This window comes from Calypte anna, chromosome 7 (genome assembly GCF_003957555.1).
Source record: "Calypte anna isolate BGI_N300 chromosome 7, bCalAnn1_v1.p, whole genome shotgun sequence".
Taxonomy (NCBI): domain Eukaryota; kingdom Metazoa; phylum Chordata; class Aves; order Apodiformes; family Trochilidae; genus Calypte; species Calypte anna.
Genome location: NC_044253.1, coordinates 16,804,854 through 16,911,634, shown reverse-complemented (window position 1 = coordinate 16,911,634; position 106,781 = coordinate 16,804,854). Strand labels below are relative to the sequence as shown.

Sequence of the window (106,781 nt, the reverse complement as noted above, 5' to 3'; positions counted from 1 at the left end):
ACACAGATGTGTAAAGTGAAAGGATGCATCTTCAGTATCTGTAAGTCCTTCTGCTTTGTACTATTGCAGCAATAGAATTTTTTTTACATTTATGTAAATTTATTGGTTCAGATAGAAAACATGACCCTGCCTCCTGTGACATACTGGCCTTCTACCAAATGTTAAGAATTTTTTTTTTTTGTGGTTTAAAATTATGGTAATTCTGTGTGCTAAGTGTCCAACCAAAGCATTGCAATGTGGTTTCAAATGCATGAGTCAAGTAGCATAAGCTATCAGTGGATCAAATATTAATGACAGACTTTACATGATCAATTATTTCAAACTCCTGGAAAACAGTAGTAGGGAACATCTGCCCTGCTATATCCTTTTGGAGTTACTCAGTCAAAATACTTGGAATTTATTTAGTTGATTTTATTTTTAATTACAGATTGTTTTACTTACACAATTTTGCCCTTGTATGGATTTAGTTAGATCTGTATTATCAGCAGTTTTACTAGTTCTTTAAGAAGAACTGTAGAAGCACTGATCATTCTATATAAGGTTGCTTTTCCAGTGGTTTACCTGTGAACAGACACTGTTGGTTTCAATTTCCTTCCTATTGCCCATAAGAAACACACATATAACAATAAGGCAAAATTTTCAAAATAAAGTAATAATTTATACTGACAAAGATATTGGAAACAATTTCTGACATTTCATAATCGTGTTTCTGAGCTTATAACAAAGATACTAGAAGTAATGTTTTTACTGTGATAGATGAGCCAGAAGCTTGAAAAAATGCTTGCCAACAAAAGGTATATTACATCTTTAAGAAAACTATTAACGTCTCCACTGATTCTTACATATCTATTAAGACAAAATATTGCTAAAAGTTAATATAGCTGTTAGGATCTGAACACCTTCTTTCCATGTAAGTCTTAAAGTAATTTCTCTACTCCGGAGTAGCCATAAGATGGCAGCACTCTGCACAAAAGGATCCCCAAACCCTAAAACTTGTTCTTTTTTTCCAGGAAGAACCCGCATCCACTGTCAGGAGTGAGTCGCCTGAATGCTGTGTGTCTGGTAATAGAAACCATGCTGGAAAAGTTCAGAATAGCTCCTGAAAAGCTGCAAAGATGTAACTGGTTTCAGGCAGTGTCTGAGCCCAGGTTACTCAGATTATAGCAGTTGTTTGGGTGCATGCTTATCTGTTTTGATTATTCTAGATTAACTTTATATAAACCTTGTGTTTCAGCAAAGCATTGAATTTCCACAGGTCTAAGCCCTGCAAGGCTAACTTTAAGACAAATTTCTGTGTGTAAAACCAGAGTGGAATCAAATTTTAAAAGTTATTTAAACCATGCTCAGTAGTTTGTAAGTTACATCTGGTTTAGTCAAGGCTGAATACACAATGTTTACACAATTCTACTAGCTTTTTCAAAAGCAAATCCTCCCTCTCTGTTTTTGCCTAGGGCAGCCCACTGTAGAACTGTGCTAAATTTCCACTTTTCTCTTTGTCCTGCTGCAACAATCTCAGGACTGCCTTTGGCCCTTCTGCAATAGGGAGAGCAGGTCCAGCTCACACCTGGCATTAATCTGAATGGAGGAAATTACACAGATCTCTGCTGAAGTGTGGGAGGTCTGAGGTCTTGTGAAGTCAGTGCTTAGCACCAGCATGCCTTGCACAAGGACCTAACAGAGGAGCCTGTTATATAGATCTCAGCACCGGCATGGGGAGAACAAGGTGTATCAAGTAACTGTGAAAAGCAAACAGAAAGTGAGGCCAGCTTTGATAGGCTGTGCGGAAATCCCTGGCATATTTTGAGTGCAGTGGGCTGGCTGGCGGTCCAGCTCAAATGCCACCTGATTTTCCCACTGGTTTCACCTGAGCCCTTCTGCAGATCCCAGCTTTGATTATTTTGCTTTGATTGTGAGAGTGTATTTAAATCTGAAAAGCAAACAAATCTTTCAGAGTGCTCACCCATGTGAAGGAAACAAGAGGACAAAGGTTTGCTCACGCCCTTAGGTGGAAACAGCCAGTTTGGAGCTGTGGGCATGATAAATATGAGTTGAAAACACCCTGGGTTGCCTGCCTGCTATTTATTGCACAGTTGGTGAGCAATTTCTCCTCCTTCCTCCTCTTCCTCTCTATTTGTTCAGAGGTAGGTTGTTGGCTTCAGGCTCTGCCCTTGTCTAGCAGCAGCAGGCTGCTCCGGAAGCAAGAGGAGACCAGAGCCTGAATCATGGCCTGAGTCATGAATCCCCAACACCCCACGTTGCTCAGAGCTCCACACACCTGATTGCATCTCGGATGGGCTCTGTGGCTCACCCTCCACAGCAGACTTTTGGTCCTAGGCCCCTAACAAGGTGTGATTACGTGCCTTATATTATTACACCCCAAAACACGGGAGCTGATGTGAAGCAGTTCAGTCACCTTATGTTCAGATCTTTGGTTACCACAGGCTCTGTTTTGTTTTTACAGGACCAGAATGCTTGCAGAATTTCCTTTGTATTGACCCCATTTTCTGTTGAAGCAACATACATCTCTCACTGTGCTGATTAATAGACATAGCAAATAGTATTGGCTGGTGCTTAAAAACTATAAATCCAAATACATTTATTTATTTTACACAGTAATTTCATAGGTGATACTATTGGTTTGTATCTAGAAAAAAAATGAAAGTAAAAAAATAAAATTAAAAATTCTGACTGTATTAATCACCACTGTGAATTTCCCCATTAAATACAACTCCTTGTTGGGGATTGTTGCTTTGTCATTGATTGTCTTTTCCAGCTCTCCCTAAATTATTGTCAGCACCTATGGTACAGCAAAGACAGAGAAAGGATAATCCTTCCACTATCATTGCTGTATTTGAGTGTGTTTTGAGTGTTCTCTCTGTTTGCAGGACATTCACACCACCAGGTGGTTAATCAAAGTAACCTCTTGTTCCTTAGAGATGAAACCAAGTTTCAAGCCCGGAAAATTGTTTCAGGCTTTCTTGTTTATCTAATCGAGGGGCATTCTTCCAAATATGTCATTGCTGTTCTTTGGAACTGGGTCTGTCAGATTGCTGTTGAGGGCTTTATTTCTGGGTAGGCTTTTCCTGAAGAAAAAAACTTCCATTTCTGCTAGTCCAAGAGTCTGGAAGCATTTGATTGGGCAGGTACAGAGCATATTTCTTTGGGAGAAAAGTATTTTAACCACTTGTACTGTAGGCTTTTGCATTTTCTTCATTTTCTATCTTTCAGGTTAAAAAGTTTGAAAGTTGGCTTTTATTGCCTGTTAGAGATGTTCAGGAGCTTTCTAGACAGGTTGAAGTTGGAAGTCAGCCAGGGAGAGAATAGTCACCAGATGTTTCAAATACAAAACTACCTGCCTCTGAACTAAGGAGTGTAGCCCTTTGCCTTTTACTGATGCACTGGGAAGATGAATGGCACTGCATATGACAGAGCAGGGAGACCCTACCTCACTGCTTCCAGTCCCACAAAACTCTCTGATGAAAAGCAAGGTGAGAGAAATGTTTTCTAAAGGCAGAAGGCACTTTCACCCACTTTTGTAAATATTCTGAGCAGTATCTCAGCCTGTGGGACAAGCAGACTTGAAATTGCTCTGTATTTTTCCAGGCTTTCAGGATGAGAGTGTCTATCAGAAGAGCACTGGGAATTAAGAGCTGGGCCATGTGTGAGGCTGAGAGATGGCTTCACAAGAGTTTCTCCTTCATGTGGATAGATCTCCAACTTCTAAGTGAAACAGATTTGCCTTACTCTGATGGGCTTGAGACATATGTTGACTGATAAGCTTTCATTGGAGCTAATGTGCCTCCTTTTCTAGGTTTTGTTTACAAAAGGATCTAATTGCTGTTCTTCCTGGGGCTGGGGCTGGTCTCCCTGTATATGTAATTATGCTACATTAGTCAATACCATATTTACAGGAGAGGCTGATATTTTTTTTCTAAAATGAAGTAATGTTTAGCTCTGAATGAGCCAACAGTGAGGCATCCTTCTGTAGTCAAACGCTTCCCACTCTGGAACCTTTACATCACCAGGCTGACTTGTGGATTCAGATCAGTGTGTCAGAAAACATACACAGTTTTCTAGAGAAAAACAAACCTCCTGTTATTAATGAAATGTTACTTGTGTCTAATGTTTACCTCAATTTTTTCCCCTGTTCCCAAAATTAGTTTTCTTTCCTTCTGTACCTCAGTGTTTGTTATTTGCCAGTGAATTTGTTAAATGTTGATTGGATGGACAGAATATCTTTCTGTGCTGTCTAAATGTATTATAACTGCCAAATACTTGGGAAATGCACCAAAGATTTTATCTTGTGCACATCTTACTATGTTTTAAAGAGCCACAGACTTGTAAAGCTCTGCATTCCCCATACTGAAAGATAAACAACTGTTTTCTGTTCCAATATAAACAGAAATATCTACTATATAAACTGTAACTGATTTAATTGAGGCACAATTTGCTCCGAAAGGAATATGGCTGATGAAAACAATAATAATTGTGATCTGTCTGTACTATCAACTACCTTTACACTGATGCCTCTAATGTAGGTGAATGCAGCAAGACCATCTTACAAAACTTTAAAAGAAGGAGAATCTTGCTGTCACACCAAATGATGTCAGGACCCCAGAGACTTTTACACATTCTCCCCACATCAGCATGGCTTCTCCAGATGGCAATTCTGCTCTTCCAGGATGTGTGGCAGTTATAGACAATAAAACATTATGCTGCTATAGGAATTTCCAGCTCAAATCATCTTTAGGTATTACACAAGATATTTGGTGAAGCCTAAAAAACAGAGCCATCATCAGCTTCCTGTCTAGGTTTTCTTGCCTTGCCCAAGATTTACTCTTGTTGCGTGCTGCCTCCCTTCCTGGACATCTCTTAGTCTCCTGTGCCCCAATCAGGGAGCTTTTTATTCTCACTCTGTCCAGTCTTGTGAGATTCTCATTGCGTGCATTTTTTAAAATCAAAACTGACCTTGGGTTTTTTACCTCCTCCATTTTTCCCATGTGTTTTTGTTCTTGTTTGCTCTATTCTTTTTCTTTTTTCTTTGCTCTCTCCAGACAGCAGGTCTAGGGAACTCTCTTCTTCATAATTTTCAGAAACCTAGTTACTTAATTCAGGCAAGACTTACTCAGATAGTCTTTGGCAGCCATCCCACTCCAAGGCAGGCACTAAGCCTCCAGTCATCCTGTCCTTGCCAAGAGCTATATAAAATATTACCACACAAGCAAATGGAGAACTGATATTATCACACAGAATTGTGAAGTTTTATGTAGTTTGTACTATTTGTCCTGCCTATGGGGAAAAAAAAAAAAAAAATCTTGAATCTAAAACCAAGCATTTGCTAATTGTCAGCTATTCAACTGGCTTGTCCTTAATCTAGGGCACTGCTGGTGTTTGGTACCTTTTTGTGGCTGAAGGACTGCCACGAAGTCTTTGAGCACATGCTTTGTGGTGTTGTTACATTACCAGGGGCTAGTAAGAGCTACAAAGTGACCTTTTACATTGTAAGGGAAAATACTGCTTTATGGAGCTCTGCAAGAGTGTAGACATAGCAACAATATTAAAGGATCCATTGACAAGTGTAAATTAAAAGCAAGGAAATAAGATATTTTGGATGGCACTTGCAGGAAGATTTTTTTCTTAATATGAGCAAACATTTTCAGGTGACTCCACTTCTTTTTGACCTTAGACAGTTATGGGCTGTGTCCTCACCAGCTAAAAGAGCATAATCTAATCTATGCATTTTTCATGCCACAAGAAATTTCTGGAGCTGAACAGTTGCCCTACAATGGATACTCCAAGGTATAGAAAACAGTTAAAGGAGACCTAGGAATGTTGTTGTAAAAAGAGATGTTAAGATACAGTTCCACAACAGGCTAAATTGGCATAAGTTCAGTCTAACATATTCCCACCTTGCCTGCCAACTCTGCCTGTTAAAGACAAACTTGCTGCTCCCTCTCTTGACCTGGGCATTCACTCTGGACTGGGTGGCCACATTCTTCAAGGTACTCACCTGGGTGAAAGTAGCCATCCACCTTCAGTATGGAAGGTTATGGGAGTTTAATTGTCTCAGCTGGAATCAGCTCACTGTTTGTTTGGACACGAGTACTGGTAGGAGCAAAGGGGTGGGAACGCAAGGGCAGAGCAAAGGTAGGCTTGACGTAATTCAGCTTGAGCTGCTATGAAACTACCCATAGACTGTGTAAATACTAGTAAAATAGGATGTTCCTGGGAATATTTCCAGGCACTAGAATGAGATTGTCTATGCTATTAAACTGTTAAAATGCTCCCTGGTATGAATTTGACCTCTTCCAATTAACACCCTCTGCAAACAATTTCTGGGCACAGTTTGGTTGCTGTAATAGTCCCAACAGGCAATCTGCAAGCATAAACTCGGGTCTTTCTGTGCCAGTTGGCCTCAATGCCCAGGAATGTTTCCAGGCATGTTGAGTTTAACTAGTCTAGGCCCATCCTTATTGTGACATCTTGTCCCAGGATTGCAGGTACCACTGGTCTGAAAATGGAGGTCTGATCCTGTCAGTTCTATTGGTAAGAGCAACCAATAGAGTTGGTTAACTCTTGTAGAATTTTTGAGTGTAAGAAAAAAAAAAAAAAAAAAAAAAAAAAAAAAAAAAAAAAAAAGAAGGATATTTTCAGGCCAGAAACAAAAGGGATGAAATTAAAATTTTATGCTGCAGTGTAGTCTGTTGCAAACCCTTATGACATGAGGGGGGTTGTCCTGAACAAATTATTTTCAGACAATAGAAGAGCATAGAAGATGGAAAGAAATGAAATCAACAAATAAGACATTTTGTTTCCTTTTAATAAAGTTGTAAAAAAATTCATATTTAGCCTTCATTCCAGGTTGGGGGGGGAAGTTGGGGGTGGGGAGAGATATCAATAAGTTGTTGTATTATATTGTTTTATCAGTGCTGTGGAATATTTGGCCACCTATTACACAGAACTAAAGCTAACACGATTTTTTCCCAAGCCAGTTGCAGAAGTGGGAATGCAATCATTCCTCCTTCAACAAATTTTTTAAAATCTACAACTGTAACATTTTCTTTACATTTTAGAGTGTTAATAAATTAAATGTTCCCAACTTTGAATGTTGAAACCAGGTCCTCAATTATAAGAGATTGTTTTTTGGTTTTTTTTTGCACAGTTGCCTTTACAAGGAGGCATCAGGAAATCTGAAAAAATGGGATTTCTTCATCTCTCCAGGTATACTCCCTTGGCAATCTATCAACCTAATGCACTCCCTCAGGGAACAATTAAAGGCATTGTTTTAGAGGAGCCTTTTAAGAATTTCTATACATGAAAATCGGCTCTCTTGGCTAGGTTGCTCTAGGACCCAGAGAGACTGGGACTGACAGAAAATTTCACCTGAATGAATTTTCCCCTCATACCTTATAAGGAGTCTGGGAAAACAAGGAAGTGATAACCATGTTCGAGCTACTTCATGCACAGTTTGTCCTCTTTACCTGCCCAGGTAGCCCTCGTTTTCACTTTTAATCATAGTCTGTCCGTGTAAGGTTGAAGTTTCCTCGTGGTCTTGTGTAGGTGATACCTGAAAACATACCCTTGGAGAATTTTACAACATTCTACCTTTATGCAGATGATAATTAACAGACTAATGTTTTTTTGTCACGCAGCCAGCACTGAAAACGAATGGGGATTGAATTGCTTTGCCTGTGTTTCCTACTTCTGCAAAGAAATAACTATGTGGAAGGTAAGGCTCAGGGTTAGGGAGAACCATTTCAAAACCAGTTTTGTTTTTTTTTTCCTTGCTTGAAGTTGATACTAAATGTCTTTCTGCTTTCAGTATTTTAATATTCCTTCCTGTTTAACAACTTTTTTTTTTCCTAAGATTTGTATGATCATTGCATTGCACAATATTTATGAAAGGGATGGGAATTTGAGCAGTTTTTACTATACTAATCGGTGTCTGATCTGCTGAGAAAATACTATACATGTGATTCAGAATTTCAATAGTACTTGCACAATAGATTAAAATTGTTTTAGGTATTCACCCAGATGAAGCACTATTAAATATACAGAGTGAACAAAAATCTATTCTTTTAATATCCCTGGTTATACTGGGAAAGTTGTACCTGCATTGTACTAGAAACACATGAATACTAACAGGTGCCCTGGAGAAAACAAGTGATGTACTCTGTAAATATCATCCATAAGGCATAAAAAAGTAAGTATTTTAATTGTCAGCAAATGTGGGGTTTTAGATTTTATTAGAGAGTTAATCTTATACCAATAGAAATACATTTATGAAGGATTTTTATCAGTAATCCTAAATAAGGATAAATTTTAATTTTTACCTCTGACATTCATTCATTCACTAAATTACAAGATTCTTCATAAATTGAATGACTAAACATATTAATAGTCTTTTATCCTCCTGGTTTTTACTTTAGGTACCTGTTCTCAGGAAAGCACAGTGACTTGTGAAGACTGTTTGCTTTCTGGACCACATTGCGCTTGGTGTTTTCAAGAGGTAAAGTAAATGATATAAAAAATTTCAAAGTGTTTGTAGTGTCTATGAGTGATGAAGTATTGAATTAACTGGGTCAGACCATGGTTTTGTAATGCAGGAGGCACTTAGTGAAGCCTTCCTGGGGATTAAAAGTAGGGTTCAACCTAGACTTTATAGTTTATTATTAACTGTTTTGGGGGTTATTTGAGATTTTCTGTGTTGTAGGGGTTTGGTTGTGGTGTTTGTTTTTGTTTTTTAAAAAAACTTCTCAGTTTAAGGCAGAAATAAAAATGTTACTAGAGGGACTCGGGTCAACAACTTCAGGGCTGAATCTCCCACAGCACTGAAGATAAAATGCCATACATCAGGTCAGAGACCAGACTGTACCTTGCATATTGCATGCCAAGGCAGACAGTGTAAACTGAAGGTGCTTCAGTCAGTTTGCATGATTTTAAGTGTGATGATAGTGCCAGTCTTATAATTAGTATGACATAGGGCTGTTTTTACTGAAACACTGGGTTTTAAAAGAAAAACTTTTTGTTTTGTATATCTGTTGCAGACTTTTTGTGTAACCCCAGGCAAGTCACTTAACATCTCTGCTTTTAAAACTTTTACCTGTAAATGCTGCTACAGATTATCTCTCTGCTTGACAGAAAAATTCCTGGTCTTATATCATTAATGTAAACAAGACAGTCAGCTACCAGAATTAGAAACTTTTCAGTAATAATAAGAAAGAAAATAAGTATTTTTCATTACAGTTTTTGATTTACACCTTTGCTGTTTCCTGAAGTATTTCTTGAGTTTTTGAATAGCAGAATGCTACATAGGATGAGACAAGAATAATGCTTTGTGGAGAAGCTGCCAAAGACCAAAAATCACTTAAAACAAAACAAGTTTGCTAAGAAGTAATAGAGCAGTGGGGAAAAAAAGTTGCCATAGGAAAAAACTCAGCCCACATTAGTGTGTTTGCACAAAATATTTAAGATCCCTGATAATTTTCAGGCATGACGGGTGATATTTTGGTAAAAAGAAGGGTCCCATTTATGGTATTAATAGGTTCAAAGTAAAAATTCTCTTGCTTTGGATTGAAAGTTTTTCAGTGGCAGAATTCAGAGAGTGGCTTTATGGTTGAACCCCAGATTTCTTGCCCAAACCCAGGAGAAAAGACTGCTCCAATGTTATGGGCCCATGACAATCAGCCAGGAAACAAATGTTTTGTTGCCAATTCTGGTCAGGTTTTGGTCAAAAGGTCTTGCAAGCCGGAGCATTTTCCAGTTGGTGGGACAGCTGATTGACTTTGAGGATCTAACTTCTAGACATAGTTCTAGGAAATGGTAATAAGACACAAAAGCCTCATTGTAAAACTAACCATTAACTTCAATGCTTTGTGGGGGTAGTACCTGCCCTGCAGCAGTGTTGTGGAAAGGAATGCATATCAATTGCTTTGAAATGAGCAACGAAAATAAACTGCAAGCTATTCAGCTGATATCAATAGGTTTGTGATTTCATCTGGATGGAAGAAGTTCAAGTAGGATGCTGGGCCAAATGTAACCAGATAGACATGGGCATGCTGGGAGCCCCAACGATGTGAATGTGTTAGAGTATGGGGAGAAAGAGTTCATGAAAAAACAGGGAACACTTGGTACTTCTTACTGTCAATTTGTCACAAAAATTGTAGGAGTTTATGATCTGTGAGACCTCTTCTGTTATTAAATAGCATTGTCCCATCAGCAGCTCAAAACTGTCTAGGAAAGCATATGAATTTATGCATATTCCTCTAATAGAGAAAACAGGGACTCGCAGGGGCTCCAGTACTACAGAAGCCAAATGCAGTGAGTGGCACAATTCCCATTCCCCAACAATAGAGTAGTTTCTACCAGGATACCAAACCGGTGTAAGTTACATTAATTATACACCTGTGTGACATGGCCCGTGAAGGGCAAACTTAGATTTCTGTGCCACCTAGGTATTTTCTGCACTAGTCTGCACTAACTTGCACCTTTGTTTCTGTTACTTGTATTGGATTGAACTTTTGTCAGCAAGATGCTGGTGACTGGTCAGTAAAGAGATTTGCCTCATCCCCTCCTTTTCTTCTTTGCTTCAGAACTACACAGACTCAGATGGAATTCATGGAAGATGTGACACCCCAGAAAAACTCTTGCTGAAAGGATGCCAGTTGAATTTGATTGAATTTCCCATTTCAGGAATAGAAATTAACAGAAACAAGCCTCTAACTGTAGCAGCCCAGGATAATTCTGATGTCACACAGATTTCTCCTCAAAAATTAACTCTCAGGCTGCGACCAAGTAAGTCGCTCAGTTCATAAATGTGGGATATTTGTTTGTCAGCCAATGTGATAGACTGAAGCTTCTCAGTCTGAATGGTGTAAGAAAAATTTTTGACAGAATTGAGACAAAAAATCTGTGTTGAGTCCAAAATTATCTGTTCACTCATTGGATAGAAGCTGGGTTTGACTGAGTTCAAGATGCTTTCAGGAATGCTGTGTACATCATAAAAAAGTAAAGTTCCATTTTTTTAGTTCTTTTATTCTTTTGGCATTGAAGTGTCTGTGGGAGAGGGCAACACATACCCCTGTACCCCCCTGTACCCTCTGCTCAGCTCCTGGGTTTTTCCCCTGCAGGTCTGGCAAACAGCATATCTCAAACGCAGCATAAAATCTTCCTACGAGGATTTACAAGATGCCAGTGACATTTATGGAAACACCCCAGACGTACCTTGGGGTCCTTGAGATGTGAATTTTTCCTGGATAAAACTTAAAATAAAAAAACTTGAGACATCCAGTTAGTTCATATCATACTGTTGGAACTGAGAATAAAACCTGTGCATGCACTCTGGTTTTCTTTATAGTTCTAAAGTATGTGCTCTGTCCCATAAGCGTAACCTTTAGTTTAAATTATCTTCATATCTACATTTTCTAAAGCTGCATAATGTCAATGTGATGGTATGATATTTCTAAATTACAGCAATCAGTTATAAATCTTATTACAGCTTTGTCAAAATAGAGCTTGGAAAAAAAACCACTAGAACCCGTTTTAATTTTTCAGATCTTCTGTTTGAGATTTTAGTGAACAAAGAATTTTCTACATTTTTTTTTTAATTCTAATGATGATTTGAAGTACTATATAATTTTCACCATGTATATATAAGTTTATGAACAGCTTGATTTATAAGTGCTGATATGTGTCCTATTTTTCCATGACCTTCATAGGACATGAAGAAACAATACAGATCCAGGTTCGTCAAACTGAAGATTATCCAATTGATCTCTATTACCTCATGGATCTATCAGCCTCCATGGATGATGATCTGAATACAATCAAAGAACTGGGTTCAACTCTTTCTAAAGAAATGTCAAAACTCACAAGCAACTTCAGACTGGGATTTGGATCTTTTGTTGAAAAACCAGTTTCACCATTTATCAAAACCACAGCTGAAGAAATGCACAACCCTTGCAGGTAGGCAGCGAAAATAGCTTCCTCTCTCTGTCAACGTTAAGTCACAATATTAATCTCTAGGCTAAAATACAATCCAGCAGCCTCACCTGGAACCTCTGCCCTTTTCCAGCTGTAACTGTTTGAGAAACAAGATTTGTTTCTTTTAGTTTCACACTCTGATCGTTGTTCATTGACTCATATAAAAAGAGAAACCTGGGAGTGATTCTGCTCTTTAGTTTTTGCGGCTAGTTACAAATGTGCTTGATCAGGTAACAAACAGGTATGCAGAACAATTGTGTAGTTTTCTTTGATTTGCTAAACTATACATATTTATAAAAAATTTATGACATTGTTATACCATGCAGGTGCAAATCCAAACCCAGCACATGCTAGCAGTTTCAGTTACCATTGACCTTGTTTTGTTGCCTTTTTTTCCCTTGAAGTCTAGCAGTATCCCCAAAACCCACTCTGTCCTTGACCCTTCCTAAGCTATCTGGGGGAGAAGCAGGACTGCAGCAGCTTGGTGAGGCTCCATCAATGTCATTAGGAGAGATTGCAGATCCTAATGTGCTTCAGAGCATGAAAACAAGGAAAGCAGGGAGCACGGCAAGGACTGCACATGGTTAACTAGCTGAATTACTCTACCCTACGAGTAATTTGGCTCCCAGGCTAAATGCAGACATTTTCCCATTGTTCAACCCACTGGATGGTCTATGATTCCCTTGCATTTTTAACTAGGTCTCCCTCAGAAACATGAGATATCCCTCAGAGATACACAACTAGAACTAATCCAAACAGACTTGCAAAATAACCATTGTAGTGATTTTTTCACTCTGTTATCCATAAGCTCTCTCACTTACCCCACAGAAGTGTGCCATATGAGTGCTTACCCACCTTTGGATACAAAAATGTTTTGCCACTAACAAATGATTCTGAAAAATTCAGTGAAATTGTGAAAGGACAGCAAATCTCTGCTAATATAGACACTCCAGAGGGAGGATTTGATGCAATTATGCAGGCAGCTGTTTGCAAGGTAATTGAAACTTCTAGGTATAGTAATTACTCTGTATATTACATCTTCTGGTAATAAATGGTTATGTTTCAAAGAATCAGATAATAATTTTTCAAGGTTTTTTTTAATGGAGTCCAAGACTCTCATTAGATTTGTGTAAAAATACTTTTGGCTTCATCAAGTTAAACATGCATATTGCAATATTTTAGTGTTTCTTTTTAAATATAAGGGGTAAAAACTCATTGAACTGTATAATTAGCAGGTGTATTTCCTTGATTGTTTCTTCTTTAACTGTTTTTCTTTAACTATGTTTAGAGTAGTAATTAGATTGACATGATTATGGCCAGCCCATGTTATTAAACACAGGAATAGGGATACAAAACATTAGCCTAAGAGAAAAGAATAAACATTGTCTCTTAAAGGAGATACATTTTTGACATTCTCTTTTAAATTATTCCTTCCATTTATTTTGAGATGTTATTCTCCCAATCTTATGCATCTTTTCTTTATGTGAATGCAAAAAAAAAAAAAAAAAAAAAAAAAAAAAAAAAAGAAGCCTGCTAAACCACTGTATTTTAAATTATAGGAAAAAATTGGATGGAGAAATGATTCTCTACATTTGCTGGTGTTTGTGAGTGATGCCGACTCCCATTTTGGGATGGACAGTAAACTTGCAGGGATTGTTATTCCTAACGATGGGAACTGCCATTTGGACCACAATAATGAGTATTCCATGTCAACTGTTCTGGTAATTTATTTTGAATTTTGTACAACTCTTTCAGTCTGCAAATTTAAAAGACTAACATGAATAACTTAGAAAATTAATGAATGTTATGCTTTCATCACCAAAATGTGTAAGAGTTAGGCAATTCAGAGACTTGCTGTCATCGATTTTATTTCTAATTGCACATTTTAGTGAAAAGGGGACAGTGTGTTTGTGTGGAATTATGATAGAGTAGGAAAAAAGAAAGCACAAATCTTATCATGGTAACCTGAAAAACATAAGGAACACTGACTTAGATTTTCTGCTGCAGGGAAAGCAAAATGTGCATTGATCATGTTTCCTGCACGAATGTGACTTCAGGAGGAGCTCAGAAATTTGTAGGACAGTGTTCATGTAGGAGAAGTGATTAGTTTGAGGTTCATTATACTGAATGTATACACTACAGTATTCACAGCAGTACAAATACTCAGTTGTTCTGGCACAGTGTTACTATTTGTAGATATATATATGTGTGTGTGTGTGTGTATGCACAGATGCTACTGAGCCAAGTGTCCCAGTATGGAGGTTGGCACTGCACTTTTCTCAGAGGCATTTCCTTAAAAATGAGGCAGGAAAATGATATATTCTGTCTTTTATTTTGTATACATGTAGTGCCTAATTATAGTTTATACTATACGGTTTTAATTATGATCATTTGGATGTCTGTTTCATGGGAGATAATTAGCAACTGGATGCACATGAAAAACAGATTGATGTGGCTCTCTTCTGTTTGTTTGCAGGAGTATCCCACAATTGGACAATTAATTGACAAACTTGTGCAAAACAATATTTTATTAATTTTTGCTGTAACCAGTGAGCAAGTTCACATATATGAGGTGAGCAAACGAGAATGTTCAGTTCTCCAGTATTTAAGGTTCATGCTTTTCTGCAGCTGATAAAATGATTTTAATTTTGATGCCTGAATTCTGTAAGATATTTATGTAATAAAAATAGCTAAGAAATTTTATATCAGAGAAAGGGTCTTTTATGTAGGAAGTGCTTCTATATGTATTGATTTTGATGTTCTTAGGTAACTTTTAAATTCGATTTCAAGTTAAACCACACCTTTTTTTTTTTTTTCAAGTCAAGGGTTGTCAAACCAAGCATTGCTAAACTATTCAGCATGATCATTAAAATTATCCTTTTTATTTTATAAGGCTAGGGAAGAATTGTTGAGCATATTCTTATATAAGACAAGAATATGTTCTGAAAAGTAAATTTTTCTTTCTGCTCAGCTCTGAGATAATGGGTTCTTCTTGCAGTTGGCCTGAAAGTTTTATTAATTTGTCTTTCCAAAGAGAAATATAGGAAAGTAGTGGCAAGATTAAAAATACAAGACATGACTGACAAAGAATTCAATGAGTTAAGGGGGTTCGCAGGCTATGCTTGGCTGCTTGGTCATATACTGCAGTGTGGAGTGGGACAAGGGGAGAGAAATTTTGCCTCCAGATTTATTTATTCATGTTAGTTGAGAGGGACTCAATAAAGGGTTTTTCCGAAGGAAAAACCTTTGTAAAACATATGCCTCATTGAATCCAAATGTAAAAGAATAGGAAGACTGCTGGTCCTCTTGTGTGATAGACACAGGAAAAATAGGAAATAAATGGTAGGAAGAAAGATCCTGTGTTACAGCAAAGGGAGCAGATGAGCCCTTGAGGGTAGTTATCAGTATGACTGTTTTCTATTTCTATCCACTGGGTAACCCAGGGAAGACAACACCCCTACACCCAGTGTTTCTCTGACTGATTCCATTTGTAGAGCTCTCTTGAGTAAGATTAATACTTCAGGTGTTTGACAAAGGTTACAGGAGTCATATCTTTCATTAACCAGTTCTCAGATTTCAGTCTTGACAAGAGAGGAATGATGCTGCATCCTGGAACACTCACTGCCTGGTGTAAGGACTGCAGTGAATTCCTACCTGAAGTGTGAAAATTTAGATGTACAATAGTAGAAGTCAATCACTTACAAATGCTGTAGGATTCCATAGTCACAGCATAGTTTATTTAAAATGTGTACATTAGAAAACTTGTCCTAAATATAATTACTGCACAACAATAACTTAGCAGGGACCCAATTAATGACAAGTTAGAACATTTCCCCGATTTTAGTAAGAGCTGCATGAATAAGGGCTGTTCTTGGAGGTAGTTTGAAAGTATCTCTCTGAGTTACAGAGCCTTATTTTGTTCAAAGAAACTTTTCTTTTTACTGATAGTTTTATTTTCTCTAGGAAATTGCTGGTGGTCACCCTCAGAGTTGACCAACAGTGTTCTTACCATGCGTTTTCATTTCAGTATCCCTATGTCAGTGTTATACCAGTATCAAAGTTATCAGATGCCACCCTTTGTTCACTGGGAACACTAAAGAAAGATTTATAGCTAACAAAAACCACAAGCCATTGTTAACCCAACTGTGTAATGGTTCTTGTTACTTTCTTTGTTATGAAAAAAAAAAGCACCACTATCTTCTACCTTGTAGGGTATATAGTAACCACATTCAATATATTCTATCTACTGCTTTCATCTTTTCAGTACTGCTTTCTTTCATTTCTTTGAATAGCTACAGTTGTTATGGTCTGCTTTCTGTACTGTGGGTGATATGGAAAATCAGTCAAAGCAAGTGCAAAATCATATATGTGTCACTGCAGCTTTTTTCCACACCACATTATTCTCTCAAGGGTCTATGTGGGGATCTGCAAACAGGACAATAGTGTCATGTTTTCATCTGTGTGGTTCAGATTTATAACATAAATGTAAATAACCAGGTATCCAGGTTTAGGAATGTTAAAAGAGCAAAGAAAGATGACGAAAGTTGTTCTTGTGTCACTGCCACATCTTATGTAGCCTGGAATTGCTGGGGGAGGATCCTGAACTGGCACTTGGGCAACACCATTAAACCAACGTTGTCGTGTTTTACTTCTTTTTGAAAGCTTTAGCGATGGAGATTCTGCAATGTCCCTCAGAAAACTGTCCCAAACTTATTATCCTTTAATGTGGAAAGCCTTTCCCAAATATTTCATCTCAAATACACTTGAACTCAGCATCTAATTATATCAGAACCCAAATACGACCATTGCTATTTATAATTCTGTTCTCAGGGAAAAATGTACATTAAAATGACAGTGAGGACTTTGAACTCACTTTTAAAAATAGACTTGGTAAATTCCCTTAGTCTTAAGTGCAGTATTTAAAACATCAAATATATCCATTCTATTTCTAGCCCTGTATAATCCCCAAAAATTTAACTCAAGGTAACTCAGTCATTTAATATTCTTGATCCTCTTCAGCCGATTTTCAGTTTATCCACTTGCATGTCCATGTATTACTATCTAAGACACAAATATTATGGCTTGCACAAGCACAGAATATGTATGCTTGTAATACAGCTGTCTTTATTTATGGTCCTTCCATTCAACCCAACAGCAAGTGTACAGCAACCTAAAAGAGGGGGAAGGTTTATGTCTGATGCTTTCCCTGGCCACATGAACTTCTAAGGAAGTCATGTGGAAACTCCTATAAGACCACTCACAACAAGAGAGCTGAGCAAGTTCTTTACAGTAAGCCCTAATAATGTGAGTTTACTTATAAAAAGAATTGGATTTTTTCCCAAAATAATGGTCTTTAAAAATACATTAATGTATGTCTAACGTTTTGCACCATTAGCCTCAGCTGAGTCTTACCAAAGCAGGGAATGTTCTTATTCTGTAAAAGCTAGTCACTTAAAAAGCATCTGTAAATATTGCAATAGTAAAGATATTTTGACACATTTTGTAAATCTTACTTTGGTATAAAAGAAAATACCAGTCTTTAATATTTCATTGTATTATTACTTTTCAAGCAGATCCTTGAAAAATTTGTTAAAACTTAATTGAGGGAAAAAACTACCTCTTTAATCCTGATTAACCAGCACTTCTTCTGAGACAAAAATTTTTCTCTCTTTGGAAAATTTTTTATATATCACAGGAGAATACACCTTGGAAATGTTTGGGTTTCTTTCAGGCTGCATTTCATGGCTGATAATTGAACTAAAATATTCAGGTCTCCATCCTTGTACAGAATTTCAAATAATTTTTGTAACTTTGGCATGACACTTAAAATTTATCCTGAAAATACTTCTATCATTTCTACTGCAAAAATTTAGACATAACCCCACTGAACTCAACTATGTAATTGTCAGATTTCAGTAGGATGAATTCAGAGTATGTACTTAAAAAGCCAGCTCATCTTTTAATGAATGCTTGCTAAAAGACTAAATTCCATCTCATCTTTTGGATAGTTTTATGTTAGTAGAAGTCCAAAAGCATCCCAAAAGCATCTCTCTGCCTCACAGTGTTAATGGTTAAACAGAAATATGTGCTTAAAGACAGGATTTAGCCAGTGGGCTATAGATATGCACTTAGACTGGGCTTGCAAGGTCATCCTTGTATCACCATGTGAAAATTTTTGTTCAAAGATGAAAGATAAAAAGAAGTACACTATATCCCTGTTGTTTGTTTTGAATGCCACAGATTAAAGGCTGCTATACTTTAAATTCCAGGTTTATAATCTTTTCTTATAATTACCCCCTGAAAGGTCCATGTGTACAAAATGCAGTTTCAATATTCTAAGAAGCCCTGAGAGAGCAGTAATCACAGGAGTAGTTAGGAATGCAAAGCCACCAGATGTAACATTAAATGCAGTTAATCCCACTGAGTTACAATAGCACTTTAGAAATCTAATGAATTTTAAGTATTCCATACATAATACACAAAGTAATCACGGGGCATTTGGAGATTTGGAGATGTAAAGTATAGAAGGGATATAAGGGTATCAAATTAACCATGCTTATTGATAGCTCCCTAGGGCTTTGTTTATTTTTTTAATTAAAATAATAGCATTGGCATGATAAATTGCAAAGGAAAATGAATGCTAAAGTGCATGTTTTTAGTGACAAAGATTTATTATTTTTCAAAGGTGTGGGTACAAGCAAGAGACATTAATGTAGGTAATAATCTGACAAGATAAATTTTAATTTGGTATATTTAAAATCTCGCTTCTGGCTGTCACATTAGCATCATGCAAAAAGAATTTAATGCAAAAAGAAAAGAAAACAAACCACTGAAATGAATTGTTAAATTGTCACTGTAACACTAGCATAAAGTCAACATACATAATAGCTACAGATCACTGGTGTTCATGTGGGTGTGACATCAATCATAAACAAACAGCAGTTTCTTAAGGGCCTTTGTTCAAACTTCATGTAGCTCCTCGTTTAAACTTCTTAACTTCTGTGCCCTCACTGGTCGAAATTCCAGGTGCTCAATTTCTTTCAAAGATAAAAATGTTGTTGCTGTTAATGAATGTAGAGTCCAAGATTCTCAAATAGTACAGCAACTGTAGAGCAGCTGAACCTGGTTTTGGTTATTTTTGTAAGACCAAAACACAGCTGTTGATAGAATTTATCTTCATTCTAAATTTGAAAAAATACAGCTGAAAAATACTCTAGTCTCAAGCTTGCAAGCACACAGAGGTGTATATTAGCAATATACATCCTATTAATTTATAGTGAAACCTGCACTTCTCCTTAGGACTTTTTAATAAAACGTGTCATTGAATCTGCAAAGGTTATTGAAAATGTCATTATTACTTATTTTGGTTGGCTCAAGTATATTTTGTTCCTTTCCAGATGGTGGCTTCTTATCACCCAGCTTGTCACCTAGTCTTCTTTTATGCTTTAATTTTTTTAATTTTAATTTTTTTTTTTATCAGAGCTATGCAAAGCTTATTCCTGGAGCTACTGTTGGACGACTAGAGAAGGATTCTAGAAATATTTTGCAGTTGATCATTGCTGCATACCAGGTAAGGTGTTTTCTTCATGCATGTCTGTATTTTCAAAATTAGACTGCAGTTTGGTAACAAGTGTCTCTGAGACTTTTTCTGCACTGATAATTAGAGCATCAATTTTTTATGCTTAGTTGCTGACCTTAACAGGAGAAGTTTTATTCACTCTCAGTGTTAAGTGAGCACAGAAACAACATTTCTAAAACCTTCTGTCCCTCCTTAGTTCTTCTGGAATACTAAATAACATCAGTTTCTCATCTGTCTTGCCTTCTTCATAGTTTTGTATTTTATACCTGCTCTGAAACCTTCTTTAATATAGGTGTTCAGGTCTCCAAGTTCAATATCTTGGCAGGGACTCATATTTCTTCCCATCTGTAGTTGTCACCAGAGCAGATGTACAATTACTCTGCAGAAATATTTTTGGGGAAAAGCACAGCCCTGTGCTCAGTGCTCTTCTCTGCTTTAGTAACTTAATGCTGCCCCTGTGAGGCTGTTCTGAGGTTTTTAAAAAGCAGAACACAGGACATGAAAAGGGTTTGTTTAGATAATACTGAGACTTGAATGGGGTTGTTTAGATAATACCAAGAAATACTGTAAAGATGACAGGAACATAAACACAGTGCTGCTCTCCAGAGCTTTGTTTGCAAATGGCATCCTGCCTGCCTGCTTCTCTTCTGTCAGGGGAATGTTTATATATGGTTTCACATGTCTTTACACAGATATATTAATTTACATATATGCTGTACGTATAATACGTATATACCATAGATTTCTCCCTTCCATCTCAGCTCCTTTTGATTGAAAGCCTGTTCTACCAGTTGACTACAAGGCCAAACATCTCTTTACAAAGATCTTCTGTTTATTTCCTTATTTATTTTTCTGCTCTTCTACCTATCACCTGCATGAGATGATCACCATTATTCTTAAAAATATTTTGGTCTTGGTGGTGGAAAGGCAAACCAAATTCTTATAAATCTTATAAAAGCAATGCAGTGGCTGTTATTTTCTTTTTAAATGAGATATGAAATGCCAGAAGATTCTTTATCCTATAGAAAAATTAAATAAGCAAAGAACTTTAATATTAATCTTGGGAGTCTACATGTTGTAATAAATAAAGGGGAATATCTTTACATGAGCAAAGCTTGTGCTAAACGTCCAGTGGCACCTGTATTTCACTTCTGGGGACCAACCTCTTATTAGTCACATGTCATCCTGTTCCTATCAGAATTTCTTCAGGTTGGCATTCTAGTATAAAGACAGAGGTTTCTACATTTAATAGCTGAAATGCTATTTTGAAGTACAGCGAGGAATGGAAAAACATAAAATAACCTTCTCAGTGCAGTGTCCTGTTGCTTTTGATGATAGATTGTAATACATTATACTAAGTGCAGAATGGAAAGGCCCTTCTGACTACAGTGTCATGGCAGCTCCTGCCTTGCTGGAACACTGGAAACGTAAACAGTGCATCCTTACCTCTTCCCCTTAGAGTTACCTTTGTTCTGTGAACATTTTTTTCCTACTTTTCTGTGAGAACTCACTGATATTTTCAGTCTCCATTGCCCCCTGTGGCAAAAAGTTCAGGTGCACTTCATCAAGATCCACATTTATTTTCCCTTCTTTAAGTACTAACAATGCTTTAAAGGTTCACCAAGTTCACTTTGGTTATGATGTTGCAGGTTTTGGTGAATAATAGCTCTGTGTTAACTGTATCTTTGTGCCTTTCTGATTTAATAATATTTTATTGCCGAGACACCTTCCACAGCCCCAACCTTCTCTCAAATTTGGACAGTCCCAGCCTTTTAAGTCCCTCCTCAGCTGCTCCATCCCCTTGGTGACTTTAGCTGACCATTTCCTTATGCTTCCTGTCTACAATTAATGCTTCCTGAGATGTGGAGACCAGAAGAGTTTCTAGAGAGCAAGACGGGGCATTCTAAGGTTTGTTCAGAGGCAAAATTATGCCTTCTGTCTTGTTCTCAGCATCCTTGCAAGTGCTACCCAGGACATTGTTGGCTTTTTAGCTGCTGTGGGCTTAGCTCATCAACTTACAGAGCTGTCAGTGGTGATCCTGGTGCAGCTTCTGAGGTGTTTTTGCTGATCCCAGCTGTTCTGTGAGCAGGCTTTGGAGGGGGCTTTGAGCTCAGGGCTTTCCCTCCTCAACAAGAAAACAGCTGCAGGAATAGTGCTCTTGCCTTCAGGCCCTAACTTATGTCTTCATTCAGGTGCAGCGTGGTTGGACCATGCACCAAAGTTACTCTTAGGTTCTTAAAAGCCGACATCTATTTCAAGATGTATAAAATGTGCAAGTAGCAACATGCCACACTCAGAATTTCCCCAGAGCCCATCTTACTACACTTAACCTTAAAGGTCAACAATTTTATTGCTTCATGATTGAAACTATTCCCAGCAGGAAACACTGAAAACCACCTTATGTGATATAAGTGAAGATGTGAAATTTTTTGGACTGGGGGGGAAAAATGGAGGTTAAAAATTGCATACAAGGCAGGAGATCTAAATCCTTTTTTGTTGCAGCCCTCTTATGATAGAGCAGTGTAATTCAATGCTTCATGTATCTGTTTCTTTATCCACAAAAAAAGGAATAAATAACTATTTGCCCCCCAAAAGTAGAGTTTGGCTAAATCTTTTAATAGTTTTAAGCTGCTTTCAAGTCTTTGCTTGCTGTACAAACACAAGGTCTGCTAGGTCTGCTAATATCATTCACCACCTGTTGCTATCTAAAGTCTTCAGAGAGGAAGTAAGCAAGTTAAGAAAGTCTGAGCTGTCAAAATATTTTTTACAAAGACGCCTCATGTTCTTTCCAAGTATGATTCATTTTCTTCTGTAAGCATATTTCTCCCTGCTTTGTTTAACATTGAATTATGCATCACTTTGTATTGCAGAGCTGCAGGTTAGATTACATTGTGGTAGATATCAGGCCGTTTCATTAAAGTTATTCCAAGATTTAAAAATTTCAGAAAAATACCACTTTTTTTGTTTTGTTTTGTTGTTTTGTTGGGGTTTTTTTATTTGTTTTTTGGTTGTTTTTTTTTTCCAGTGTTTGGTTCCCTTTTCACTTAAAAGAAAATAAGATCAAAGAAATAATGTACTAAAACAGTGCAGGTAACACAAGGGAACAAGTCTGTTACACAGCTTTGCCTGTTGTGTCATTCAGAAAATTTTTTGAACCATGAATGTTTCTCTGTGAATGACTTAAAGCCCACTCAACACCCTGCTATTTGTCCCCATACTATGGCCAGGCAACCTAGTAGACTTAAAGCACCATTAGAAGTCCTCACAGATAGTAAGATCTAAGAAAATGGAGTTTATCACAGTCTATGTAACTTTCAGTGACATAAGGTATGTACTCTCAGAACACTGAGTCATGTTCATATTGACCCAGTACAGACACCAGAATTCAAAACATTACAACCTGGTGTTCAACAGGGTTTTATTTCTGTTATGGTTGCACGCTATGAATGTGTCTTGCACAAAACGTTGCTTTCCTTTATTAAAATCTTTAGTTTAATGACAAGGTTCTCCACATGAAAAGATGTCAAAAAACCCCACCAAACACAACACAAAGAAAAATTTCCACGGAATCCAGGACATGTACAAAAAAAGGGGGAGTTGTTTGCCATGCTGGCTTATACCTGTTCTACTTTTAGTCTGTTTTACTGCACCAGATCTTTACTCCAGTGACTCATCCTGATGCCTTTTCTAGGATTACTCACTGAAGTAAAGTCAGCAAGCTCCTCATGCTCTGATTGAAGTTTAGGGGTATTTTGTGAATCAACTTAGCTCACAAGAGCACAAAGCCAAGTCAGCGAGACTTATGTTGAGAAATTACTGGGGACTTCTGAAAAATTTCCATTTCCTGGATCCATTGTTTGATGAAGTCATAGGGAATTTCCCCATGGTCTGCTATAGATTTTGGATTAAAACTAAGTTGTGTAAGCAAGGTTGCTATAAAGTATTTTAAAGTGTCAAATGTAAAAATCTGAGTGAGAGTTCAGGGAGTAAGTTTTTCACTTTAAGAAATGAACATTTGATTAAACAAATTGATTTAAGAAATTAGTATGTAGAGAAATACAGCTTGATATAGCTCATGAAGCAGGAATTTCCCTTGGGAGAAGAAAGGAATGGAGTAAGCCCCCAGGCTGCAGGAGTTCACCGTGTACCTTGAGTCTGGCTCTGTCTCCAGAAACATCAAGGTCAGTCATGAAGGCCCTGCACAGAGGAAAAAGTGAGCTCAGAGCCTGCCCTGCCATAAGAGAGGTTATAAGTTTGATTCTACCAGCAGATATAAATAGGGAGCAATATTGACAAAGGCTGGTTAATCAGGAAAAGCCCAGTACTAGCAATGCAATCAGGGACACAAATCCATTCCTTGGCAAGGCCAGAACTAAAGAAAAACCTTTATCAGTCAGTAGAGCACTTGGTGCTGAAAAATTATTTAATAAAAGACTGAATTTAGTCTCCTGCAAGGGCAGGAAATAAGTCCTGTGATAGTGGATATTAAACAGATACCACCATTGCTTTCCTCTGAAAGCCACTTTTGTCAGCACTTTGTTTTGCTGGTTCTCCATTTTCCTTGTGATAGAGAAGTCTGTAAATAAAGTCCTAAGCCCACAGATTTGCTCCCATGGAGGTCGGAATAAGTTACAATCCACGTTTGGATTGTTATCACTGCTCATCTCCCACATTTTCTTTTAAGGAGCTGAGGTCTGAGGTGGAGCTGGAGGTCTTAGGAGAGACAGAAGGGCTCAATCTCTCTTTCGCAGCCATCTGTAATAACGGGACCCTTTTCCCACACCAGAGGAAATGCTCTCATGTGAAAGTGGGAGACACAGTAAGTAAAGAATGAATTCTGAAAAGACTTGAATTCCAGAGGATTTAAAACACCAAGGTAGAGTTTCTCTTTACCAAATAATCTTCCTCCAAATATGTTACCATAAAAGCAGGCAGTATCTATAACCCTCTTACTCTGTCTTCTACATGTGCTCCCAAAGTACTCTGCAGACCAGCAGATTTTACCAGTCCTAATTTTCTCTTCCAGGTCTCTTTCAATGTGACCGTAAGCCTCTCCTCTTGTGAAAAAAACAGAAGACATATTGTGATAAAACCCATGGGGCTCAGTGACACGCTGGAGATAGAAATTCATCCCCAGTGCAGCTGTGACTGTCAGGCGAAGGCTGAGACGAACAGCCTAAAATGCAACCAAGGGAAAGGATCATTTGAGTGTGGGGTGTGCCTCTGCAATCCGGGGTACGTGGGGCCACGCTGCGAATGTGAGGAGAGCTCCCTGGGATCCAGCTCCTGCAAGGGATCAGCAGAGCAGAGCTCCTGCAGCGGGAGAGGCGACTGCTACTGCGGGCACTGTGTCTGCCACCCCTCCCTCTATGGCAAGGTGTACGGGCCAGGCTGCGAGTGTGATGACTTCTCATGTGTGAGACACAGAGGGCTCCAGTGTGGAGGTACAGTCCCTTGGCACTGTTTTCTGTGTCTGCACTTTATTGTCTCACTCTTGGCTATCAGCTTGTGAGTCTTTTTTTCATCATCTGTTCAGTTGCAATCCATTCTGTATAAAGTATAATTTGCTACATCAGAATGATCTTTAAAATTAAAATAAGGAAATATTTTAAACCCTATTTTCAAAATGAGACACCTTGAACCACTCCATAGCTATTCTAAGTTGTCATGGCTTTAGTGGAGCCTACGAGCTACCATCACAGTGGATCAGACTTCTAATGGCTGTAGGTGATTGTAGCTCCAAGGAAGTTTAGGTAAGTATACTGACATCCATTGTATTAGCTAATGTACACTTTCAGTCTGAAACTATTATCAAAGCATAGAAACCTTAATTAATTACTCACTTTTAGGATAACTCTGATATTTTTGTTATTCTAACCCAGTAATCTCAATGCCTCTTGGTTTATCTTAGTAAGATACAACCAGAATTTGAGAAATTGTTTTTCATTTGGTTTTTTTTTCCTGGGCTATACCATTATAAATCAGAATTGGTTCTATTGAAACAACAGGAATAGCATTAAACCAACAGGAACCAGCCAGCGATTGTGCTGAATAGACACACTGAAATTATGCTGCTATAAATGAAAGATGATTTACCCTTTAGGTTGTGCTCTGACAGAAGATAAGATCTGTGTGGAGGACTCCAGTGAAGAGAACGGAGCTGCACTGGCCTTCAACCAGTCAAAGCAAAAATATGATCCTGTTGCTTAAAACTGAAAATGCTGGTATAGGAAGAAGAGGGTTTTAAGAGACAGAAAAGTTAGGGAGAGGAAAATATCCACTGTTAAGGAGAATGATTTAAAAGGCTATCATTCAGATTCTTACTAAGATAATAATTTGAAGTATAATAAATGTTTTCCCAGGCAACGGTGAGTGTGACTGTGGGGAGTGCTTGTGCCACAGTGGATGGACTGGTGAATACTGTAATTGCACAACTGACATCAGCACCTGCATTGCTGAAGATGGGACCCTGTGCAGTGGGAGAGGCGAATGCATCTGTGGGTCGTGTGCTTGTACCCATCCAGGGGCTTCAGGCCAAACATGTGAAAAATGCCCTCTCTGCAGTGATCCTTGCAGTTTCAGGCGGTAATGTGCTGGTTTTAAATCTCTGATGTTTGTATCATCCAGGTATCTATTTCCTGTACTGCCTCAACAGTGAGCTTACTGCCACTGCTGTAATTTGGACTTACAGACCAGAAGCCAAGAGCTTCTTTACACTTTGAGTAGGTAGTTATATCTCATACACCAACCATTTAGAAACATTAATCTGATACAAAAGGACTTTATTGAAAACAATCGCTTTCAAGAGGCATAGGTAAAACATCACTATTTCACTACTGTCCCTGGCTATAAAACTAATCAGAGTGTTGGCCTTATCAGACCAAAACAGATTAACCTTCTTCCAGTCCACAGTACAGAATGAAAGCATCCCAGCAAAAATGAGGACTCACTGAAAAACATGACATTTGTATTACTGTTCTCATACATATGAATTAATAAGGTCACACTGTCTGCCCAAGCTTTACACGTGCACATTCATAGCCCAAATTCAGTTAAGCTTGGCTGAACTGAATAGGTCCCACTATGATAAAATAGGTCATAATCTGACATGAAATCAGTGAGTCGTGTATAAATTGATTGTAAACAGTGAAATGTCTTCTGTTCAGTGATCGTACAAACTTATGTAGCTTTCCTGCTGTGATGCATGGTGTATGCTACAGGGCACAACAGGAAAAGCAACCATAAATATGTGTGACATGAAGCTGACCACTTGAAGTACACCTGTGGTTATGCTTGCATTTCTTGAGCTCTTGCAGGGCTGAAGTCAGTCCAAAATGAGCAATAGGCTTCACAGAATACATGTTATTAATGAACCTTGGTTTGCTTGCTGATCATTGGAGTCACTGTAAGTTGCATGAACATTTCGTGATGTACACCAGTTTAGGGTCGAGGCTCATTTCTCTTCCATACTAGCTTTCTACCACTGTATTGTCATGCCTATCATTGCAGTCTACACTGTATCTGAGATGAGAAGCTATTTTGTGGCATGTGATTTAATCACCATTTACATTAGAGGTAAACTGGACCTACAAACCAAGCCAAACACTTCGTTCAAGGCTTTAAGTAGATAGAACTTCTGCATGTATTTGCTCAAAACACAAAGAACAAAGCTGATGCTTTGCTCTGCCCACTTTGGCAGAGAATAAGAAATATAAAGTTACACCTTGGGTATTACAGAAGCCTATTTAAACATGTATATTGTATGTGGTGTTAGATCTTTTCTCTCTATTGCAGTTACTTTGTTTACACAATGCAGGGAAAGCCAAAAGAGAACATTGGGAACACCAGGCTAGAGTAACTGAGAGTCCTGAAAAATGATGTCAAAGGGGATTGAGATTAATGGCTAGGCAGCTGAAAAGAAGAGTGGTAGTATGAGAAACAGGGCAAATATGACAAAACCACCAACAACACCGAATTCATCTCCACAAGATAGAGGCTATCCCATTACCTGCAGCTTGCTTTTACTATTCACCATGTCCAAAGCAAGTGATAAGGACATCTCCATCCTGTGCAGATAATCTCAGCAGCCTCAACATATTCCCAAGGATATATGTAACTTAATGCAACAGGAGATGGTGACGGTTGGTTGGGTTTTTTTAGACGCTTTGTTGCAGCTCTTGGCTTTCATTTTCTTTAAGCAGTTAGACCTTTCGGCTGCTTCTCAGGGTCTCAGCCCCTCAATCTCACTGAAAATATTTGTGAGGAATCATAAAGATACCTCACAAAACTTTGCATCAAAATTTTTCATATATGAATTCTGTTCATTGTTCCATTTTTAAAATGAATGAACTCTAGATTCATTGAAATCCTCATTGAATTTCTAGGTAGATTTTCAGAGACTTCTAAAGGAATTGGTTTAGACCATGTTTTTAAATAATGTTTCTATAATTCCACTATTAAATAAAGAAAAAATAAATAAAGCATAAAATAGTGTTCCAATAAACTACTTTGGTATAATCAGTGCCCATGTAATTAACTTGAGGCAAGTAATCACATCCACGGGCCATCTGTAGAGATACCTGTGTAGTGTTTTAATACATTATTCATTTGACTTTCAAAAAAGAAAGACTTACAGTAGGTGTCTCTCTGAAGTCAATTTCAGATATTGTTCACCTGACAGGCATTCCTTCGGACGATATTCAACGTGATCTTAGTTCAGGATATTTATTTTTGAAAATGAAAGCTATGTGTGAGTAATCCCATGTCTTTGATAGACCTACATGAATAATGTTGCCTGGGGTTCTGTCTGGTAGCTAATAAGCAGGGCAAGGAATGAGGATGGGACAACTTAGCCACAATAGCTTTATTCAGGTGGCTTTTTTTGTTTTGGTTGGGTTTTGGTTTTTTGGGGGTTTTTTTGGGTTTTTTTGTTTGGTTGGTTTTTTGTGGCCATACTTATTGTATTTTGGGGAACAACTATCCATAGCACAAGACCTTTTGTTCCATTTCTTTATGAAATGCTGATGAACACGTACTGCCTTTTATATTGTTCTTTGTGACAGGAAGAGATTGATGAGCCACTGAATTATTTTCCTCAGGAGCTGTGTGGAATGTCACTTGGCTTTTGATGACAAGTCAGCGGGAGAATGCCTTGAAAAATGCAAATTGGTTGATGCAACTGTCAGCACTGCAGAGGGTTTGTACACTCACTCAGTCTTCCTTTTCTGTGCATACATGATTAGTCAAACTTTCCACTTTCCCTAATTTTATATTTCAAAGTAGCCTTATTTTTCTGCTGTGGAATTACATTAGGAATCATATGGCAGTTGCTGTCTGTCTACGGTTCTTCTGCGCTAATTAGGAAATGCTGGTATTAACCTTCAAGGTTAATTAACTCATTGGATCACGCCTACTTTCTAAGCAGCTTATGTAAGAAAAGGCAGAATTCAAAACATACCAGTCCCTGCAAATCAGTGGATGATGAAAACCCCTGAGGTTAAGTCACACCTGCACCCTGAGTTCCCGTGTAACTTCTTTCACCACACAAGTGCAAAACTCCAGTCCTTATGCAGACTCTTCATTGCAGTCAACAACTACACAGAGACCTTTAACCTGTGGCAAAGGCATTCTGCTGCTTATCAGCTTTCATTGAGATATTCCTATTATTCTCAAGGCTAAGCATGTCTTCCAGGTGGTCGTTGCAATTCAAAGCTTCCCTCTTGTAGTGAAATGAGGCAACCAGGTGCCACTAATTGCCCCTTTTATTGGCCCCCTGGTCCTGCTCATGCGCAGTGGGGGCCCACCCTAATTAGGCACAGGTGGGCTTGACACAAGCTCATACTCACTCCTTGGCAATTAGTGGCACCTGGTTGCCTCATTTCACTACACCCTCTGTCATTGAGAATTTCTGGAGTAGGAATTATCTTCGAATAAGATAGTATTCTCATTAAAAAAAACCGCATAATACCAAACCTTAAATGAAATACTACATCAAAGTATTTTTCTGGCAAGGTGCTTGCCTATAAAGTAGGTGGTCTGTGTGTATTCTTATGGCACCTCCTACCCTAATTTTCTGGCAAAATGCGATCATCAGGTGAGACCGGACATAGGTGCGTTATATCCACACCACACAGATAAGCATAATCATTAAACTAGAGAAATGTAAAAGTTAGGGTGCCAATGCAGAATACTGTGTGCACACCTAGAGGACTGTGCCTGCAAACTGTTGGAATCCCACCTAGAGCTGCGTGTATGCATAAATTTCACTGATAAGTGTATTTCCAACAAAGCTGTGCCTTCTAGTTTTGATGACATTACTCTATAATATAGAGCTCAAAATTTGAAAATATGGAAACTAATAGGGCAACTAATTCTAGTTTTATATTTTAATTAAAATTACTATTATGCTTTTGGCTTTCCATTTATTTTTTTATAAATACAAAAATATCTTTACAAGCTTCAAAAACATATAAGCACTTTTATTGTACTTCTGTCATCAGTAAAGTTTTCAGGTAGTGGCTACCAGATGGCAGATATTTGTAGCCAGGAATACATAAAACATCCTACTTTCATATATAAAGAATACTGATGAAGAGTGAAAACAGTCACTTACCTGGCTCTGTTCCTACTGACAGAGGTGACAGGAATAGGAGCATGACAATATCACCTCCTGTTCCTACTTATTATTAATAACATTAATAGTACAATAATAGTGATAATAAAAACAATAATACATCCAAAAATCAAAACTTTGATACTTAAAAAACTTTTCCAAAGTGGTATAACTAAAGCAACCCATATAATTTAGGACAGATTTTTTGAGCAACTTCATACTGTAGTGTATGGCTTTTTTTCTGGTTTTGTATTTCAGTTTCTTTAATGCTTCAAGGCTTCCTGAAAACTATAGATAGCTCTAGGTTATATAAAGTTTTAGTACTTTATTTACTTTCTCTTTTGCATTCATGCATTGCAACACAATGACTGGAACTGTGGAGTGTTAAAAGAAAGGCTGGGCTTTGCATTTTCCTGTTTCCTGGGAGTCCCTGTTTTAGCCTCTGAGCTGGGGCCTTGCTTTTCTTCTGCTTTGATTCTGTGGGTGCTGGGGCTTCTCTTCTGCCCCCCTGCAGTGTCGCCCCCCCCTCCCCCCCCCTGGGCGATCCAGAGGGGCTCAGAGGCCACAGCTACTCTAGAGGTGCTGGGAGCTTCATGTTTACTGGGTTTATCACCATGACAGGTATCACTTTTGAATATATATTTTCATCCATTTTTAGTCTTTGACTACTAAAGCAGGCTGATCTGCCCTTTTCCAGGTGGGATATAAGAGAAGTCAATATTTTACAGTCAATATTTTGTTGAATCTTTTACCAAAATATCTTTTAGGAAACATGGCTCCATCTTGCCACAGTCACCCAATTCTTCTTCCAGTGTGACTCCAGTATTTTCAAATACCACTGAAATTGATGGCATGAGGCTGCAGGCAGAAGTGGGAAAAATATAATGATTCAGTACAGAACACAGAAAATTACTTAGGTGTAAATTACAGCAGCTTACCCACTTAGTCAACTTTTTTGTGCTGATGAACTGAAAATAATCTGTGCAATAGTGTCTCTTAGTGATCCATCTTCCAAAAAATATCAAAGAAATAAAATCAGTATGAATAATCTGGGTTACGAATACCTTGGACTGGCATCTTTGCTCTCATGCTTATATCCTTGTGCATAATTAGATTTCTGCTTCACTTGGTCTCAAGTTATGAAATTAAATTTAAAATTACAATTTTAAAATAAGTAATATATTTGCTCTTACTGCTACTATTCTTTGTATTTGCTTGCTTTAAAAGAGTTGGGAAACAACAAATATTGCAAAACCTGTGACAGTGTTACTGGAATTGTGACCCGGCATGATGCCAGCAGTCTCTCTTGTTAATTCATGTTAAATTTATTTCAGTCTGATAAATTACTTTTTCCCCCTCTGCAGATTATTCAGAGGATGAATCCATTCCCTGCTCTTTGAAAGGGGAAAATGAATGTGTAACCACATTTCTACTGGCAATGGATGAGCAGGGAAAAACAATCATTCATAGTATAGAACAGAAAGGTAAGCAGTGAGTACTGCTTTTTCTATGTAAAATCTGATTTTAAAACACAGTCAGGATGAGCTGTCTAAGGCCAAGATCTTTTAAGCAGCACTGCACTTCCTTGTGTTTGTTCTCCTCTGCCCTGCCAAAAGAGACTCTTTGAAGTAGTTATTGAATGTGGCAGTAAAATAAATACTTGACCTTTCATGAAAGATAAGCAGAATGGGGTCTGGGCTGGAAGAGTAAGTTAATTTTTCTAAAGCCCCATGGAATTCTATGATGATGATACCAAATGTTATTTACCTTATATGGAAAAACTACAATTCACTTTGAAATGACATATAATTCATAGATAGACAATTATCAGAAAGTTTATCTGATTGGGTATATGGGATGAAATTCTAAAATACATGTATAAGTATGTTTAATGTTGCATATCATTAAGCTTTCAATATTTTGCACAACTAACAAATATTCAACAGCTCTATATCCTTTTGTTTCACATTTCCAGGCAATAAACCAGGTTACAATTACAGAAAAGATGGTTGTACAAAAGCTAGTACTAGAGAAGCACATCCCTCTGTAATCCACACCCCTAAAACACAAGAATTTAAGAGTAGGGCTTACTCTGTACTAGATAGTTACTAAGAAATTGAAGTATATCTGGAAAGAAAAAGGTCAAAGACATATTTAAAGGAAACCACAGTTCATTAAATGCTTGTAGCAGTCCTTCCACCTCTTTACAATAAACAGCTTCATTGCTATTTGCTGTTCAGTCATAATCTTGTGAAATTCATAACTTTTTTTCAGTTGAGCTCTTTTTTATAGAACTATATTGATACAGATCTGAAAAGAATATTCTAACTTTTCTTCAGAATCTGGGCCTGGATCCAGTAGCTGCTAATTGCCTAGTAAAAGGGCAGTGGAAGAAATTAGAAATTAATTTTTTTACATTTTAATGCAGTATTTTTCATCCAGTTTCACAAACCTTTTAGCAAGCTAGCAGGAAGAAAATAACATGAGCTTGAGGGAAAAGGCATGCACAGCTCACAGCAGGTGAGAAGCCCATCATGCCTCTAGGATCTTCTTAATTTTCTAAAATGTATTGATTGGATATCCACAGTCACACTTGATTTTGTTTCCACAGATTGCCCACAGCTTCCAAATATCCCAATGATTATGGTGGGTGTCACCCTTGCTATCCTTCTCATTGGCATTGTTTTACTTTCTATATGGAAATTACTAGTGTCACTTCAAGACCGAAAAGAGGTGGCCAAGTTTGAAGCAGAAAGATCGAAAGTTAAATGGCATACGGTATGCTAAATGCTTTGATTTCATACAAGGTTATTAAATTTCCTTGCATAATGAACTTTTCCTTTAAAATTCTGTGTCTTGGTTTTGTCCTTTTAAATGTATAGATTTTACTGGTAGGTTTTCACCATGTTTATTATTCTATAAACTTAAGTTATATCTTTGAAGGGAAGAAAAATAGTGAGGATTCGGACTCCTTGTTTAATTCCTTCCACATGTAAACCCACATAGATAACATTTTTTATTAGAGTGTTGGTTTTTTTTAATTAGTACCTCACTTTTGCTTAATCTTAGCAAATCTGTTCTCTGTGTATCTAGTTATCAGAGGTGGATCCCTCTTCCCAGAAACACAGCCTGTTGTAGGAGAGATTATTAATTACTGATCTCTGTCATGGAGAGAGCCCACTCACTCAGAGGAGCAATGCCTGTAAGCTGTCCAGAACGTAGGTAAAAGGACAGAGAAATCCAGACTTGATCTCTACCCATAGCTTGCAGCTACCTAATGCAAGTTTATACTACATCTTCCCTTTTTTGATTTCCCTTCTGCCCTTGACTTTTTTGCTTTTCTGCAAAAGCTTTATGAGTTCTGAGGCTCCTTGAAAAAAACAAGTGTGTTGAGTGTTTTTAGTGGGTGTCAGGAGGATGGGCAATATGCTGCAGTTCACCCTGCTCCATTCTTGCACAAAGCCCCATGACTGCAACATTTCTGCATGAATGGATAGTGCTGGCCTTTCAGCTTTTGAGACAGGAAACATAAGTTATTTACAGGCAAGCCCCTTTGGGAATGCTTTCTTAACCCTTCAGGAGAGCTACATATAGTAAGAGGGGAGGGAAGGATACACTTGATATAATCATTATAATTTTCTTTTCTGTTGCAAAAAAGGGAAGGCTGGGAAACGAATGATGAGAGGCCAGGATTAAAAGCTTTGGTGAGACCTGCCCTTCTCCCAACACATGGTAGACTGTGTGTGGCTCAGGCAAGAGGACCATGACAAGTCACACCTCACTGCTGAGACACGGTCTCTGCTTTTACAATGGTTCAACAACAGTTGATACACAGATTACATTGGAATTATATTGCACATATTTGAGAAAGTGTTGTTTGATGATGTGCACTACTTTAATCCAGAAGGCAGATGAAAAGGAAAGCATGTTTCTTACCCTGGAATGGTCTGTGCTGCCTCATACAGAACTGTCTGAATTTCAGTGGCTTGGAATATAAGTGAGATACTGAAAGCTGTTCTAAATTAATCAAAGGTGCAAATTTACTTTTGTACAAAGAAAGACCAGAAGTCCTCACTAGGGAAAAGAATCAGCTGGCAGAAGATGTGATACTGCTGTATAAAGTTATGACTGAGGGAAATGAAGGTGGGATATATTCACCAACTTTTCCTATAGAAGCATAGTGAGAGCAGGCTCCAAAGAAGCCAAAAAGCATCACGACACAACACCTGATTAGGGCATATTGTTTATTTCCGAACATATTCTGGTTGATTAAATTTGCATGGATTTAAAGTATCTACAGACAAGCCCATAGGAGTAGGACATCCCCTTTGACCCAGTTTTGTGAAACGTGTCAGCCTGCTGTTGGCAGATGTCTGGCCCAAGTCTTCCACAGAGTACAAATCACCATCTTCTGCACATTAAGAACCACAGTGGTGTAAGGATGTACGACCTGCATTGTAACACTGGTCAGGATTCAGGGGCCAAAATGATCCCTTTGCTGAAGATATACACCCGAGACAAGACAGTGGTGTGTGCAGCTACAGCTGCTTGCAATTGAACCAGTGAAAAGATTAATTCTGGTTTTGTTTGTTGGTTTGTTTTTTTTTTAGGAAACAAATCCCCTGTACAGAGGCTCAACAACCACTTTTAAAAATGTAACTTACAAGAACCAAGAAAAGCAAAGAGGGGCCGTTGCTGCAGATTTCTACTAGCACCTCCAACACTACAAACTTAGTTTTACTGACAGGAAATCTATAAACACTTGTTTCTACTCAGCTGATTATGTGATAAATGTTTGCACGTTGGAATGGTATAATCGTTCTGTTGGAGAAATCATATCTTGTGGATATTAACTCCAGCCTCTAATATTACATCATCCTATATTCAAAAAATAACAGCGCAAATATTTTTAATTTCATTTTCTCATTAATACTGAGAGTCAAAACATATTATGTGTCACCCCACATTTGTGAAATTATGTATATACAATGTGCTGTATACTATTTTGCTCATACAATCAATCCCATACGCTTGTGCTTAGGAATGTATTTGTTCCATTCTATTTGGTGGGTTGGTTTAATTTCAAAAAGATAATTTTCTCATTAATTAGGTTAGAGGTTCATTATCTTACGTGTGTGACTGAATAGTTTTTCGTGAGAAACAAATAGTGGTATTGCTTATCTTTTGTGTATCTGAGGTATACAAAAACATCTCTCTAATTCTGCTTGCCTGCTCTCTTTCCCTCTTTCCTTGCCCTTTTTTTCTGTTTGATGTTCTTCAAGAACCCTGTCCCTGGTATTATCTTGGGGAAAGCTAAATCAAGCCGTTATTCACTTGCTTTTGTTGTTTGGGTTTTTTCCCCTCTTTCCTTTAAATTCCAATAGAGAAGGTCCAGATCAAACCCTGTAAATTAAAGACCCAAGCAGAGAAACTTTAAACTAGAGGATTGCCAGAATTCTGTTTCACCATTTACATCCTGTCTAGGCACTCAAAACTCTCATGCTGGGCCCTTATATGAATTGTTTCAGGAGCCTTTTATTTGCAGGAAATATTCACAGATGCAGACTCAGTATTGCACACAAAGACAGTATGATTGTTGATATATTCAAAATCATTAGGTTCTTTCAATACTCAGCAACCAAACTATTGATTCATGTGTGAAATAATGTAAAACGGGCCCCCATCTCTTTGGGGCCCGTTTATTTTGTTTCTTTTCCAAATCAAACAGCAAATAGATCTCTAGATTCAACTTCGTATTCGTTTCTATTACTTTGGATTTGTAAGTCTCAATTTTATCTAGTTACTAGTGTCTTGTCTTAAATTCATAAATTGTTACGCTGTTATCATGAATAGCACTAGAAAAAAAGAAAGCCTTAGCCAAATCAACTAACAATAAAAATTAGAACATTGGGTTATTTTAAGCTAACAATAATGTACTTTACTTTTTAATATCACTTTTCCTCTGCTATTTTAGTACTCTGAAGCAGATGGCCAAAATGTACATACGAATGTACTTACAAAAAAGGACAAAGGTCTATTACAAAGGTCTATTGACAGTCAAAAAATAATGTACATTCCCTATGGCAAATCACACATTTGATCTAAAAACTCTATGTAACTTTGTAATTAATATTTTAAAAGTCTGTGCAACTTTATCTCTATATCCTCTACAATTCCTGGATGTAAGACAGAGATATGAGCTAGCTCTGACCCATGCCTGTTTTAGGGCCTGATCCAAAGCCTACTGTAGTCAATGGCTACAGATGAGGATCTAGTTTCAGTGAAACTATTAGTTTTGGTTTATAAAGATTGTTTTGTTTAAATGAACTGGTTAATACTGTCTATTAGTGCATTAGAAACTATAGTATATATTTCCATGCAAAGAGAAATAAACAGTATCAGATGCCTTTGGAAAGAAGGTGATGCTATAACCACATATTAAATACAAAATTATTACAATGTGAAGTAAATTATGGCTGTCATTAAACTGGAACAGATTAATTACAGGTTCACATCTGCCCTCCTCAGTATTCCTGTATATGTCATAGTGGAAACTGTGCACAAAGGCTTGCAGCTTCAGCCGTTCCAACCACTAGATGCCCACAGATGTCAGTGCAAGTTACATGTGGGACCAAGTCCTATTTCCCTGGCACTTCAATAAACTCTTAGGAGGCAAAGTGGCCCCCCCCAGATTCTCAGATCCCAGTTGGGTCAGGATTGCCTGAGGCATCAGGGAAATCTGGATTTAGCCCAAGTAGAGTATCTGTTACTCTCTTGTTTTTCATGTAGAAGTCATCCAACAAAAAACTTCCTCTGAAAGAAATTATAATATTTTTATTGCTTTTAAAGTAATAAAAAACTTTACTGTTTCATAGATAGCTTTTAAGTTCTGTTTCTGAGAAGGCTGATTCTGCTGCTCAAAACCTTTCTTCCGTAGGTCACCCATTTCAATACTGAAATACATTTCAGAGTATACTTGTTTTGAAGTGATGTTGTATTTCATACCAAACATTTGGTATTTGTACAAGAGATTTTATTTCACAAGGCTACTTTCTCTCTTCCCATAACTTGTATCATCAGCAAAGATCAATTTGATATGTAGCCAATGTTTCCAGTCCTTGCAATCTCTCTCCAAATGACCAAACGTACTGAAATTGGGCAGTAAGTTGTGCTATTCCTCTGCTATGACTATACGGTAAGTGTTCTGTGCACATTCAGAATCATCTGGATGGAAATCATTCAAATAATTAAGAATTTATCAGGAGAGAGAAAATAGAAGGGCTTGGTGAGGAACATCTCTCTTACCGAGGGATATCAAAGAACGAGGCTCATTCATATGAGACATCCTTTTAACAGCATTAATTTAGATCTTTTTTTTTTTTAATTTTTTACTAACCCCCCAGATTTCAAGAACTGTCAAAATCTTATTTGGCATTTACCCTAGAAACAAGAGCATTGTTCATCTTTTTGTTTAAAAAAATGTATTGTTTTTATCTTGTAGCATTTGTACCAAAGCTCATCATCTTTTCTTTTTTTTTCTCCACCAAATTTTGAGTGGGTTTATGTATGGTGAGTGTGATGAAAAAGTCTTTCTGCTGTTTTCATAAATCTTGTTTTGACCTGAGGCTGGACCTTGAGAGTGGACAAAACATTTTTTAAATAGTAATACTTCTATTAATTGAAGAGTTAAACTGAATAAAAGAATAATCATTAGCAATTTTAATGAATTTGTATAGAATAGTAATTTCAGTAATGTATGTTAAATGGCTAATTTTTAATTTCATTTATGAAAGTTTCATGTTAACTGTATTGTATATGTCCAGACTGCATTCAGCTTTGTTTTGTAATATAACTAGTGGGTAATGAGTCTGGGATGCAAGACTCCGATGTCAAGTGCAATACTCTCCATGTCTTGTTTGCCTTTATACAAAGTTCAAGTTTGTTTTGCAGTGGTCATAAGGGAGCTATTGACCCACAAAATTTATCACACACAATCTGAAGGTAAAAAACCAGACAATTTTTATCTTTGTCTATTTGAAAGAAACACATGAATGGCTCAACTTGTTTTTGTAAAACAGAAGCTATTTAACCTTGAATAAAGATTGTGAAGTTGAATGAATTCTTTAATATTCTTTCATGGTTGTTTCTTCCTATTCTGTTTTGACATGTGTCTTTATCATTGTTTTCATATGATTTGATGAATCTTCACAAATGTATGATGCTTTGGCATACTCTAGAGCTTATTTTGTAACTCCTCCCCCCCCTTTTTTAAGACAGCACATAAAGATAAATGTCTGGATTTTCTTCTATTTCTGATCCTTTTGCTCATTTCAAGGAAATGAGTTAATGGATGAATGCTGTGAGCAACCTATTTCTGGAACTCTGATTGATTACATATGGCATTCTTTAATGCAGTGATCCCTAACCTGCACAACTAGCTTAGAGCTAAAGATACATTTATTATGTGTCACAGCAATAATCACTTTTTGCATATTTTCTCTTTAATTTACTTAATCCTTATTTTTCCTCTAATGAAAAGTCATGCATTTCAATGTCTTCTAATTTCCTGCTCTGAGGAAGTAAACATTCCTCTGCACCCTGGACAGAACTGCATTTGAGTCTATGGTATTATCCAGGGACACAGTAAGATCATATTCTCTTGCATTTCACAGTGGATTGTAAAAACTGAAACAAATGCATAATATTTTTGACATGTAAATTAGAATGTATTCTATCCCCAAAAGTCTATACTTTTGTTTGGTTTGACCAATGGTTGTTTATGGTTGTTGATGTAAATACATATTGACAGCAACAAAACCATAGAATCATAGAATGTAAGGTTGGGAGAGACCTCAAAGATCATCTGGTCCAACCCTTCTAATATTATAGTTTATATAAGATGTTTCAGCACCCTGTTGAGGTGAGACTTAAAACTTTCCAAAGTGTGGGAATCTTCCTCTGGGAGACCGTTCCAATGTCTGACTGTCCTCACAGTGAAAAAATTACCTCTTGTGTTTAAACCGAATCTCCCCAGGAGCAACTTGTGCCCATTTACCCCTTGTCTTGTCTGTATGACTCCTTGTAAAAAGGGAGTCTTTATCTTCTTTGTAGCTGCCCTCTAAGTTTTTTCATCAGAAGAATCCAAATTCTGAAGTCTATGGGAGGAAGATGCTGAACTAGTTTCTTGCAGCTGCCATCCCAGACAGCTTGAAGCAGTAGGCGCAGGTATTTTAGGTCAAATACAAGAGGTACAGAATACTCAATCTGCCGAATCCTTGTTTGGCTGTGGTTCATTTGATGGTCATCTTGTGATTTGTCTCATAACACATTACTATGGAAGACTTTGCCTCCCTACAGACACAGGAAGGGGGAGTGTGTCAAAAGTTTCAGTAGCAATTGATCAATCTTAAGGATTTATAGGACTCTTACCCAAACTGTTCTTTTCCTGGTGTGATATTTTTCAGGCTTAATTTCTACATCACGTTTTTTTCTTGGGGTTTTTTGTTTGTTTGTTTGGCGGTTTTTTGTTTGTTGTTTTTTGTTTTTGTTTTTTTCTTCTGATGCTTTCTGAATCAGAACATAAGGAACTTTATCAGAGAGGTCTCTCATTGAACACAGTATGTTCTGTGGGTGTTCAGTCAGCACCCTAAAAGAGCTTGTGGAAAGACTTTTTGTCCACTAGTGGCATTTGGGAAATTAATTCCAGAATACATCTAGGAATTTATTGTGGACTGGATAATCCACGTGAAAACCATGTGGACAATGTTGACTTTAAATTGGACTGGTCTTAATCTAGTTATCTTTGTTTCATACTAAGGAAAAAATGTCTGAACATGTTTAACTCAGTTTATGCGATTTGCCGTACAGTCGCCGATTTAATTAATTTAGATAAGATTTTGAGTTCTTCCATGTTGAGATTCTAAAGAGATAAAGGAAGAGCAAGATGAGTAGACGGGAATTTTCCTGCCTTTCTCCATATCAAAGGCCAAGATACCTGGCCTGACTGGTTTAATAGCATTGGTGGTAAGTCATTACCACTGGTTAAAAAGTTGTTAGGGCCTTTCACTGACTCATAGTCATCTACTCTACTGCAATTAAAGCATTTAATTTTTTTTTTTCTGCACATTTGCATTTGATGACAAACTCTTCTCATGATAGTAAATGGAATTTCCCTGAAGTGAAATTATGCTATTCTTACAAATTATTCTTGTGTCTAGCTCTTTTATAGGAACAATTCACAAGCAAATGTTATTCTCCTCCTGCCTGCAGTGACTAGAGATCATTGGGTTTGATCCTTCTAATTTAATTTCTAGCACTTGTTAACAAATTTTCAGTTTGGGCATGAAGGATGTCTTTTCTCTTACCAGCATAAGAGCAGAATTTCAGCTAGTGGTTCCCTAGTGCCTAACTGTATGTATCTGTATAGAATATAAAATATAATTACATAAGTATTGAAGACAGATTCTACCACTATATGAAGCCAACGGAAGCTCTGGCTTCCAGAATTTCTTAAATTCTATTGCTAACAATGGAAGGCTCTATATATATCCACCCTAATGGCAGCCATATATGTTTTAAGAATACAAACCCTACTTAGAGAGGTACTTGTGTCTCAGTTACCTTATAAGTAGGTCAGCATATTCAAAGGCTTGAAGTCGTTATAAGCACATAAATGCTTAAAGGAGAAGGTAATGGGAATGGGCAAGAGGCAGCTCTGCTGCCATTCGCCAGTTCTGTTTTATTGCAGTGTTGGATTTTTTTCCTTAACACTGCATTGGATGGACTATGTGGATGTCTGTCAGCTATTTAATTTGATACTACTGCTAATCAACAGCCAGCCTGACAAACTGTCTTCATAGTAACAGTAAAATTTCTACCTAATATTAAAGCATCTGTATTAAAACAAACTATTCTAGATCAGTGTTGTGAGCATTTACTGGGAGAGAAGGAACAGAGGGCTTGGAAAGGTGGAGATTCACCAGCGGGTGGCTCACCTGGCACAGTAACTGCTAGGTAGGTAGTCACTCTCTCCACTTCATCCCCCTGCAGTAACAGCTGCTAAAGCAGCAGCAGCTAGAGCAGCAGAGTTTTAGAAGTACAAGGCAGTATTAACACTCTTGTCACCCTTATAAGGGAGTTTTTCACTTTGGAAGAGGAAGTTTCTAGGCAAAAGCAATGAACAGCTAACAAATAAAACTTAGAAAAAACCAAAACAAATTAAAACGAAACAAAACACATTCTGACTAGTAAACATCAAACTGGTGGTTTGCAATGAGGGATTTCAGCTAACCTAAAACTGGTCAGTGTAAGCTGTTCCTTAGGGTGGGCTTAACCAGTGCAGACTGATAGGGACCAAAACTGCAGTGCCAGGCAGCTGGGGTGATTGCCTGGGAGCATGGAAGGTTGGAGTGGTAACAGAAACAGGTAGAGTTGCCAAAAGGAAAAGGGATGTTGCTGGGCATGGTTGGGAAATGTCAGAGAAGACAGGAAAGGTGGAAGCAGTGCCTGCAGTGCCTGTAGCCAGGTGTAACTGTAGTGGCAGAGCTGATGAATGAGAATAGTTCTCTGCCTGGGGTAAACATGAAAAAAATTAAGAGAAAGGGAAGACATAGACAAACTTTGGAGTTGACACAAGTCACCTAGGAATGGCTACCTAGGAATGGCTATTTTTCAGAACTAAACAGGATCTTTGATGGTACTTCTGAAAAAGATGGAAATGTGGCTTGCTGGGCACACTTAATGCAAGCAGTTCTAGTCCTACTTTTTCTTCCTAGTTGTTCTCTGGTTTGGTATTTCCACTCTGGCTGGTAGGAAAAAAAGGTTTAAAAAAAAATGTTGAACACAATGCACTGGATCTGTGTGTGTGCCTTGGGAAAACAATGGGTTGGTGAGGAAATGGAATTAGCATGAATTTGATGAGGGCTTGTTTTGTACATGAGGGCCACGAACACACACACTGGATTCGTACCTCTGTATAGTCTCGTATAGAAGGCTGAGTTTACTTAGTGTCTAAGTAAAGATATGGGAAGGTATTGAACATCTGCGCAGAGTATCTAAATAGCAAAGGCAGATAAGCTCAGACAAGTGCATATATATATATATGGTCCAAGTATACACAAAAAAACACAAATCATCAACAGAGAAAAAAGGAGAAAAATATTTACAAAAAGTGGATTCCCAACAGAAGATTAAATAAAGGAGCCAAATCACTAATAGCAAGTGGCTCGAAGAAGACAGGTAAAACTTAGAAAACCCAAACAAATTAAATTGGAAAGTTATACAATTCAATGTGCAAGGTAATATGAACTTCAGAAAATGTTGCCAACTATGTTGGGTTTACAAAACACTCTGCCAGCAAAGATATCTTATTTTTGCAATTATGTAGGTATAGCGTAGCTTTAAATACCCAGGCAAGTATAACTGCAGCTGTACTAAAAAAGATCTTCCAGTTTAGTAAGAACAGATCCAAGACAATAAAAAACTGTTTAGTCAAAGACCTGAATACAAAGAAGAAAAGAAATAAAAAAAAGAAAAAAGAAAAACAGAAAAAAAAAAGTAGAAAGGAAAAGTACTCAGAATTAATAAGCTGCTGATTTGTTTTAGTAAAAGATTAACAGAAATGTTGTTATGTTCATTATTAGGAGTCTGAATGTGCTTACTTTAATCTTACTCAAGCAAGCAAAAAAATTCAGCTGAGGGGGAAGTGAATTCCCACAGACCAGAGCAGCCTCAATTTTTGCTCTTTTTGCTCACTGACACCTCTGTTTTTAAATGCAGTACCACAAACACACTGTGATCTTTTGGTGTGACCCAGAAGTAAATTGTGGAGCAAGGGAAAACCCTTTTCTGGAGCTTAGTATTCAACACCGTGGCCAAATACTCCTAATGAGATGTAGACAATTCTGAGGGGCCAAATCTTACAAAAATGCCTCATTAAAAAGCTTCCGTCTCAGAGTCTGAAACTGAAAGCTATAGCTTTCCTGAGAAGTACATTACAATGCCTTGAGAGTTATAACCCATCTGTCTTGCAAAAGCTGGAGCAACAGCAGTCAAGAACAGCTTGTTCAGCAATGTTCCATGCTGTTAGTTCTCTGCCAGGCATTTTTACCATCTGTTAAACTGGGAGAAACCCTTCCAGTTACCTGCTTAATTCTCAGTCCCTTCTTCTACAAAACAACCAGTGAGAAGCTCCTCCAAGCCCAGAAATTTGTTTCCATCATTGTAGCATGATTGAGGTGGACACGGGGGAACAGAAACTCAGTTCTTGTATGCTCCAATGCTGTACATTTACTTTTATAATTTAGGTATACATTTATAGATATTTATATACTTGTTTGCTATGCATAAAGAACAATGCAGAAACATGCTGATGCAGACTGAGTTAGCTGTCCTGCTGATTCCAGTAAAGCTACTCTATATTTAACCTAGCAGTTCTGCTTTTGACTTTCCCTCCACTATCCCTAGCTTCCGTACAACTAGAACTCAACCCAAGCAGCACAAATACTGCTAATACTTGGCTCAAGACAGAGGTGAAAAAAATGGAAGAAGGCAATTAATTTTTCTCATGCCGATATAAAATCACTTCGAACTGACAAACTGACCTAGCTAAAAACCCAAGTCTCTCAGTGGGGTCTGTAGAAGTGGGCATGCTCAGGGACAGAGCAGAAAACTTGTGAACACAGATTGTGCTGTCATGGTCTCCCCTTCCAGTGTCTGTTTTCCGTTCCTTTTAGGGTAAAAGTACCTGGGGCGCAGGCATGAAAAATTAAGGTTTTCCAGATGGAAAACAGGACTAATATAGAGCTTTTTGTCCGCTTGATTCCATAACCCTGATCTGGGCAGACAGCCCGAGCTGGCTGAGCAACGTTTCCAACCCCGGCTCCAATCGTGATCGACGCGACCTCCGCCTCGCCCCTCCCGCCGCCGCACCGAGAGAGCCCACGGGCCTCCCCTCGGGGCAGGGCTGGGCCGCCCCTCCTCGACGCCGGGGTGGGATCGCTGCTCTGCCATCCTCGTGGCAGGGCTCGGCCGGCCGGTCCCCCGCCGCGACGCGGGTGGGCGCAGCGGCGCGGCGATGTTGGGCGCACGGCTGCGGCTCCTGGCGTGCTGCGGGCTGCTGCTCGGGGCCGCCGCCGCCCTCAGCCGGGATGAGGTGCCCTCCCTTCGGAGTGAGTGACGCCTCCGGGGGGGCGGCCCGGGAAGGGGAGGAAGGGTGCAGGGTGCGGACCCTGGGGGCTCCGCCGGTGGGGCCGACCCGGGGCCAGCTAAGCCGTTCGCCCCGCGCCCCTTTCCCCCGTGCAGCGGAGGGGGAGGCTCCGGGCTTCCCGCTTCGGGGTGTACCCCGCGCTCCGAGCGCTGCCGGCGGCCGGGACGTGTCGGGGCTGGAGCTGCAGTTGTAGATAGTTCCACCCCAGCCATGAGGAGCTGGGCAGGGTGAAGGTCTCGTCCCGTACAGGTTTGAGGGGGTTTGGAGGCAGTGAGGGGCCGAGGGCAGGCATTGAACCGCTGCGAAAATGTCCCGCTGGCTCAGCCTTGGGCGTGCTGTCCTGCCCGCTTATTATTCTGCTGCACATGGGTTTTGTTGGACCTGGAGGGAATATTTTTTTCTCGTTTCCAGTAAATGCCGGTTATTTTCACTATTGCAGCGTAAGCAGCTCTCACTGCTTTTTGGAGGGGAAGGAAGTGGGAGGTGAGAAGGAAGGAAATGATATCTTGTTCTCCTGGTTTTGCTACTGCCATTTATTCTCTATTAGCTGTATTGAACCTAAGTAAACAGGAACTTGGTCAGCTATCGGCTCGTTGTCTGTGGCTTCACATTAGCTTGGGGCTTCGTCTCTGGGAGTTTTTTATCACTTTGTCTTTGTATGAGGGGCCTGAATGTGTAAGTAGGATGTTTCCACAGGCACCCCCACCCTGTCAGTTACTATCACATGAGGCTATCTCTCATGTGATATGAGAGGCTATCTCTCATTTCTTCTTGGGTCGTCTGGGGCTTGCAAGTGAGCCCCTTGCAGCTCTTCATCTGCAGGAATTTGGGCAGGGGAATCCTCCCTGACACTGGGAGCTTTGCAACAAAACCCTTCTATGATACCACCTATAAAATGGAGGGTGTAGCATCACAGGCTGAAAGGAGAGGAGAGCTAGAGGCATATGCTAGATTTGATGTTGTTCCAGTTGTCTTGTTGCCCTGGAGAGGGCTGAGGTGGGGCCCATGGAGTTGTCAGGGAGCTTGTCAGCTCTTGTGTTTTACTTCTGCCTTAAGCTGGCAGATTGCAGTTGCAGTTTGCAACTGGGCAGTGCAGATCATATTCAGAAGGGGGCTGTGTGGCTCAAGAATTACAGTCTGGTATTTTTTGGCTGAAGTTGCTGCAGAATGATAAAAGGAAACATGCTGTTATTCACAGAGATCCTCCAGCAGGGTTGTTTGCATAGGCTTTGTAAGACCCTTATCTTTTCTCAGCAGTCGTTGTAACTCTTCATAGCCTCTGCAGATAAAGGCCTACAAAGGTTGAGAATCTTTCAGTTTTAAGTTATGTTGGTCCCCTCACTGCCAGAAAGCTGCTGCATGGGAGCTGCTGCAGGCTGTTGGGGTGGATGTGGATTGCACAAGAAGTTTGTTTAAGTGTGAATTCCACTATCATAGTGAATTGACCTCATTAATCAGTGTTTACTGGTGCTAACAACTTCCCAGCTTCAATTTATCTAGCAAATTAACAATTTATTTTCTTGGTCAACCAAGGTAAGACCACTGTGAGAAAGAAATACCCTAACATGAGAGGCAGAAACCCTTTCTGGCCATGTAGGTAGAGGCCTCTGTGTCACCTGTGGAAGAGTGGTCAAGAGAAGAAGGATGAAATCAGCACAAACTGCACAACCTTACAGAAAACCCAAAATCAAAGGGCCAAGCTGAGTATCTGATGGTTTTCAGTGAGCTCAGTCATGAGAACTGTAGAGATAGGATAGATTAAAGGAACCTTGCTCTGCCCTAAATGGTTGATTACTTAATGTAGCTAGATGCTGCTAGATGCCTGGGAACTGTAGTTACATATCTCAGGCTGAGTCTCACCTGCTGCCAGACAGAAAGGCTTCCTGCTCCTGCTCTGTCACAAGCTACCAATGCCTACAGTCATGTGGAAAACATCCGAGGTTGCCAGTGATACAATATGCAATGTAGCTCTGGCCTCTCTCTAAGTCAGATTGATCAATGAACTCAGTGCAGCATCTGTAACTGAAAACCTCTCCATAATCTATATACTCTCTGTTCTGCTTGTTGTGTGCACATTACACTGGTGAGCTGATCCCCTATCTGCTACACAGCACTGTCCCATTGCTGCTTGAAAAATCTTTCTTTTCTCGAGCTAATTCTAAATTGTATGTACAAAACATACATACAAGAGACACCTGCTGCAGGATGTTTGGGGAATTACAGCATCTAGAAAGCACACGTGGCAGAAATAATTACTGTAAAATTCAGAGGCAAAGTGGAAGTTCTGCCCAGTTTTCCTTCAAGGCATAAAATAAATATTGTCTGTAGCATGAGAGGAACTCCATGAGTTCATTACCATTGGATTTCAGAGTGAATGAAATAGCTGAGCTGTTCTGAGTTTGTTTTTCTGATTACCAGTTCATCAGCTGCCCTCATTTTTTCAGTGTACATGCTCAGCTAAGCATTTGCTCCCAAGATGTTAAACAGCTGAGTTTTTTTCACATACTTATGATGTGATATCCCATTCTGTGAATTTCTACATGATTCCAAGAAGACTGGGATGTCAGGCTAACTCTACATCTGCTGTAGGCCAGGGTGGTTGTGTATGATTGAACAATATGCATCCAGTAGGGAATGCATACTTTAACCCTTGACCACCACTTCTCATGCTATAGATAAAGCCTCCCCTTTGTGTATGCTATTTACAGTGCAAATTATTTTCTTTCTGCCTCCATAGTTGCAGACAGTGAAGAATGGATATGGCAGAGAATACAACAATATGAAACTTAACTATTTGGTATTTACTTTAATTTCACTGTCTAATCTTCCCCAGAGAACTTATAGTATATAGTATGACTTCTTTTAACACTTAAGTCTGTACTGCTTTTTGGGTATTTCTTAGTGACTGGCAGTTTTTTTCTTTGGACATGACTGTTTTTTTGGTTTTGGTTTTTTTGGTTTGGTTTTTTTTGCTGTCCAACTTGAGAGATCTTATCTAGCCTTATTTTTGTAATCTTGCAAATGGTCCACATGTAAAAAACTCAGCTCACAGTAAATTTAGACCAGGACTCTACTTTTTGAAGTGCCTGTTAATCTAATGGATACTTTCAATTTTCTTCCTAAATAGCTCAAACTGAAACTTTTATGTTTTGGTATTGTTTGATCAGTTGCAGTATTGTACAGATTGAATTTTTAATTTGTTTTTTCCCTTTCAGATAAAGGGATATTTATTATTCAAAGCGAAGTCTCCAATTTGTGCATTGAAGTGGACACGGCTGGCCTTGTTCTGGAGGGCTGTGGTCAACTCTCAAAAGAGATGTTATGGAAATGGGTATCCAATCGCCGCCTTTTCAACATAGGCACAAGTACCTGTCTGGGACTGAACATCAGTAGACCAGAACAGCCATTAAGTATGCTGGAATGCGATTCAACTCAGCACTCATTATGGTGGAATTGTGATGGAAAAGCATTAGTTGGTGTATCAGAATACAAATTAGCTGTTGAAAACAGCAAACATATTGTGGCCAAAAAAAATTCCACTTACCAGTGGAAACAGTACATGTCCTATGATGAAGACCTTTGTGAACAGCCATTTCAAGGTAAATATAAAATTTAGACATAGACATGTAGACGCAAAAAGTTTCCCAAGTTCTTTTAAAGCACAGTTGACTGCTTATAATCTCTTCCAGCCTCTATTGTAATTTGGGACTAAATTTTTTTTTGTTTTTTAAATAAGAAATTTCTCAATAAGAAATTGAGAGGAGCATACCACACAATTGATTTTTTTTTCCTTATCTGTTATATGACCAAAAAATACACCAGCATTCTTGCAAACCAGGAAATGCTCATTTGGGATTCTCTCTAAAGTAAAAAGTAGAGATAGTGATTTTTTTTTGGCTGTCCTGCAGCTTTCATGAGCAGATAAACCCAAAGATAGATCACAGTGTGCATTAACCAAAAGTTTGTAGCATTCAGCACCTGGACTCTGAACGTGCCAAACTTTGGGGCAGAGATCAGGCTTTTGATTAATCCTGTTGTACAGTCAGCGAAGGTGTAAAAATATAGGTCAAAATTCAGGTCTGCAGACCTTAACAGTTTTCCAGGTATAAGAACTAAGATAAACCCATTGAGTACACACAGCAACAGACAGTCTGTACCCTGACCCCTTCCTTGGCATTCCTGTGCAAGGAAAGGCCTGATGTTTGCACAGCATGTCTCAGACTGGAGCTGTTGATTCTCCTCATTTGAACTGGGTGTTCAGGTTGTAGATCTGATCTCAGTGCTTTTCTTTGTAGGTGTAGCTGGACTTGGGCCTCTGCCAGCTCCAAAGTTGTTCCTTTGGGAGCTGTGATAGCTGGGAAGGCACTATAGTTTCCAACCTTTTCTTCAAAACCTAGTGGAGTTTATAATTAAGGACAGAAGATAGGAAGATGAAAGCAGACAGGGTTTAGCCCTAGTACTGCAACATCTGGGAGAAGAGGATCAGCCTTAAGCAACTGCTTCCAAACCAGTTTCAGGACAAAAGTAATTAACTCCATTAGCAAAACACCTGTCATCTCCAATTTCTATTTTCCTCCTTCTACCTTAGTTTATAAAGATGCAAATGCATAAAAGCATAAAAAAATGCATGAACACGTAGGGGACATCTCCACCTTCAAAATATAACTGCAGTAAGAGGTCTATAGCTGTCCAGCTTCCTTTCTTGCCAGGACTGAGATAATCCCCTTCACCAATGCTAGCAGCATTGTAGTGGGCAGAGAGAGAAGCAATCCTGATTTTTTTTTTTTACCCTTGTTCTTTGTATCATCTCTTGAAATCAGAAGGCTTTAAAGGCGATTTACAACATATAAACTACTTTCTTATATGTGTATAGCCAGACATTAACTCTGGAAACCTTTAGGAACCTGGCAGTATGTACTTACCCTGTATCTGAAGGACTTTAATCTTTAGGCTATCAACTTGGAATCTTTGACAAACAATTTCATTGTAAGTGTGACTGGGGTTCTCTGACCTTTAATAGAAGCGTGAAGGTTAAGGAAACACTCATTGAGGTAAAGCTTTTACAGCTTTAAGTTGCACTGGATTCTCTTAATATTTTGGTACTCAAAGTACAGTAGGAAAATGTTTAATTATTTTTATAAGACATTAGTTGTGACAACAGATGTAACATCAGTTCTTTAGTTAGATTATTATTCCTTATGGTATAAAAAATTATTTTAAAAAATTAATAAATATTTCTTTGTCTTTTACATTTCCTTTCCCATAGAATGACAAAGAGAATGAAAAAACATTAGAAATCTACTTTATAATCTACTGGGAAGAGCCAGGGAAATCATGCTAAATTGCTTACATGTCATAGACTAACAAATAAAAAGAAGTGGTGTTTGCATCTGAGCATGTTCTGATTCTGCTAACTATAGGTTTATGTAGTTGTTCTGAAATTTAAGTGCTGATTTTATGTGTGAATTGTTCAACTGTGTTTTTTTTTTCCAACTGGAGTTAGTTCTTGAGAATGTGCCTTGTTTCAGGGTGACAGATTTAACAAACTATTATTTCTGAATTCTCTTCACTGAAATTATGTTGCTCATACTTGTAATGCTGCATTGTCAATTATAAATTACAACTAGAAAATAACTTTATGCAATTTATTTTCATCATTGCTGCCAAACATAAGACTAGTGAAATATGGGGGTGAAGAAATTTCTCTGGTCTGCATTCTTTTAACCTCTGCATTTTGTATATTCCAGAAACCTACACCTTGCTGGGAAATTCTTTTGGTTTCCCATGCATTTTTCCATTTAAATATAACAACAAATGGCATTATGAGTGTATCAGAGATGGAAAGGAATTTGCCTGGTGTGCCACAACAACTCACTATGAAGAAGATGAAAAATGGGGATTTTGCCCAAATGCTGGTAAGGTGTTCCTCCTCACTTTAGATTTTATCACAATTTATCATGTTTGGCTTTTGGAGACCGGAGTTCTCATGCCAAATGCAAAACTACAGGGGGTGAGCAAAATGTTATTTTGTGCACCTCATTGGCCTTACCCTGCAGCTAAATCTCCCTCCCTATCCCAGTGATACATGGGAGATTTTCCGAAGCAGATAAAATAAGGGGTGCTCCTGCAGTCACATTCTGCTTTTGACTGTTATATCTTGCACAACTCTTTTCTTCTGTGCACTGCTTGGACATGTAATGAGAGGACTTAGAATGATAAGACTAGAGAAAAAGGCCTCAAGTTGCCCCAGGGGCAGTTTAGACTAGATCTGAGGAAATAATTATTTAGGGTAGTTAGGGATTGGAATGGACTGCCCAGGGAGGTGGTGGAGTCACCAGCCCTGTAGGTATTTAAAAGCCATGTAGTTAAGGCACTTCAGGACATGCCTTGCATGTGGGTGATACAGCTAGAGGTGATCTTAGAGGTCTTTTCCAACTGTAGTTATTCTGTGGTTCTGTGACACATAGGTCTTGGACCTAAAAATTAGAAAGAATTTGAATTAATGATCTTTACAAATATTAAACATTGTCATAGCATCTTGTAGCTTTTATTTTGCATAAATAAGCAAAATATTGTCTTCTGTCTGCAGAAGTGGTTTGGAAAAGCCCTCCCTGCTCAAGCTGTTTTTCAGATCTTTGTTATAAACAGATGCAAATATGTCTTTGTAATGGGGATTTCTGGGTAACTGTAATAGAAGGTATTTTCAACCTTGATCATAATTTGAAATGAAAGTAAATTTACTATCTTGAGTGTATGATAGAAGGAGATCCAGGTGACTTGTCCATAAGTTGGGTGAAGTCTTTATAATTTGAACATTTCAACATTAAGCTTTAGAAACAAATGATCAGCTCCTATAAATTAAAATATAGCTCCATTGGCTTAATGACAGCTGTGAAAATCACTAGTAGCTGCAGATCAGATCTTGGGTATTTAATCAACCACATGAAATGAGGCTGAGGGTTACAAAGCACTGGAACAGGCTGCCCAGGGAAGTTATGGAGTTCTCTTCTCTGGGGATACTCAAAACTTGCCTGGATGCAGTCATGTGTAGCGTGCTCTAAATGATTCTGTTGTAGTGTGAGAATTGGACTAGAGGATCTCTGGAGGTCCCTTCCCAATCTGACAGTTCTGTGATTCTGTAATTCTATGAATGTGGATAACATAATTTTATAAATGTGGAGCAACATTTTATTCTGTAGTGCCCTATTTTCAATGTTCTTTAACAAAAGTACATGAAAGGAGTTCATAATAGTGTTTCCATTGGATTTAATTAATTGAATTGTTAATTAATTAATTAATTAATTGAATTGTTCAAAGTGTAATATTTCTGATGAATTTGTAGTCTTGGCTGTCAATGATGAGTCTGTTTTTGAGCAGAGAATGGCTGTGACATTTTTTGGAAGAAGAACCCTGACACCCACCTTTGCTACCAGTTCAACCTTGGGTCGGTACTGACCTGGCATGAGGCTCGGGCTGCCTGTCAGCTGCAGGGAGGAGACCTGCTCAGCATCACCCACCCTGAGGAGCAGAACTACATAAGTAACTTAAGCAGTGAGTAGATGTTTCTCTGGGAACCTTGTAAGAAACCTGTCATTAGATTTCCTCTTCACCCATGAAAAGGGGCAAGCTTTGGAGCTTACTGTTCTGTGTGCTGTCTCTTCCCATTGCTGCTTGTGGAGCTGTTTGGAAAAGCAAGGGTGAAGGTAAGTTACAGCCTTAATAAACTGAGTGCAGATGTGGTGGTATGTGTTATGTGAGGCTGTGATTATCTTAATTCTTCCTCCCCACAGAGACTCTGATCTACTTTTGCAGTTGTGGTTACAAAGTATATTTGTTTGCTTTGGAGAATTATACAAATATTTACCTTCTCTGCAGTGTACCCTGATGTTGCTTCCTCCTAAGCTTTCTTTGCAAGCTGTACTTCACCAAACGGGGATGACTTGGACATTTATACAGGCTTAAAGTAAATATCCTCTACAGGAAAACTTCCATCTCTGTTTTCAGAAATGGAAGGTTTCCCTTCTCTGAGAAGCCTTTTGCTTCCTATATGGCAACAGGAGTGTCAGACAAGTTTTGCAGGGCCTTCTGTTAGCCTTCCTTTGGGTATTCAGCGTGTGGAGGAGTGGGTGGTGGAGCTGCATTGTAAAAGGCCATCTCAGGTGTCTTGCCCATTGCTTGCCACCATTGCTGATTTTCAATTGCATGATATAAGCAAAAATTAAGGTTTTAATATTATTTCATAGCTTGTTGATATGCTTTCAGGCTGTGAAGGGAGTGAAACTTGTTCAGATCATGGAAAACTGAAAAGGGTTCGCATTTATGTCCCTGTTGTAGATTTAACTTCTGAGGTCACCAACAGTTTCTGCAGGAAGTCATTGCAGAATGAGTAGCTTTTGAAGGATACAGACCTCTGAGTTCATCCTTTTCATTTCTTTGTTGATTAATGAGGTTGTAGACTTTTTCTGTGTACAGAAAAAACAGCCTGAACTTTCTGGAGACTGATTTGAGGTTTTGTTTTATTCCTATTGTAAAAACTCTGGACTGCAGATCTATACCTGCAGGTATTTTAAAACATGGCAAAAGTGTGAAATATTATGATGTTTATTGTTTTTGTTTCAGAGCAGTTAAATGCCACAAACTTGATGCTGTGGACAGGCCTGAATCGACTGGAGGAAGACACTGGCTGGCAGTGGTCGGATGGAGAACCACTGGTGTTTGTGAACTGGAGAGCAAGTACTTGATGTTCCTCTTGGATATGTTATAGCAGTGTCATGATATGCTCCCTGCAACTGCAGCTTAGAAACAAAAGTGCTGTTCCCACAGTTACGTTTAAAAACCAGTGTGCTTCTTTTCTTTAGAAATGTTAATTGATGTTAATGAACTAAAAGCTCTTTCTTAGTTGCACCAACTGAGATGCATCTGTTCAACGCTTGTTTCATGAAAGAAACGGGTTTTAATTTGTTTACATTAACATGCTGTAATTATCTTCAGTATATTAACTTGAGCTTTTGTGGCTTGGTTTGCTACATTAGGAGGTGTGTCCATCAGCACATACAACATAAACACTGGAACTTGTTTTTCAACCTCTCTCCTGATAGCAGCTAAGGAGGGGTTGTTACACATGTATAAATCATGGTCAATTTTCACCTGTCAATAATATTGGTGTAATATTACTGGAAGTTTGAGTGTTGATACATTCCTTTAATAATGTTAATATTAATGTTAATACATAATATTGATACATTCCTTCAATAAGATGCAGAGAGCCATTTTACAAGAATGAGCTGAATTTTTGTAATCCTGTATTTCTCAAAAATGTGTTTGCAGATGTCTCTGATAACCGTTTTAGAGAAAATTATTGTGCAGTCATTAATTCAAAGTTGAAGTATGGCTGGCAAAGTTATTTGTGTGAATCTGGATTGCCCTTCATATGCAAAAAAAAATTAAATAAGACAGAGCATGAAACATTGGGTAAGTCTCTCAATGTTAACTGCATCCTGTTTGTGGGTATGGAAGGAGAAGAAGAGTCGGCTGAATATAGTCAGCAGAACAGTCTTAGATGAACTAAATGTATGGGTTTGCTAGTTTAAGTTAAATACAGTGTAACTCAACTAAAGTAGTAACACTTTCCTCTGTTTAAATACAGTCCTGGAAAACATGTTGAGAGCCTTAGATTAATAACTAATTTTAATATTCATATAATTTTATTGGTTCCTTACATGATCATAGGCTTACACAATGCTAATTCTCTCTAAATTACAATAGAACCACAGTTCTGAGTTTAAAAATAGGTTTTACAGCTTTGAATAGAATTAACCAGTGGTCCCCAGAGAAGAAAGTTGCATAAATGCAGCTTAAAATGTTCAATTATTTTAATAGCATGCTGTATTTTTAATATCAAAAAAAGCATTGTATGTATATTTTTAAAAATACTATATAATGAGTATAGGGTATATAGTAGGCAGAATGTCTTAGAGTCCCATTCTGTGGGGGAGTTAAACACAGAACTGAATTTATTAGAACACTGATTTTTGTTTTGATAAGAACAAGTTATATTGATTCAGTTTCTTCCTAGTAACATGAAAAGAAGTTCTGCTACATGTTGCAGATAATGAGAAAGGACTTAACCCAAACTCTTCATACATAATGCATCTGAAAAAGCATTGGCTGTTTTTCTGAATCAGGTTCTGAGGTAGTCAGGGAGATACTATATGTTTTAAACTGAATAACAGATCCATTACTGTGTGTGTGGTGGTCCAGCAGCCCAACCATATAAGTCATAAAATAAAGTTGTAGAAATTTTAGTTAGCTTGGTAGGTGATGCTCCACAGAGCATGCAGTTTGGCCTCCTTAAGTTATCTTGGCTGACTGTTTTCAGCATTTGTGGATTTTTAAAAAAAGCTCCGAATGTGTTATGATGTAAGGATAACCTTGGCATTTTGATCTAATATACACAAACTCTGTTTGCTTGATTGAAAGACACGTGGAAGTATTATGCCACTCGTTGTGATGCTGGCTGGAACCCATACAATCACAACTGCTACAGACTTTATACAGAGGAGAAGAGCTGGAACGATGCTTTCATCTCATGTCAAAGTGATAACAGCTGGCTCATTAGTATATCCTCCAATGCAGATGCAGAGCTGCTCCTTAAATTGCTTGAAAATGGTGAGTTTTGGGAGTTAGTTCAACCTCTATAGTGTTTCCTGAAGTGTTTTAAGATGCTTTTGTTCTCTTAATATTTTTATCCACTTATGCACTATGTTACACGGCTCACTCAAACGTTGTTAATAGAAGAAAGCACAATGCATACTGCTTCTAGGAGTCTTAAAAATGATTACTGCAGAAGGTGATGCTATTCATATTTAAAATGTAGAAATTAATTCGCAGAGTAAATATGGTGAGGAGACAGTAGCTTTTGTCCTTTCCTGTTCTTGACTGGTTTGTTGCAAACTGTCACAAAATATTCAGTGATCATCCTTATGCAAAAATTATGCTTAGAAGCAACAGTTCAGAATAGCTTTTGTTTTCAAACTAGCCTTGTCCAGCCATGCAAATTTGCTGCTGCTGTTATGTTGGCAGAGTCCCCATTGGTGGCAGCAGGGTTTATCAGAGGAGTTCTGCTAGTCCACCTTGTCCTAGGATAATTATACAAGGAACTTAATGAACGAAAGCTCCTCAGTGCAGCAATGCCAATATTGTGTTCCTCCAGCTGACATCAGTGTGCTGGCACAGCTGCACTGTTTGACCATGAGTTTAAGACTCCCAGAACCAGGGCACAGGGACATGTTTTATCAACTTTGCCCTGTCCTGTGGTTACAGAACAGTGTGTTGCTCTGGATTTACTGGACATCATCTCCCATTATTATCCTTCCTGACACCCATCCACTTTGCTATCCTGTCTGTCTTTTTCCTAAGATATTAACCACTCCATCTTATCTTCCTCACTTCTCTGAACAACCTCTCTAGATACCAAATACCACTTTTTCCAGTGATACTATGATGGAGAGATGTAATTGTATTCATCTTTGAAGTCTGCTGCTTCTGTTTCAGACCTGCTTCAGGCTTCTGATCAGCAGAAGGGCTACTCTGCCCAAAAGCCTGTCTACTTTTTTCTGGGTGTAGTAGCTGGTCAAGTAAGACGTTCTATTAAATCACAAGGCTTGTCTTTCTTATGTTTTCTAGTCACTGTGGCTACAGCTGTGCTGTTACTGGAATCTGTAAGTGTTGCTCAGAAAAACCTGAAGTTGAGTGTGCCGTGGAAGATTCTAAAAAGAAATCTTTGCCTTCTGTGTTAGGCTTTCTGTCCTATTCACTTAAAAAAAAGTGCACTGAGTTGTATTTTTCCGCATTTCAAAACATATTATCATGTACGTTTGCCTGTTTGAAATAATATAATGTTCCTGGGCATTATTCCGTCAGTTAGCTTTCCTGAAATTCATACATCACTTTTTTTTTTTTTTCCCCCAGGAAGAAGGTAATTTTTATGATAAACCCATGAAAAATTTTTGTGTTGATGTTACAGGAACAAAAAGCATTATTTCTTCATTAAAATCTAAACTCACTTATTCTTTTACAGAAAATGCAACTGAAACATGGATTGGGTTATACAGTAATAGCACCTTAGTTGTTTTTGAGTGGTCAGATGGAACGCCAGTAAAATTCTCCAACTGGAACAGCCAAGAACCTGACACCTTTCAAAGAACAGGACAACTCTGTGTTTCAGCACAAGGATCTGTAAGTTTCCTTTTCTTTTTGAAAGAATTAGACACTTTTATTGTAGCTCATAATACTTTTATTTTCCCTATATGCATGCTTTTTTAAACCATGACCAGCAGATCTTGTCTTTTGATTCCTAATATATTCATATATTCATGTTGTGAATGCCTTCTGCAGCACTGATGCACAAAACTTTAATCCTAGATTTTGAGCTTGTGGTCAATGAAAAATGTTACACATGTAAAGCTTGCCAAATAGAAGAGAACAAGTTCAAGTAGGTATGTTGTAATTTATGATGTATCAGTCGTGATCTTGAAAGCTCCAAATTTGTGCTTTGAATAACCCGGCTGTGCCTATTTTACATTGCTGTCAATATTTTATAAATTTTATGTAGCATCTTTCAAAAACCAGATAGTAGTCTAGATCTATATAAGATTAGAGAAGTCCACAGCCAGAAGTCAGACAGGTGCTGTAAAACTGGGAATGTTTAAATAACTTCATGCCCTGTCAAATCACAGAATGTTAGGGGTTGGAGGGGACCTCAAGAGATCATCAACTCCCCTGCCAGAGCAGGACCGCTTAGTGTAGATCACACAGGAATAGGTCCAGGTGTGTTTTGAATGTCTACAGAGAAGGAGACTCCACAACCTCCCTGGGCAGCCTGTTCATGTTCCGTCACCCTCACAGTGAAAAAGCTTTTTCCTATGTTTTACATGGAACCTCCTTTGCTCCAGCTTGCACCTGTTACCCTTTATCCTATCATTGGTCATAACTGAGAAGAGCTTGACTCCATCCTCCTGACACTCACCCTTTACATAGTTATTTACTCTGATAAGGTCTCCCCTCAGCCTTCTCTTCTCCAAGCTAAAGAGACCCAGCTCCCTCAGTCTTTCCTCGTATAGATGTTCCACAACCTTAATCATTGTGGATCTGTGCTGGACTCTCTCTGTCCCTCTTGAACTGAGGGGCCCAGAACTGGACACAATATTCCAGATGTGGCCTCACCAGGCAGAGTAGAGGGGGGAGGAGAACCTACTAATACACCCCAGGATGCCATTGGCCCTCTTGGCCACAAGGGCACATGGTCATCTCTCTGTCCACTAGGACCCCCAGGTCCCTTTCCTCTGCACTGATGTCTAATAGGTCAGTTCCAGCCTATGCTGGAACGTTGGGTTCTTTCCCAGATGCAAGACACTACACTTGCCTTTGTTGTATTTCATCAAATTTCTCCCTACCCAACCCCTCCAGACTGCCTGGGTCTTGCTGAATGGCAGCACAGCCTTCTAGTATGTCAGCCACTTCTCCCACTTTTGTGACATAGCAAACCTGCTGAGAGAACACTCAATTCCCTCATCCAGGTCATTGATGAGTACGTTGAATAGTATCAGTCCTAATTCATGGCACTGTTAATTTTTTTCTGGCTTTGGTCATAAATTTACTCTAACAGTGAAAAATACTTAAATTGACTAATGTGTGACTTGCATAAATGGCATTATAATGTTTTTTTCTCATAAAGTATGTTTTGCCTAAGTGAGAAAACTATCAAGAAAAGGTTCTGCTGGCTCTCCAACCATATTGCAATACTTAACTTGTGGGAAAACCAAGACAATTACAGTGACCTGAAAAAGTGGGTTACCATTGAGCGCAGAAAATAGTCCTTTGATGAAATTGCAGGGTTTAAATACACAAAACCACATTTTACTCAGTTTAGAAGTGTAAACAAACAAGTGAAAATATAAAATACAAAGGAAAACGAGGTTCAAGATAAAATTCTTTGAGCATTATTTTTGGTATATGTCTGGTATGTATAGTTGTCTGAAAATTGTATTCAAACTTTTTAGTATCTTGAGTAAAGGCTGTTCAAATATAAAGATTATCTTATGAAGAAATATGATAGGGGAAGGTTCAGTACAGGATTCTGAGAAGTGCTCTAGCACAGCAATAGTTAATTAAAATGCATTGCATCCCAAAGAGTTATTCAAAGAAAAAAACCCTTTCACATGAGTGATTTGAGAAGTGGTGCTTGCTGAAAATGTTGGTAGAAATAAAGGGATCATCTAGGGATAAATAAATTGAGTGAGAAAAATTACTTGTTTGTGTGGAAAAGCTAAAATAGAGGGAGGGAGTGTAATCTGTTTTGTGTGTATAGATATGCATGATAATATGAGTATGTACAGAATATACTTCTTTCTTTCCCTTAGGAAGGACGTTGGAACGTTAAAAACTGTGAAGGCAGATCTTTCTACATTTGTGAAAAATCAGGGGAATCTAATAATGTCTCTCCTGAGCTGGAATCAGGTTGTCCAGAGGTAAGGGTTTTATTTGCTTTAGAGACTTACTAGCAAAATAGAATTATATAGAAAAGCTCTAAATATAGCTCTGGAACATATGGATGTCAACAGATAATTTTAGGTTTTCATATTAAACACAAGCATGTTTTTTTAGGAGAAATCTCACTGTTTACCTTAGAAGTATGTAAACTAAACTGTAATGTAAGATCAAAAGTTTTCCCAAGTTGCCTTTCACGGCTTGTGGTGTTGTCAGCAGTTGTGACCTGAGTTCCTATTTCTTTCTAGATCAAAAGTGAAAATTCTTTTCTCCACCATCTGTGCAAATAATGGCTGTTACACGATGCCTTATCCCACACATGGTTTTCATACATTGAAATGGAATGTCAGGGTGAAAAACAATTGGTTTCATTGACACGGAGAGTGAACTCTTCCACTGGTACACTAGCATTCCTTTGGCTTTCAAATACAAATGTGAAGGAGCCCAGCCATTTAAATAGGATATTACAACAGGTTTTCAGGCACTTAGGCTGTAGTAAAAGGTAGCACGTTAAAGTATAATTTTATTCACTGCTGGTTACTTTTCATGGTGTAAAAAGAACAAACTTGAAGACTTTGTGTTGTAAAAATTTTACTCAGAATTTTGGAGGATTTTTTTATCAATAAAAATCTCTTCTGTAGCTTGCTTTATTTTTTAGCTCATTGTTTTCCATTTTAATTTTTTATCCTTTTTATTTTGGAAGGCTTTCTTGCATCTATTCGGTACTTATAGGAGACCTGTAAGAAAGATAGGGACAAAAATCTTAGCAGGGTTTGTAGCAATGGGACAAGGGGTAGATTTAGATTAGATATGAGGTAGAAAATTTTTACAAGCAGGGTGGTAAAACACTGGAACAGGTTGCCGAAAGATGCCTCATCCCTGAAAACATTAAAAGTCAGGTTGGACATGGCTTTGAGCAACCTGATCCAGTTGAAAACGTCCCTCTGCACTGCTGGGGGGCTGAACTATATGATCTTTAAGGTCCTTTCAACAGAACCATTCTATGATTCCATGATTCTTGAAAAGTCAAGAAACACAACCAGGTCAGCTGAATTATAAGCATGCTGAAGCTGAATTATTTGGGGTTGGAGGCAGTTTTTCCTCAGACATACAGTGATCAGATCCAGTGTTCTGGTCATACCATTATGGAGGCGAAAGTTACTGCTTGGCTGCAGTTTAACATTTCCAGAAGTTCAGGGTGGCCATTACATTTGGACCAATGTATTTTAACACTGAAGAGTTCTGTGTGTTACTAATGTAAGAAAGGTTTGTCATAGTGCTGACCATGTCAAAAATGTGCAAAACATGAACACTTTGAGTTGTGGTCAGGACCCTGACAGCACTCTAGCTTTTGCTTCCTCAAAGGTTTGAGGCTCAAGAAATTAAGTCACTGATCCTAGGTACTTAGGTCTATTATGACAAATTTGTATTCAGAATACATTTCTGCTCACACCCTCTAAAAACACACTCTTATCCCTTTATACTCCCTTGGTTTCAACAGATACTTTTTTTCTTATGTGAAAAAAGTTACATTCATTTAATCAAAATAAATCGATACTCAGCTTGGCACAATCAAAATGGCATTTGATTTCAGACATTTTGTCTTGACAACTCATTTGCTTTTAACATTCAATATATATGTTATTGTTAGTTATTGGTAAGCTTTTCCAGGACTAAGTCTTTATTTCATCCAGGTTTACTCTTTTCCCACTCCCATTTTTCTGTTGCTGATCTACCTCACATTTGATCTTTTGCTTCATTAACCTTGTAGTGTCATTCGTGCTGGGTTGCCAGTAGATTCTCAGGGAACTTTGGCCTTGGGCAAGGTTGTTTGCTTTTCTAAAGCTTTATAGTCTTATGTGTTACTATTGAGCTTTCATCTTGTGTTGATTTTATGACTTGTGCATCAGATGAACTTGCTTTTAACGTTTTCTGTGGTTCTGCTGATTGCGGTTTTTGCGATATGTGCATACACTGAACCTTTTACATTTGGAATTTCTCATTCTGTGCTTACCAAGTTTACTGGCCTCCAGTTACTCCACACTTCTGTTATTTTCTTTAACGATTAGCATCAAATAACTTTACGCTAGGCTTTAAGCACCAAGAAAGCTTTAAGAGGAAGTTTATATATCAGATTAAAATTTCTGAGAGCCTAGGATGATTGTGTTTGCCTCATTTGAACCGGTGCATTTATCACTCGAGATTTCCAGTTGAAGAAATCAAACATTTGATGTTTCTTACCTGTATCTCCATAGAGGGTTTCTTAGTCAATATTTAGTGCTCTTTCAGCCTTCCTCCCTCCAACCTTAAGTACCCATCCAGCACCGTTGCTGTGTCCCTGGGTGCTTGCAGAGCCCTCAGCACCTGCCAATGCACTTTTCCCACAGGGAAGTTCCAGCTCATTGGTATGGACATAGGAGAGAGCCTCAACCCGGTTGTTTATTTCTGCTTGTTTTCAAAGCCAGTGTCCAAGTGATGCACACGTGTTGCTCGTGTGAAACCACAAATGCTGATATTGTGGTTTGTTTTGCATCTGTGCTTTCTTCCCATACCATGGGCTGTGCCAAGCTGTCTTCAAAGCACTGAAGGGGATGATGGTGAAAGGCAGCAGAGCTGTCTGCTACCCTGACAGCAAACACACTCCTAACTAGAAGGTGAAATTTGCCTCTGTTGATTCATGATGTGCATAGTATTTGATTGCTCTCCTGAACAGGTCTGAAGCATGTTCTTGTGCATTTTGTTGTTCCTGAGGACAGATAGCAGAATAAGAGCTTATTCATTTCCCCTTTTTCTCCTTCTGCTGTTAATGTCACCATCAAGCTGTGTTTGATGGTGTTCACCTACGTGCGGTTATTGTTCCCTGTTGTGCTGCTTTGTGAGCACCTCCCTCTTGGAAGAGGCGAAGTGAGATTGGGAGGTTCTCATGTTTGTGTGGGGCTTCAAGTTTAGATAGAGATGGTTTATTATCTCTTTATTTCTTGACTATTTAAAACACTAAAACAGGATGACCAGGCAGGGACACAGCATGAACTCATATAGGCGGAACTCACACCAACACTGGTAGCAACTCCTGGTGATGCTATCCAGAGATGAATAAGAAATAAAAGATGAATAATAAGCAATAAGGCAGGCTGATCACTGACTCAGTGTTCTGAATCATCTGATAAACCATGAAAAAGTGTCGGTTTAATTCTGCTTCATTAGAGTAGAATTATTAATTTAAATTTTATTTTATTTTGGAAGTCTGGTATGAAAAGGAGAAAGGGAGCTGAGAAAAGGTAAATAATTAGGGTGCATTGTTACATGAAAGCCAGCAGTTTCTAGAATAATTGTTTTTGTTTACAGATGAATTCTAAGGGCAGCTGTAATCCTTTTTTATAGCAACTGAAGCTGACATGGCAGTGTTTACCCTGCCTTTCAGGTATCAGATATCTGCAATGAGTTACTACATTGGTGGAAACCAGCAACTGCTACTACATGCTTCATGCAAATTGATGGCTGGCTGAGGGGTTTGGCATACCTCCTCCAGACACATCACAGTAAAGCAATGTTCTGAGTATAAAATTAAATCAAAAGTAGTATGGGGAGAGTGCCCTACCTGTTGCCCACATTTTTGTCATACTTATTAAACATATTAATGTATGGATGTGTGTTAAGACAGTTTTTGCACAATTTTAAGGATTTAAATGTTATCTTTTTGTTAAATTTACTCACTTTCCAGTGACCATGAGGGTAACTGCTCTTGAATTATAGTATAAAGAAGAAGGGCTATAGGGACATCAGTGATGGTCAGACAGAGAGTACAAAAGGAGATCAAGTTTTTAGCAACTATAGAATAATTAATAATCTATGAAATAATGTTCATTTCTTTTAAGGGATGGGAAAGACATGGTGGATATTGTTACAAAATCGACAGTACCCCTCGAAGTTTTGAACATGCTTCCAGTGGTTATTTCTGCCCATCTGCACTTGTGTCAGTAACAAACAGGTAGTTAATCCTATTAGATAGATTCAAGACACCTCTAACAAGAGCTATTCTAACTTTAGGTAGTGTTGCATGGCAAAAGATACTACTGTTATGAAATAATATTTGCATGAGACGTAAGCGTAATTACTAACATTGGCTAAAATCAAAGGTGTGCTTTGCTTTATTTTTTTCATTGAAAATAGATTCAGTAAAAAGCAATTTTTAGGCTAATAAACACTTACTGCAATATGCACACGTGAGCATGCAGGAATCTGAACAAAATGCTTTCCACAGAGGTGTGTAACACCTTTAAGGAACTTCATTAGTATATTTGGACACTACACTGAAAAATGAATATTTGTTGTATTTTTATAATCAAAACAATCACATTTTAATCCAAATCAATTAGTGTTGTATAAACTTTTCTATTTATGTATGCATTTTTTGTGAATTCTCAGCAAAATCATGGGGAGAGTAAATGTTCAAAAGCATTTGAGGTGTGCCTTCCCTTGCTTCCTCCTTATTTTCCTATGCTTCAACTTCAGCAAAGGCTTTCTTCGCTGCAGGAGTCCAGATGCTTGGGTTTTCTCTGTTGTTGGTATGATTTACTTTCTATGTTGGATTCTCATTAAAGCTGATGACATACATACCATACCTGCCATGTATGCATTTTAGATTAACAAAAACAACAACAGGGAAAAAAAAGTAGGAAGGGAATTTCCCCTCCATCTGGGACAAGGGAAGTACTGTATCCACCAGCAAAACAGATGAATGATAGCCAGACATTTGAGGAAAACACAGGCTAACCCAGTGTAAAGATTTACAGTACCTGTCGGGTGGTTTCAGGATGGTGGGGGCTGCATCCAGCACTGTACTGCAGGATGAGGATAATCCTTAAAGGGTGAATCAAGGACAAATTCTGAGCAATGGGGCATTTGTAACTCAAATGTCACAGGGAGCTAAGGGAATGCTCATCATTGCTGGAAGCCTGTCTTCTGTCTTCTGCTTATTTCTTTTTATTTGATTTTTCTGGGTGAAGCCAGCATGGTTTACTCTGTTAGTTCCCAATTCCAGTGCTGGAGTGGCAAAGGAATCTTGTTGTAGTTTGTTTTGTTTTTTTTAAATAACTGCTGAAGTTTGTTGTTTTGGTGTGAATAATGTGAAAAGTTTTCATTTTATTGATCCTAAGATATTTATTAGAAAGTGGGTTGTAGAAGATGGGGAGTTGATCTGAAAAGAGAACATGCAGAGGAAATGAAAATTAATTAAACATTCTCAGTCACTAATCAATGTTACAGTTACATTCATTTTTTTACATGAATGTCATCCTTACGGTATTTAGCCATTCTTTTCACAATATGTGAAATGAAGAAGTCATAAGTCATTATCAAACTGGGAATTAATGTGCTGTGTATATTTTCAGAGGAAGCTAATTAAATGTGCTCATAAACTAAAGCATTTTTGTATAATACTGTATCGATTATATCTGAATAAATTACCTTTAAGTTATAAATAGGCTGCTATATTCAACAATTATTATTTGCAACAAGGTGTAAATCTCACATAACTTTAATGAGGAAATTAAAGGAGGAGTAGATCCTGTAGTCAGATCAGCTAGGGCTTTGAGCCCTTCAGCTGTGGTTTCTCAGTGCTATTTTGTCTTTGGTTCTAATAGGATACTCCTTTGCAGAGTTTTTCGTTTCTTCTATAACTTTTTTTGGCCCCACTGTTTTTTCTCCTTAATACAAAGAATTTCTTATTTTAATTGTGCATCATTAATATATTCTGTCTTTGTATCTTCTAGTATAAGCAATGTTGTTACAGAGTCTTAAGCTACCATATTTTCTCTGTGCCCAAATGCTGGGGAAAAAAAAAAAAAAAAAGAAAAAGGCAGAAATTATGGTTTTACCACAGACCTGTGCCTGAAGTTCCCTGCAGCATTCTACAAAGAAAATTAAGAACCTCTAATGTATTTTTCTTGCATAATTGAAATAATTTTGTGAGAGCTATCCACTGAAATACAAACTGACCGATTTTATTCTAATAAGCTTTTTGTCTTGATTATTTTATTAAGGTTTGAACAAGCTTTTATCAACAGTATGATCCAGAGCATGGTAAAATCTGAAAGAACTTATTTTTGGATAGGTCTGCAAGACCTTAACAACACGGGAGAATACTACTGGCTAAGTACAGTAGGAAAGAATCACTCTGTGAGCTACACAAACTGGAACAAGTACCAGCCACGTGAGTAATACACCAATAAAAGAAATTGCTTAGCAGTGACTAGAGAGTCCCAGTCCTTTTGTCTCTGTCTAGTCAAGAGAGCAGAGAGATAAACTTACAGCTTTTGTCAACTCTGTTACATCCTACAGTGGATGAATATAGAAGACTTAGTAGTTGTGGAGAAGCCAGAGCTTCCTTCCCCGCTTTCCAGCTTGTTGCTGCTACAGTGAGGTTCCTGGTTGTGGTGTGATGCTGGACATCGCTCTTCTCACCCTCTGCCACAGCGCAGGGGAATGAACAGCCACTGTCTCCTTGCAGACAGTGCTAATCCCTGAAATTTTAGGCATCTGCTCAGAGTTGAAGCCATCATTTTCCAGTCCTGTTTTTCCACCATCTATTGGGAAGGCAAAGAACAGTGTGGAAACTTGTGAGTTGGAGATGATCTCCTTTTTAGCACCAGCAGTAACTAGAAAAAAAATGCATCAGGAAAAACATGTACTCTTTCTCTGAAAGGTTTTTCATAGATGTCTTTATGGTCTTTTCAAGGATGCAGTCAGGGTTTTCTGAGACTCCCAGCCAAAGATCCCAGAAAACTCATGAATTTTACTGAGTAACAGTTGCACTTTGTAATTTTGGATTTTTATATGGAAAAAGAAGGGAGAGCTTGTCTTAGATAAATTTCTGGCAACTTTGTGTAGAAGTTTTTTCTACTTCTCATTTAGTTTGCTGGTTTGCTTTTTTATGTTAATCCAAAAAGAAAGACATTCCAGGGACATAAAACAAAAAAAAACTGAATACTTGTTCATCCTTTGAAATCAAAACATCTTAGCAGTGCAGTGTAGAGAGACATAAAGATGCTCCGTTTCATTAATTGCTTCTGAGTTTTGGCCTCTTTACCTTTATTGCTTCATTACTGCAGTTTGCAGTAGTATTTTAAATTGCATTTAATCTTCTGCATTTTGTGAGAGGAGACCTTTGTCTTTTACAAGCTCAGGTCAGCCAAGACAGGCTTACAAGCTCATTGCTTGTAGTGAAATGAGGCAACCAGGTGCCACTAATTACCACGTAGTGGGCATGAGCTTGTGTTAAGCCCGCCTGTGCCTGATCAGGGTGGGCCCCCACTGTGCATGAGCAGGATTAGGGGGCCAATAAAAGGTGAGGCTCAAACTCACAGGCTCAGCTTACTCCAGAGCAAGCCAGCAGGGAGGGCAGTTGCTACTGGAGCAGTAGCACCAAGCCAGGCTAGCTGATCCTGAGGCAGTAGACTCAGGGCACTTTTTGTGCACTTCTGCTGGAACCCCTGTTGGAGCGCCGTGCCCTAAGAGAGGTTCGTCTTGCAACAGTTGCTGACAGGAGAACTCACTGCTTTCATAAATTCCTTGAGGTTTTGTCCAGAACCTGACTCCAAAACCCCAGTCACTTCATCAAAATTTAACAATTTACAAATGTTTTATTCTGATACTCAACACCTACTCCCATGTATAGGTCATTCTGGTGGATGTGTGGCCATGCGAGGACAGGACCCTGTTGGTTACTGGGAGGTGAAAAGCTGTAAGAACTTCCAAGCAATGTCATTGTGCAAGCAGAAAATAAATTCCTATGAAGAACCTGAGCTTACTTTTCAAAAACATTTGAGTTCTTGCTATTTTGGATGGGAGTCAGAAGCTAATCTGCTCAGTTGCTACAAGGTATGTGACAAACTTAATTTTTCCGATTCAGCTTAGGGATACACGGTTCCTAAGATATTTTTGATAAAGCATTATTCCTTTTACTCAACAAACAAAAATTGATACCATCTTTCACAACATTTTAAAGTGAGTGACAATCTTAAGACTTGAATCCGAACTATTCTTGGAATATACATGGCTTTACTGTAGGAAAAACTGCAAATAATATTTTTCTTAGGTTTTTGAAACATCTACATTTATGGAAGTGTTTATTTTATTGCAGATATTTCACAATGAGAAAGTTCTGATGAGAAGAACATGGGATGAAGCAGAAGCATTATGCCAAGATTTTGGAGCACATCTCGCTAGTTTCAGCCATATCTATGAAGAGACATTTTTAAACAATTTATTATATACCATTTTTGATAGGTAAATATGTATTTTTAATATGAACAAGATTTATCTTAACCATGCTAATATGTAAAAATAATCTACAGTGTAGGTGGCTGAAGAAGTCTCTATGCTTGACTAATATAAACTTAGAAATAGTTGAAAAGGACTGTAGTAGCAAGTGTAGTAGCAAAACTGTAATATGATGGGTTTTTTTCAATACTTTATAGTAGATGTTGAGCAACTGTTAATGTCAAGGTCTTGTGAGCTAACATTCCCTATTTGAAATGGGAGTTTGGCAATTTTAACCTTACTTTAAATGTTTTCATCTTTAAAAACATAATTTAACATTTGAGCAGGAAAATCAGAGCTTACTTCAAGGATCCTAAAAAGTGAAGAAATATGTTATGGAATAATATATTGAAATAATGAAGAAATTAATGGGTACTAGCACTATCTATAAAATTTCTGAAATAGAAAAGGAAAAAATGCATGACAAATATTTTCTTTGTTTTCATCACAGAACAGAAGAAAGACAGTTCTGGATTGGATTTAATAAAAGAAACCAGCTTTCTGGGGGGACATGGCAGTGGTCTGACAAAACACCTGTAAGTATCTGTATACTATATATTTCAGTAACCTTTCCAGTCATATCTGTATATTAGTTGACAAAAATAATAAGCCTTGAGAGCAAATGCTGACCAAGAACAGTGTTTGCTTCTCATGTCCACATACTTTCCTTCAAGTAAGTGTTACACTTGGTAACATACATTAGTGTTACATTACTATTAAAATAACAGCCTGTGCAAAAAGTCTGTGCAACTGTGGAAGGAATATGGTAGGGCTGCAGATGTGTGTTCTACTGCAGAGTTCATTGTGCTTAACCCAGCACCAGGTATGTGCAGGGTGAGCACGTATGTGTGTGTCTATATATACACATGCACATTGGAAAGCCTCAGAGCTCTGCCTACAAGCTTTATTTGCTCTATGACTCTTGTGTTCATGCCTGTATTCTGAACTAAGTCTCCTTTTCTAGTACTGCTTTTGATTTTGTGTCCTTGAAGACACTGGTGCATTGTGAAAGACTAGTGTTTAGTCTCCGGGATTTAAACACTGAACAACTGAAAAAGGGTCAGTTATTAAACTGTGATCAGTTTTCAGCCTTAAAGAACAGTGGCAACTCTGACACGGTATTTACAGTATTTAAGAATGCAAGTGCAAAATCCAGTCATGCTGTGTGTTGAACCAAAGCAAAGGTATGGGTATGGGTAACCACTGCTAATCATATCAAGAAATTGTTAGGTTTCATAGATGTTCAATTATTTTTACCAAGAAGGAGTCTGATGGAAGATCAGACTGATCAGGAAGACCAGAATCTGAACAGGGCATTGTGAGAACAATTATTCTATTGATTATCATAGAGTAATAGAATTACTGAATGGTTAGGGTTGGAAGGGACCTTAAAGATCATTAAGAATCAACTCCTCTGCATGGGCCAGGACACCTTCCACTAGCCCAGATTGCACAAGGCCTCATTCCTATTTTTTTTATTTTACCACTGTAGTTTAACTGGTTCTCTGGTTGCTCTTATGATCTTCTTACCATACACATGTTTCCAAACCCTCTCTTTGCCTCCCTAATGAGATTTTGAAATGCTTCATCTTGGATTGTCAGTGAAAGATAATGAATATGCTATTTTCAGGTTGTGTCTTCATTTTTGGAAAGCAAGTATGTTGCTCAAGATGACTCAAGAAACTGTGGTGTGTTCAAAGTAAATAGAACAGTCTTCCCAGCACACTGCAATGAAAGGAGAGAATGGATATGCAAAATACCAAAAGGTGAATTTTAATTAACATACATTGCCTATTGTACCCATTATTTGCAGTTAAGAAGAGACAAGTTAAAAAACCCAAAATCTATAAAACTCCCTTTTTTATTCAGATCTGGAGTTCGCCGTATTGGTCTTCTGCATAAAATCATCACAAAGCTATTTGGAGCCATTAGAGTTTGTTAGAAAGTTAACAGGTCTGATATGTGCTGTCAGTTTAAAAATGGATAGCAATGATGAGCAGTTAGTTAGCAGGACCTAATTCAAGTTCTTATTTATAAGCATTACTAAAAAATGTTGTTTACTGCATGTGGCAATTATTTTATCCCATGTTTAATTCCCTTTTTTAGTCCCTAAACAAGAATACCCATATTCATTTTGACTTTAATTAAACCCTTACCATGTGGAAAAAGTAATTTCAATGAAACATCTCTTTTCATTCTATCGACAATGTTTTGATTTATTTATGATTTTTTGCAGGTGTTAAACCAAATAATCCAGAGTGGTACATAGCTGGTATGAAAACATTTACTTTTTTCACAACTTGAAACTTTATAATTTGGAAATAGAATTTAAGATATAGGTAATAATGAAATAACTAAAATGTTTTAAGTTAAAAGTGTACGTTAAGAAACACTGTAGGAACTTGTTGTTAGAGATCAAAATCTGCCACTCAGGAACACATCAGATACTACTTGGTTAGGCAGAGGAATGTTGCGAGTAATAAGCACAGGAGTTTGATAACCTGTCCATCACACTAAAACTGCCTTTTTGCAAAGGCTTGGCAACTCTCTTAATATTTGAATTTTTTTTTAATTGCTCATAGTACTTTTTTCATCAGTTGATATGTTAAATATGGTTCTGCTTTTAGTTGTGGCATATTTGACCTCTGACACTTGGCTACAGGTGCAGGCTACAAGGGTTAAAAACAATGAGACTTGAAATGTATTTTTACCCCTGCACAGCACTGGTTCTTTTTCTTGTTTTCTAGAACTGCCATGGTCATATTATCAAGGAGCAGAATATCTTTTCCATGTTAGTCCTACGAACTGGGAAACCTATGAGTTTGTCTGTGTCTGGCTTCGCAGTGGAATGGCAACAATAAATTCTCCTGGGGAACAAGCCTTTATTCAAAATAAAATTAAGAAGGTAACAAAAACTACCCCTTTGAAAAACTGCACCCTCAGGCAGTAGCTGGCTACTTTCTGCTGCATCTTTTGGAATTGCTGGCTGCCTGTTTCTCCAGGTAGAATATGAAAGACATTTTGCTTTAGAAATAATTCTCTTCTGCCTTTATTTCCCACATCCTCCCCTGAAGCCCTATTTAATGAAAGAAGCTGCAGAACTGTCTGCTAGTGAGCAGGTCAGTCAGTCTGCCTCAAAAGAGACAAGAGGAGCAAAACCCAGCTTCCTATACCAAAGTTATGAAAGTAATTAGGGGTAAAGAGAGGGGGTTTTTATTCACACATGGAAACAAACCTTCTCTGTTTCATCCTTCACATCTTTGTTTCTTCTTCTCCTACCTTTTCATGACTAAGAGGACCCATCATGCTTCCTCAGGTATTCTTCGTCAACCAGGAAACTCTTCTACTAGTGCACAGTAATGCATTGCTCCCATTCAGTAACTTGCAGCTGATCATCAGGTAGTGATGCCAAGGGCCATTTCAGTGGGAATATTAGCATGAGGTGGGCAGTAAGTCCAGGTGTTTGAAATGGTCTTCAGAGTTTAAGTCTTTAGAAATGATGATTTGAAAAGTTTTTCTTGGGAAGAGCTAGCCAAGAAAGACTTATCAATTTCTGTGCACCTTAACTAATTACAGAACTCTAAACCATAGAGGTGAATGCTTGTGACCTTGCAAAATAGATTCTATATATATATAGAAATAATTATATATATTGCATATATATATCTGTATGGTGTCTCCTGAAGTAAACTCCTTTGTGACTATGAATATGCATGTAGGAAAAATGTGCCTCTGAATTCCCTCATCTGGATGAAAAGCAAAATTTCTGTAATACCACTCTGATACAACAAACAGGTTTGAAACTAAGAAATGAATGGGTTGAAAAGCTCTTGACCTATACTTACTTTTGCTTGCACTGTATACAACTTTCTCTGCTTTTAACGTACAATAGAAAGCATGAGTATAATTGTGTTGTGTAAATAGAGGGGCTGTAGGATTCTAAGGAATTTTACATAATTTTTGTCTGCTGTTTTATGTAATTTTGTATCAGACATGATGAACTGGATTTAAACCAAGTGAGAGAAATAGCTTATAATGGAAGAGCAACATCACTGGCTAGGCTGTCTTCACCCACATGTAGCAGAGATTTTGATGATTTAATTACTGTCTTACCTAAAGCTGGTGACTTAAAAAACAACTGTAAATTAAGATGTATTTTTGCAATGGATAGTCACATCCTAGAGGAATGCCTCTTTAAAGTTATGTTTACTTACAGGGGATCTTTTAAAACAAATTTATCATTAAAATTAGTTGGTATTTATGGCAGATTGTGAGAATTCTGCAATGAAGAAGCCAAGTTTACCCCCTTAGCATTGGAAATCAGATTAACTTCCATTAAGTTTTGTCTCAGAATGTAATATAAGTGGCTGTTTTAAAGCCTGCTGCCTTTGGGTAAGCTTTCCCAGTATAGCCAGCATAGTGTGTTCTTAGGTGATTGTAACCAGTTTCCTGAGGAAGCAAGAGTAAGGATGGCAATCACTGAAATAATACTAAACAGTCTGAGCAGACTGAAAACATGATTAAAATTTCATTGATTTAAAAAATTAATGTTGAATTTGAATCACATTTTTCATTATTTCTTTCAAAACTGTAATATGTAGGCTGAATGCTGTGATTAGAAAACTAAGCTTGGACAACAGGCAATACCAAACCAGGCAGAATTCCTGAATTTTTTCTTTGTAAAAAATGCCTGCTTTCTTTATTTGATATTGCTATATAAGATGTAAGTTGGTGAAATCCAAACCATAACTCATTACCCAACATTACCAACTCATTACCCAAAAAAAAAAAAAGGCTTCTCAGAGACAGGATGGCATTTCCAGTCAGTGTCCTACACACTCAGAAGAACGTATTTGTGTTGTTGTCTCTTTCCCAAAGACCCCTAAACTGTGACTAACCCTGAGTGGCTAACCCTGAAAGTGAAACCTGTTTGTAGTTTAAGGCAGAATCAAGTCAGCACAGCAATAATAAGTGGTTGTTTGAGTTATTTCTGTGACTTTTCCATAATGCTTTTTTTCCCATAATACTTTACCTTTTAGGAGTGGAAGTATAAACCCTTTCTTGGGACCATCAGTCTGGAAAGCATCTCTAGGCGTTCCTATATGAGCTATACAAAGTCACTGAATCTTCATAGAAAATGTTTTGGAAAAGCATTGTAATAATGCTAAAAGGAAATATTTGCTATTGTCTGTTTTTTGCAGTTGGGGAAAAACAAATTCTGGCCTAATACTACAGTCCTTTTCAAACCAGATAGACTGTAAATACCTAAAATTGTAAATTCCTTGTTTGCAGAAGATATAAGCAATCCAATGGTAAACAGGAGCTAAATGATGCTCTACTTGTGTGAATAACCTTACTGAAGTGACATAAATTATCATGGGCAGGATTTAGCACCCATTCTTCCTGTTGAAACCCAAAGGAGATGCTATTTGTCTGAATAGAGTCGGACCTTAGGAGTTTGTTAACATTTTGGTAAGCAACATGTTTTGTTAGCAGCAACAGCTAAACCTAAGGTAAAATGTTTTAAGTCAAAAAAATTTTTTTATAGCTATCGAATACTGATGTTCACTGGTGGATTGGATTGCAGGCAGAAAACCTCAGCGATGAATTTCGGTAAGAATACCCACACTTCAGCTGCTGTCAGTTGTACCTGGGGAGCCCAGTTTGCAGGCTGCCACTCAGTCTAATGGACTAAAGCAATTTGTTGACTAAGTGGGATATTCAACAGACAACATCAGTTCCCATGTAAATATAATTCAGATTATATTACCCATAATTTATCTCTGTGTTACAGTCTTTCTTCTGAAAAGGCTATAAAAGATCTAAGTCAAAGAGAAGAGTATCACCCTTGTTGTTGGTTGTCTTTTTTTTTAATTCTTAGTTAATAAAGGGGCATGTTCTACCTGTATCTCCTAACAAAAGCTTTTAATAAAGGATGTATTTTAAGGTAAGGGCAGGAAAACATCTAACTACAGTCTTAACATTTCTATGCAGCTGGAGAGATAAATCACCACTAACGTACCAGAATTGGAATGAAGGGAGGGAAAGAGATCCCCAGAAACCAGGGAAGAGATGTGGCTTCATTTCATCAGAAACAGGTTTATTTTACATTTCCTGTTGTTTCAGGAGCTGGGACTTGATTCTGTTGTTGGACAAAGGGATTTTTTTTTTTTAATTGCTTTCAAGAAATGTAATCCATATTACATAGTCTTCTTACCTGGTTATGATTTGCATAACTGCTTTTAAAGTTAAGAAAAAAATAGTGAAATATCATTACTATGCTCAAAGACTAGTTTATAGCATTTAAAAACATATTAATAATTCCAGTGCTTTAATGTCAAAACGTAAATATTCCAGTGATACTGGATCTGTAGTTTTATTAAAGAATCTGTTCTGTGACACAGAAAAATGTTAATGCATTGCTGGGTTTCATTGTCATTTTTATCACAACCAAATGAGACAGATGAATGAGCAATAATTTTTCCATCAGCACAACTTTAAATCCTCAGGTTTTTTGATCCTGCCAATATTTGATATAGCCAATTTGCTGTGGTATTTTTGGGTATCTTGGTTTTGGTGCTAACCTATACATCATCACATAGCTCTATTTTGCTACAGTAATAAAAAAAAATTACAACGCTGCTGGTTCCAGTGATTTGTATCATTTCACATTCTCTGTTTCCTGCAGATCTGCAAGTCGTATGGTAAAGTAAACATATCAGGGTCCACATAAAACAAAAATATCAAGCTTTGTATTTGTGAGGAGTGCTGAAAAAAATCAATCCAGTTGCACTCTTGTAATCTCGTGTAAACTCTCATAATTTGGCCTTGAGGGCCAAAACTGAAAAAAAATGTAAAACTTTTTTCCCACATGTATGTATCTTGGGATTTTGATTAATGGCTTTCAAATACTTGAGTGTGGAATTAGTATTAGAGAAAGGCAGAGGCACCCACCCTCCCCTTTCAGCTGGCCAGCAGATGGGAGCTGGTCAACAGCTAACTGAGTGCACTGAAAAATATGTTTTCCATCTAAGTGGGCTGGCATTTTGTGTCAGTACCTGGATCTTGCCAAAATTTTTCTGAGTAAGGAAGTCATACTAATTTAGCTGGAAGGCATGATTTCCATACCTTTTTTTTTTTTTTTTTATAACTAATATTCTTTAAAATACATGAGGCATTTATTACACGACTCATTGTAGAGGAATTGGTTAAACTTAATAAAATCAAACTGGGAATAAGAGTATGAGCCCCATGAGCTGTCAAATCCACTGTAATGCAATATGTCCAAATTTATTGCCCACGGAATCTTGTCTTGCTCAACCACTATCAGATGCTCTTCCTAACAATACCTTAAGCTAGCTAAGAAGAAAATTTCAGTTCTTAAACCAATATTAAACTATGTTCTTTCTTTTTACACAGGACTCTGGGGTGTTGAAAACTGTACTGTCTCTCTTCCCTGTATTTGTAAACGTAAATTTGCATGGAAAATAGAGAAAGAGATTCCCAAAGACCAGAATCAACAAGGCATATGTCCCAAAGGCTGGCTGCACTTTGGATTCAAAGTAAAACAGTTTTCTTCTGTTTGATTATTTGAAATACTTCCCATATTTATTACAGCAACTGGACTTCTTAGGGATTATTCAGTATTTTCTTCCTTTTTGAAAGGACAGCCCTTAGGTTTGTAACTACTGACACAGTGATACTAATGTTTAAAGCTATTAAAGTAGCTTTGCTCATGGAAGTTCTTAGTTCAAGGAAGTAATTACTTTTATTCAAAAGCTATCTAGGTGTATTTATGCATCTGCTGAATACAGCCTGCTCCATCATCTCTTTTCCACCTACAACAATTACAGGGGTCTTTTTTTGTCTCAAAACAGACCTCTGATCCCTCATAGTACTAAGTGGATCCCTGATTGCCACTGTCCTCTGAAAGAGTGCTCTTTAAGCACTCATCAAAGATAATCAGAGACCAAAGTCTATTTGCAGTTGAAAGTTAAAAGGCAGTTATTCAGTCAGCCTTCTCTGGACATACATTGCTTAATAGCAATATGCATTGAGGTGGCTGGATTTATACCAGTGCTGAGCTGCCGTGGCTACAACAAGAAATTTGACCCAGACTGTGCTTGCCTTTAAACAACTGATTTTAATCCAGTCCTCATTGCAGCTGAAAACTGATACCAACCTTATTGGTAAAGTCTATTGCAAAACAGAAACTAAAATATTTAATAGTCAGTAACAGTGTGTGAAAGGTTTTAGTGAAAAAAATAAAACAAGTATTTATAATTTTTTTAAAACAGTGCTTTTTGATACAAATTCCAAATGATCCAGAGCATCTGAGAAGCTGGTACTCTGCACAAGAGTTCTGCAGTAGCTATGATGGGTCACTTGCTTCCCTTAAAAATGAACTGGAACAAGGTAAAGTACGGAAAATAATGTTGAACAAATACAATTTTATCTTCATTACGATGCTGTAGTAAGCATCTAGGAAAGATGTTACAGATTTACGAAAAGAGAGAGCTCAGTTTCTACTCATGTTTCCACTGCTCTAAACAAATCAGCAATTCTCTTTCCCAGTTTACCAAAATGTAAAGATTCAAATATCCACTGGGCTATAGACACTCATGTTTCAAGGAATAGATATAATTTTGTGCTTACTACCATGCCTTAGAATTAAAAAAAATACCCATCGAAAAAAAATTGCTATGTAAAATTTCTGTCTTATGAATGTAACATCACACTGTTGTAAAAACAATCAAATTTTTATCCTTTAATAGCACTTAAATCTGCTGTTTAATATAGCACCTAAATATAGCACTAGGCTGGAAGTGTCAGGGAAATAAATGCCAGTACATTCAGAAATATTTATAATCCCTATTCATAAAAACTTGTGGTTGAATTTTATACATTTGTAAAACCACTTATTTGGAGGTTGGAGGAATCCCACTGGCTACCTTTAGTTGAGAAATCCTGTTTTTGACTAAAACTAAATTTTTTTCCATGGCACACCTTAACTGAACACTTAAGTTGCTGGAGCTGCTGTGAACGTTTCTGAAAGCCTTATTAGTTAATGGACTATATCGTAACCCAGTTGAAATTAATAAATTAATTTATGTTGGGTGACGCTGAAACACTCATGTTCTTACCTTTTAATAACTTCCGAATGGCGTTGATTAGAAATAAAATTTGGTGTCTTGGAAGAGACTTTATCTATCCCTAAATGGCTGCCAGTTAATTCTATTTAATTCCTGTTTCATTTTACAGCTTTCATAACAATGAATCTATTTGGACGGAAAACTAGTGTTTGGATAGGTTTCCAGAGTGATGATTATGAAAAATGGCTGAATGAAAATCCTCCAATGTATTCCAACTGGTCTCCAGCTGAAGTAGTGGATGTGAGTATTTCCAGGGTCTTTAATGGCAGTGAGAAGTTGTTTTATCCATGAAAGCCTTGACTGCCACGAAGACAAAATCTACCTTTTTACAGCAATTCAGTCTTCTCTTAATTTTTGCAACTTCAAACAACTGTGAGCATTGCTAGAGGTAACAAAAATGGCACTACTGAGAAAGTTATTTACGTAACTTGTGGCTATAGTCACATTTCTCCTGCAATTGCTTTTAAGCACCAAAGTTTGAATTTTATGGTTAGTATCATATGGTGGGTCTGAGCAAAGTTCACGCATAAGGTGATGAATTTCATTTTTTAATATATTGTTTTATACCACATTACTTTGTGTTTGGCTTAGCCTTTTAGTTTGTTCAGTGAAAGCTTGTGACTTTTTAATGAAGAGATTATTGCTTTAGATTGTTTTTTTGGGAGTATTCATATTTATAATAGTGACTCTCAGAAAACTATTCTTCTAAATTTAATGAAATAATTATATATTGGTTTTATACAGTCTTTTTAAATTAATATAAGGTTATGTGTTTAATGCAGAGACGACGTTATAACAGTGTGAACATTCAAGAACAAATTCCACTATGTACACTGGTATCAAATAACCCCAATTTTTATTTTACGGGAAAGTGGTACTTAGAAAACTGTCAGAAAAATTATGGGTTTGTCTGCCAAAAGGCTCAGGGTAAGATTTTGTTTTCTTTGCTTCTGTTCTCTTTTCTTACTATCTTGCATTTATCTTTATTTTCATTTAGAAACAGCCTGTGATGGGTGTCTATAAAACGAGGAATATAAAGGATTTTTAAGATAAATTATACTCTGATGTTTAGCCAGACTGGCTTTACATTATTTAATAAATTAATAGCAGTGATGTATAAGTATCTCTAAAAAAATATTTTCTTATTAAATTTACTTCCTGACTTTGAGTTTTCTGTTACCTATCTTAGATTCAGTAATGGAGATGAAATATTATGTTTTCTTGTCATAGCAAGCAGAGTAAGAGCATAAAATGACAAACAACAAAACTGAGGGTAATTTCTATGAAAATATTAATTTAAAAGAATTTTTTTTAAAAAATGTAGAGGGTGGAACTTGCAATATTAGATCATAATAGAGTCCAAAAAGTTTATTTTTGCAAGCAGTGTGAACTGACTGGCTGATGAAATAGAATTTGGCTTTTCTTTTTATGCCTCTCTGATTCTGTTGCCACAATGTGCACCTGCCAGAAGCACAAAGCTTTGGCAGGGAACACACGTTGTGTGGTTTCTCTGATCCACATTGCTGCCTTGCCTCTGGCATCCCCAGGGTGCTGGGGCAGCTTTGGAGCCTTTCCAGGGGTTATTGCAGCTCTGCCCCAGAAAGCTGCCAGATCATGGTACCAAAATAGAGCAGCAGAAAATAATTGACCCTTGAGCAAAAGGAGGGCTGTAATCGAAGCCTGTGAGGAGTGTCCTTGAGTGCTGTACTCTGTCTCGCAGGGATGGTTTTATATGGCTCAACTTGATACATCACCTGGTGATTAAAGCTAAAGGGCCAAACACCCCTCTGCTGCACTCTGCCAAGGAAACAAGGGAGAAGGAGTGGAGAAGTAAAAGAAACAAACATAAGCTGTGGGCAGTGCTTACATGTGGCTCTAGCAAACCATAGCCATATTTGACATCATTTATTATGAACTATGGTTGGAGGGAGTGCTGGAGTAATCCTGCGCATAATGAATTTTCCTGCTGGTTTGTTTCCTTTACCTCCCAAATGCTTGTATTTTAATCTCTTGCTGCTATTTCAGACAGATGGAAAAGGTGTTAAAAGGCAGGAAGGAAAGCAGTAGCCTTAGAGCTGGGGAGTGTGGGTGGGCGTATGGGGAGTTCATTATGTTCCCCCAGCTGAGTGTTGCTGCCTGCCCCATGTGAGGGATGGGAGGAGTCTTGTCCCTCATTGTGGCACTGGAGCACCCTCCCAAACCACCAGGAAGTTCAGTTTGCAAACTCAGCAGAAAACTTCCATGTCTCTCTCTCTCTCTTTTTTTTTTTTTTTTTTTTTTTTTTTTTTCCCTGATCAGTTTAGTTTTGTGCAGCCTTCTCAGGCTACATCAGCTGAGTGCAGGGTTGGGCAAAAAGCAGGGAATAGGCAGCTGGAGGAGCAGGGAAGGCAAGGGAGGGAGAAGTGAGGTAGTCTTTAGCTGTCAGTAGTGAACTGCTGAATTTACTCAAAGGTCCAAACAAATGTATCAATTCCTGGAAAGATGAGATGGTGCTTGGCTTCTGCCATCCTGTCCACATACCATCTCCTCTTTTTCAAAATATTTTCTGTATGAAGTTAAAGTAAAATAAATCAGCCGAAGAACTGAACTGGGCTCTGATCTTATAGTGATGGTTGAGTTAGGATTGCATCAGCATTTTACTGCCATTTTCTGCCTTTTTTCAAGCAATGACATCCACTTTAGGTTAGGACAAAACATAGTCCTTCAGTTAGCTGAAGAGCAAACTTTTTCTTGCTTAGAAATTTCTAATTTCAAATTATTTGTGGATGACAAATAAGAAATTAATTTGCTATTTTAAGATACTTGTTAACATTCTTCCTCTCTTAGTCATAGAGGGAACCAAGTCTAAAAAACACTTCACCTCATACAAAAGGTGAAGGAACAACTTCATTTTGTAGTCACAGAGAAGCGTTACAGACAGAAGTAATTTAATTCTGTCTGTCAGTTTGCATTAAACTGAGGTATTGCTTTAATAAGCTTGTTTAAAGTTTACTGTGAACATTCATACACACTAGCAAAGGCATTTGCCTCCTTTAGAAATGTGCATATGACAGCATCACAGCTGGGCTGAGGTGGAGATGGTCTCTGTCTCCTGATTTTTCTCTCAGGGGAGGCTCTACTTAAATCTAAGAAGTCTACTTCCCTTTTTCATTTTTTGGATGGTGCTATGTTAGTTTATCATCAAAAAGATCTGTAAGTCTCCATGCACAGAGGTTTTCTCATTAACTGACAGTACTGTGATCTTCCCTACAGTGGCTCATGGATAGTAAGCCTGAGCTCAAAAAAGCGCCCAAGCACTTCTGCAATGAGCCACAGTTTGTCATCCTCTGAGTTGTGCCAGTACAGTCAGTTATTTGTGAGGCCAGACTTTGTGCTGTAAAGTGATCTCGGAAATTATTAAAAATGGGTCAAAAAAAAAAAAGATAATTTAAACTGCATGCAAGATGCAAGGTACCTGGGGTAAGTGCACTTTGTACTTGGGATATTCCCAGACCCCATGTGTTTTCTTACTGACCTTCAAAGATTCAGGCAGTCCAGGTTTACTTTTTTGTTGCTCTCCATTAAACTCATTTGACTCCTGTGATGAGTTTTTCCTGTGGTGGAATTGCAGATACTATCATCATCTTTTTCTTTTTAAAAGTTCACAGTGCCTTCCTGAAACCAAGGACTCTTTGAGTTTTTAGATTTGTTTTTAAAGGATAGTTCTGATTTTTTAGAAGCTGTTCTGCTATGTTCAAGCGGTCTGTTTAGAAAAAAGAAATACATCTTTTCTTTTTGTTTATAACAGACATATCCAGGCATGTCATCAATGCATCTGAAATGTACCCTGTGCCAGATACTTTAGAATATGGTAACAGAACATATAAACTAATACACGGGAATTTTACATGGTCCTCAGCTTTAAAAACCTGCATGGCAAATGGCGCTGAGTTGGTCAGCATCACAGACCAGTATCACCAAGCTTTCCTCACCATCATCGTCAATCGGCTGGGATACAACCACTGGATCGGGCTGTTCACTTCGGATGTACGTAGTGGATTCCCTAACTATGAATGTGATACTGCAAAGGAGTTTTTCCAGCAGCATGCTAATGAGATGTGTCACTCATCTGAAGTCATAGGAAGTTTGCATCTGAAAATGAAAATTTTGGAAAGCTGGAGCCTGAACCTTTTTTTTTTTTTTTTTCAACATAATGTATAAATCTAATGAGACCCAATTTGGGGCAACTACTACTGAAAGCTAAAAGCTATAGAAAACATTCAAAGCCACAAAAAATCTCTTGTGGTGTCAACATTGAAATGATGTTCCATTTTTAGTTGCTTAATGGCTCAAATAATCACTTGCTGAAAACAGCATATAAGACACAGTTTGTGGTCTCCCGAAATCAAACAGGGAAGATCCTTGGTTCTGCCTTTTTTTAGAGCCAGACTTTGAAAAGGCAAAAGACATTTTGTAATACCTGGTGAGGATGCCACCAGAAGACAAACTTCTGTGATGCTAAAGAAAATCAGAAAGATAATCTAAAATTTATTTTGGCAGAATGGACTTCACTTTGAATGGTCAGATGGGACTAGGTCTTTGTTTACCTTTTGGGAAGATGATGAGTCCCAGGCCTTTGGCAGCTGTGTTTACATTGATACTTCAGGGCACTGGAAAAGTACTAACTGTGAACGACTTCTGGAAGGAGCAGTTTGCCATGTGCCACCTAGTAAGTCAGAGTTTAGTTTTACATTAAGTCTTTGCAGCTGCAGCTGTGCGTATTGACAGTCAAGTATATGAAAGCAAGTAAATTGATCCGAGGTTAAGCACTAGTGATAGTAAAATTCAAAACTGAAACAGATTCCTGGATTGCCTTTCTGTATCTCCCATTTGTGAAACTGTTTTTCCCTGTAAAATATTTGCCATCAGGTCTTGTCCGTAGGAGAATGGAAATAGAAGTGTCATATTAGAAAAGAAGCAGAAGAATTACTTATTCTGTCTTTACAGTCAATACTATAGTATCTGTGAAAAATTATGATTGCTCATTAACCTAGCTCAAAGGGAAATATTTTGTTTGCTGCAATTAACTGTGGGATAATAGAAGGGAAGTAAAGTGAGTGATGAGTCACGTCTTCATTAATTGCATATAAAAGATTTTGCAGCTTGTTTTTTTTTAAAGATATGAATATTTTCCTGTATTCTAAAACATGTTGGTTCCTGCAATCTGTCAGTTATCTGATCTTCATTTGAATCCAGAATTCAGGTCTGGAATTCCATTCAGTCCAAGACTGCAGAATCTTTGGCAGGATCCAGTTCTCAAAATAGTTCCTGTTTGGTGTCACTGATCACCAGGGGTTCACCTACAGCTTACAGCATTTGAATCTGTTGAGAAAAAAAGTTGTCTTGGAATCCTTCCAGACAACAATTACTCTCTAGCCTGAGTTCTGTAGTGAAGCCTGACCAACTTTCTCATTTGTTGGTCAAGTTATGTAATCATATATAGACTAAGGTTTACTTAATTTTTAGGAGTTGTATTTTGTAGCAAAGTAGGATCCATGTGAGACCATAGCACAGCCAAAAAGGGATGTTAATGTGATACTGCAAAGTGAGCTTGTAGAATCGTCCTGAGTCAGAGGGACTCTGTGCTACACATTGCACACTGAAGAGGAGGGGCTGGCTGCAGCTTCCTGACAGGACACTCCTCTGTGCCCTGGGATTTGGCATCAGCTTTTATTCACAGCTTAGTGAAAAGAAGCTGTGCTGCTGTTAGAACTCCCCAGCCCTTTGGGACATTCTGGGCAGCTCAGAGGGCTCTGATGTGCCCATAATTTGCTCATAACTCCCTGTCCACATCAGGGTGAGTTGGATTGTCCTGATACTGCTGTTGCAATCTGGCAACGTTTTTGATCAGAAATAAAACCCACTTTACTGTTCTAATACATACAACCACTAGATTTTCACTTGGAAAAATAAAGGCATTATGCAACAGCATTCTTATTGGCATTACTCAAAAATTTTTTGTGTGGAATTTTACATTAATGTGTATGTTGTTGTGCCAATAAAGCTGTGCTGTTATCTCTTATCACAGAACAGAAACTTACTGCCTATAAAGGCTTATGTTCAGAAAAAAATGTTCCCTGGATCAAATTCAAAAACAACTGCTACAGCTTTTCCATGGTTCTGCAGGGCACAAATTTTGATACTGCATATGATGTCTGCAAAAATCAAGGTAAGGGATTATTTTGTAGCTTCATTTGTCACTGTGATTTCTTAAGGAAATTTATGTTTTCCGAGATGACTGAAATAATCTCTAGTTCAAGGTATTTATAGGCTCATAAGCCAGCTATGACAACAGAGGCAACATACTTCAACAAAAATGTTCCTTTCCATGTGAAAATAATAATTTATGGCATAAAGCATAAAATGCATTTCTTTCCCTTCAAATGTATTTTAAAATCATATAAGAACAGTTTTATGTCAGCCTGAGCATTTTCATACTGCTGAAAAAATTTAAGAATTTGTAAAAAATAACCAGACCATTTAAGTTTTTCAATAAAGGCACTGTTTTTGAAATGCAGTGTTACATTTTAATGGCATTGATTGTTTGAAAATTTTTTTAACATTTTAAATTGAAAATTTGTTTTATCTGTAGGATCAAATCTCCTAACTATTCAAGATGAAGATGAAAATGCTTTTATTCTGGAAGAATTGCACAGTATTGGTTATTCTGTGCAAAAGATTTGGTTAAACATCCTGCTTGTTACCGACAGTAAGTTTTGGGTAGAAGAGAACTGCATGTAAGAATCTGGTTCAGCTTTTGGCTTATTTTTATTTCAATGCTGATATAACCATCTTCTAAAACACTATTATCTTTTGTGATTTTTTTTTCACTGCCTATTACCTGTTTATAATTCAATAAAACCAGTCAAGCTTTCTGGTATTGTTACTTATTAGTATTTTGAATACTCAGTTGTTATGCGTGTATGTGAATGCCTTTATTTTCTTTTAAAAAAACACTGCAAGCTGTTTTCTTTGTCAACTACATAGGATATTTTTAAACCTGTAAAAAAAATAAAGTACTGACCAAACAGACAAAAACCTGATATTCTTTAATTTAATATTTATTTATGGAAGGGTAAGTCTGACTGAAACAGAGATAATTATCAAACCACTATGATGTTTTCTAATGATTTATCATTTCTGCCCTTAGATGAGACAGTCTCCTGGTTTGATGGCTCTCCCTTAAGTTATTCAAACTGGGGCATCAGGGAGCCTGAATTTGATAATCTCAAAGGGAATTTCTGTGTCAGCCTGAGAACCACAGATGGAGTCTGGCAATTATCTCCCTGCAGAGAAAAAAAGGGATTTGTATGTAAAATGATTGCTGGTATGTTCTTCCATAAAAGAAGGCAACTGTGTTCTTTTAACCATTGTTCTATGTATTCCTTGTTGCTTCCTTATTTGCTCTTAGTTTTCCTTTAAATAATTCTGTCCCTTAGTGTTAGAAAAAAACCCTGTAAAAAGTGCAGCCGGCCAGGGTAGCCTGTCAAGGCCCCTGGGTAGCCATTGCATTATTGCTGACAGTATTATTATATGACTGCCTGCTGTATGCATAAGCCATGTGCAGAGAATCATAGTATTAAAGAATCATAGAATACCAGGTTGGAAAGGTCCTCTAGGATCACCTGGTCTAATCTTTTTAGGGAAAAGCATGGTCTAGACAGACCATTCCAGCACCCTGTTCAGTCAAACCTTAAAAGTATCCCATCTGGAGAATCCCCCACTTCCCTTAGGAGATTCTCATTGTAAATCACAGTTCTCATTGTGAAAAATTTTCCTTTTGTGTCCAGTCAGAATGTCCACAGAAGTAACTTATACCTATTACCCCTCATCATTTCCATATGTCTGCTTGTAAAAAGGGAGTCTTCATCTTCTTTGTATCCACCCTTCCAGTACTGCAGTCAGGTGATGAGGTCTCCCCTAAGCTTTCTTTTTTCAAGGCTCAACAAACCCAGTTCTCTGAGCTTTTCCTCATATGGCAGAACATCAGGCTGAGCTCCACTAAGCCTGTAGGACAGGCAGACACAGCCTGGGAAAACTGCATAGACACCAAGTCACCAGGAAAGTGAGGCTATGAAAGAGCTGAAGTGTTTCAAGAGCCCACCCAAAATGTCTTAGTCACTGCTGTACTCAGTAGAAATGTTAGTCTACTACTGCACAGATCTCATGCATTTACACTCTTAAAAGTGAATAAATGCTGCTGCTCCATCCTATAGCCCATCAGATTTAAGGGATTTTAGGTAGCAGATTAAATTATGTTTAATTTGGCCAGTTGGAGTGCCATTGACATGAGTAAAGTTGAAGAACAGCCTGCTCTTTTATGGGTCTCGGTAGATGGGCTTCTCAGTATCAACTTTACCATGAATATACAGTTGCTTTTGTTAGCTCTGTGGGTAATTTCATGACTGTTCTCGATTCTGTTTCAGATATTGATGCAAAAGAACCCTCTGAAAAAAGTAAGTTTCTTCTCTACTTTCTTAATATTTTTATTTCTTTTTTAAAGAGTAAAGTCACATTTTGAGCTGATATTTTGTGAAGTAACATTTTTCACTGTTAAGCGTGGAATTGAAAATGTATGACATATAAGGGGTAATAATGTTTCCCATAAGACATTTGCATGGTTATGTTTAAAATTATTTAGAAACATATTTGCTTACTAACTTTCTGTCCTTCCCTTTCAGTGTCACACCATGAGCTTGCAGCTTTGGCTGGTCTTGTGACGTTGGTGATGCTGGCTGCCATTTCAATTTTTCTGTGGTGCCTGTACAAACAGAATAACCAAATCTTCAGCAGGATACTGTGGATCAGAAACACCTATTTGCCACAGATCAACACTGACACTTCTCCTTTGGAAGAAAGCATCCTCATTTCTGATTTTGAGAGAAGCAACAATTAATTCATCGTGTGTAGTAAGCATTCATGTTTTCCATGTGAAACTCCACAAGCTACAGTGGTTTTCTCCTTCTCTGGAGTCCCCCTGGGTGCCTATAGCCAGAGAAACCCTGGCAGCCATTGATATGAACACTGCAGGGGCTCACTGTCTTGGAGCACTTCTGCTTTGTGGTAAGATGAGGCAAGGGTGCATGGCAGAACCACGGAGAAGTCAGCTATAATGGGACAAGCTAGGAACTGAAAATACTGCCACACCATAAACCTCCAACTGCTCATGTGGAACAGTCCTGTCCAAGGCCCCAGAGCAACACATACAACTTTTTCCTTTGGAATGCCTGGGCTTTTCTGGGTTTTTTTTGTTTGGTTTTGTTTGTTGTTTTTTGGGTTTTTTTGTTTTAGTTTGGGGTTTTTTCTGTGGTTTTGTTTGTTTGGCTGGCTTTTTTTATGACACAGAATCTGCTCATGAACTAGCATTAAAATTTGGCCTTGAATTTAGGGACTCTGGAACATATTCCAAGAACTGTGGGACTTTTTTTCTCAATAGGCATTCCCTCTGGAAAATGAAGTTATTTTTCAGACATTGGATTCTTGCCAACTGGATTTCCAAGCTGGTAGAATGATGAGGTCACTTTTGAATCAGGAGTGCTGGAGTTTTAGTGTTTTGGCCCATGATGGTTCATGTTAGAAAATAAATGAGCCTAGAGATATAAGGGCATATGGACTTCGTCATCCTGAAATTGATACAGTCGTTTGAGATGGGTCTAGTATCCTGATAACGATTTAACTATGTGATCTCTCGCCTATCTTATTTCAGAACTTTAATCCCATCAACCTCTTTGAAAGACACATTTGGTCAATATCTGAAGAAAAAAAAACTGTTGTAAATCTCGCTCATAGTTATGGTAATAAGTTGATTTACAGTTCACCTACAGTATTTCTGCACACAGTATTTGTGCGTGCTTTTCTGAGACCCTCTTCTCAAAAGCTGCGGATGAAACATGGGGGAGCCACATAGCCACATATTCATATGTGGCTGCTTCATAAGCCCATGAAGCAGGCCCTCAGAAGGGCACTTTTCACTTTCAGTGTTTGTACTAAGGTTCTAAGGGTGTAGATACATTTCACTGAGCAGTTGTTCTGCAGGCTAATGGCTGTGAAGGACCCAGCTCAGGTCTCTGCACTACCTCAGTTACAGCAGCCGGAACAGCGCTTTCTCACCGTAGGGCTGCCTCCACCCTAACCAGTCCTCCAGACACCTCTCTGAAAATATGTGGAAGGCTTGAGGGAATTTTATTTTTACTGCAGCGTGGAAAAACAAGTGGTTAGTCATGGTGGGTTACTTCATAATGGATTTACTGTGCCTTCAGTCGTCTTTAAAAGCTACTGTGAAGGGCTGCATTTATTGTTGGGTTTGTTGGTTTATTTGTTTTAAGATGACTCATCCAGACAATGTTGCAAGAACTCTAAGATGGAGGTAAATTCCTGAGAATTAAGCAAGAAGCTTAACGCCAACCGAAATGTTTTTACACAGTATTTGTGCACAGGCACAGGAATGTATCATGTCTTTTAGTTAGATTTCACATGACCAATTCTAGGAACATTGCAAAAATTGTCCATGTTAGAATTATGTACAGGGCTATTTTCAAATACTATTTGGTACACAGAGTATTTCTGTGTTCAAAAATGTTCCAAATGTTGCCAAAGAGGCTGTAGATGGTTTTGATCCCAATATCATCTTCAACTTATGGTTTCTGATAACTTCTACGGGTGTAGCTATCACAAGTTCTTAATCTGAGATTTTTCCAATTTCATCTAGTGGTTTGACCCTGTAAATTAGTCTTCAGTAATGCTTTTAAAGTTTGTTCTAAGTCCTATAGATTTACCTGTACAATGCAGATTAATCTACAGGGCTCTTTTTATGTGAATTCAAATACTGGAATTCGTGGACTGCAACTTTTGAGTACAGTTGCCAGATCATCTGTGGTTTATATGTATGAAGTGTGATAACTTTTTTACCAAAAAAAATACACCCACACACAAAAAAAGGTTGTCTGTTCACCGTGAGAATTTCGTTTATTTGCACTACAGTTGAACAATCTTAAACCAACAAATCTCCTTCATCATATTCACTGACAAGTGTAATTGCTGCCTTCTTAAAGCAAGCAGAGTAGCTTGTGGTATGGTTTTCGTTTGTGAGAGTAAGCTGTGTTGTCTCTGAGGACCTGTTTTTATCAGGCTGCAGTGCTGTTACCTTGATACGCAGACTCGTCAGAGTATGATTTGGTTAATGAGGGTGTATATTTTATTTTCGCAAAAATTGACAGAAATTTTTTTTCAATTTTCCTTGAGGCGTGTTGTAATCCTTTAAATACATTTAAAGGACATTGGTATAATAAATAACTCTAACCTAAAAATAGTGATTGTTCATTAGCATCAACTCTGATATAGATGATCCTGCACTAAGGGAAAAATAGTTCAAAAAGTGTTTTTTTCACACTTTGAAATGGTTTTGAAGGGAACAGACCCTTAAATATTTATATCTTTCCTCATATAACTTTTATAATTGCAGGTATTACTCACCCATGACTGTAAGAGCTGATTGCTTTCTAGTCCTTGTTCTGGATTTTGTTACCATGGCTTTTGTTTGTTTTCCCTTAATCAGAAGTCTCTTACACTATTCCTGATCAGAGTATGTGGTGATTGTGTTTTTACTGCTGACCTTGATGATATTGGCAGCCAAGTTCACTGTAGGATTTCAACTGGAAAATTAGATTGTGAAAAACAATTTTCTGTGCCATGATTTTTCTTGAATCTTTCCCCAGCTTTAATTAGCTGCCAGGCTTTAGTTCTTGTAAAACAGTTCGTAGGCTTTGCATCAGGTGATCCTGGTAGGAGAGAGAGCAAGCTTGCACCCCACTCCTCTAGCTCTACCTGGGCCCTGCAGATGGTTTACACACACCTGGTGGCTTCAGTGTTTCAGTGGACCTGAGTGCTGGAAGTGCTGGGAGGAGAAAGGTGTCATAGCACCATCTGTGAGGATGATGGATGGGAGCATGGTGCTGATGCACAGAAATTGTCTGAGCTGGTTGCCCGTTGTGCTTCTGTGGCTGCAGTAAAAAAAAAACAAACTGTGTGATTATTTTTATAGTCTGTTTTCCAGGAGAAAATTTACCTCGTCTGTTTAGCAGTTCCTACAGCAGGTCTCTGAGGAACAGAGATGCCTGATGCAGCCATCCCATCCCAGCTGGATGAGAGTCTGCAACAGGAACATACTCATGCTGGAGAGGTCAGGCGTGACTGGGCAGAGTGAAGGGTTGTGGTACAAGGCTGCAAGTGGGCAACATGACTCTCTTCCCCACTGTACCTCTCATGGGTGCAGTGCTGCCCTTCCTTGTGCAGGGACCTTCCTCCTTTCCCTTCCCTGGCTTTTGCAAGCACACACACACACACACACACACACACACACTGTCTCAATCTACCCTGGCTGGATCAAGATGAGAAAGGAGCTCTGGGGATGCTTAAAACCTGTGCAGTACAGAATGGAGGGAGTGTAGGGAAAAGGTAAGTTTTTTGCATATGCAGCTGGACATCCCAGGGCAGCATTGCACAAATTCCCAATTAATTTATTCTGCTATGTTTTTCTTCCATCGTTTTGCCCCCTCCCTTGGTGTAGTAACAGTCATCCCTAGTCTCTTGCAACAAAGAATATACTGGAATGAAACCAAATGGTATAGCCTTCCTCTGGGACATTTATATGTAAGCAGATTTTTTTTTTTTAGTTAAAAGCTAAATTGCACACATTCAGCAACTCTGCTCTAAATCCTCAGTTCAGAAAAAACCAAACAAAGCACCAAACCAAACAACCCCCACCCTAAAACCCAAAACCAAACAAATAAAAAAACAAGACAGCAAGGCCTCTTCTTAAGCTATAAGGTTTCCCTTGGTAATCAGTGGAACGTTGTCTTTTGTAGACCAGAGCACTGATCTTATACAATCTGTTGCCGTCGTGTGTAAGTAACCTGTCAGGAGCCAATGCACGGGGGTTAACGCTGTTCTGGGACGTGAAGCATTAAGGTTGAACTTGGTGCTTGGAAACGCAGTCAGGCTGGGTTTGGCCAGTAGATGGTAGTGGTGCACACCAAGCTGACAAACTGAGCTTTGCAAGAGAAAAAAGAGGACTCTGCTCCCCATCTTTTAGAAGTTTAATTAAATGAGCAGCAAAACTCCCAAGTTTCAGAACTTTAAATACCAACATCAGTTCTTACCCACGGCTGTGATACTAAAAAGCTGTGTTAAGGTGGCTTTTCAACAGTGACCAGTGATCATTCTCAACAACTTCCATGGGATACACTGAAATGCTCAGAATTGGATAATCCAAGTACTTATGCTGGTCTGTAGGTTGTTTCTTTTGTCATTTGGTGAGTGATGGAAAAATCAACCTGGGTTCCTGAGTATTAAATGAATAAGTAAATATATATTCGAGGTATGTTTTTGTTCTGGTCCCTTTGATGGAAAGTATTTAATTGAAAATTCACCAGCACAGTCTTTATCCTGTAAATGGATTGTTTTAAAATTTTATTTCCTGACTGTGTCAATGCAGGCATTTACCTACTAATTTATGTGGGGAAATGAAAATTAAGACATAAATTAAAATTGTTAGACACTCTAGGTATACATCACATAAGTAATAATTCTGCAGCACTGTTGAAAGCAGATTTTTTTTTCCTTCTCTTGATTTATTCTGTAAGCTGCTCAAATGCAAGAGTTGCTGATCCATTTTTTGTATCCCCTGTGTTTATGCAGGTTGATCTGGGTTCTGATCTTGGAAACTTAACCGTAAAGGACATTGAGAACAATTTTATAGTAGAGCCTCACTTCAAAGTCTTAGTTTCTATAATCTTCTTTCCCTATACTGCAGCTTTTCTGGGCTTTCCTGATCCTCCTGGGATGAAGCAACTGCAGTTATCTAAGACAGTTTACAAGACTCAGCCTGCCGCAGTGCTTGCAAGTAACACCACTGTAGTTTGTAACCACCAAAGTGATCCTCAACTGTAGTAGTTTCCAAAAGAGCATAGCTATTACAGATAGTTGCAAAACTGCTGCTACCATTTCCTTTATTTCTCATGCTTCTTTGTTGGGTTTTTTTTGTCAGCTTGTGACTGCTATAACAAATACTACTCTTAACCTTACCCCACAGACTAGATCTCCACTGTGGTTCTCAGAAATAAAAGCTTGAAAACACAGTCTTAGTGAGATCAGCTAAGCCTGTAGATAAAAGATAAGTCTGGAAATGCATGGCAGGCTCAAAGTTACTGTCCTCTGCATGCCAGCACAGGAACATAAGGAAGACTCTTTCTGTGAATCATGCATGGAAAGGCCTAACAACCTGCTTTCCAGGGAAGTGGCCAGCCTGTAGGTAATGGTGGCAGACACTGGGTTCTTAGAGGCTATCCACCACAACTGGTCTACTGTGGTTGTGTCTCTTACCATACTTAGGAAAAGAAAAACTATCCCTGTATCTTTTCAGATTTTCATAGGACAATGTTCATTTTAAGAAATCAAAAGTTTCTGTTTATTCTGTACAAAAGAAATCCTCTGTATATTTTCTTAGGTCTTTTTAGTGAATACTGAAAGTTATCCCATCATGTACATTCCTCTTGTGAAGCTATTCTGGATACTAGTTGTAAAGCATGGTTTTACGCCTTTAACCCAGTCATAACCTGATTAAATCTGCTTTGTTGCTGCTTCCTGCCATAAACTTTGTGTGCCTTGTAGGTGAGAAGTCCCTGGAAACCCTCACTGGAAGCCAGAAGCGAACATGCACAGAACTGATAAAAGACAGACTCTACCTAATCAGCATCTTTGTGCTGCTTGGCTTCACTGATGCTGGGTTTGAGACTCCATCCCAGAGCTTGATGCTTCCAGGTTCATTCAGGTGTGTAAGCAGAGTCCTTAACATTGTATGTTGCCAATGAGCTACAGTACATAAACTTTTAATATAAAGTAAAAGAATATACTGAGTCATTTAAGGCTTAATTTATCGTGGCCCTACCACAGGGTAAGCATCATTCTGGTTTGTCTGTACTAGTTTCTTTGGGAAGTTTCTCCTGATGCTAGCACGCTCACCTATTCTGTACCTAAATCTGACACCTTACATGATGCTTACATGGCCTAGACATTATATTTTCTGGTATTTAATATTAAAAATAATAACAAGGATTGTTTCTGAAAAGTGAGAAAGCAGTGTTTCTGCTGCCACATGTCGTGTCCTGCTGATCCTTCTGGATGAAAATGATGTTGAGAGGTAAATTGAATTACTTTAAATATAGTTTCAAAAGCAAATATTGAAGATCGAGTTGTATGTATAGGACACATTGTAGGTGTAAGAAAAATTGTAAGGTACCTTTTATTTAAAAGTAGAAATGTATGGGAGCAGCCCCTGAAGGCTTTCCATCTGGAGAGAGCAGATTAATAGAATACAGCAACTACCTTGCCCTTTGAAATAACTGTTGCATAAATAGCAGAGTGGCTTTTCTTCACACACCCTACCCAGGAACATAACTGGCATTGTGGCTTTGTCACAGCAGGCTCCTGCAGTGCCTCACCCCCTGAACACAGCTCCTCTGGAGCACACCCACCACATGTCTGGCAGTCCCAAAGCAGTTAAGTTAGGGCAGAAGGAATGAAAGCCCATGTGGGCTCCTTTCTCTGTCCTGTCCTTGACCATCCATTCTCTTGTGACTTTCCAGAATCCTTCATGATTTGAATTTTAGCTATTGCTACTTACATATAAATTGGCTTCATTCCTGCCTGATAGAAATAATGTAAAGTGGAATTTTTTGAGTCTCGGGTGCTCTTGCAGTTAACTTTCCTACTTGCTCTGATATAGCACAAACCGAACCCTGATGGAGGGAAAGATAAATGATAGAGCTGACCACTGGTGAAGCAGACGTATAAAGAGAACAGGGACCAATTATTTCGCTTGGGAAGACTCAAACAAGAAGCAGCTGACTGAAATCACAGCAGGAAATGTGTGATAGAATACCATGGGAACAGCTGGGCCAAACAATAAGCATCCAACTAAGTGGCAAGGTCACTTTGAATGGCAGTGTGCACTGTTAAACTGGATAACTGTGGTTTAGAAATAAACAGATCAATCCACCACCACTGCTGGGGAATAGATTCACAACATGGGTGGATGGCCCTTTCAGCTCTGTCTGGATAAAGATGAGTAAGTCTGCTGAAAATATTGGTGTGTATATTTTTGTGGGTCTGTTGATATATCAGCCTACTGCCTTCTAGCCTTATAGACTCACAACAGCCAGAATTTAGGATCTCTGTGAACACAAATTCCATACAACTGGAATATGGAAAACACCTCTGGTTAAATTTGTGGTCTGCCTCAGGACAGAAAGAAACAGTTCTGAAATGGGTAAAGCTGAATCATCCAATTCATGTACTACAGAAACCAGTGAGCACCCAACCTGCCCTAGCTACTCAAAATCCACAGCCAAGGTAAAAGTGAATGCCCACTTCTGCAGAGGAAACAGCAATGTCTCTGGCTGCCTTTCTTCCTCTTTTGCAATGTGTTAGTGGAAACAGCAGCTTCCTGCACAGCCACTGCCTGGTTCAGAGCACTGAGATACAACTGACTTTGGTGGACTTACACATGTCTGTTCCTAGCTCCATGTGAGCCTGCTGGAGTGTGTCTGTGGCCAGATCTTGATCAAGAGCTGCTGGATAGACTATAGAGCCTGTGATGCTCTAAGCAAAGCCGTAAGCATTGTTCAAAATTTCCAGAAATTGTATTTAAAAAGAGCCCTAAGACAGCCAGGAAGTTTTATGCCTCTCTCTGGAGACAGAGAACATTCATAAGATGCTGACAAAAGCAGGAGACCTGTTGGAGACCCTGAAAGACCACACTGGAGCATGTTCCTAAATATAATGTCACCCAAAACAGATGCAAGACTTGTTTTGAGGTGCACAATGCTGTGTCAGTGCTAGTGTTTATTATTTTTATGATTGCATTTTAAAGCAGTGGTTCTTTTGATCCATACTAAATGCTGGTCAAGGAAAGAAAAATAAAGCTTACATAGAAAATAACAAAATTTTCTGGCTGGAGGCCACAACTTCACAAGAGAATACTGAAGGCTAATATGTTTTGTTTGACGTCTTTGTTTCTGATAGATGTTGACTGAATTCAGGAGGATGACAGCACTTTGAACAAAACCAGCTGGGGAAGTCAGTTTGCTAATTATTAACCCTCTAGGGAAGAGACTGAATTGGAAATGTGCATGCAAAACATTCTGGGAAAATACAAAAAATAATGAAGATCTCTTTGGAAAATAAATACTTACACTGTGGCTTGTATTAACAAGGATACAATTTGTGATAGATGACTGACTTTCTCAAAATAGATAATGATTCAGTTTTGGACTCCTATTCTCCCTGTAGTATTCTTCAACAGTCTTGAGACTGAAGTAAGCCTAACATTAAGGAATTCTTTGAAGGAATGAATAGAAGTTATAAATTTATTGTGATATCAATAATAGAGGAATGAAAAAGACTATTGTCAGCGTCTTAACCACTTCGCAGTATTGAAAGAGAATTTTCAACTCTGAAAAAAGGAGAGGAGCATCAAACTGCATACTGTGCCTTGGAAATATTACACTAGAGCTACTGTGAAAAACATTCAGATAACTGATCTTAAAATGTAAATAACAAAGAGGAAAAAAAGCATAATAGGACAGTAGGCTCTGCTGTGACAAATTTACATCTCATGCTACCTAGATGATCTGATCCTTTCTCCACAACTGGCCAGCTGGCTATATAGTACGTGCAGGTATTTTTCCCCCATTTCAGGTGTTTTAGGGATATAAGAAGGAAGCATTAGATATGAGCAGTACACCAAATTCCAATGTAGTTCAGTGTTTAACTTAGCTATAATTAGAACATGAAATAAAAATAGAAAAAAGGGACTAAAAGGAAAAACTATCCTTTAGAATATTATCTTTATCTTTATCCTGAAAAAAAAAAAAAAGATGGGGAAAGAAAAGAAATTTAGAAACAAATTTCACCATTTGCTTCTTTTCCTGCTTCATACGTTGGCTGCAGCACAGAGACATCTGCTGTTAGCAAGTAAATGCCAAAATAGATCTAGCAAAATGTGTTATTGTTTAAAACAAATCATGTAGGATACTAAACTGATTTTTGTTTTGTTCCTTGTAATTCAGTGGGTAGTAATTTTGGGTGTCAGATTGTTAAAGACAAATCTTATAATTGTAAAATAAGCTTTTTGAAGAGGAATCTTACAAAAATTTAGCATCAGAGATACACATATTTTTTACCTGGTTTTAGTTCTATTAGTGGTATTACAAGCTTAGCGGAAGTACCATTCAGTAAACAATACAATAGCTGGCAGGGTACCTTTTGAACTTGCCCATTCTCTGATTATTTGCAGCTCTTATTTAGTTGCATTGATATAACTTGTCTGTGTCTGTGTACTGACAGCTATTATAAATTATGAACTGGAGTAATTATAAAGTGTGCTGTTTTCAGAACGCTGCAACAGTCCCTGATCCTCCCAGGACTGATTTAAATTGCAGTTGATTACGTGAAGCAAACAATTGCAGTATTTTGGAAAGAAAGGATTAATGTCAAGTATCCCAGAGTGACCAAGTATGAGTCTTCAAATGTTACCATACACTTAGAGATCAGAGGGGAAAAGCCACACATTTTGACAAGAATTAATGCAAAAGGGACCCAACCCTGACTCCTGCTGGTAAAGTGCCAGTTGGATGAGATGCCTTAGCTTGTGGATCCTGATGCTTTCATCCTGCAGTTGTGAGAGAAACCAACCACTAACCAATCAAACAAATCCAACAGGTGTAATACTCAACATGTGTGAGCATGCATTACTGCTGCTTTGCTTCAGCAGTTACAGTACTAATAACAAACAAGTAGCCAAATTACATCAGAGCAATAGTCAGTCATGTATCAACCAGTCTTTATTTCTCTGTTTCAGAGAAAATGTAGACAAAGTCATGCATTTTGCTGTTTTGCTGGCTGGTGGCAGGTACAGGCAAAAGGATTTTCTTGATGCTAGGAGTTGGGGAGATGCAGTCACTGTTTCCTGATTTCACTGGTATTACCTCACCTGTTTTTTTCTTTGAGTATTCCATGTGGAATTCCAAATGGAAAAAAAAATTCTTTGATGGTCTTTGAGGGACAACGATTGCCAAGAGCCTTCAAATTGCAGAAACACCACCTTGTTAATAAGTGGAAACTGCTTTGCTGGAACAGTGTGAAGTGTCTCATTCCATCACTGTTTCAATACTGCTTCTGAAACAGATACATATTTTGCCAGAATACTGCCAGTAAAATTTACTTTTCAAAGTTCTTTTTTCCAGATAAACTTGAAGTAACTTTTGTTCTCAATTCAGGCATTACCTATTAAACAGCAAAGGCTTAAATGGAGCTAAAATGACAATGTAATGACCTGGATAAACTTGACTCTACTTTCACTTATGGCTCGGGTTAAAAATGTGACATTCCCATCCAAATCATGTTTCCTTGCAGTGTTGTTATGGTGTTGTATTACAGCATTAATAATCCATGGTATTGTTTATAAAAATAAACTAATTGAAGGGAACTTCTGTTAACAGTGATCTCTACCACTATGTTTATGTTCATGCTTTCTTTTCATGTCCAATGCTTGTGTTTAGACATGTATTCTTAGATGAATACATCTATTCTGGTTTGGAGTATCCACCAACTTTTGCTTTTAAAGTCCAGGCTCTTGGCTTCTCTTTTGCATGTTCCTATTTTGCCATGTCTGTCATGAACCCTCTGGCAGGGCTCATGGCTATAAAAGTGTATGGGAGTAAAGGTTAAAGATAAATGCTAGGTTTAACAAATACGGTTATTGTTGCCATAAGGAATCACTTCTCAAGTTAGTGGTTGGATCATTCTATTTTTAAGGTAGGATTACAATTACATTCCACATCTGTGCCTGACTTGAAGTTAAAATCAGAATCTTCTAGCGTTTTGTTTTTCTGAAGACTTCAGGTTGTCAAGAGCTAGATTCATAAGGAGAACATGGTCTGACTGTCAGACTTTATACCAGTAAGTCAACATTCAGCAAGTCACAATGAGATATGAGTGAGACTCATAGTAGTAACATACTCATTTGTGGGGAAAGGGAATAGGGAGACCTGAATTCCACTTTGTGCTCTAGTAAATATTTCAGTGCTGTGAATGAAGTTGATCAGCTCCAAAACAAGACACTGAGAACTTGCTTTAGCCTGATGATTACTGAATTAGTCTGGATCAGTGTTAATTAATAATCTGAACCATTAATCTGGTTCAGATTCCTCTTATAAAAAGGGATTGCATAGGATAGCAAAGATAGCCAAACTGTCTGTGTATTTGTTAAAAAGAGAAAAATGACATCTTCTCTTTCTCTGGCTGGGAACTTTCCTAGTGGACCAGTCTATTGTCGAAGTTAAGAGAAAGGAGAAGAGGTGAGTAGTTCTGCACTGTCAGGACTCCTGCAGATGTGTCAGCAGTGAAAAGAAGTCTAGGGAAAATGTGGGCCTGCTGCTGAGTGGGGTGATGGTAACAAAGGATGTGGAAAAGACATTTTTATTTTTGATCGCTGTCTTTACTAGTAAGATTTTATTTCAGGAATCACAGGCCCCCATGACCAGTAGGAGAATATGGAACAATGGAGACTTACCCTCAGCAGAGTAGATCAGGACATTTAAACAAATTGGACATAAATAATTCCGTGGGACCCAGTGGAATGCATCCATGAGAGTTAGTGGAGTTGCCAGCTGTTATTGTGGAGCCAGTCTTCAGTATCTTTGAAAAGTTACAGTGATCAAAGGAGGACTGAAAGAAGCAAATGCTTAACTTCAAGAAAAGAAGAAGAGGATCTGGTGAACTACAGGTCAGTCAGCCTTACCTTGATATCCAGGAGTGTGTTGAAGCAAATAATTCTGGAAACAATTTCCAAATATATTAAGAACATGAAGATGACTGTGAATCATCAGTATGAATTTGATAAGAGAAAATCATGCCTGATAGTCTTCTGTGGTGAAATGACTAGCTTGGTGGACTAGGAGAGAGCAAAGGATATTAATCATCTTAACTTAAGCAAGGCTTTCATCACTTGCTCTTATAGAAACCTCATTAAGACACTGCTGGCTAGACAAGTGGACAGTGAGGTGGATTGAAAATGGGCTGAAATGCCAGGCTCAGAAGATTATAATCAGTGGCACAAAGTCCAGTTGGAAGCCAGTCACTGATGGTAAGCCTGGGGCCAATTTGTGGCCTATATTGTTAAACATCCTCATTAAAGCTCCTTGATGATGGGGCAGAGTGCACCCTCAGCAAGTCTGCAGACAGCTGAAGATGAGAAAAGTGGCTGGTACACCAAACTGTGATGCTACCATACAGAAGGATCCGAGCAAGCTGGAGAAATCATCCAAGAGGAATCACATATAATTCAAAGTTAAATGCCAGCTCCTGCACCTGGCAGGTGATGACCCTATACATTAGTAGAGTCTGGAGATCAACCAGCTAGGAAGTTGCTTTACAGAAAATGATCTGGAAGTCCTGGTGAATACAAGCTTGGACATGAGCCAGCAATGTGCTCTTCTGGCAAAATTGGCCTACAGTATCCTAAACTACATTAGGAGGAGTGTTGGCAGCAGGTCAAGGTATGTGATAATTTCTCTACACACCACTAGTGAGACACATCTTTAGTGATAGATATAGATCAAGCCAGTTATGGACTCCCCATAACAGGAAAGATAGAGATGTACTGGAGCAAATCCAGCAAAGAGTCACAAAGGTGATAAGAGACTGGAGCATTTGTCATATGAGGAGTGGCTGAGAGACTTGGGACTGTTCACTCTGGAGGACAGAATGCTCAGGGAGATCTTGTCGGTATCTATAAAATACCTATACTTGGTGAGAGTAAAGAAGATGGAACCAGACTCTTCTCAGTGGCATTAAGTAAAGGGACAAGAAGTAACAGGCACAAACTGACATAGAAGACATTCCTTTTGCAAAGAAGAAAAAATTGTTTGTTTTTTTTTAATCTGGTGGTAGTTAAACATTGGAGCAGATTACCGTGAGAGGTTGTAGAGTCTACATCTCTGGAGGTATTAAAAAAGCAACTGGACATTGATTTGAGCAACTTGCTGTAGCTGACCATGATCTAAGCAGAGGATGCACTAGACTATCTCTAGAGAGCCTGTGATTCTTTGATATAGGACCTGGATTAATTTCAACAGCATCTGAGTAATTCTTTCAGGTTTACTGGTTGTAAAGAAACATTCAGCATTTCCAAAGCTTGTGCATTACAGTGGGATCTAAATAGGCCAGAGGTTATTTAAATATTGTCTATTATAACTCCAGCCCCAGGTGGGCCAAAGTGTTTCAGCACAATGAAATACACACAAACCTTAAGAAACTTATGGACTTCATCCAGTGAAGTGCTGCTCTTTAGTAAAACATTTGTAGCAACTGATGTTTTAGTACTGGCAGCATAGTACTGCAAACAAACAAAAAAAAGAAGAAAATGTAGATGTACTCCTTAAAGAAACAGAGCTTTTTAATTAAGCATAAATTAAATAGATCTCTAATGGAAACTCTATATGCAGTTGCAATGTTTTTCACTGCTGTAATGTTTCGTTCATTCTCCTGTAAGATGCCATAAAGAACAAGCTTACTGTTTGACAGCCTAAGCAAAGGAAAGAGAGGGCTCAAAATCAAAGCCAGGAACAGGTTCAGCTTGGATGTGAGTAGTGATCTCTAGAAGGGGAATATGTCATACACAGATATGATCTCTTGATCTCTGAAGTGACCAAACCCTTTATGGCTTAAAATATCTGTTCTGAAGTTTTGTCTAGAATCTTAGTAATGGTTAGTGCATGTGTTGATCACTGCAAAGCTGAGCCATAAGGAATCTATGCTGTTTTGTAGTGTCTTCATCTTGCACATTCTTCTTCATATACTCTGTGCCAAGCACATGAAATGAACTCACCAGCAGTGCTTGTGCAGTGATGAAAAGCTGATAGCAATACCTTCATAGTCTGTCCCTGATTTACCCATGGTGTCAAGCACAGGGAGAAGCTCTAAAAGCTCATTTGTATGCACTGTCCACCCACAAACTTTATCTCAAGTTGTGTGAGTGTTGAGTCACAGACAGGTAGTTCTTGTTCAAGTCCCAGCTTCATGTAAAATGTGGGTAATAACAAAAGCTATTTCAGTCTTGCTCTCAGAAATAAAAAGGCTAAGGTACATGTAATTTCTTTACAACAAAAGCCCCTCAAATCAATAGAAAAATGCAAAGAGCAAGTTCCAGTTCAAAGTGCCTGATGATTTATTCACCCAGTATAAACCTTCTTCTAGGTTTATACACTGTTTATACACTGTTGGATCTTACTAGCCAAATCACTCTTGTTCACATGCTTGCTGACCTCCTCTAAAGGCCTAAATAGCAAATACAGCATTTAGAGAAGACATGTTGACACTGTCCAAAAAGACCATATTTGTCCACACTAATTCTAAAATTAATTGCAGTTTCTACCGCTTTGTCTGGCACTGATGTTAGGTTTGCCTGATTTCAGTATCATTCATCCTGTCTCCTCATTTTCCCTTTGGAATCTTTTTTAGTGACTGATGTCACATTGCCACTCTCTGGTCTCCAGGCACAGAAAAAGCTTGAAGAGAAAGGTAGGTCCATTTGTAGATCTGCTATTTCTTATCCACACCTCCTTTAGAAAAACCCAGTGCCTATAAGACAGTCCTGGGTTTCTGTTACTCTGCCTAGTTTGGCCTACAGCCTTTCCAAGTATGTGGCTTATCTGCTTATTCAAGTGAACATGTGTGCTGGTTTTGGCTGGGATAGAGTTGTTTTTTTTCCATATTATCTTGTATGGGCTATGTTTTCATTTGTATGGGAAACAGTGCTGATAATAGAGGGATCTTTTTGTTTCTGCAGAGAAGGGCTTACACAGAATCAAGGCCTTTTCTGCTCCTCACCCCACCCCACCACTGAGTAGTCTGGGGGTGCACAAAAAACTGGGATGTGACACAGTCGGGATATCTGACCCCAGCTGACCAACGTGGTATTTTATACCACATAACATCATCCTCAACACATAAAACTGGAAGAAGAATAGGGAAGTGGGGGACATTCAGAGTCATGGAATTCGTCTTTTGAAGCAAACTTTATAAATGATGGTGCCCTGATGTCCTGGAGATGGCTGAACATCTATCCATCAATGGGAAGTAGTGAATTAATTCCTTTGATTGCTCTGCTTGTGTGCACAGTTTTGCTTTACCTATCAAAATGGTTTTGTCTCAATCAAAGGGTTTTCTGACATTCATACTAATTCTTTCCCTCATCCCATGACAGGGGAGTGAGTGAGTGGCTGTGTGGGGCTTAGTTGCTGACTGTGGTTAAACCATGACAACATGCAAATACATCATTTAGCTTCTTTGCAAATATTTTTTGCCTCTCCTCTGTTTTACTTCACAGTTTTCATTTAGTCCACTAGACTCTAGTGGGTTTCTTGGTCTTGATGTGTCTAGAGGATGTAAGCTTGGATTCCTTTTGCTAGCCGTGGCTCAAGTATTTTTATTGTTTTTTCACTGTGTTTTCCTTTAACATTTCACTTTACAATCCTTTCTGTGTTTTTCAGTTGGAGATGACCTTAACTTCATGTTTCTAATATTCCACCCTGTGGTGAGATTAGCTGTGCCCCCTTCCTTTTACCAGTTCTCCAGGCTTTACTAGACGGCGTACACTGATAGTGCTGTGCACACTTCAGGAAGCTCAGCTCCACCTGTAAGAATATACTGTTCCTAGCTGCTCCTTTTTGCTCTCCCTTCACAAACTTTCTCATTTCTCTGTCTGTCCATTTTGAAACTGGGCGCAACTATTGTGAATGTTTGTTCTTTGTCCAGCCTGTGAGAAATTTGAATATAACCACAGGAACAGCAACTGCGAGCTGAAAATGTAGGACAAGATCTTGCATATTAAGGAGGGCCAAATGATGGGCTGCATCTCTTTTGTGGCTTTCCATTCCACCTCTCTGTGAAGCAATATTAATGAAGTCTGATGTAGGCTGTGTTATATTCCAATGCTGCAGTATTCAGACAACACGGAGTTACCTGAAGTACAGGTTTGGTAGTATTTCCCACCCTCTTTGCCCATATGAGCTCTCTCTCAGCAAACCCTCTCTGGTCTTTTGGTCAGGCAGGCAGTCTGTATTCAGTACTACATATGCTTAAAGCTGGCGTTTTGGTCCACGTGGATTCTGTGTCATCTGCTGGGTCCCTATTTTGTTCATTTGATTTTATTAAAAGATGTCACTAGTAACTTTCACTACCCCACCACCAGCCAGGGTGACTCATCTTTTATGTGTATTTTATGTCCTGGTACTGCGATACCCTGCAGATGGCTTGCATGTCATTATCTTTGAGTTAGATCAGGCATTTGATTTACCTCAATTTGGTAACTGGGATTTTGGCATTTGTGTAAAAGTATGTGTTGTTGCTGTGTTTGTTTCCTTCTTCATTTCCCTTTTGAGAGGAGCTCCATTAGTTTTGCATTCCTTTTTTCTGCTCTATGGCCTTTATTGCACTCCAAAAGACACAATATGCCAATGGCACACTGAGCTGTGTGTGCCCCACACCTGCTGCCCTTTCAGTTTGTAGCTTGATCAATCACAACCTTTCAATGCCAGCAGTTTAGCCCCAAATGAGTGCACCCTTTCCACACAGAATTTTATCTCAGAAGTGTTCCCAATTCTAGATTGATCTGAAATTTTCCTCTTTACATCATCTTCTCAGCTTCACATTGAAAGTTTACCTCTTTCTGGTCACACTTAGGGCAGTGGGGGTATTTCGGAGAGGGTATATTCATTGTGCCTTCAACAAGCTCAATTTTACCTCCAGAACATCATGTGAAATTCTTATATTCAGGCGCTTCCCCAGCACTTTTAGGGAGCTGTTCTTTTCATGTTTAAAGAAACAAAAAAACCTTTTTCATTTAAATGTATAAGCTCTTCCACCTGGATTAATTTTTGTTTGCTTAAAAACATTTCCCAAATTATAGCTGATGTTCTTTTAAACCATTCCTCCAAACTACGGGGTTTTTTTGCAACAAATATAACGTGGTACAAAACATCATCTGAGTCTGAGGTTCCAGCTCCCACAATCATACTTTGAGTAATAATCTTACACTGGCACAGTGACAACAGAAACAGCTTCTTAGGAGGCTGAGCACATTAACACTGCCAGTACAGGTATTACATTGAAGCAAAATTTCCATTAAAACTGCACAGTACAGGTGTCAAAGACCCTCTTAAAAAGTGTTACAAAAAAGTATCATATACCACTTAATTTATGGTTGTAAGCAGTTTTCTTAATGTTAAATTACTGCTTGTATTATTTTGTTGATGTTTGAGGAGCATGCCGAGATCCCAGCAGGAGTCAAAGCCAAACCAATGCATAAAGATATTCCTTGCTATCCAAGGGAAAGATGTAGGGTAGTTGTGTCTATACTCCTTTATTTCTCAAGCCTGTTTCTAGTATTTCAGTTGCCCTTGTCAGATCTAAGTTTGAATACACAGTAGGACAGAGCAGGAAGCAGAACTTCAGAAGTTGGAACCGTCACATTGGAGTAAAAAAGAAGACTGGAATCAGAATAAATGTTTGTAATGCCTTTTAGTATTTCTGAAAGTTACCTACAGTGTTTCTGTGCTGTGGAAGAAAAAGAACAGTCTCTGAAGTGCTATAATAATATCTAGCCTATTTATTATGAATTATGGCACTTTAAGAGAGTCAAATGTAATGATCCCTAACAATAATAAACCCTTCAGATGCAGCTAAACACTCAGAACCTTGGGATCTGTGCCAAAAAGTTACATAGAGATTGCTAAAGATATGCAAGATATAAGTAAAATTTCAACTGAGAGTGTATGACTTCACCTTAAGTTTACTGTGCAATACAACAGTTTTGTAATGTGCTAAAAAAGCTAGGTTGCTGAAAAGGAAATCTAAAGCAACAGAGAAAAGCCATTTTCCTTTGTGTTCCTTTTTTTGCTAAAAGTGAAATCTTTCGAGTTTAGCAATAATTGTCTTCACCCTACAATTAAAAAAGCAAGCCAGCAAATAAACACCAGTACTCTAGGTGGGAGTAGGGGGGAAAATGGACACAGTACTCAGAGAAGAGAGGGAGAAACACCTCCATTGACTTGCTGGCCACCCTTCCCTTCTTTTGATGCAGCCTAGCATAAGGTTGGCCTTCTGGACTACAAGCACACACTGCCAGCTCATGTTGAGCTGTTTATCAGCCATCACCCTCAAGTCCTTCTCAGAACTGTCTTCAATTTTGCAAGGTGGAAAAAGTAATAGACAGCTCATGTTGCATGTTCAGATGTCACAGGTTCAAAGTCACTGAACGGAGAGCAGGGAAGAGCAGAAATTATCATCTCCAAAGCCTCTTCTTACTCTTGGGAGATGCTGGAAAGTAGCAAATCATCTTCCAGCATTCCCTTTGTGCTAACTGGCATGTGCATGCACTGAACCTAGCCAGAAAAACTGGATTACAGTGTGTTGATGATTGTAAAAGAGGGAGGAAGGTTGCTCATGCAGAGTATCTATTTCATGTAGTGAGCAGAAGGGAGATGGGGTGGAGATTTATGGATAGATAGGTGTTGACACTTTCTGCAGGTAATGCTATTGTTATAAACATATGGGCATAAAAGCAAAGAAATTATCTGTTAATGAGCAAGGAAGAAGATTCTTAGTCATGAAGTTGGCAAATCAAAAGGATTTTTGACTGGAAAGGCAAAGTAATCTCTTTGGAAGCAAGAGGAAGGCTGATGTGCATTATTGTCAGCTCTGTGGTTATGTCCTTCATCTCTCTGAAATTCTGTGTTTGCTTATCTCTGTTGGAATAGTTGAAGTCTGCTCTGCTATTAGTGCTGCTTTGCTATGTGCAGTAGTTATTCATGGGGATGTGATAACATTTCTGATTTGCAATACAGAAATTGTTCACTGCTTATGCTGTGAGTAATACTGCTGTGCAGCTCATATCAAGTGCAAAAGTCTCATAGATAGAGCTAGGGTAAATTCCTTAAGAAGTAGGCTTTGGTGTTGTTATAATTTTGATAAGCTTTGGTACAAACCTACTGTTTTAATTAACAAAAAACTGTCAGAGTTCATAGGTTATCACATGACAGACACTCATTTTGTTCTTTTCATGCACTGTTCTTTCAAAAATTTTTGTTTTCAATTTTTTTTTTGTTGTTTTTTTTTGTTTTTAATCTGGCATGATTAGAACACTAATGACAAGGAAGCCAAGAGTCTTCCACAGGAAAGATTGCTTTGGTCAAAGGATCAGCAAAGTCAGCAGATAAAAGTCTGTTTGAGATACTGCCTTTGAAAGCTGGCTCTCCTAGGAAGAGATGTGTGGAAACTTTTCATCTTTTTGGCCACAAGAAAGATACTGGAAGAGGAGAGGAACAAGATGGCTTTCCTAGTTCTCCTCTCCAGCTGCATGCCAACTGCATGTAGCAGTCTTATGCAGAACTAATCAGTACTCATTTTCTTTTAATTCCTGTAGCACTAGTCTCCGTGTCAGTGTGTCCTGCAAAGATCAGTGTTGTCAAAGAGTATTTCTCCCTACACAGATAGCCAGGTAGCCTGACAGTTCTTTGCCTTAGCAGGGGACTGTGGGGCATCAGAGTGCACAAAATTTGGTTAGCCACAGAGACACTTCGCAAGTCCACTGAAGGTTAATAAACACGTTAGGTTTTAATTGATCATTTCTAGACCACAAAACATTGTAACTAACTTTTTTTAATCTTAATAAAAGACAAAGGGGAAAAAAACCCAAAAAACCCCAACAACAACAACAAACCCACAAAACCAAGCAATAATTGTGTTCAGGCTTTTAAAAAAATTCTTGATATAAAGATACAGTAGTACATGTTTTCATGTGATTTTCAATATAGCCTCTTATTTTTTAAATTTCTGTCATCAAAACACTGACTACTTGTTTTGTGCATAAAGCACTTTAACAAAGGAATTGCATAGGTGTGATGTATGTGCTACCTGCTGCTTGGCTAGGGGCCGAGAGAAGTGAAGTATGTTGGTGAACTCACCAATCTGGGAAATACCCAAAAATGGGTATTTCTTCTTACGGAGGACAGACTTTTAGCATAGGGCATGCACATGAACACAAAGCTGAAACTGAGGCACCACTGCAAACAGTGATCTCTCCTATCCTTGTGCAGTTTTAAATTTTTGAGTCAGCATCAGAGCCTGATCCTGTGTGATCCAGCATGGCATTTTATGAACAGATTCACAAAAAGGAACCTCAGCTTGGAAGTGCACATTGCAGACCATATGTTTTATATGTTAAGGTACTTTAAGAGAACCTCCCCTCTATCAATACACCTATTTGCTGATACATGTTTGGTAAATAGGATGTAGTTAATTTCAGACTTTCTGGTGTATGCTCAGTAAATAAGCACTGCATGCTATTAATTTCAAAGTTAAACTTTCTGCTACTCTCCATACCAAAACTGGGACAGTGAGTTATTACACTGAAAATAGCATAAATGTGGAAAACATTCATGGAGATGCAGGATTCACACCTCCTGCTTCTTATTATGATGTTTTATTAAAAAAGAGACACACCATCCCACCACATATTTAATTTTAGTTTCAATAGCTTGCTTTTGTATCAGGCTCATCAGTAGGGAATTTCTGCCTCCCACTCTTTGCGTGGACGATTTAAAGCTTTGCTCTTCCACAAAACGAACCATTTCTGGTAGCACAGCTTTGATTTTGCTGCAGCTATGGACCCCTCTCTGTCTGAACCCGATTTCTGATTTTTCAAGCAGCTCCTGCCTTGGCAGCCAGGTCTTGGTCTGCGGTTTCCAGCAGGAGAGAACATTTGCTCACTTACAGATGCCTGTTTTTTTTCACTGTCTTTCCACTCAAATCCCAGCCTGGCACACCCTCAATTCCTGTGTTCCCCTGATGCCCAGATACCTACGTGATGGGTACAGTTGAACTGCATAATACAGACTGCAAGTGGCACTCCCTATCTATAAGAAAATCTAGGATTTCTTTCCCTGAATGCCTACTCCTCCAAGTACAATAAAAATAGATTTTCCTCGCCAAAAGTATTTGTTCTTGTGACTTCACAAGTGCTTTCTTGCAGAGCTGGCATTCAAGCAATACAGCTTTTCCAGGTCAGTACAGAATCACCCGATGTGCAGCTGTAAACAGACATGATTTTATTTTACAAACTTTCCATCAGTTTCCCTTTCTCTTTTCCTCATTCAGGTGACCTGATTCTCCATGTCTTTGTGTTTTTATTTTTGATTTCTGTAACTTCCTGTAGCCAGCATCATCATT

At 38.3% G+C, this 106,781-nt stretch overlaps 2 protein-coding genes across 2 annotated transcripts; both read left to right on the top strand.

Moving 5' to 3' along the window:
- The first annotated feature begins 7,479 nt into the window (after nt 1-7,479).
- Nucleotides 7,480-34,885, top strand: ITGB6 (integrin subunit beta 6). Its single transcript, XM_030454120.1, has 16 exons — nt 7,480-7,556; nt 7,653-7,729; nt 8,430-8,509; nt 10,593-10,794; nt 11,718-11,964; nt 12,811-12,976; nt 13,542-13,703; nt 14,459-14,554; nt 19,463-19,552; nt 24,246-24,380; nt 24,588-25,005; nt 25,924-26,146; nt 28,660-28,757; nt 31,538-31,657; nt 32,785-32,951; nt 34,784-34,885. The coding sequence occupies exons 2-16, from the start codon at nt 7,669-7,671 to the stop codon at nt 34,883-34,885; spliced, it is 2,367 nt and encodes a 788-aa protein (XP_030309980.1). The 5' UTR covers nt 7,480-7,556; nt 7,653-7,668.
- Nucleotides 34,886-44,213: 9,328 nt separating this feature from the next.
- Nucleotides 44,214-87,344, top strand: PLA2R1 (phospholipase A2 receptor 1). The gene is made up of 30 exons (XM_030454528.1): nt 44,214-44,341; nt 47,595-47,978; nt 50,127-50,294; nt 51,757-51,930; nt 52,999-53,112; nt 53,707-53,850; nt 54,859-55,047; nt 56,459-56,616; nt 58,800-58,907; nt 62,802-62,914; nt 64,968-65,137; nt 66,602-66,804; nt 67,067-67,212; nt 67,697-67,781; nt 68,876-69,011; nt 69,482-69,517; nt 69,993-70,150; nt 72,794-72,858; nt 73,240-73,343; nt 74,665-74,807; nt 75,543-75,660; nt 76,507-76,637; nt 77,180-77,324; nt 80,185-80,423; nt 80,937-81,105; nt 82,465-82,605; nt 83,029-83,145; nt 83,587-83,763; nt 84,863-84,892; nt 85,118-87,344. Exons 1-30 carry the CDS (start codon nt 44,248-44,250, stop codon nt 85,330-85,332), a joined length of 4,374 nt encoding a protein of 1,457 aa, XP_030310388.1. The 5' UTR covers nt 44,214-44,247; the 3' UTR covers nt 85,333-87,344.
- Nucleotides 87,345-106,781: the final 19,437 nt, after the last annotated feature.

What these genes read in the sequence shown, in the direction of transcription:
- ITGB6 (XM_030454120.1), top strand. Translation starts at nt 7,669, where the DNA reads ATGGGGATTGAATTGCTTTGCCTGTGTTTCCTACTTCTGCAAAGAAAT. An exon ending in AGCAAGTTCACATATATGAG is followed by an intron (nt 14,555 to 19,462) that starts GTGAGCAAACGA and finishes TTTTTTTATCAG; the next exon opens with AGCTATGCAAAGCTTATTCC. An exon ending in AACTGTCAGCACTGCAGAGG is followed by an intron (nt 28,758 to 31,537) that starts GTTTGTACACTC and finishes CCCCCTCTGCAG; the next exon opens with ATTATTCAGAGGATGAATCC.
- PLA2R1 (XM_030454528.1), top strand. Translation starts at nt 44,248, where the DNA reads ATGTTGGGCGCACGGCTGCGGCTCCTGGCGTGCTGCGGGCTGCTGCTC. An exon ending in GTTTGTGAACTGGAGAGCAA is followed by an intron (nt 53,113 to 53,706) that starts GTACTTGATGTT and finishes ATGTGTTTGCAG; the next exon opens with ATGTCTCTGATAACCGTTTT. An exon ending in AGTTTGCCATGTGCCACCTA is followed by an intron (nt 81,106 to 82,464) that starts GTAAGTCAGAGT and finishes CTCTTATCACAG; the next exon opens with AACAGAAACTTACTGCCTAT.